The sequence below is a fragment of the Panthera pardus genome, unplaced genomic scaffold (assembly GCF_024362965.1).
Source record: "Panthera pardus isolate Hobbes unplaced genomic scaffold, ASM2436296v1 HiC_scaffold_10, whole genome shotgun sequence".
NCBI lineage: Eukaryota > Metazoa > Chordata > Mammalia > Carnivora > Felidae > Panthera > Panthera pardus.
This window is the reverse complement of record NW_026526655.1, coordinates 46,758,763-46,884,621: the sequence shown is the minus strand read 5'-3', so window position 1 is coordinate 46,884,621 and position 125,859 is coordinate 46,758,763. Positions and strand designations below refer to the sequence as shown.

The 125,859-nt window shown below is 34.0% G+C and overlaps 1 protein-coding gene across 2 annotated transcripts; it reads right to left on the bottom strand.

Moving 5' to 3' along the window:
- Window positions 1-16,426: 16,426 nt before the first annotated feature.
- Window positions 16,427-119,452, bottom strand: TFPI (tissue factor pathway inhibitor). Of its 2 annotated transcripts, XM_019461702.2 has the most exons (9): window positions 119,388-119,452; window positions 97,121-97,253; window positions 55,264-55,386; window positions 48,121-48,318; window positions 40,334-40,372; window positions 36,277-36,453; window positions 35,233-35,418; window positions 18,045-18,224; window positions 16,427-17,350 (listed from the first exon to the last, which is right to left on the bottom strand). In XM_019461702.2, the coding sequence occupies exons 3-9, from the start codon at window positions 55,370-55,372 to the stop codon at window positions 17,244-17,246; spliced, it is 996 nt and encodes a 331-aa protein (XP_019317247.1). In that variant the 5' UTR covers window positions 55,373-55,386; window positions 97,121-97,253; window positions 119,388-119,452; the 3' UTR covers window positions 16,427-17,243. The 2 variants fall into 2 exon arrangements, with proteins under 2 accessions (XP_019317247.1, XP_019317237.1); XM_019461692.2 differs by lacking the exons at window positions 97,121-97,253; window positions 119,388-119,452 and adding an exon at window positions 84,865-85,141.
- Window positions 119,453-125,859: the final 6,407 nt, after the last annotated feature.

Sequence of the window (125,859 nt, the reverse complement as noted above, 5' to 3'; positions counted from 1 at the left end):
ATAGAATGGTTTTTCATTATATGTAAGTATATGTTTTATGGAATAAACTTTTGAGAACATATAAATTTAAAATAATTGCACTTATTTTAAAATATTTAACTTGATTATGTTATCATCTATAAAATAAAATAATAATATATTACATTTATCCCTCAAAATAGCCATAACAAAAGTGCAGATAATTTATAAACATAATGGTTATGTAAAATATGTAACATGCTTTAATTTTTTAGAAGTTTTCTATCAAAACATAATTTTATTCCAAATGTGTTTAATAAATCATTGGACATTATCAGGGAAGAAAAATTTAAATTTGAAATGCACTTGTCTTGATAATATGGTAAATGTGTGAGATATGACAATAATCATAATCACTGAAATATAAACAACACTGGGCATAGATTTCCTCATCTGTAAAATAGATGAATCAAATAATATCTAAAATCATTTATATCTCTAAGACTTTGAGTCAACAAATTATGTAACAATTAGAAATAGATAAGACACTACAATAATTATTCAATTCTTGGTAAATTTGAGATCAGAGGCACTGAAAACTTGGTAAATTCCTTCAATACAGGAACAAAATGAGATGCTCATACTTTCTATCGACTAATAAAGGAGGACAAGGCAACATTAATTAAAGGGATACCATGTTTCTGAAGCAGTATGCTCCTGTTGACATTTTTATTACCTGGATCCATGGAAGAAACTTATTCCACAATCTTTGATTTTAAGATCAATAGGATCAAGGTGAAAAAAAAATACATATAAAAATAGGTTACATACTAATCCCTGTTGGTTTATAGTTAAAAGACCTGCAAGAAACTGAGTTATACCCATTTGGTCATTGAGAAAGAGAAATAACCAGAGAGTTAAATTGCCAGGTTATAGAATATTGTGTTTCCAGTTACAGTTTGGTTAGCTTTGCTTCAGGAGGCTGCTGAGATGTACTTCATTTTGAGCTATTTCCTTCAGCCTGTGAGAGGAGAAGTCAATGTTGCAGATTATGACTGGCTCCACTAAGAAGAGTTGTTTAATCAAAATACTGCTGTAGATATTTCCAGATGAAAGCTTTACTGAATTTTGCTATTGAGGCAGCACATTGCTTAGGAAACCACTAAGAAAGAAGTAGAAAACACTGGGATTGGACCCAGACACATGAAATTCCAGTCCTGGTTCTGACACTCTCTAGTGTGACCCTGACAAAACTTTTTAGGTCTTGGTGTTCTCATCTTAAAATTCAGAAGAGAATAAAAAAATAGATTTTAGTATCTGAACGATCCGTCCATGTCTTCTCATCTTCCATGCTTTATATAATATCTGACCCCTGGAAAGAGATTAATATAACTTTTGAACTTAAGTTATGAAAAACTAAAACTTTTCCCAATAAGTGTGCAAAAGCATTAATATTGTTTTCAAAGATTCGTTTGTTTCATTTGTCCAACACTAGTAAAGTCTAGTGCATAAAAAAAACCTATGCTTTGAACTTATGTCTTAAGACTCTTACACCAATGCTCTTTCTCCTCAACATCAAGTGCTATACTAAATGGGAAGGCAAATAGAAGTTATAATATTTATATTTAAATGATTGGTCAGGCCATGGTTATAGTCCATGAAGACTCTAGGATAATTTTTATCAGCATTATCTACAAGACTTATTTAGAGGTAATAGGCAAATTGCACCCCACTTAAGAGTTGTCATTTTCTAAACTCCAAATGAAATAAATGGCATTGAGGACTTCCATGGAGGCGTGGAGGCACAAGACAAAATATAGGTAATGCCAACTCTCAAGTACACACTGAAATATGATGAAAAATATTTAAGAAAATGCAGCAGAACAAAATGAAAATATTTCAATAATCAATGTAGCGATTCTTAGGCAATATGGTATTAATCAACACATTAATTCCATCTTATGTATTTCATATATATATATATATATATATATATATATATATATATAAAGTAATCTTTTCCCATAACAGATTGAAGACACTTGCAAGCATTTAATAGTGAGCAAGCTTGTTTTTTGAACTAGAATGCTGTACCAGTTATGTTGAGGAGCTAAGGAAAAAATGGGATGTGTCCTACTCTCTAGTTGTTTAAATCACGGATGGACTAGCACATAGAGATTCAAGCACCAAATTCTCGGTAGTTAGCAACTCATGCTACAAACACAGAGTCTAGATATAACCACGCAGATACTGTCAATAGTGGTTTCTATAGAACTGGGGAATAATGTATAATTGAAGAATGACATATATAATGATAGTCATAGTTGTCTATTTCAGAGTCTTACATGCAGGCTTGTGCCTACATTGGTGGTCCCACGTAAGGCTCCCAAGTGCCATGGTCCCACAGTAATGAATACCAATTACCATGTGAAATGCACTTTGACTCATACCAGGGGAAGCTAACTCAAAATCTCTGGAATACTGTTTATATTCTTTTACTAAGGTAGCCAAATGAATAAAAAAATGTGGTTTGACAAATTTAGGTCTCTACCGGCTTAACTGACCACTTATTTTGAATTTGTGTAGCTACAGCCTTGGAGCATAGTTCTGCCATAAAAATAAACAGGACAAAACAAAACACTTTTACATAAAACCTATTACGGACAGACTACCTCTAGTGAGAATGCAAGAAAGATCTTTAAAAATGATTTCCATGATTGTGTTGTGAGTTAATAGGTTTCAGGTATTATGTTGTAAGTTAATAATTCCTATGTTCACAATTGTCTGCAAGCCATCACTTATACTCGGAGATGATTTATGCAGTCAACAAAATTATGCATACTATGCTTTATTAAAAATGTACCAACAATTTGAGAAGAAACACATAATTTTTATAATCTTTACATCAAAAAATTCTACTAAGGAAATAAGTTGACCTGACCTTTTATTATTTTACCTTACAATTGCTTAGCAGATTTAAAGTTATTTCATTGCTAAATGAATTGCATTTAGTAAAAGGAACGAGATCCAATGACTAGGCCATTAAGAGTGAATATGCTGTTTTTTACTATTAAACCAAACAGCTGATTTTTGGTTCTAATTGTACACATAACTTATCATCTTCAAGGACATTATAATGTTATTGTTAAAATATCTCCCATGACTACAAATTTGAGAAAGAGCAGAAAACTCTGAATTTTAAATGAGTAACATTACATCCATATATACATAAATAAAACTATTTTGTTAATCTATAGATAGTATTTCTTCTAGTATTTTATAATGTGTTTCCCCAAGAGAGTCAAATAACAAATCAAAAACAATTGGCTAAAAGTCTGCCTATTCTTTTCATTATTCTTATTCATTATTCTTATTAAGTATTCTTGGATTTGGATCTCTCAAGAAAATCAATATTTTTTATAGATATTCATGATTGTTTGAGCCTCTCCTCTTCCAAAAGGAAGAACCCTTGCTAGAATAAAGAGCTGACACTGGCAAATGAGCTATGACATAGACTAATTCAAAATGAACATTTCAATATAACAAAATTATAAATTCTCACTTAAATGAGGGTACAAAATGACCTTTCCAAGAATGAACACCATTAATTATGGTGACATTATGCCTCAGTTTGCTAGGTTAGTCCCAGTTCATATTTCCACACTCAAAACTGTCATGATTTGAATGTAAAAGTATATATATGATCACCTTAGCCATACTTATGCATATTGTACTGACAAGTGGTAGCATAAATATTGAGAAGAATTCCTTTGCAAACTTGAGTCTCCTTTCCCAGAAGAGTTTAAAATAGTTCTTCCTATTTCTAGGATAGTTTTAGTTGGCATTGAAAAAGATGCCCTTTTCGTCTCTAGATATGTATTTATTGTGAATTTTTGCTGAATTGCTTATTTGCAGAATGTCAATCTTGATTACAAAAATAAACTGTTTATTTAATTTTAAGCTAATGTGTGTTGACATAAGTAGCATAAGATTAAATGACCATGTCTTAAGTTCTAAAGATGCCAAATAGTATGAACGTTCTCCCACTACAGACTTTTTTATTCAGCTATTGTCATACTTATAAAACTTGTAAAGTTACTAGTAATTTATATGTTTCTCTTCAATAATTTACTCATGTTTAACATCACTCTGTTGTATACAGTGGAAGTTTTTAAACATAAAGGAAGTGGAATTATATACAGTACATATATTAAAGAGTGCTACAACGTATTTGACTAAAAATTCTCAATACCTTTGAGAAACCAGCAGATACTTTACACTTAGCTTTGAGGAGTGAGGTATCCGCAGTCTCATCCTGCCATCTAGTGTTAAGCAGTGTCACATTGTAAAAAGCTGCTTTCTAAGTGAATAATGAAATTCTTTTTTTCTCTGACAAAAAATCCCAACAACTAGGAAAGATCACTAAGAAAATATTCTGAAGCACTTAACTAGGTTTACAGTGGGCAGGTATTTACTGTAGACTATACAATTAAAGTATCAACTTATATACAGTGGAAAAAAGTACATCATAAAATACTTAGATACAAAGACAAAACAATAAATATATGTTAAAACATAATATAAGCAAAAAATACGAATTAAAAAGACATACTATCTTTTGTCTTCCAATGAATGTGTACATGAGGTGCATATATAATATATATATTTAAATATTGATTTAAATATACACAATGCTGAAGCCCATGGCTAGGCTAGAGGGGATTAACTCCTATGTATCTGACCAGGAATACAAATCAGATCTTCAAAAGCTCAGAACAGAGTGACAGTGTCTCTGACATCTGACAAATGAAGCCCTCACCATATCCAAGCATGAAAAATATACATTCCACCACTGTATGTTAGAAAAAAATCAATTGCTAATTGGCTATAATCCTGTTCTGGCCTAATACAACGGACACTTGAGAGAGACATTATTTGGGGGCATAATTATTACATCCAAGCTCTATCTCTATAAACATTTGTATCATAAGAAAGTAAGTTTCTGAACAATAACCATCCATAAAACACATATTAATTGATCATCTACCATATGCCAACATTTGGATAGATACCAGAAGTACAAAATTTGGTAATAGAGACATGATCCTTGATCTGAAAGAATTTACTTTCTATCCTCAGGTAGACATTTAGAAAAATATACTTATTTTTGCTTATATTGCTTAAACATTCAGATTCTAAAAAGCACTACGTTCAATGACTAAAACAGGTGAGCACTGAATAGAAGGAAGGGGGGATGGAGGGAGAACATATTTCCTATAGAAAAGTACTTTCTCTGAAGATAATAATTACTCTGGAACCTAGAAGGGGAGAAATATGAAGCATTCTGTAGATTAGAAAGAAGTCTGAAGTAGAGCTTCCCAGATGAGAGCTTGAGAGGATTCAGATGCCACAGTAATTGCTGGAGGAATGCTCTTCAGACTTTAGGCAAAAGCAGTAAGGGAAGGAAGCAGATTTGGGGGAAAAAAAACAAACATGCGGTGAGCAAACACGTGGTCTCAAGTAAACTCTGGATTTGGCCTAAACAATAGGGATAGGGCTCTGGAACGTAATCTGAATGACAGAGTTGGCCTCCCTTGATGCAAGGGAATCCCTCTTTAGCAGGTCCTTGTTAGTCATTGTATGAGCCACTCTGGGAGTGGGAGTGCGAGGAGTGCTTTCAAGGGAAAGAACTACCATCAGCTGAGCACAGTTTGGAGAAGGATGCAGCTGAGGGCTATTAGCAGCCAATTCTCCCAACAACTGGGAGATGAGTTACCGGCTCAGTAAAAGAATGTGGGAGGGGGCATCAAAACAGAGTTTGCTGGAAGACTATTGCAAGTAAACAAAACCTGTCCAGGTGGTGCACCTAGAGTCTGGAGACCAGTGAGCAAGAAGGGAGTCCCACACGAATACATCAGGACATAAGTTGTAGGACCTTGTAGACTGTGGTAAGGAATTTGTATTTGTTCTATTTGCTGGGTCAGGCAATCCAAATCAAGTTTTATGCTTTGTTCTGGTGCAGTTGGGTATGGCTGGGGTGGTGGGGCTGGGTGAGGAGGCAAGTCCAAAAACTTTTCCTTTGAAACGTTTCCATGTCTTTCTGAAAGGCTATTAATTGAAGTTAATGTCCATAGTGTTAACCATGGTTCCTCTTATGTGGTATTCTTAAAATCCCCTTCTCATAGTATTTGTGGATATTCAGAAAATAAAAATACCACAATTGAAGGGCTCTCTTTTTTGGGGTTAATTGTAAAGCATAAAAACAAATTCAATAGTGAATTGTAGTAATTAGTATATTTCAAAGTACTTAACATCTAGTAGTGCTGCTGGGTCTCTGTTCTGTTTTAGGGGAAGTTGAGGAGGAAAAACAATGTTGATAACCTGTCATTTTTGCAGAAATATGCTATATGCTTTAGGTATTTTCTGTAACTCTGTGAGGATTTTATATTCACTCATCAGATGAGGGAACAGAATCTTAGTAAGTTTTTACAACTGGAAATTGTAAGAGAGACAGAGGATGAGCAGGGGAGGGGCAGAGAGAGAGGGAGACACAAAATCCTAAGAAGGTTCCTGGCTCTGAGCTGACAGCACAGAGCCCAACGCGGGGTTCAAACTCACGAACCGTGAGATCATGACCTGAGCCAGTCGGACACTCAACTGACTGAGCCACCCAGGTGCTCCAGTGGTGGTCGTTTTTTAAACTCAAAATCTCGTAGAAACATGAGACACATTTAAAAATTGTAAGATAGGTTTTATGTAGGTTCAGTAGAGAAATAAAAAAAAAAATTCACTGATTTTACCATTTTACCCGTGTCCTAGAACTTCCCACATTAAAAAATATTTTAGCAACTCTTAGGCAATTATTTCAAAAACAAATTACTAAACGTTTTAAATATTCGCAAATATATAATTTTTACATTTTTCTCAGTTAATCTTAAGAGCACTTACATCAATTCCATTTCTCATATTATAAAATTATTATTTTAGTGAACATTTACCTAAAAGTTCCTACTTTAACTTTTATTGCTTGACTTATTTGAGTAATTGTTAGAGCTCAGAGACTATTCAAAATATTATATATTCAACATATCCTAGTACAGTAGTTACCATTTTATTGAAGATTTACGATGTAGCAAGCACTATGTTGAATACACATGTGCTCTTACATACCCTCATAATCATTTCACAATAGGGACACCAAGGCTTAACAATCTTAAATCCAAGTTAATTTGAATCCAAATCCTATGCTTTTCATTATTTTATTTGATTTGTTTTTTGTTTTTCTCTTCCATAATTGAAAAATAGTACTCATTTGTGTCTGACAGTTTATTGAAGCTGTGAGATATACTATTTTTTAAAGATTTTCTTCCTTCATTGATTGTATACGTGTGTAGTTTGTGAAGGAGAAAAAGAGAATATGCAGAGTTAAATTAAAAAATTTCCTAACCTATATTAGCTTACAATTCCAAAGACTTTCTCCTTGAACAATAGCAGATACTTTGAGTAAAAAATGGTAATTGTTTATTTCTTCTCTGAAGTAGAAATTTCTTGGCAAGATGGATCATTTAAGTAGCTCATAACTGTTCACATTTAGAAACTCTGGAAACTTCCCTAGGGTGATTTGCAAAATTGCAGAACATTTGTTCAGAGTGGGGAATATGTTTAAAAAAATAGACTATTGGAAAGTAAAAATTCCTTTTTTTTTAAATTTTTTCATGTTTATTTTTAAGAGAGAGAGACAGAACATGAGTAGGGGAGGGACAGAGAGCGGGAGAGAGACACAGAACCCGAGGCCAACTCTAGGCTCTGAGCTATCAGTACAAAGCCTGACGCGGGGCTTGAACCTAAGAACCCGAGATCATGACATGACCTCAACTGACTGAGCCACCCAGGCACCCCTGAAAAGTAAAAATTCTTCAATTCTAATTCCAAAAATTGACGAAGAAGGAAGTAACAGTTTCCTCTGGCTTCTAACTTGAGAGCCCTTGCAACTTAAGTGTTCGGTATATTAGAATTATACCCTCTGTGAAAATACAGATTAAACATGGATTAAAACCCCAAAGATCTACAGGTTCGTAATTGATTTAGCTGATGTTATCGCATAAAGAGAAGCACAGCAAATGAAGAATAGCAAATCATCAATAATGCTGACAGGGATGAGTTAATTTTGGCTACAATTGGATTTGCTTAAAACAGAGTAAGTCTTATATCGAAATAAAAGATTTTGGTACTAGAGATAATTTATTTTCACTAAGCTTTGCTAGTACCTCTAAGAATGATTTCAAAAAGATTAAATACTTTAAAAATTATTTCAAAACTTTCCATGGGCTTGAAATGCCTTGATGACTTAGTGTAAATCAGAAGCACATGTATTATTTCTAGAATGCATATAATCTTTTTTTTATTTTTTATTTTTTTTACATTTATTTATTTTTGAGACAGAGAGAGACAAAGCATGAATGGGGGAGGGTCAGAGAGAGGGAGACACAGAATCTGAAACAGGCTCCAGGCTCTGAGCTGTCAGCACAGAGCCCGACGCGGGGCTCAAACTCACGGACCGCGAGATCATGACCTGAGCCGAAGTCGGCCGCTTAACCAACTGAGCCACCCAGGCGCCCCTAGAATGCATATAATCTTGAGAGGAAAAAAAGTTAATGGTTCAGAATTTTTTTAAATCGTAAGCAAAACTGCAATGTTAAGGCATTCAGAATCTCCCAAAGTGATTGGAATCTCTGTAATCAATTGGAAGCTTCTCATACAATCTTCTGATGTTTGGGAATTGGGCACTGAAAAAGAAAATCTGTGATAGATGTAGTCAATTTGGAAATGGCGAGCTGCGTCAACATAGGCCAGCGTTGAAGAAATACAGGGGACCACTGAGAATGGACCACCTTATGCTAGAAGAGATGTGGTTATTAACAAGAGAAGAGCCAGGTCAATGGTGATTTTTGTCTTTTTGATCATGAGGCATCTTAACACTTTTCAGCTGTGTATTGGTGTTGAATGTTTTGAAATAGAGAACAGCCCTGTAAAATCCAAAAATACTAAAATTGGAAGAATTCTTATAGGTAGTCTAGTTCAGAACACGCATTTCAAATATGAGTAAATGTGGGCCTGAAAAAATTAGATGACCAAATCATCCACCAAGTAGTGTCTGTATTGGTACAAAAAACAGAATCTTAGTTCACATTCCAGAACTTTCCCCAAAGCCTCTGATGGAAGGCGAAAGCATTAAACACCTTTATTTTAATTAATGTTTGTTTTTCAGGAAGCATTACAGGCACATAATTGAAAGATCAATTAGCATTATTAAAGCCTTTTAACAAGTAAACAGCTATTATCCTCTCTCAGACTTTCGCATCCAACTTTATTTTGGCTTCTTTCCATTCTTGCCATGGAGATGTACAATTCCACTTTATTTCAACTTCTCTGTGATTATTCCCCCACAAGCTTTTCTGTCCTTTAGGAATTTTCTCTTTATCACTAGTATTTGAAATTTCATGTGAGTATAGGGAGTGTGCTGGGCAGGTTTTCCTTTGTGGGTTACAGCACACCATTTCAATAAAGGAAACCTATGCTGTTCTATAAAATCTCTCTCCCCTCTCTTCCAGCTGTTCTATTTTTCTGGACCTTCTGTTACTTCAGAGTTGCTCCTCAATTGATTTCATAATTTTCTTATTTTTTTTTATTATCCAATTTTCATTTTGTATATCTTTTTTTTAAATTTTTAATGTTTTTTATTTATGTATTTATTTGAGAAAGACAGTACAAGTGGCCGAGGGGCAGAGACAGAGGGGGGACAGAGGATCCAAGTGGACTCTGAGCTGACAGCAGCAAGCCTGGTGCGGGCCTGGAACTCATGAACTGCGAGATCATGACCTGAGCTGGAGTCAGATGCTCAACCAACAGAATCGCCCTGGTGCCCTTGTCTTTTTCTTTTTATAGGTTAGAGATTTTCTTCACTCTTCTGTTTTTTAATTTATAAAATGCTTATGTATTTTAACATTTTTTCCCTTCATAATCTAATGTTCTTGTGTTCTTTCTCTGCAAATACTAAGGGCTACAATAAATAGAAGACTATTTAGTTCTTTTTATGTCCCTCAGTAACATATTTGAATTTTCTCTCAGGGATTTTTTTTCTAAAATTTTTTTTTAATACATCCCATGGGATTTAATGTTAAGTACATTAGGGTTGTTGTTCTATTGTGGCTAGTACATTTTTTCTATTTTTCTATTTAGTGTACAAAAATGCTCTTGAGGCACCTGGGTGGCTCAGTCAGTTGAGCATCCAACTTCAGCTCAGGTCACGATCTCATGGTTTGTAAGTCAGTGGAGAGCCCGTTTTGGATCTTACGTCCCCCTTTCTCTCTGCCCTTCCCCCACTTGTGCTCTCTCGTTCTCTCTCTCTGTCAAAAAATAAATTAGGGGCACCTGGGTGGCTCAGTTGGTTGAGTGTCCAACTTCGGCTCAGGTCATTTCCTGGTTTGTGGGTTCGAGCCCGAATCAGGCTCACCGCTGTTGGGGCAGAGCCTGCTTCAGATCCTCTGTCCCCCTCTGTCTCTGCCCCTCCCCTACTTGCACTCTCTTTCTCTCAAAAATAAATAAAAACATTTAGAAAATAAAAACATTAAAAAATTTTTAAAAATTTTAAATGCTGTTGATTTCATGTGTTGAAATGGCATGTAGCAATCTTGCTGTACGCATTTCCATTTTTGGTTCTGCTGTATTTTCACTTATAACAAGCATATTATATGAAACTATGATGTAATATTTATACTTAGTTTTTGTTTCTTATCTGTTTGTTTCAGTATAAAATTAAGACTACCTGGATGTGTTGAATAGTAATGGTAATGGAGAGCATTTTGGTCCTATTCCTGAATTTAATGGGAATGTTTCTGAAATTTTACCACATACATATCATGTTCTAGGTTTTTGGTAGATCTGCTTCATTAGGAAGATCTCTGTTTTGCTCAAAGTTTTAAATCATGGAACGAGTGTTGAATTTTAGTCAAATGAACTTTATTTATTAAATAATAACTTGGTTATTTTTGTCTGAAAATAACTTTTTATTACACTAATAATGACCAAATGTGAACCGTCTTTATATTCTTAACAAATCGTCAATATTAGTGTTTTTTCCTTTTGCCTCAGATTCCAATATGGTTGTTACTGATCCTGTCTTTTTAATAACTTGGATATTTTCATCATGAATTGCTTTATTTTTTAAGAATGCTATATTAAAAAATTATTTCTTAGTTACTGACTTCTTTTTAACATCCTCTCAAATTTTGTGCCTGTGGCCTCACTCTAGTCCCAACCCTAGCAGTCTGATCACAGATTTCAGATAGTGCTTATATCAGTTGGATATCTTGGAATGGACTTGTGAATCAAACCTGGTTAATCAGAAAGTCACAGTTCTCTAAACATGATGTTGGGTCAGGGCTGGCCATAAGATATTTGGGTCAAAGAGTGTAGCCACGATTTTTAATAAAAAAATTTAGAGCAATTTTATGTTCATAGAAAAATTGAAGGAAAGGTCCAGAGTTTTTCCATGTATCCTCTACCATGACACATGCATGACCTCCCCCATTATCAACATCCCCCAGCAGAGTGGTATTTTTGTTATAGTTGAACTTCCGTTGACACATAAATCATCATCCGAAGTCCATAGTTTATGTTGGCTCACTCCTGTTGCTGTACAGCCTGTGGGTTTGGATAAATATATAATGATGTATTTCTATCATTGTGAGATATCATACAGAGTATTTTTACTGTTCTGAAAATCCTCTGTGCTCTGCCTGTTCATCTTTCCTTTCCTACCTATCCCTGATCTTTTTACCATTTCCATAGTTTTACCTTTTCCAGAACATCATATATTGGGGATCATAAACATATAGACTTTTTCAGTTTGTCTTCTTTCACTTAGTAATATTCATTAAAGTTCTTCCATATCTTTTCATGGTTTGGTAATTCATTTCTTTATGACATTGAATAATATGCCATTGTCTAGATGTAACAGTTTACCCATTCATCTGCTCAAGGACATCTTGGTTTCTTCCAAGTTATGGCCATTATGAATCAAGTTGCTACAAATAGCTGTGTGCACACTTTTGTGTGGATAAACATTTTCAACTTCTTTGGGTAAATAGCAAGGAGAATGATTGCCAAATGGTATAGTTAAGAGTGTGTTTATTTTTGTAAGAAACTGCAAAATTGTTTTCCAAAGTGGCTGTACCATTTTGCATTCCTACCAGTAATAAATAAGAGTTGTTCTTGCTCTACCCACATCTTTCCTAGCATTTGGTGGCATCTGTGTACTGATTTTGGCCATTCTAATAGATGTGTAGTAGTAGCTCACTGTTGTAATTTGTAGTTTACTGATGGTATAGAGCATCTTTTAATATGCTTGTGTCATCTGTAGATCTTCTTTGGTGAGGTATCTGTTAAGATCTTTGAACCATTTTTTAATAAGGTTATTATTTTTTTAGTTTTAAAAGTTCTCTGAATGTTTTATATAACAGTCCCTTATCAGATGTGTCTTTTGAAATATTGTCTCCCCATTCAATGTCTTCTAATCTCTTGATACTAGATTTTGTACAGCATAAATTTTTAATTTTAATGAAATACAGCCTATCAATTATTTCTTTCATGGATTGTGCCTGAGGCCAGGGAACAAGTCTAAATGTTTCTATAAAACTATTGGAGAGGATGTGGGCCTTAAATTCTGGAAGTCATCTTGAAACCCTGTGAGGTTAAAAAAGGTAATAAATGTTGGGCAGCAGAATCAGGAATAAAGATGGACTGAGTTTTATTGACAGTATAAAGCCCTGAGTCCATCTATACTTAGGTAAAATACCTTTGGCCTTTCCATTTTTTTTTAATGTTTGTTTTATTTTTAGAGAGAGAGAGAGAGAGAATGTGCATGATAGAGTGGGGGAGGGGCAGAGAGAGAGGGAGACACAGAATCTGAAACAGGCTCCAGGCTCTAAGCTGTCAGCACAGAGCCCGATGTGGGACTCGAACTCACAAGCTAAGATATCATGACCTGAGCCGAAATTGGATGCTTAACAGACTGAGCCACCCAGGCACCCCTAGCCTTTCCAATTTTGTGATCAAATATATCCTTGTTTCATTTCAGACTGCTGGGGCCAGAATTTTTTTAGATGAAGAATTGTAGTCAGAAGTTTTGGATGAGGAAGTCCTACTCATTGTCATAATGCTCTATTTTATTGTATTATATGACTAAATGCTTACACACATCTTTCTCTCTCTCTCTCTTTCTGTCTCTCTGGTAAAATGAATTACCATGTATCACTACTCCCTTAAGAAAGTGGTCTGAATAATTCTAGCCAAGACACCAGCTATAGTTCAGAGATTGGTCCTGAGAGACTAAGATGAATGTTTCATGTTCTATAGAGCGGAATACAGGAAAAGCAATTGAGGTGTGTTCATGCTAAATTTCTTAAGAAAGAACTGAAAGTCAAAGGTTGGAGACTAAATTCAAATGCTAACTTCAAAAAAATGAGACAAGAGCAGGAGCAGCTTATGAAAGAACCCTAGATTTCTCCTAGTTACTTTAATGTCATTTTCTTCTGGTATGGAAATGGGCCAGGACACTTTCAATAGTCAAGATTGGAAGTCATATATAATACATAGTTACATGAATTATATTTAAATATATATATATATATATATATATATATATATACACACAAACACACATATATATATATAATTTATAGAATTATATGAGGTGATTGGTAGAAATATGGGATGGAGTATGGATTTTAAAGCATGTGTACTAGTGTGTTTGACAAATAAGAAGTCCTAGTACATGAATACACATTTGTAATTGAAAGGAGATTATTAGCAAATTCTAATTAAAGAAGGTGAAAGTCAACTGGAGTTTATGGAACAATTTTTTTCTTTGTCTTAGGACTTAATCTGTGTAATAACTGAAGAACACTAAATTTTTTCTGAAGTATAAGAAACTTCATGATGGGACACCTGGGTGGCTCAGTTGGCTGAGCATCCAATTCTTGATTTTGGCTCAGGTCATGATGTCACAGTCATGGGTTCAAGCCTGGGTTGGGCTCTGCACTGACAGCAAAGAGCCTATTTGAGATTCTTTCTCACCCTCTCTGCCCCTTCTCTGCTCACATGCATCTAATGCTTGCATGCTCATGCTCTCTCTCTCTCTCTCTCTCTCTCTCTCAAAATAAACATTAAAAAAAAAAACTTCATGGGGTACCTGGGTGGCTCAGCCGGTTGAGTGTCCAACTTCAGCTCAAGATGATTTCACAGCTGGTAGGTTCGAGCCCTGCACTGAGCTTGCTGCTGGTAGTGCAGAGCTCAGTTCAGATCTTCTGACCCCCTTTCTCTCTGCCTCCCCTCCCCCCCCCATTCATGCTCTCTCTGTCAAATATAAATAAAAGATAATAAAAAATAAAATAAAACCTTCATGAGGGGTGTCTGGGTGGCTCAGTTGGTTAACGGTCTGACTTCATCTCAGGTCATGATCCCATGTTGGGCCCTGTGCTGACAGCTAAGAGCCTGGAGCCTGCTTCAAAATTGTTTCCCTCTCTCTGCCCCTCTCCCACTTGTGTTCTGTCTCTGTCTCTCCCCAAAAATAAATACACGTTAAAAAAATTTTAAAACACGAAAGAAAAAAAACCTTCATGAACATAACAGCTATGCTTCATTATTCAGAATATTTTATTTATTATAATGTAAACACTAAAATCATTTGGGCAGTTTTCAGCATGATTCATTAATTTTGAACAGAGAGAAAACTAAGTAGGTAAATACATATAAATGCTGTATAAAGTAATTCTATATAAAATTCACAGTTAGATGTATTTAATTATGTAACACAAAGTAAGACAATACAACCAGAGAGCTTCTTATTTAAAAACACAGTAAAAATAATATTCTCATGCATTAAAAATTAGAAATCATCTGAGTGTATTTCTTGGTTAAGTAATGAACCCGTGAATGATTGTTGGAGAAAACCGTCAACTCACTAATGTGAGTAGCACTAATGTGCTACTTCTATGTCCTTGGTGGCAGATAGGTTAACTTAGGAGACCATATTGTTTATTTAAAGGTATTACTCTCCATGTATAATGATACAAAGCATATTTCACAGGGATTTTGATTTCCAAGTCTCAAATTCCACAGCAAAGATCCAGTCTAAGGCAGTTACTTATGTATATATTATGTATATATATTATATTTGAAATCAAGATATAAAATTTTTAAGTGAAAAAAATTGACACTATTTTATAATGATATAATTTTTATGCCTTAGGATGAAAGTAATTTGTAATTGTATCTTAGGACTTCATATTCAGCCACAAAACAGCTATAATTTTATAGCTCACATCAGCTGAACCCTGACTTCACATGGATAGTCTGGAAAAGATAATATTTTTAAGTAGGAAATCAGCATGAATAAGCTGACTAAATAAAGAGTATTTAGTGAACAGTATATACCCTTTTAATTAAATTGAAATAGTCGTGAAAGAGGGCAGTAGTGTAATATATATAGAACAAAATAAAATTGTGGGGGATGGGGTGGGGTTAAGTACCAACTAGTGAGTCCTTGATGGATTTTGAGTGGTGGAGAAATATGCTCTAAGGAATTAATTCTTAGGAATTAAATCAATACTGATGTGAAGAATGCAGTAGGGGCAAAAACCCTGGAGTTGGATGAACTTTATGAAAAAGGAAGCACTAGTGTTTAGAGACTGATCAGATACGTACATGAGAAAAAAGAAGTCAAAACTGGGGTCAAACTTTCAAGTCAGAGGAACAGAGAATTATAATACTATTGCTAGAGAGAAATCATAAAGCTAAACTAAGCAGATGAAGTGATTAGTTGTTTCTAGATGACAAGTTCAAATTTAAATGCAAAGTTTGAGGTGAATATTATAGGAACTGAAATGTCTAGGAGGCTGTTGAGATGCCAGACTGCACATAGATCAGCATAAAAGGATCTGGATAAAGTGAATTAACTCCACGGAGAGATTATTTAAAACCCTGAGAGTGAATAGTACATAGATTTTTCTAGTGGAATCTTCCTTGCTGGTAGACTTTTCAGTAGTAGACCTTCCTTTTCTACATAAATAACATGACTTTTTCTTCCCCCTGAAGCTTACTTCCCCCATGACTTACTTATTGGTTGCCTTGCATGCAAAGCTTAATGATAAATGAATAAGTTTCAGTAGGATTCAGTATTCTTGCTATTTGGGGTAAGAGAAAATTTTGTTAAACAATAAAATTAGGAAGTATATAAACACAATTCACTTTTGATTGCCATTAAAAACTTCCCTTTCCACCAAGTTTCTTCTTACCATGATCTGTACTTAACATACCAGTATTCAACCATTTTTACTAATATAGTGAGTCATAAGCACACATACATACACAAAATAGTTAAATCAATCAAAATCAGGCAGGCACATGATAGAGTTGACTCTCTTTGTTCAGATAATGGTATGGCTCAAGATTGATTGAGGTACTGGTTTATAAGAAAGGAGAAAAATTATGTCTATGGATGGAAGCACATAATAGAATTGTATTATTACCAGCTTTCGCACAGTTGAGTGATCCTTATAGAAGCAAATGCTTGTCACCATGTTTGATATGAAATCCAAAAAGTGCTTGATCCTTAATATCTGCATTTATCAATTTGGGCATAGACTATAAAGATCATCATATACACGGTCAAAACAAATAAATGACAACATATTCTCAAACAGATAATCACCAAATGGAAAAATGGACTGTCTTGATGTGGCCAGTAAATGATAGCTTGTAGTTAATGAAAAATATAAAGGAATTGAGAGAATAGGTAAATTCACAGTAGTCAGTTAATAAATCATTGTCCTTGAGTAAGCAATTTGACTAGATTAAGAAATGAATTCTGATAAAAATGTATTAATAGCAGTTAACTTGTACATAGAAAATTGATGGAAATATTCATTAAAAGGATTTCAGGAAAAAAAATAAAAATTATAGTGAAAAGTTTCATCCAAAATATTTAGAACTAATGTAACAATGTAAGATTTATTTATTTTTTGTTTATTTATTTATTTAGAGAAAAAGAGAGTATGTGAATGGGGGAGGGCAGAGAAAATCCCAAGCAGGCTCCATGCTGTCAGCACAGAACCTGACCCACAGAGCCCAAGGTGGGGCTCAATCTCCCCAACCATGAAATCATGACCTAGCCAAGAGCAAGAATCAGACGCTTAACAGACTGAGCCACTCAGGTGCCCCCAAATTTATATTTTTTTAACAAAAATTTTTTCGTATCCTATTTTCACTGTCTGCTTCTTTCTTTTTCTTTTAGTTTTAATTAATCCTCCTTTTGATGTTCTTTTGATGAAGCCTACAAAAGGAAGAGAAACAAATTTATTATGCATAATAAAGTAATATAATAAAACATTTTATCTAAAATTTTCTCAAATTATCCTTTAATATTTAAAACAAAAAAATGGCTTAAAAGCCTCTAATTTGTCTGTCTTTGTGTAGAACAACCTAATTCTAAGGAAGTCATTTTGCATATATAAGAATTAGCAAAAATGGATAAGAATGTTATTGATTTTTATTCATCTTCAGTTAGAAATTCATGCTTGTTTTATTAAAGTGAACATGTGGCTGTATATGGTTGGTGGAATTATATATGATTTTTATTTATATATTGATACTCAGTAAACATGCATCATTTTTATATTCAGAAGAAAATTAGTAACCACATTAAAATGTGCATTATAAGATAGCTTACAAATATTTTGGTATAATCATTTAAAATGAAAGCTTAGTATATAAATATTAAAAGAATAAAATGTTTTGTTTAAAACTGATTATTTTTTGTGAAGGCACATTAAGAGAAAATGTAGTTGACATCTCCAAAACTATCATCTAGATGTAATAATTAAAAGGGGGACATATATTAGCTTAATTATAATAATTTTTTATTATAAATAGAACTAATTTCATATTTTCTTAGATTAAAATTTGTTCACAATTTCATTAAAATTGTTATCCTAAGTACTACTGAAGGGGAAGAATGTTTTCTATACCTTTTTTACAAGTCCGAAGACATGCATTTTTAGAAGTAAAATTATTTTCATTCCCTCCACATCCACTGTATTTAAATGGGCGGCATTTCCCAATAACTGAATTATAGTAGAATCGGCTCACATTGGCTTGACACAATCCTCTGTCTGCTGGGGTCAGACACCAGGAAGGACCGTAAAATTCTAAGAACATCAAGAAAACACGGTAAATCACATATGATAGTTAATCTGAGACTTTAATATTTATTGTTTATAGATCAGTCTTGTGGCATGTTTATATAAAACAGTAATCTGAATGAATAAAGGTAGTACTCTGTGAAATCCATGTATTTCAATTTGAGGAAAATGCTTTACTAATCGCCATGTGTACACTACAGTAAGATCTATCGCAAATAAATAAAAAAGTAGATATATTTGTTAAAGGGAAGTGCTATGGTGACTCTTTAAATGAAAAAAACTAGTTGTCCTAATAAGAGAAACTACTATTCAAAAAATTAACTTACAAAAATTTGTTAACCAAATTCATTTGAAAAAACAATCAATGTTTATCATTTTTGTTCATGAATGTTCAACTTTGGGGGGGGGGCGCAAAATCCTTATTTGATGTAGCAAATCTTAATTTGCTGCATGATGCAAGAATTGAAGCTGAGGAAGAGTGTTTTCTTGACTAAAGTTCTAAATGATGTAATGTAATCACAATTAAAGCACAGGAATTCAGGTATAGCAAATTCTAATTTCAAGCTTCAGAGAAGGGGCCCTGAAGAGATGGTTTGATTTAGTAAGAAAATTTTCTTGTGAATGGAAAAATCAGTTCTAGATGAGTTAGATGTTTTTGCAAAGGAAGGGATATTGCTAAAGCAGATAAGATAAAACACTTGGTTGAAGCCAGACAGACATGCTGATGTGTCAATGGGACTAACCACTTTAAAAACAGAAGAAAGAAAATGCAACGAGGGTAGTAAAAGGATCACTCATTTTCTTCTTCTTCTTCTTCTTCTTCTTCTTCTTCTTCTTCTTCTAATGTTTATTTTTGAGAGAGAAAGCGTGAGTGGAGGAGGGGCAGAGAGACAGAGATGGGGACATAGGATCCAAAGCAGGTTCTGGGCTGATAGAGAACCTTATGTGGCTCCCACCCCCCCCCCCCCCCCACTCCCCGCCCCGAACACAGTTGGCAAGATCATGACCTTAGCCCAAGTCAGACACTCAACACCTGAACCACCTAGGAGCCCCATGGATCACTCATTTTCTTAAGGCAAAACAGAAATAGTTTTAGTTCAATGGTAGCTTTTAGCTCTTTTGGGAATTCTTGTCAGTGAGGGGAAGCTGATACTCTTAACAGCAGATTTCAACTGCTTGATCTTAGTGAGCCAATACTGCAGGCAAGTTGGTAGATGGTGAGGAATCAATAAAATAAAACTGTACTGGGTTTGCCAAATAGTGAAATGTGGCACAGAAAATAGAGAGGATATGCTAAATGTGCAAAATTGGCAGAAAATAGAACTTTGAGGAATCCAGCCAATGAAGGCAAAGAGGTTGTGCAGAAAGCTGTAAGTGGTTTGATGGCAAGCAAACCCTAAATGAAAAGACTATAAAAGAAATAAAATGAAACAATTTGGAGGAAAAATGACATCTAATCTAAAGTAATGAACAGTAGTATAATCCTAATTAGACATGAAAAAAATAAGGATCTGGATTTACCTCCTGCCTTCTTGATAATTTAAATAAAGATTAGAGTGTCTTGATATAATGGCTTATTTAATAGAGAAATTCTGGAAAATAAATGGAATGGGATGACCATGGAAAGAATATATAAGACATTTTAGAAAGATGATAATTCTGTCAAAATTCAAGAACTGTAATCACATAAAGAATGCTGTCTTTGACTTTAAGTCTTTGCCTAGGTCTACAAATACTGATTTTAAAAGAACATCTTAGATCTATAAAACTAAAACAGTCAAAGTCATGTAGTCTAAATTCTTCTTTATGTATTCCTATTTGGGGGCTATAGTACAGCGCATGATTATTGCCATCATAGATATAAATTAAGATGTTATTTGGTGAAAATATATGCTTAACTTCCAATGTTGAAGTCTCCTGCCTCCAATATTGGTTTCCGTGAGAGAAATTTTCTAACAGTGTAGTAGAGATACACTGTAATTGAGCCCTACTATTGTGCAAACTTGCCCAATGTATATGCTCTGGATTCTCATTAACCCAGAGTCTGGAATATGAGGAGGTTACCAGTTGCTACCACTTCTGTCTCCACAAACTTTCAAGTTATCACCTGTATTCAGATACAAAAGAAATATTCCACAAGCAATCAGCCTGATTTGAGAAATAGAGAAAATGGCTATTTTTTTTTCTCAACAAGCACCCATAGATGCTTCATAGCTGGTGTGTGAGTATGATGTTAAGATTTATACATCAGTTTCACTTTAGCACTTTGTACACAAGATTTATTAGTCCACAGTAAGTTGAAGATGATATACATAGATGTACCTGTAAGTTGTACACTTCTTCTTTACAAATGTTAATTATTATGTCTTAATAGCAAGATTCTACCTAAAGTTCCTTATTCCAAGAGAGATAATTTTTTTCTTTTTTTTTTTAACATTTTATTTTTTATTCTCTATACCCAACATGGGGCTCGAACTTAGAACCTGGAGATCGAGAGTTGTATTCTCTACCAACTGAGCCAGCCAGGCACCCCCAAGACAGAATTTTCTGAAAACATGAAGAAATTCCATCCCTCTTTTTCCTTAACCTGTAGTAAACCTGGCCCCACAAAATTAAGGCTACTTCAAAATAAGAGCAAAATAGACTAGTACATCTCAGGCTACAATCCCTAGACTAAAGGTAACAAAGGAGGAGCCTCTGTTATCCTAGGCCAAGAGCCTAGAACACCAGGTGAAAGCTAGAACAATAACAAGCCTCTGCAGGGGGATCTGAAGCCATGGAGGATACAAGTTTGGTGGGGAGAGGTACCCTAGCTTTTGTCTTTCTTTGGGCACCAAGTCTTCCAACAATGTCTGCCATTCACCATTCTACTCCAAAGCCAAGGGAAAGCATTTCCTATAATATGGGACAGGGCAAGAAGAAGGCAGGGGTTTTATAGTTGACCAGCACAGATGCCATCAGAGAGTTTCACTACAAGTTAATTTGTCTCAAGCATCAGATTGCCTCTATCTGAAACTCTGACATCGGAACCAGAGTGTGTCTGGCTTGCTGCTCTCTGACCTCCTGGGAATTGGCATATGGACTTGAATTGTCCCTCTTATCAGACACTGGCTCCTGCTTAAAAAGCATCTATCTGTGACTGACCCAGTTACTGTTGTCCATCTATCTCAATTTGTTTGTCCTGACTTTAATCACTACCTACACAGATTATCAAATACAACTCACCTTCGACCCAGATAAATATCGCAGTTCCTAATTCTAAAAATACAAGTATTTTGATAGGTTAAAATTTGAAATTAGTTACTAAGAATGTTGTATTATAGTTAACTTTTAAAAGTTTTTAATACAATAATTATCAGATGGGGAGTCTTTGTAAGGCTATTACCTTCAGAACATGAATTCTACCTTCTATGTAAACGAATTCATTTCTCCTAAAATCATTTTAACTCTAAGAAGTTGAGAGTATCATTGGATTACTTTAGCACAGACAACAATATAATTAAAATATGAAATAGATGGTTTCTCAAGGACATTTTAGCTCCAAGATTTTTTGAGTCCTTGATTACCATCTGGTTCAATCTCCAAAAGTGAGGAAATTGGAATTTCTTGTACCTCATGAGGAGATAAGCTTGACTGTTTTCAATTGACATATTTATTCTAGATAAACATAAGCACTCACCTACTCAAAATCCAGACTTTGATATCTACAATGAAAGAAAATATAAAGGTTTTGAAGTAGCTGCATAATGTAGTTATTTTGATCTAGGTTATAATTATTCAGATATTTAAGCAAGAATAAAAGGACACTAACCTGACTTCTGTTCATTTTCCAAAGGGAATTGAATAACCAAATGCATTCTGTCTTGATCTTGCCATTAGCAACAAGTTGAATAGCTTCCATTTAGAGGGTCTATGATAGATTTCAGAATTCAGGATCCACTTCTATTCTGCCAGGAACTGCCATGATCTAGTATGGCTGCTAAACTGTAAGGTGGTACTCCAAAAATCAGTTTTATATTTAAAGTGGCTTATGTAAATTTTCTCTGAAACTTAGACTGTAAACCTTAAATTTTATAGTCACTTTGAATATTTACTATGGTGTCTTTCTGCTCCCACTTTACATACCTAATATTTAGGCTTTTATTTTACCAACCAATTTAGGATTTATGAACCACCCCATGACTTGCTGGGAAATTTTTTGTCTTCTGAGATTATTTTAGGGAATTGAATAATAAACCTTTTTCCTTTGAATGACATATTCTTTTTTTCCCATGATTTTCTAGTAGAGAAAACTATTTTAACTTTCTAATTACAGTTTATCATTGTAAAACACTGAATTAATACAAAAGTATAACAAATAGAAAACAAAAGTTCTCTATAATTTGACCCTTGTCCCATAACCACCCTCAGTGTTTTGGTGGGTATCTTCCTGCAAATTGTTTGCATAGGTAAACATATACTGTGTGAGCATACAGTACTGTGTATCTTTTTATACTTGATAATATTTTGTGAATGTTTCCATATTCATATATATCATTTTTAATATGTATAGTATTTCATTTCTTGAATTGACAATAGTATGCTTAGTCAATCCATTACTCATGTGTATATAGATGATTTTTTTTCAATTCCAGATAATGGCTCATGAGCATCTATACACTGGTTCAGATATTTCTAGAGACATTTCTAAAATTAGAATTGTGTAAAAGCTATATTCAACTTATAATTGGGTAGATGCTGCTGAATTTTCTGCTGAAAGTTTATATAAATATATACTGACACAATGATGTTTTAAATTGCCTAAACAATTACTTAATGTGGACCTTACTGAAGTGTGTGTATGTATGTATGTATGTATGTATGTATTTTAATGTTTATTTATTTTGGGTAGAGAGAAAGAGACAGGATGCAAGCAGGGGAAGGGGAGAGAGCGACAGACACAGAATCTGAAGCAGGCTCCAGGCTCTGAGCTGTCAGCACAGAGCCCAATGCAGGGTTCGAACTCACGAGACGTGAGATCATGACCTGAGACACAGTCAGATGCCCAACTGACTGAGCCCCTCCAGTGCATTTATTTATATTCACTTTTATTCTCTCCTCATACCCATAAAAGTAGCTGATTACTGTAGAGATGGTTTTCATAGGTAGGAAGCTTAGCTGTTCTCCAGGTTATAGCTCCACAATGCCGAGCTTCCTCTATGCTGTTAGGGATTCTCCAGAAGCTACTTTCAGTCTTGTATTTTATTTACTTCATGGTGTGGTAGGAATCAAAAATAGCAAAGAAATATTAGAAGGAAATATGCTAGAATGTTTGGCCACGATTGCCTCTGTGAAATGCAAATATGGTTGATTTTCCTTTTTCTTTTCTATTTTTTCAAGTTGTCTGCCATTATAATGTTCACATTACAAAATAAAATATATAATGTTAGAAATATTATTAGATAATAAAAATATTTTTAGATCCCAGAGTCCTGGGGCCATAAGGAAAAGGCTGGATATTGGAATCTGTGGTTAGAAATGGAGAGTAAACCTGCCATCTGTCAATTTGCTACTTATAGAGAGTAAATCTGTACTACAGGAAAAGTCCATTCACTAACAAGGGAGAATTGGTGTTAAATGGGCAGAAACTGACATTCTATATAGAAAAGAAAAAACAGCAGGGAATGGGAAAATGAGTACTGTGGAGTTTTGTTTTGATTTGGATTTTTGGTTTTGGGGTTTTGGGTTTTTTTGTTTGTTTTGTTTTTGGCCTATGTGTACAGTAATGTAGCTGAAAGTGAAATGTAAAAAGCATTTCAAATTGAAAGGTCATGGAGGAACAGACAGTAAGATACCTTGCCCTGATACGGAAGCCTCCACAGATTAAAAAAGAAGAAGAGAAGTTGTATAGCTATTTATTGGTTGGATTTCTTGGCGTAGGTATGGCCTAACCCAATAGAAAGAGTTTACAAAGTTATCATCATCCAGGGATTTTTCTAAATAAAACCATAAAGAAAGCAAGCCATGGTAAAATTACAAATTATGAAACTGTTCCGAGTATAATTTATCCTGAGATAATTATGTCTTATATTTAGAAAAGTTTTTCCTCATGAAATCTGCAAAATTGAACACCCTACAAGATTTTAGTGAAAGGTGAAAATTAATGCTTATTTAGTTTCTTGATTGGCATTTAAGGAAGAGTGTAATTTCAACAAGGGGAAGAGATACAGGGGAAATAGGTGAAGGAAAGCACAAAAGTCAGGATATTCCTGGTTTGTTTGGGGTACTTTGAAATCTCAAGGCTATCTGAAGAACAGAGTACATGGAGAGTATAGTGGGATGCAGGGCTGGAAGAGTAGATTTAGACCAAATTAAGAAGGTTTTTGACTACTTATAGACTTGGATTTTATGATATAGACATTAATGAACAGCCAAAAGTATCGAAGGATCAAAAAGACAGTTCTGCTCTTTCTTGATACATGAAACAAGCTCAACCAGGCATATGTAGGCTAGATTCTACAGGAGACTTGCAATAAAGGAGAATATGAGATGACCCTAACTGACGTAGGTACATTGGAGATAGATAAAATTAATTACCACATTGACTGTGGGCAGGAAGAGAGCTAGAGAGAAGATAATTCTAGTATTTCTAGACTGATTGACCTAGAAGATGGACTATTTTAAAATATAGTATGAAATATAGTTATAAGCTTTAGAATTTATGTTTTTTAGTTTTTAATATTTATTTATTTATATTGAGAAAGAGAGAGAACACACAAGCAGGGGAGGGACAGAGAGAGGAGGACAGAGATCCCAAGCAGGCTCCGCACTGTCAGTTCAGAGCCTGACACTGGGCTCCTTCCCACGAACCATGAGATCATGACCTGAGCTGAAACCTAGAGTAGGACACTTAACCAACTGAGCCACCCAGGTACCCCTATAATTTATAATTTTATCATGGCTTTCTTTCATTGTAGCTTTACTTAGAAAAATCCCTGAATAAAGAGAGAATTGTGAACTATGCCCATGCATTAGCCAGCATCTACACAAATAAATCCAAGATATTAGATAGAATATAGAACCCAGGCTTTAAAAAGACAAAATTTTAATTGTGATACCCTGCAGTGGAAGTACAATATTGTGACCCTGTCCTCCCATAACACTTGTGCAGCTCTGTGTCTTAGCATATAGTGCAGGCAGTGAAGTCATTTTTGTATCTATGCCTTTCCCCCATTTCAAAGGCAAGCCTATGAAGGACTAAAACCACCTTTCCTTTTTATTATCAAAAGACTTCCAGTTCCCGTGACAATTCCCATCATATAGGAGATATTTGTTGAACTGAACCGACATTAAGTATAATGGATCTGAACCTCAGGTCATAAGAGAAAGTTGGAAACACAGATTTACAAGTCCTCTGATTAGAAATATGATCCAAAGACACTAACTATGTATTGGTGTTTTATAATTATGTTTGAATTTTAGAAGTGCTTTATTTTATTTCAGGTAATAGTATTAAGTATACTGAATGAAGATACTTCAGATCAAGGTTACAGGCTTTAGTTATATTAAAAAATTATTACTAATAAAATATATACAAATAATACCCCTGATTATTTTTTCCTGCTATAAACATCCACCAACACCAGATAATCATCATCAAAAACTTCAAATACTAATACTTTTGACCCCTTATTGCATGTTAAACCTGGGGCTAAGAATTTTATATATGTCATCATAATGATCACAAAATTTTGTGAGATATACTCTCCACATATAACAAATGAGGAAGCTGAGGCCAAGAGTTGTATAATTTTTTTTCAAGTCCACAAAAAAGAGTTGGCAAATAGAATTAGAGTTTAAATCCACATCTTTTTTTCCCCAAACCCAGTGCTCTTAACCACTATGATATGTTCTCTGAAAACTAACTAGAAGATAATAAGTAAAGATATTTTAATAGTTATTAGAAAAAGAAAGCTGTCACAACTTCCTTTTTATATCCAATTTCCAAATTCTCTCCTGTGAAGCTCAGGTTCAGAATGTCTTCTATATTTCTTACCCCAAGTTACATGCATAGAGTTGGAGTTTATCAAGTTTGAATAGGGAAAAGATAGGTCATCAAATGAAGACAGTGGAAACAAATCTTGAGAGTAACAGTGCTGAGCCAAGCAGTAATCAAAGACATCAAATATTTAAAGACAAGAATTATTGAATTTGCATATTCACCCTGGACTGATTCTAGAAATAACAGACCAGAGTTCCAGGCTTTTATGTATTCTGTGATCATATTTGCATTAACCAGTCAGCTATCCACTTAATAGCATTAAGATCTGATGGAAGACTAGAAACCATATTCCACTGTGTCCCTGGAAAAGATGGAGTTGGGATTTTCCTAATTAATACATTTTATAATAATGCTTCTCAAACTTATTCTTGCAAAGATTGGTCATTATTCAAAGAGAAGAAGGGCCGTCAGAGAATTACAACATAGCGTAGCACAAGATTTTCTAACCTATTCCTCATTCCTAACCCGCTCTATAGCAATATATACCAAATTCATATGATAATGGGGATTTTTTTCCCCTTTTAACAAAAAACATGTGCCACCAAAAATCAGACACACAGATCAATGGAACAAAAATGCCCAGAAATAAACCCAAACTCATATGGTCAATTAATCTATGACAAAGGAGGGAAGAATACATAGTGGACAAAAAACAAGTCTTTCCAATAAGTGGTTTTGGGAAAACTGGTCAGCTACATGCAAAAGTATAAAGCTGGACCACTTTCTTTACCATGGTCAAAAATAAAATGGATTAAAGACCTGAATGTTAAGACCTGAAACTATAAATAAACTCCTGAAAGAAAACATAGGCAATAAACTCTTGAACATTGGTCTTACCAATATTTTAGGAGTTTGTCTCCTCAGGCAAAGGCAACAAAAGCAAAAATAAACAGGTTGGACTACATCAAGATAAAAAGCTTTTTTGCACAGCAAAGGAAACGATCAACAAAACTAAAAGGCAACCTTCTAAGACTGAGAAGCTATTTGCAAATGATGTATCTGAAAAGTGTTCATACACAAAATATACAAAGAACTTGTACAATTCAACACTAAAACAACAATTTAATTTAAAAGTAAGCAGATGACCTGAATAGACATTTTTCTAAAGAAGACATACAAATGGCGAAGAAATACAGTAAAACCTCGGATTGTGGATAACTTGTTCTGTGAGTGTTCCACAAGATGAACAAACATTTCTAATAAATTTTAACTTGATAAATGAGTGGTGTCTTGCAATATGAGTAGTATGTGATGCTGAACATCACATGATCACAACTGAGCCAATGGTTCTCTCTGTCTCTCCCTCTCTTCCTCTTGCTGAGGGATTGTGGGTGATTGTCTCCCATGCTCAGATGCTGGGTCTCAGGCCACAGTGTTTGGCAGAAATCAGGGATTTTTCAGAATGTTGGAAGGTGCCCACAACTGGCACTAGTGTATTTTTTGTCACTTCAAAGCACCTGTGGACAGTCCTTCACTTTTCCATACAAAGGTAAACTTAGGAATGGTTTGCCTCATTCTAGGTCAGGCTGCCTACAGATATAGACCCTTTTCCTCTGCTGCTTTATTGCCAGTTACATTAAAAGCAGTATATGACAAGAGTTTATTAATACCGGCCTGTAGTCAACATTTGTGAGAGCATATACAAAGGCCCCCATGCAGAAAGATTCCATTGAGCCAAGAGATAGCAGGGATCCCGTTAGTGATCATGAAAGTCATCCTACACAATAACCCTCCTCTCTCTTGTCTCCCTAATACCAGCCACGAAGGCTTTCAAAGGGAGGTGCAGGTTAATTTATGTTTCTTTATATTTTATATTTTCTTTATTATTTTGTATTATATTACAGCATTGTAATCATTTCTATGTGAATATCTTTGGGTTGTGCAATGAATCCATTATTTCTTATGGGGAAATTCACTTTGATATACAAGTGCCTTGATTACAAGCATGTTTTTGGAACGAATTATGCTTGCAAACCAAGGTTCTACTATCTGTATTAGGTGGATCCAAGACAAAACCAAATGGTAAGTTTAGTGAAATTACCTTTTCTCCTAAATTTCATTATGAACAATTTCAAACACAGCATGTTTCCAGAACAAATTATGCTCAAACCAAGGTTTTACTGTACATGGAAAGAAGCTCAACATTACTAATCATCAAGGAAGTGCAAATCAAAACAAGGAGTTGTCACCTTAGACCTGTCAGAATAGCTAGTATCAAAAAGACAAGAAATAACAAGCGTTGGCAAGAATGTGGAGGAAAAGGAACCCTCGTGTGCTATTGATGGAAGTATATTTCGATGCAGCTATGGAAAACTATATGGAGGCTTCTTAAAAAATTAGAAATACCTTATCCAATAATTTCACTACTGAGTATCCAAAGAAGGCAAACACTAATTTAAAAAGATATATTCACCCCTATGTTCACTGCAGTGTTATTTATAATAGCCAAGATAGGGAAGCACCCCAAATATCCATCAATAAATGAATGGATAAAGATGTGGTATATGCATACATATACATACCGCCAATGGAATATCGCTCAGCCATAAAAAGAAAAGAAAAGAAAAGAAAAGAAAAGAAAAGAAAAGAAAAGAAAAGAAAAGGAAAGGAAAGAAAAGGAAAAAGAAAGAAAGAAAGAAAGAAAGAAAGAAAGAAAGAAAGAAAGAAAGAAAGAAAACTTGCAATTTGTGAGATCATGGTCAGCCATAGAGGGTATTATGCCAAATAAGATAAGTCAGAGAAAGACAAGTTCCATTACCATTCCTTATACTGGAATATAAAAAACAAAACTTATAAACAGAGAATAAACTCGTGGTTGTAAGAAGGCAAGGGGGTAGAGGAATAGACAAAATATGTAAAGGTGATTAAGAGGCACAAAGTGCCAGTTATAAAATAAGTCATGGGGGTATAAAGTACAACAGAGAGAGTATAATCAATAATATTGTAATTACTTTGTATGATGACAGATGGTAACCACATTTATGTGATCATTTTATAGTGAACATAAATGTCAAATCACCATAAATGTACTCCTGAAACTACCATAATATTGTATGTCAACTATATATTTTTTTAATGTTTGTTTATTTTTGAGAGAGAGAGAGAGAGAGAGAGAGAGCGAGAGGAGGAGGGGCAGAGAAAGAGGGAGACACAGAATCTGAAGCAGGCTCCAGACTCTGAGTTGTCAGCACAGAGCCTGATAAAGGGCTCAAACTCATGAACCAGGAGATCACAACCTGACCAGAAGTTGGCCGCTTAACTGACTGAGCCACCCAGGTGCCCCCAATTTCAATTAAAAAGTGCCATGGGGTGCTTGGATGGCTCAGTTGGTTGAGCATTTGACTTTGGCTCAGGTCATCATCTCCCAGTTCATGGGTTTGAGCCCCACATCAGGCTCTGTGCTAACAGATCAGAGACTGGAGCCTGCTTCTGATTCTGTGTCTCTTGCTCTCTCTGCCTCTCCCCTGCTCCTGTTCTTTCTCTCTCTAACACTGTCTCTTTCTCTCTCTCTCTCAAATAAATAAATAAATATTAAAAATATTTTTAAAGTGCCATCATTAATTTGTTTGTAGCTTGTATTAATTTGTGAATAAGTTTTGATTTATGGTTGTATAATCGTCACATGCATAACTAGTTTATTCCTACTATTTTACTTGTCCATACAAAATTAATGTCATACAATATAATTTGGTTTAAAAATAATTAGAAGTCTATGGTTTTTTTCTTTAAAAGTATCTGTGTATTCAAGTTTTAGAAACACTTCTCGGGAGGAATCTCATGACTGGGGCAGAAAATTTATCCTTGTTAAAACCAGAGATGGTCCAGGAAGAAAAGGATTAGCGAAAGTAGTCAGTGGTCACCTAGGGTGACTGTATTTGGATGAAGCAGTCTTGGCAGAGATGAAGTGCTACATTTTTGTTTCTCACCAGCTCTACCGGCAGGAAATAGAAGGTCTTATGGATCCCTTCCAGAAGCTATCTATTTTTAGAAAGTCACCTTATCAGAAAATCAGGGTATGAGGCATCAGATTCACCATGCAGGCATATTTAGATTATGAGGGAAGTTTCTATGCTTCTTGGTCTGAGAGCACATTGTGAAAAACAAGACACTTTTTGGGGGCTATTTCAGTGGGTTTTTGATGAAGTGGGGTTTTTCACAGTTGTTGACAGTGCTGGTGATTAACTGTGGTATGTAGCTGCATGTTTAACTCTTTAGATTATGGGGGATGGTTTCTTTCCAAAAAGTTTCCATGGTTGCCATGTATAAGCACATCTTCAACAAGAGGCCAAATAGAAGACAACATTGTCTTGCAAATCTATAAATTAACAGTAATGGTGTCTGACTTTCTTTCAGGCAGTTTATATAACATCGCTTCCAAAAGGCCAATGAAGCAATGAGGGACTAGGTCAAATATATAGGTGTTTCTTTTCTCTGTCAGATGTGTGTATATGTCTACGTGTGTCTGTATATGTTTGTTTTATGTTTATGTTTTTTTCTCCCTGTTTTTTTTTCACATGTATGTAGAATCTGGCCAATAGGGCATATGCTGAATACAGTCAGGCAAGAGAAAGTGAGTCTCAGGTACCCAAATGATTTTCCAAATATCAGATTGAGTTGCCAGTGGGCTTTTGAAGTCTATCTGAAGATTTTTTTCCCAAATATCATATAACTGATGTAGTCCCAAGGCAGCTATTAAGAGCTGACATACAGAAGTAAAGAGAACTAAGAAAATAAATCACTTTTTAAAAAGTTTATTTATTTAGAGAGAGAGAGAGAGAGAGAGAGAGAGAGAGAGTCCCAAGCAGGCTCTGCACTGTCAGTGTATTTCTATGAATCCCATAAATAATAATAATGAGTAATATTTATATAGCATGGAATAGGTATCAGGCACTATGCTAAGTGAGCTATGTATATCGACTGATTTCACTTGACAACAAAACCTGTAAGGTGGGTACTATATTATCATCCTCATTTTACACTGGGAAAAAGGTTCAGAGAGGTTATGAAGTATCTCAAGGTTGCAGAGCTAGTAAGTGAAAGACCTGGGATTTGAGCCCAACTCTTCAGGCTCAGAGTCTTTTATCTACTATAATATAGTGCCAGTCACAAGGGAAAAGTCAAAGAAAACTAATTGTGGTAGTTTTTCATTCTGAAAATTATGCACAGAACTGCACATGTTTACAGAGATTGTTTTAGAATTATTTCTCTCACACATGTAGTGAGAGAATGCTTGGTAAGCATTCAGATATCTTCAGTCAAGATGGTTCACTAGAAAAAAAATTCTCAAGATTATGTGCAATATGTAGTTAAGAATAAATAGCAATTAAAAAAATCACCAAACCATTTTCTAGTAAAAGCATGCAAAACTTTCAAAATGTTTCCTATTATCATCATGAAGAGAAACTTTAAAATTATATTTAAAAATATTCTACTTAATAACAACAACATAATCTAGCATGTTTTGGGAATATTCAAATATCCTACCTAAGGACTGTTATTTAATGGAAAGAATTTTAAATGAATACTATTACTATCCTATTTGTGTTGTGGGGTATGATATTGTTCCTATTCACTGAATCAAAATAAAAAAAGATTTACATCTTTTCAAAAGAAACTAATACAGAGAAGCTTACACATTTGCTAAAACCTAGAATAACAAGGTCTTACATAAACATGGAACCATAGCGGGGCTTGGGCGGCTTAAACTGCCAACTTCGGCTCACGTGTCATGATCTCACATCCATGAGTTCGCACCCGGCATCAGGCTCTGTGCTGACAGTTCACAGCCTGGGGCCTGTTTTGGATTCTGTGTCTCCCTCTCTCTCTGCCCCTCCCCCACTCATGCTCTGTCTCTGTCTCTCAAAAATGAATAAATGTTAAAAAGAAAATGAAAAAAAAAATCCATGGAACCATGTTTTCTTAAATTGTAATAACATATCTTAATATAATTGCAAACTTTGGTAGATGTAGCTATTTTAGAGCTGGAATATGAAGAGTGTCTTCATAGACCTCAGCAAAAACCGTTGGTGGAATAGGAGAGAGATAATCTAGGTATAGGAAACGTGGGGGCACAGTTGCCTTCCTGCATTCGGCTACTTGGATGAGATGGAGAAAGGATCATCCAGGTCGCATTGAGGAGGGATGGCTGCATTCCGACCTGCACTTGGATGGGGTGGACGAGGGATCATGAAGATCTTAAAAATAGTTAAGGTGGAGCTTCACTGTCACCCTTTACACGTTAAGCCACTCTTGGTATCAAACTTCCCATAGTAGTTCCTGCAACATTATTTCATGTTTTGACTTAGGAATGTTAGAAAAACGAAAGAATGAGAAATAAATACTCCTAGAAAAAAAAAAAAAGGAAAAACAGTAAAACTGGCTAGAGGAATTTAGATTTTGAAGCAAACGAACACAATAAAAAATAAAATTCTCTAGACAAAAAGAAAGGAGGCAGATTTTCCCTAATTTTAAATGCAGTTACTATGAAAGAATTAAACGTCTCTTGTGTTAAATAAAAATCCTCTTAATGTTTTCTTTTAAGTTCATGTTGTGAATTTTTACTGTTTCCTTAGTTAATAATTTATCATTATAACCATTAATTTGGTATACTTTTTATTGTGCAGCTACATAAAAACTCAGGACATTTATCAGACAGTATTGAAAACTCATTTACTTTCTCACATGTATTTTATCTCTTCCTTTCTTTTTTTTTAATTTTTATTAAGACATTTCTTCTGAGTTTATTTATTTTGAGGGAGAGAGCACAAGCAGGGGAGGAGCAGAGAGAGAGGGAGAGGGAGAGACAGAATCCCAAGCAGACTCTGCACCATTAGCACAGGGCCCCATGGAGGGCTCAAATTCACGAACCTCAAGATCATGACCTGAGCTGAGATCAAGAGCCAGACGCTTAACTGACTGAGTCACCCAGGTGCCCGTCTCTTCCTTTCTATATTGGTAAAGTACCTGCCAAAAACCATTTTTATATTTCATAAAACTTTAAGGCACAAACATCTCCTGACTTACTCCATTCATTATAATGACAAATGAATGAAGACCTTTATTTGAATTAGTGAAGTAATCCAAACAAAAAATATTGAAACATATTGAAAACTGATTTCATGCAATTATTTTATTAGCAGATATATTGTATCACATGTATCTTTAAGCCCATTAAGTTTGTTATTCTAAACTTCCACATCTTTCACACCATAGGATTTAGCATGCTTTTTCAATATGTGACTCTTAACTGGATTAAACAAAATGTCACTGAAAGACACAGGGCTGCAAGAACACAAACAATGCAATGAAATTACTTAATTTTACAGATAAAAAATTAGAACTAGAAAGACATTTATTCTTACCATGATTACAAAGTATTGTTTAAAAATGAGACTCAAATTCATCTGGCATTGAATTCATTGCTCTAATTATAGAATCTAATCTAAGGACCTGAAGGCATTTGAATATACTATGTTTTCAAACTCCCTCTGAAATGTTATATGCCCTTTAATGACATCTCAAGTGCTATTAGAATTTGAATGCCTACAATTTAGGGAATTTAATCCCTAAACTACCCATTCATTTTTTAAGACCTCACATTAAAAAATAAACACTTTACAGAAAGAGACATCTACTTTAGATTTCACAAATTAATCCTGATCCTTAGGCTGGCTTGAGGGAAATAAGGAAGGGTAAGGATGTGGGGAGGAGCAGATTAAAATGGAGAGGACAGAGGTTTAGGGATATAGAGAACCTAATTTTTCTTTCACATGATAGAGCCTATATGATGTTCCCTCTTTAGATCTCACATCTCCTTATACTTCCCAGTCGTTCTGTAAACATGTTTCCGGTTCTCTTTGTGACTTCTAAGGTATGGCATTCAGGGCTGAAGCAAATCCCACAGACGTGATCAGGTCAGTGTGGGACTAAACTTAGTATGTATATCCCTCCTTCTAGATGAGGGATAGTTAACATTTGCAGTGCTTTAAATCCATCTGGGCAGACATTTTGTTTGCCATGTGCTTGCTCGTTTGTTTGTTTGTTGCAAAGACCTGCTCAGAGACTGTCTGATTCTGAATACCATCTGATTCTGATACATGGCTGGGGTGGAGAACCCCTGCCCCTGTCTCTTTTTACCCAAAGGCTACAAATTTAACAGCCACAGAACTCTTCCAACTCTTGTCAACTTTACGTTTAAAACTTTCACATGGACTGCTTCTAAGCAAAATCTCCAATTCTTGAATGAGCACATGTGACTTTTAAAATTTAGGTAGGACCTTATCTTTATCCTGTTAACTTTCAGCTTTCTAGATGCTTTTTAACTGCCCAGATATTTGTGGTTTCTGGTTATGTTTTTCAATATTTTACTATTTTTTTCCAGCTCTGCAGTTTTGTTGGTATATTTCCTTAATGTTTGTTTAAATTTGATAAATACGCTGAAAAGTATCTTCAGAATAGCCCTAAATAGCCCAGGCATAGCCCAGAAAAGAATTTTGCAGAAATCCAAAAGAAAATTCCTTTCAGAGTGACCTAACCTTTGGGGATGGCTAGTCAACAAATTCCTAATCTGTCCTGTGACCAAACACCTGAGGCCTTGCCCAATACCATGCTCAATTTAAGAGCACCTTATACATTGCTGCCATTATAGCACTTTACCATCAGATGTTGATGCTGATAATTGTGAGAATTATTTTATATGATAATTTGGCATAGAGTTGAATATCATAGGGAAGTTTTCATGTGATATATAATCAAAAGCCTACTTCAAAGCATACTTTAAAATAGATTAGGAAAATTATCACCCTTATGAGACTGAAAGACTTAAACATTTTGAATCTCAGTATTTCAACACACCTATTATTAGATAACAAGAGCTACATTGCTTAAAAAAGCGAATCGCAAAGTTCTCATATACCTTCCACTTCTATTTCTACCATAATATTTTTCTGGTAGCAATTTTAAAAAGATTCTTACCAAAAAAGCTAGGGACGTTGGTAGGCTGGGGAGTGAAGGAGTCATTATTCACAGAATCAAGCGGTAATGTACTATTCACAGATTCAGGCAGTAACATATTAGTTGTAGAATAAAGTGGTAATACACTGTCTGTAGTCTCAGACAGTAATGTATTATTCACAATCATATCCAGCTGGTTATCATTCACTGGGAAAAAAATACAGCCAATTAAAACACAGCAGTGTCATAAGTTCATAATTGTACATGTAAAGCAAAGCATAGTGGTTGTGTTAAGAGTAGACTTCTGAAAATTTTTTCACATTGCTATGTTAAATTAGTTAACAATAAATATTTACTACACTCACATATATAGTTAATATACAGTTATATATACAGTTAAAAAGATAATATTTCTGTGAGCAACTTTGTAGTTCTTGGCCAAAAAAGTTAACAGTTAAATTTTAAGGCAATCCTTCAATAAATTTTATGGTTAGAAAAAAGATGATTGATTTTCTGTGGTAGGTTCCAAAGTACTACTTGCTCTCAAATTGTTATAAATCTAAGGGATTTCAGCAGCCTGATTCTTATGCCTACGTTGTACTACAATATTCTCAGGACAGAAAATTAAGTAATGTAACTTAAAAAAAATCTATGGAAATAATTTCCACTATACATTTCTTAACTTTCCAGCGCTTTACAAAATTATTTATTTTATTTTAGAGAAGGGGAGAGGGAGAGAGAGGAGAGAGAGAATCTTGAGCAGTCTCCGCATTGTCAGAGCAGAGCCTGACGTGGGTCTTGAGATTATGACCATGAGATCATGACCCTAGGATCACGACCTGAGCTGAAATCAAGAGTTGGATGCTCAACTGACTGAGCCACCCAAGTGCCCTCTTTTTTTTAAGTTAACATAGTGACTAATTTTTAGCAGATTTAGTGGATGCAAATGTATCTTCATTTGCATGGCTGGAACAAAAACTGAGTAAAGCTGAACATCTTCTAAGATGCCTTATTTTTAAAGGAATGACTCTAAATGAAGTAAAACGAGATGGGAAATAAACTTACCTGCATCTTCACAGGTGTTCTTGCATTCCTCAAGTGATTCAAAGTTGTTTTGATTGCCAAGGCACCCACCGTACTTGAAACGTTCACACTGCTTTGTGTCATTGCTGTAAAAATACCTAGTCATATAACCTCGACAGATTCCACTGTCTTCATCCAAAAAGCAGAATTCTGGCTTTTCTAGAAATTATAAAAATGTCAGAAAGAATACTCTTTTTTGTGAATAATTTGTGTTGATTAAATGTATAACTGACGAAGTGGAAGTTACTTAGTGAGTAAACATGAAAAGTGAAAGATAAAAGGTAAACATAGAACTTTATCCACAACTGCATAATATTAAATAATCTACTGCATCTACTGTGACATTTAGAATAAGGAAGATACATCTATTGTCACATATAGTTGCTATTGAAATTTCAAGTTCTAAATTTCTCATAGTAAATTAGTAGGGCAATAACTATCAACTATTTCATGAATGGAGAGAATAAAGGCATTTTATTTTACCCTTGGTTTGGAAGCACAAAATATTATGACAAAATTTTGGTCTAATTATGTTTATTAGGCTTATGTGCATTGAAATTTAGGAAAGATCTAGGAATATTTCATATTTTTCAGGGGTAGGCTCTCATTAGGGAAAGAGGTGTAATGTCTTGCGTTATTACAATGGTTTCAATTTTTAAAATATTGGAGCAGAAGCTTTGAGGCGTATGGAAGCTTTCAGAGCTATTCTTAGAAGTTCCTGAATACTTATGCTGGAATCTGTATTAGGTGTGACATCTACCACTGTGTCTCTTATTTTTCTTTTTCCAGGCATTGGAGTGACTCCAACAGTATAGAATCAGAAAGGAAATACATGTTCAGGGATTGGAGAGGCATTTGAAAAAAACCTAATACCCATTCTTTGATAGTACTCCAAACCAGACTAAACACAGCTGCCACAAACTTGCGCCACTGTGATCTACATTACAAACCTTGTCTACATGCGTACTCTGTAAAGAAGAGAATTAAATTTATTTTCAAAATTATGACCGCAAGATATATGGGGCTTGAATTTTTTAGGGCAAAGCTCCAATTTCTTCATTTTTCCCCTGCACCTATATTACCAGAGTGGCAAAATGAACTGTAGTATATCCTTTTACATCTTAAAGCAACTTGTTCTTCTGTCTCAGGGAAGCAATACTCAGGAGTGTTTTACTATGAAAAGAGCATATATTTAATAATGTTAAAGATTTCTGCAACAGTTGCAGATCTTCAGAAAAAAAAAACAATTTCCCATGAGAGCACTGTTTTATTAAATAAAACATTCTATTTAATATAGTATAAAATATCTACTTTCTATTACTTCTCAAAGTACCAATTTGGAAGTTATTTTGTTTATTCTTTATTGCCTCTTGTTTCTCAAGGTGAATGTTACTATTATTCCCATAGTAACAATTTGTGGTTAAGTTTATGGCACAAGGGAAAAAAAAACAATTCTAAATTTTTGTAATGCTTTTCTATAAGAGAAAGAGCAAAAAATACATTCAAATATTATTTTGATACATTTTGACCTTAGCGTGTACTTCTTATGAAATTTGAAATCATCTTGACGGAGAATATAAGAATTCTATGTTTAACAAAAAGGAGGAGGTAAAATATATTGCATATAAAAATAGAAAACAATAAGAAACTATGCTGAGAACTATAAATTAAGAAATTATGCAACTACAAGTTGTTATTTATGGGGACCCATTGTAGGATATAAATTTATTTTAGGACAAAGTTGAAATTGCACATTTGCAAAATAATTCTCCTTGGGCCTACGGTTTAAAATAAGGCTACAAATCAAGAAACTCATGCACTATATTCCTCAGATAAAGTAATATTCATATTAAATCTATATACACAATCCTTGGCCTAAACTGATGCTTGGTTAAAACACAAACTACAGACTTCAAGCTATAGACCAACCTCCACAAACCACATTAATTTTCACTGTTAACTTTTGTTTGAGGCTGCATACTTGACAATTGTTTTAAACCAGACCATTTCAAAATGGTTGCCTTTATAACTGTTCCAATATTGATGCTAGAAAACATATCACAGAGTTAACTTCAAATTGATATGCTTAGAGGTCTTTATTATACATTGGTTATGGCATCTGAACATTTTTTAACACTTGTGAATAGTATTGATAGCTTTAGTCTCTAATTTCCATGTACTATATCAATTAAGAATGAAGAGAAGAGGAACTCCTAACTAGGAAACTAATTACCTACCTACCTACCTCACTGCTCTCTAACAACCTTTTAAGCCAAGCAACTTTGCCACCTACCTCCCTGACTCTTGACAAATGTATTCATTCAAGTTGCTCCTTGATCTTTGCTCTTCCTTTGACACAGCATATCTCTCATCCCTGGGTCTCCTACTTATTGTCATATCTCCTACAAACGCTGAAGTTGAACTCTACAGATTGGGGATTCTGGAGGCTTGGTGATCTCACTGAGCAAAGCAATGCAGTGAACTGGAGTAGGTTATAATCACAATTGAGGAGCCCTTATTTTGCTCTTGAATATGACCACTATTCTAGGATGATTAAGAACTCCATAAACCTACACAGGATGAACATTTTTGCCTCGTATCTAAGGAAATGATATATATATTTTTTTCTTGAGTTAATTACAATCTGACAAAACTCAGAAAAAAATATAGATTCATAACTTGTTAAAGGTAAAAGAATTGTTTCTCTGAATATGCTCATTTTATAGAGGAAAGGAAAGGGAAATAGGGATTCAATTAGGAGAAGTGATTCCTGTGGTTCTTAGGTAAGCGCCTGTGTATCCCATATTCTTTTTCCTCACATCTAATAATGTATACTGTGCTTTACAGTTTATAAGATTGTATTTCATACAGTGTCAATATTTTTCTGTTTGGAGCCAATTAACTTTGCTAACAATAAGATACTGCATTTTTGGAAAAATATTAACATGAATTAGTAAAAAAAAATGGATTCTAAATTATTAAATATACAGTAAATACCATAATTATATGTTAAATTTTATCTGCATGTAACTTTTTCCTAATTTCACATTTTTATAAAAACATTCTAACATTTAAATGTTGGTATTTCCTTTCTTTTAATTGAAGCATTGAACATTTTTGTAAACATTAACTCGGCATTTTAAGAAAGCTATTTTAAAATTTGTAAATAAATATATCCACCAATGGTATTTGTACAAACTTTGCCACTGAATTTATTTTACAAATTTTGATTCAAAGTCTAATGTCTTAAGGTTATCACTGACAAAAGCTTTCAACTCCCTCACACAGTTAAATCAAAGTCAGTAAAATTAAAATACACTGAATTTTGTAGCTTTTTCATGTCTGAGTTAAATAATTTGATCTCATTGTTTAGTGTTATCTCATTCAAATGCAAATAATATAAATGGTAATTGGACCAAGTCAGTTCCTAGACTTTCCTAAAAGGAGAATATCTTTCTTAATATATTGGTACATTTTTTCATGTGCTAATATAATATATTCATCAGGAGATAATTATTTTTAGGTAAAATCAATAAATAAAATAATTTAAATCACAAAATAAAAAGTATGCACACACACTAAATAACATTGACAAGAGCACTTATTGTTAAATATTTCCATTTACTTCTGCATACAGACTGTTGACAACTCAAAGGCATATATTCATTCAGGGGAATACTGGATAAAGCTTGCCAAAGCTACACAATGCTGAGATATCAAGGGATTAGAGCTCTGAGAACTAAAGATTAGAGGCATCTAAAGTACTGTTCCGGAGATGTTGAAATAGTATGTGCATGACTCTGGAATGTGACTGATCTAATACTAAATATCATGCTTTATTAAAATGGGTGTAAATATAGCATCTGAAGGCTTCCCTACCAAATAGCATGTATTTGTTTCTAATTTTTCATTATATCTACTGAAAACACCATTTCAAATATTGCATGGGGTTATGATGAACTCCGTATCAAAGAAAACTAAAAATTGAATTTCTAAGTGCCTTACATACATTCTAGTTAGCATACAAATGAATGTTTACCTTTTTCTAATGTGGTCTCTGTCCTGGTCTTTATATAATCTGCGAGAAAAACGTGTATCAATTACCACAAATTATAAATAAATTACATATACATTTCAATTTAAAAAAATTAGAATGATGTGTTTATTACCATTAAAATTATTCTTTCCTATGTCAATAAATTTCTTATTTTATCTAAAGATTAATTTTAATTATTATAAATATGAAGCCATCTGCATTGTAACATAGTACTGTCTCAAAAATGATGTTGAAAGTTTCTAACACATTGACAAAAGCATGAATTCATGGTGAACTTCATTTGCTATTCAAAAGATCTGTGATTAAAAGTGATTAAGATATGGGGTGCCTGTGTGGCTCAGTCAGTTCAGCGTCTGACTCTTGACTTCGGCTCAGGTCATGATCTCATGGTTCGTGAGCTCAAGACCCACATAGGCCTCTGCACTGACAGTGAGAAGCCTGCTTGGAATTCTCTCTCTCCCTCTCTCTGCCCCTCCTCGCAATGCGCTGTCTCTGTCTCTCAAAAGAAATAAATAAACTTTAAAAAAAAAGTAATTGAGATAGAATCAACCCCTGAAACCAAGAATACACTGTATACACTCTATGTATGAGCTAACTTGACAATAAGTTATATTTTTAAAAAGTCATTAAGATAATGTGAAATATGGAAGTAATTCAAGTAGCCTACTTTGCATATAAAAACAGACAATTTCTATAGAGAATTGATAGTAGGGGTGGAAAAAACCAGAATTATCTTTTTTCCTGATTCCTTTCCCTGAATAATTATCTCAACCCAATTACAAGTTGTATTATTATTTCCAAGTACAGAAGAGAAATGAAACAAAAGGTATCTGTGACATATTTTTTGGTTTAACATCAAAGAATTAATGGAATAACTCCACTCAAGAACTAGGATGCCACTTGTCTTTGACCCACTATATAAAAGTATGGATTCTAAGTTCTAATTTAAATGATAGGTAATGAGGGGTGCCTGGGTGGCTTAGTCAGTTAAGCTTCCCACTCTTGGTTTCAACTCAGGTTATGATCTCACAGTGGTTCCTGAGTTCAAGCCCCAACTCTAGTTGCAGGGCGTGGAGCCCTACTTCAGGCTCCTGAGATTCTCTCTCTCTCTCTCTCTCTCTCTCTCTCTCTCTCTCTCTCTCTCTCTCTCTCAAATAAATAAACTTTAAAAATTAATGATAGGGGGTGTCTGGGTGGCTCAGTCGGTTAAGCATCCGACTTCAACTCAGATGACAATCTCGCGATCCGTGAGTTCGAGCCCCACATCGGGCTCTGGGCTGATGGCTCAGAGCCTGGAGCCTGCGTCCGATTCTGTGTCTCCCTCTCTCTCTGCCCTCCCCCCATTCATGCTCTGTCTCTCTCTGTCTCAAAAATAAAATTGATTAATATGTGGTTTTAATTTACTCATGTAAAAGTAAAGCTGAGTGATGCTTGTTGTACAATCATTTGGTTTACACAGAAAAGCTTTGGTCAAGGCAGCTTATCATTAGTTGTATGGCCAGAGAGACAGGCAAAGAGGGAGACTGAGAGAGAAAGAAAGAGAGAGAGAATAAGTTGGCTTATATACCTCTTTCAGACCCAAATCAGCAGTTGGGTTATTTTTTGGAGAATAAAACATCTTTGAAAGAGAAGGAAATGAAGTCTCTTTTTTGAATTTTGAAACTATGTTTCATTCAATAGTCTTTTAAAAAAGATATATTTCTAATTGTATTTTAAATATTAAGGAAACCTCAGGAGTCTTTTTTGTTGTAAATAAAAAACTCTCATTTAATGTGCTTTAATTAGATAGTGAATTGTTATAATAGACTTACACTAAAATATTTTTATATACAACTAATTTGTTACAGTTTTAATTTATGAGAGCAAAAGAATATATACAGATAAACATTATATCAGACTAGACTGCTAAATAGTTTATACTGTTTTGCCTAGAACAGCCATTGGATGGGAACATAGAAATGCCTAATTTCAACGTTCAAGCAGTTTTAAAAGAGATAACTTGTTTGTTTTCTGATTCCATTCCAAGTTTGATTAATTTAGCTGATATACATGTGAATTAACTCAACTAAGTGATTCAACACACTAGAATTTAAATGTTTTTATATTACCAATGATTAGCTTTTAGGATTCTGGAAATAAGAACCATGAACACCCAATTTAATTGATAATTATGCCAATTACAGTCTGAAAAATAGGTAAGTTTTACAGTAAATTATCCAAATTGTCATATTTTCCTAGATTTATTTACAGCATAACATTACTGGGACACGTGGGGGGCTTAGTCGGTTAAGCATCTCTTGACTTTGGCTCAGGTCATGATCTAATGGTTCATGAGATTGAGCCCTGCATCGAACTCTGTGCTGACAGCTCAGAGGCTGCTTGGGATTCTGTCTCTCCCCTTACCCCACTGGTGCACATATGCGTGCTCTCTCTCTCAAAATAAATAAATAAACTTAAAAAAAAATAACATAGGGGCACCTGGGTGGCTCAGTCGGTTAAGCGTCCGACTTCAGCTCAGGTCATGATCTCACGGTCCGTGAGTTCCAGCCCCACATTGGGCTCTGTGCTGACAGCTCGGAGCCTGGAGTCTGCTTCGGATTCTGTGTCTCCCTCTCTCTCTGCCCCTCCCCTGCTCATGGTCTCTCTCTGTCTCAAAATAAATAAAAACATTAAAAAAAAAAAAACCATAACATTTACTAATGATATATTAAGGAGTAATGAGAGTATATTTTACTAATTCCCATTTTAGTAACTCCTTTAACCCCAATATATATGAATTCACATTTTAAATATTTTATTAAAAATATTAAAATGTAATTAATATTCAATAATTTAGTTCATAATTATAGGACACATTTTAGGAATTGTAACTTAATCTATTCTTTTTTCATCTTTTTTCTCTTGTGTAGGAGAGCAGAGAATAAGACTAATTTTTAATGTTTCTTATTTGTTGAAATCAGCCTAGAAAATATTCTAAGCAGGTAGGAAAATGACTATATGGACAGAAGACTCTCATTAGTAAATAGGTCTTCACAATCTGAACAAATAAAACATGAAATGACAAAGTTAAAAATAAGGAGAATGGAAAAAGTATTTACATGCTCTTTAATTCCTTATGGAGAAAATCCCCATGAAAAGCCCCATGAAAAGTCACTACTAGCCCAACCAATAAAATAGTAATTAATATAGACAGCATACTTTCTAGAGCCTTTAAACCTGTTTGAGGAATTGATGAAATTCTATGAAATTAAATATACCTATTTTAACTTTGCTGTAGAGGCTGACTGGTTATAAAGTTAATGAGAATTTGATATCTTTCATCTACTTCTGTAATTTCCAACACTACAATGTGCCTATTTTCCCAAAAATAGCAATCAAAGATAATGTTGTGGGAAAAAAAGCAACTAACCCAAAAGACAAAACATCTTGAAAGCCATGTATCTAAAGCCATTTTGCAAACTTTTTATTTTTTAAAACCTATTAACTTTGTTTCCATGCCTCTATTACATAGGTAAAAACAACAAACAAAAGTATCCATATTTGAAAACAACTAACAAAGCAACTTTACATGCACAAGGAGAGCTGTGCATACATATCCAACTAAACACATTCATAGTTCCTGAAACGTTTGGCTTGCCCTGTTCTCAGGCTTGGTAGTTCACAAGCTATAGTTGTCATTGGTCTTCCCTCATAATACAGAATTTCACCTTTCAAGCCGTACTACACAATGTATGTCATATGTTTTATGTGCACCATACTTATACCATATCTTCCCTTTCCCTAGGAAAAACACTTAAAAATTGGTATGAATTTCTGTAATGAAACATCTAATAGCATTCTGTCAATAATTTATGCTTAAGTAATTACATATTAAACAAAAACCAACAATTTCTTAAAATAGTCACATTGATCTTAGTTAATTGTAAAATAATTAAGTTCTCTGCATAAAGAGGACCACTTTTGAGAGATTTCACTGGCTGCTTCTATAGTATTCATACCTTATCATGTCAACTAAGCAGCATGTTTTACACATGAGTAAAAATTGAAACTACTTATGAGCATAATGAAAAAAATATATAATTTTGTAGACAGAGACATGAGCAGGCACGGCAGGATAAAATGACAACATGTTGATGTCGTTATTTTCTAATGTTTCCAAGTGCTTTCAAGCCTACAGTCACATTATTTACTGGAAAGGATCTTTCCCTTGAACAAGTAATGTAAATATTTGTGTAAGTAGCATTAATGATTTGTCTATGTGATTATCACATCCTCAATGTGCACAGGAAGAAACAGAATTTCAGAGAGTAACAAGTAACATTCAGGTTGAAACGAAGCAAAGCTTTTATCATGTTTATTACTTTTTCTTTATTAAACTGTTATTCTATTTATAAAAATAATATGTTCATCTTCATAGAAAATCAAATAACCATGGTTGTGTACTATCTGTTTCTAGACTATTTATTCTGTTCCACTGATTTCTGTACTTATACTCACATCCTCCTCCTCAGTTTTTGCAGCTGTACTATAACTCTTGAAATCAGATAAAATTCTCCAAACTTGCTCTTCTATTCAGAATTGTTTTGCCATTTAGGTCTTTTGTATTGCATATCAATTTTAGAGTTGACTAATTAATGTACAAACAAAAATGTGCTGGAATTTGATTGGAATAGGATAGAATTTCCAGATCCATTTGGGGAGAATTTATATCCTAACAACAATGAGTCTTTCAATCTCTTAATAGGTTTTCTATCTCTGTTTATTAAAGTCTTCTTTATTTGCCAATGACTTTTTAACAATGTTTTATAGATCTCATTGTACATGTTGTGCACTTTTGAATTTATATCCACCCCTAAGAACTTCATGTTCCATTATTTTAAATGGAATTGTCCTTTTAAAAATTTTGTCTAATTTTCTATTTGTTCATTGCCAGTATATGTGTATATAAATATTTACACTGTCCTTTCATCCAGTGAGATACCTAAAATCTTCTGCAAGTTCTTATAATTGTTCATCAATATGTTTGGGTTTTCTCCCAGTTATATGAGAACTCTGGGAGTTGTCCCTCTTACAAATCACTATAATTATTTTCTCAAACTTAAGGAATTTCATCAAATGCATGCAGTTGTGTTATTCAGTGACAAATTCAAAGGAACCCTTATCCAGACTTTTTACCTTTTTCTCCACATATGTCCATTGTCTCCAACATATTATGCCTCAGATCCCAGTCACCTCAATCCCCAATCTCCAATTCCTTATTCTCTACCAGGGAGACCACCATGCTGTGTTTGGACTCCCCTCCATTGACTGTGGTTCGGAAGCACGTTCATGCAGAAAGCTGAGAGAAGGCAGGCCTCACCTCACGTGCCCCTTCTCTCAAAGATCGCAAGCCTGCACTGCCTTTTTTGTTTTAATTTTGTTTAATGTTTATTTATTTTTGAGGGAAAGACAGAGCATGAGATGGGAAGGGGCAGAAAGAGAGGAGACACAGAATCTGAAGCAGGCTCCAGGCTCTGAGCTGTCATCACAGAGCCTGACATGGGGCTCGAACCCATGAACCATGAGATCATGACCTGAGCTGAAGTCAGACACTCAACTGACTGAGCCAGCCAGACACCCCTGCACTGCCTTTTGATCAATGTCTGCAAACAGTTGCTTCATATATTTTGTCCACTTTTCTAGTCATTTGTATTATGAGAGAAAATTCAGTTCCAGCTACTCCATCATAGCTGAAGATGAAATTGCTCCTTTGATGATTTTTTTAAAAGTCTAGCAATGCTTTTTCTATATGCCAGCTATATCCTTAACAGTAGCTTTCTATATAAAATGCTCAGGTATTCAAACAATAAAACATAAGTGGCTTTTGAAGATATAATAAGGATATGGAAGCAAGAGACTCGTATTTATACATTAGGTATATAAACAGATAATAATGTTTTAGAAGATATTATAAGCAAGACAGTCAGTGAAGAACCAAATGATTATGTTTGATTAATTCCTAAATAAAAGGGTAACCTTTGCACAATGGTGAAATAAACGATTTGTGAATTGTAAAAAAGAAACAAGTATGTATTTCAGGAAAGAGGCCAGGTGATGAAAATGTGTTGGCTGCTAAACGAAAAAGTGAGAATTACAAAGAATGAAGCAACCAGGCCTCTGAGCCAAGGTGCTGAACCTGAGTGATAATTCAACTCAACACAGAAGGATACTTGGCCCAGTATGGAAGAGAAAGAGGTATAATGAATGGAAAACGACCCGGCAATCACAAAAACCAAAGGCACTACATTGGATCACTGAACTGCTTAATCTGTGTTAGTAACATTTCCAGCACATCTATGGAGAAGAAAGAAGGAAGTAAGTGCTCTGAGGTCAAGGAAATACATTCGCATCAATCCTTTTCTGTCAGCTCTGGAACATACAACAAAGCACCCCACAGAGTCACAGAGGAGAGAAGTTCTCTCTTTTCACCACACTGACATTTTCCCACAGGCAAGAGCATCATGATGCCAAGGCTGTTTTGTGAAAGCTATTCTGGAAAACATTATCAAAGTGAAAATGCACAGCTGCCTGTTTTGCGAAAAAGCGAAAAAGCAAGGCACCTAGCGTTACTAACTAAAGATATCGTCTTTATAGCACTACAGTTTCACTCAACGAGCTAAGAACACACTGTGGGGAAATTTGGGGCTACAAACTGGGGAAATAAACATAATTCAGCTTCTTCTATCCTTCAAATAGCCCACAATTCAGAAGAATAAAACAGAGACAAAAGCATTCAAAATGTGACCAGAAGTGATTTGGGATCTATCACAATGAGATGAGATGAAACCACATTATAGTTTGTAAAATTCAGGAAACAATGTTGTTTTAATAGGATTAAAGCAAAATAAAAGTGTTCAATAAACCTTAACAATATAATATATACTTTTAAGCATTATTACTTAGTAAAAATATGAAAAGTTGAGCTCAGTAAAATCTACAGGGGTCAGTAAGTATAGTATTTTCTACAATATTCCAAGGTCCCAGAGAAAATGACTTAATTTTCATATATATATATATTTCTTCTTTTTTTAATTATTATTATTATTATTATTATTTTTGAGAGAGAGAGAGAGTAGGAGAGGGGCAGAGAGAGAGAGAGAGAGAGAAAATCCCAAGCAGGCTCCTCACTGCCAGTGCAGAGCCCAGTTCGGTGCTTGAACTTACGAACTATGAGATCATGACCTGAGCCAAAATCAAGAGTCAGATGTTTAACTGACTGAGCCACCCAGATGCCCCTATTTCTGCTTTCTGATGCAGTTTAGAATTTTCTCATTAGTAGCCACTGAGAGCCTCAAAGTGGATTCTCAGATTCATTATTTTGACAGGAATAGCTATAAGATCACTGTACTGATAAGGAAAGACTAAGTCAGTGTGACTAACAGTTTCTTTCCTGCCAACTCACAGCTGCCCAGGAAGACTGAATTATACTCACTTCATTGCAGATATAAAATCAGTGAACTTAAAGGTTTTTCTTCTTTATTATGGAGAAATAAATATAGGATAATAAGTGGGGCTTAATATAACTTATGATAACTGATATAAACAATGAAAAACGATATTTGCACAGGAATGCCAAAAATGTGAACAAAATGTTCCTTGGAATGTTAAAATAGTTTAACTTTTTTTTCTAAAATTATCAGATCTATGATTAGATCTAATAACCCTGAACTTTTTGAAAAAGTTAAAGGAACCTAATGGCTCTTGGGTAATAATTGTCCCCAGAAACCTACCTCCTATACATTTTTCTTCGCACTCTTCCAGGCTTTCAAAGCGATTCTGATTTCCTTCACATCCCCCATATATAAATTCTTCACACTGTTGAGTGTGAATATTGAAAAAAAATTTCGTAAGGATTGCTCTGCATGGGCCATTATCTGCTTTCAAAGCACAAAATGAATGTGCAAGTTTCAGTGGTGGTAACCCATCATCTACAAGGTAAAAATAAAAGATATATAAGCTTTCATCAACACTGCAATAATGTTCTTTATTTTCATTTCCTTTTCAGAATGTCCTAATTTTTCTGAAAAAGTACAACAGAAATAGCACAGGCTGAAGAAACCATGACAAGTTATTCAAGATTATCAAACAGGTACACAAAGTTTATAAACACACCAATGAAACAGGTTTTATCAACTATTAAAGTTTAATAGTTGATTACTGATTATTAAAGGAAAATGTAGAATAGTTTTCTAGACTCTTGTTATGGATTTGTTTAAAAATATACCAGTTGATCAATGTGGAACTGAGTAGCAATTGTAAGGTAACAAGTGTGTTGACATTAGAAATTAAATAGAGACATCTTTTTAAATTCAACAGTTTTTAAGGGCAGACATTAATATCAACTCTTTGCTCTCTAATCCACAGTTGTGCCATTTTTTACACATAACTTGTTACAAACAATAGTATATCTAGATTCATATATATGTGTACTATATCATACCATGTTAAACCATTTCCCTAATTATGAAAGTATAGGTGTTTGATATTACAAGTACGTATATATCATGGTCCATTCTTTTACTTACCATGGTTGGTAACGGTATTTTAGCAATGTTGAAAAAGTTATACAACACTGTCTATGTTTTAAAATAGAATGAGGCAATTATTTTGATCTTGAGTTAGAATTTTTTTCCCTCAGTATTCCGTCACTTATTTTAGTCACAGGAGAATTTCATATCTTGTGAAGGGAGTTGTACATACAGAAAACTCAATTTTTTTAATTTTAATTTTTTTTAATTTAATTTTTTTATTTTTTAAAATTTACATCCAAATTAGTTAGCATATGGTGAAACAATGATTTCAGGAGTAGAATTTTTTAATTTTATTAAGTCCAACAATAGAAGCCTAATTTTAAAGAAGTTGCATTTGCTTATAGATTTATCGGTATGATAGACATGGACAATTGTGGCTGGTACCACCAAAATAATAAAGACCAAATAATGCCATTTCATACTTCTGAGGATTGTCTATAATATATTTTCTAAGACTTTAAGTATTCACTCTGGTCACTTCTGAGGGATATTGAAACCTCAAAATGACCTAAACCAATTTGCCCTTCAGAAGGCAGCAGTATTCTGCTAAGTGAAAACTGATGAAGTCTAGGTATCTTCCCCCAAAGGGTTTTAATACACTATAAAATAATTTACATTGAAAAATATGAATGAATGTCATCATTGTAAAAATATATGCAACATTTTAAAAGCATTAAATAAAAAAAGTTTGTGGATATAAATCATCGAGAAGGAGATCAGTGTTGAATTCCTGTAATTTCAAAATTTCTGTGAATTTTTTGAAAGAGAAGATAGGCATATCATCAAAGTTAGAATAGGTAAGTTTATCTAATGTCTTCTATCCTTCAGGTTTTGTTATTTTAATGATCTATATCGAATTAATGTCTAGCTTTAGCTATATTTCAGTAATGTTAAAATTCTCTGTGATAAAATAATTGGAATATTATTTTTCATTTTCTATATGGGTCATAAAATTATAAGTATGCCCTGAAATCTTAGAAGGATTAAAAATATAGCTTTCTATGCATAAGTTATTAATATGCTGTTTCATTCACTCCATGGTAATTATTTGTGAACATGTAAATTTTATCTCAACCCCTTAATGCAACTTTTATTTTTATTTATTTATTTATTTTTGGCTTATATATTTTTTTCAATATATGAAATTTATTGTCAAATTGGTTTCCATACAACACCCAGTGCTCATCCCAAAAGGTGCCCTCCTCAATACCCATCACCCACCCTCCCCTCCCTCCCACCCCCATCAACCCTCAGTTTGTTCTCAGTTTTTTAAGAGTCTCTTATGCTTTGGCTCTCTCCCACTCTAACCTCTTTTTTTTTTTTTTTCCTTCCCCTCCCCCATGGGTTTCTGTTAAGTTTCTCAGGATCCACATAAGAGTGAAACCATATGGTATCTGTCTTTCTCTGTATGGCTTATTTCCCTTAGCATCACACTCTCCAGTTCCATCCACGTTGCTACAAAGGGCCATATTTCATTCTTTCTCATTGCCATGTAGTACTCCATTGTGTATATAAACCACAATTTCTTTATCCATTCATCAGTTTAATGCAACTTTTAACCATAAAAAAAATCTAAGTTTAATTTATAAAATACCATATCACCATTTTTATTTCTTTGATAATATAATTGACATTTTTTTCAATTGAAATAAATGGAGCTGACAAATTATAGAACAGTTAAGTTTTCAGATTCCAAATGTGATAAGGTAGAAAAACATAGAGCAGAGATTTATTATGACATATAGATCTTCATCTACAAAAGACATATATACTTTCACACCAAACACAATTTTCATGAACTGGCTAATTACAAGTTATAATACTGGTCAAACCTTTAACTAATTTGAATTTTATGCACCTGTGCACTTGTCTGTTTTCAGCTTCCTGTGGGGTATGTGCAGTTGAAAAATATAATTTGGGTGTTTATACGATATTTTTAAGTAATTTTTACACCAATTATATAATGTCCCAAAAGCCAGTCAATCTCTATAATATATATGTAAGTAGTTTACCAAATGAGTAAATAACTGTTGATTGACATATATAAATTTAAATCTCATTTCCTTTTCTTTTTAATGATGTACCTAATATTTTATGCCGATGAACTTTTTGAATATGATTGGCTTTAAAATGTGTCTAAAAAAATAAAAAAATTAAGAAATAAATAAAATGTCTCTCAAGGCATATTAAAAGTTTCTGGCATCTAATAATGTGTACTTCAGAATTATAAATTTTGCTTAAATGTTCTTAGACTTCCCCAAAATTTTATTTTCTTAAATTATACACACAGGTGCTTTTTTCTATAGTTCATTATAAATGTTATATATATAAGAGCACTTATATATAATACATATACATTATATATAACAGCATTTTAGAGTTGGTAAAAGTATTTTACGTAGATAAATATGTAAACATAAAGAAAAAATGATTTGTGAAAAAATATCTTTCCCATTCATCACTGAAATTACAGTTGTCAGTTTGAGTTCAATAATAACTGAAAGCCTTTTCTGAGCGGTAGTATATTTGTGAATAATTGTAAATGCTGCTTATATTCCCTTTCTTTACTTAAAGATTTAGAATACTGTGACTGACATTCTGAACTGTTAAAAGTTGTGAGAAGCTAGAAACTTTGCCTCAAACACTCTAAGCAGTGCACTTGATTCAGAGCAGACCCACGATAAGTATCATTGCATTAGCACAATGTATTTGTGGATGCATTTTTATGTGACCGATAAAAATTTGACCTGTCAGTTCTATAAATGTCTGATCTTAGAATAGGTCTCAGGATCTCAGGAGTCACATAAATAATTTTGAGAATTAGCTAGGAATAATAAATAATATTCGGATATTTTGAAGCTTATGGCTTATATCCCATTTTTTCAGAAATTCCTATAGCGCTCCTCATATAATATTATGGTTCCTTATTCCCGCGCTGATGCTACCTCAGATCTTCAGAAATCTTCACATCTTCATTGATGACTCCTCTGATTTTGACTTTTGATGTATTTGATTGTCCTATTCATCATGCCAAAACTTTTACTTTACATTTTGTCTATTAAACAAATATCGCTCCCTCAACTTGCTATTTAGTAATTATGCCACCAGGTGGCAGGCCATCACCACAAAAACGAAAGCTAGTACCATATTTGTGCCTGTAGTAGTAGTAACAGCTGTTGTTTATGAATTGTGCTCCAGACATTTTGTAATTGTATTATTTAATAATCACAACAACCTTCTGAATTAGGTATTTTTAAATACCATTTTAAAAATTATAAAATAGCACTATCGAAATTAATTGCTCAGTTCACACCATAAGTGCTGGCTTTAGAATTGACCCCCACATAGTTTTACAGCAAATATCTCACACATTCTTAACATTGAGTGATACTGTCACAGATCTGCATGACTGAGATTCCTAGATTGGCATTTAGGCCAAGGACATAGATTTAATCCTAGGATTTCCACTCAATACATTTTTTTTCTCAAATTTACTTTATAAAAACTAAAAATGTTTCAATAATGAAAGCAGGTGGTTTTACAAAACTTCCCAAAGCAAACACTAAGAATTAATTGTAAACTATATTTTATTAAGTTATTACCTAGTTCTTTATCGTTACTGTTCACATTTTAATGTATTTTTTAGATGAATCATGTATTAGAATATTGTGTTGTCCCATCAGCTTACGACCCACACTTTGCACATTGCTGACGTGGGGGAGTGATGAGGTGCGCTCCCTTGAATGTGGTGCCATGCACTCCATCCAAAAGGGATGCAAGTCTGTCTTGGTTTTTATTTCTTACTTTGGATAAATCCTTTTGAAAGTTAACAATCGTGTGTTGATCATGTGTCAGACACTGCGCGGTCAGGGCGGATGTGACAGTACAAATATCAGGTGGCAGCAGACACCCTCCCCCCCCCCCCCAAACACACACTCTCATGTAGCATGCAGACACTGAAGACTTACTTACATAAATATTCAGGACATTCAAGGTGCTGTGTTTGTGTGTACTAAGATGCCTAAGCTTGTCTGAAGGATCAGGGAGAGCTTTCCTGAGACTTGAAACTGAGACTTGAGGAAAGTGTTAGTGACAAGGATCTGCCTAACACCATGTAACTAGAAAACACATACAGAGCAGTATAACAGGAATTTAATCTGATGCAGCCAGACAGAATTATGGTTTATATTATGTCATTTTTGTCATTGATTTCTTGTATTTTATGTCTCATAGTCTGAGGATTACAATCTCACTCTCCCTTCCCCCTGCCCTGGGATGTTGGATAGAAGGCTCATGATAATATTTGGGGATATGTCACATCCCTTTTAGAGTCCTCATTCTCCTGGAACTTGTTTGGGAGTCTAGAGTTTTAATGGAATTTACTATTTAAGAATGCAGCCATATGCTCTGACTTCTCCCTGCCACAAAATGTGCCAGGTGCTTCTACGCAGTTCATATAACAACCATATGAACATAATTATTTACATCTTTATATACAAAGATACTGGGAGTCAGAGAGTTTACATAACTCACCTAATTTTGCAAAGCCACTGAGTGACAAACCACACATGCAAACTTAGGTCTGTCTGATTCTAAATCTTATAAAGGACACCTGCTTTTCTTTAAATTCTCCCTGCTAATCTTCTCTCTCCCACTCTAAAGGAATTTTTAAAAAAATCTTGTCACTATCGTTTTTTCATTATCAAAAGGTTTATTGTTTTTCATCCTCCCCGCTGGTTAGACTGATTAAGAAAAGGTCTACTATTCCCTTGTGAGAGAAGCAATAAAACCTTATGTTTTCTTATAAGATGATAATACTCTATTCAATCAAATGGTATACTTCTATAAAAAGATGTCATGACTTTGGCACAGTGTGATAAATGGTATCTTCAAAATTGAATGGATTCTGATATGGAATCATGTTATTGAAAGATTAATTAAAAACAAAACCCCAAACCCCAAAACTGGTTAAGACTGTGCAGCTAGTCAGTTTAGTGACCTTCAAGTCTAACTTTGAGATAAAGATGTTTTCTTAGCCAGCTTGTTTTTTTCTGAATTTATCCAGAGATTTTAAACTCTGGCTTAATTATTGATGGGTTAATTCTGGCTTGTTGGCCGACTGTGGCAACAGCAACATTTTCAGGAAGCTTCTGGTGACCTGGCGTGCATTTTCTCAGGCTAACTGAGGAGATTAGATTAGGTGAATATTGGGGATCCTCTCTCCTCCCACCTCCCAAGATGGTTGCCCGCTGTTTCCCTGTTGGGATTTTATTCTCTACATTCCTTCTCTGCTCAACTTCCAGAATATCGGAAGCTATCTCTTTTGATAAATGGGGCAAATGAAGAATTAGAGCTTATTTCATAATGCCTAAATTCTCATTTTATAAAAGCAGATTATAGTGTTTATTAAATAGTTTCATTTTTAGGAAATTTTTATAACAATTTTTTTTTTTTTCACTGACAATAGAACAGTCTCTCCATGAAACAGATTCTTGAGAACTTGGTCTGACTCATCACTGCTTCCCTAGGACCTACCAATCTCAGGCACATAATATATATTTATTTAGTCTTTATCAAAAGGAAATATATTGAATTAAATCACTTTAAAGAGTGGTTAGATATATGAAATAAAAATGTATTTATGGAAGTCTTTTGTACATCATAAACATTACATACGAATAGAAGCTATCACTTTGTTCATGTTCTCTCACTATTACCAATGACTTGAGACTTCTATCAATGTTTTACTAATTTGCCACAAAAATATTACTTTTAAGAAAGAAATCTATAATAACAGTCATGGTACAGTCTTCTTTTTGTTCTATTGCTGATTGTTAATATTTTGTTTTTAGATACAGAGCTTCCTGGGATGAGAACTAACTTGCACTAAGCCAGATCTCCCAGTGTCCTGTGTGGCTAGGTTCTCACACTGGACTCATCTGGGAAGTTCTTATTTTGAGAATAAGGCAAGAAAAGGAGAGAATGTCTGTAGTTTCCTTTTTCTTTTCACACTTATCCCAGCCAAAGGGTGGCATCACGGTTCACAGAGAGCTGTTTCTACAGCACTTTGCTACCTGCACTTGTCCAGAGATCCTTCAGTGTTAAGATGTTATAGCCTGAAAAAAAGAGCCTTCCTTGCTAAAGTGACTTTTTTTGGTGTAAGTTTCATTTTTTTGTTGTTTGGATTTTTTTTTACATTTCACATATAAGACATTTCCCAAGAAAAATGTCACTTCTGCAAAAGCTAATTTTTCTACACAATGGAGAAAAATACATTAAATTATTGAATTAAAATTGAGAGCTTTAACTAGCTGAAAAAGATGAATGCTTCTAACATTTTACCTGTGACATCTGTATATTCCTCAGCATCCTCGGCGACAGCACTAAGAGGGGCAGAAGCACAGTTAAGCAGCAGATACACGGAAGTCCAAAAAATCTGTTCTTTCTTCATTGTAGAAATTATCTCTGAAATACAGAACCCAGATATATTTAATTAAGAGTAATGTCAAATTGTCTACAGACTGGTAGGAATCTTATGCATGCCTCCACATGTAAATTTCTATGACATTTAATGTGTATTCTCACACACTTCTGTCCACAAATTCCATGAGTCATATTTAAAACGTGTATGTGGCATTTACTACTGTAGACAGACATTCAGGACATATGTCTAACATTCAAGTACGTAGCTCATGTTTCAGCCTTGAAAATGCAAATTTAAAATGGCAGTATTTGAGAGACATGGGTAAATCCTCATCAACATGGCTAAGTATGTATTAAGATCCATTTTCATATGCGATTTTATCTGCATCAGTTCTAATGCAAGAATATTTGCTACCCTTCTTTCTCAGCCAGAATTAATTACATTTTAATATTTTGTACATTCTTCTGTTATTTCACTAATGCAGGCAACGTTAAATTCCTGATTTCACTTTCCCTTTGTTTCAGTACTTCTTTTATTTATTTATTTAAAAAAATTTTTAAAAATATTATTTTTTAAACGGGGGAGGGTCAGAGAGAGGGGGAGACACAGAATCTGAAACAGGCTCCAGGCTCTGAGCTGTCAGCACAGAGCCCGACGTGGGACTTGAACTCACAAACCGCGAGATCACGACCTGAGCCGAAGTCAGACGCTTAACCGACTGAGCCACCCAGCGCCCCCAGTACTTCTTTTAAAAAAAAGAAAGGCATTTTACAAATTTTTGTCTTTGTTTCCTTTAAAATAGATTTGTTTTTATAACCAATTTCCAAACCAGGTTTTCTATGAGAGAGCAAACAGAACTGCAGACAAAATACATGTCTAGCATTCTATTGAGTCCTTTACCTCAGTTCGTCCACCCTCGTTTTAGGCAGTTATTATCTGATTCAAAAGAGTTTAACAGAAAAGTGACTTTAAGTGATAAACCAACACATTTACACTCTGAGGGAAATAGATTTCAGCAGGAAAGTGAGACTTCCTCTTTCAAAATGATTTAGAGATCCACAGTAAAAACTAATGGAAAACCACACTGAAATTTTTTTAAAGGTTCTGTCTCCTTTGGATTCAAAGGTGGAAGGAAATGTGTTCATGCAGCACAGGAAGAGAAAAAGAAAGAACATAGGCACATGTTCAGCCACTGAGGATGTTATCAGCGTCAGGAAAGAAAACAAAATCTTATCAGTAAATAGTCACAAATGCAGGAATGGATATTCCATCTAAAACAATTTAGAGAATTCTGTGTTTACGCCTGTAACAAATCATAGCTGCAATACACGCCATTAAGGTGTTTGTAGCTTTGTAATAAGTAATAAATAGTCCCCCTTTGCTTTAAGCATCATAAAAATTACTAGTGAAATGTACAACCTGTTTTCTCACAACACTTTGTAAATGTTAACATACACTTGATTTTTAGTCAATAGCAGTGTTACGTACCTTCTATATCATATCATAAACTATTCGAATCCACAAATAGGTATGTATATATATATGCATATAGATATATAATTTTGAAGAGTCTATCAGCTCAATTTCGAGTCTTTCAAGGACTCTTCTATTTCTATTAGTTTCTTTGAGATATACAACCTTGTTATATCTTGATTGTAAAATATAGCATGTTTTCCTGTCCCATGGTTTAGGGAGCAGGCTGAGGTTGGGTGCTTGAAGAACTTGATGAGAATTTGGGCTTCAAACTCATCAAATTATTCTCTTTAAAATATTGGCCTAGAGTGTTGCCTAATTTTAGTGGTTTTAGACTTTCCTTAGTTGTAAGAAACACAAGGCACCTCATACAGTTTAGGTCAAAAGGCCATCAGCTTATTCATTCTAGAGAAGGTAGAATAATCTAGGATCAGAAAGGAAGGTTTGTGGTTGGATCTGAGAGTCGGGGAGCTGAATACCGCCAGGAGTCGCTCATTGCTACTGCACTCCTTAGACAAGCTTTATTCCCCCTCAGTGCAGCCCAGCCTTCTCTACATAGTAGGATGCACCGCACTGATATTTTAAACCTTAAAACATTCTTCCATGAAAACAATGTGACTGCTTCTCTTTATGGACTAGTTTCAAATAGCTTAAGAATAGCACTGATGGTTTCAATTTGGAAGAATTGAAACTTTTGGACCAGTACATTTGAAATGACAAGCTGTTGGGAGACTGGAATCGATTTGGGGAAGCTGAAATGGACTTGTTTCAGGTTTGGAAAATAGGAAAATGTAGTAACCTTGCAAATCTTAACATAAGTGTATGGGTCTTAGGGTGGACAAGTGTAGCTCCAAGAAGGAGCGGATTGTTGCTTCCAGAAGAAAGGAAGGGTGTCGGACAGCTAAAACTATAAGAATGCCCTGCAGCGAACTACAGCTAATTAATGACACACAGAGTTTGAAATCAGGTTAGCAGATTACCAGTCCAGTCCTCTTTCTTCACAATGTTGCCCCTGAAGAGTGGCCAAAAGCACTCAGCCTTCCAGAGCAAAAGACTGATTTGGGCACACCACTGAAAAAATACTATAATTTGTTATGACACTGGTAAAGCTGTAATTTGTGGAGATCACTTAGAGTGAACTGACTTAATTACATATCATTGTAATTGATTTCTTTTTAAAACTTCCAAAAGCATCACTAACTTACATTGCAAAACAGTAAACAAGACGGCAAACCCAAACTGAAGCTGTACATCGGTTAACTCACTATACCTTTCTGCATTCTACTTTCTTGAATATCTGGCCCCATTAAAAATATCTACTACCCAACCTGGTATCGTACAGAAAGATTGACTCAAAGGAGTTCAAAGATCTGAATGTGAAATATAAAACATTAAATCTTATAAAAGAAACATAGGATAATATGTTCATGACAAGGTTGGCAAAGATTTCTGAATCAGGACATAGCACCAATTATAAAATAAAATACTCTTAATCACATTTCATTAAAATCAAGATTTTCTGCTCATCAAGATAAGCACCATTAAGACACTGAAAAGGAAGTTGTGAGAAAGTGTTTGAAACTCATGTATCTGAAGACTACATTGAAAATGTATAAGGAATTAAAAATAAATAATCCAATTAAAAATGGGTTAAAGATTGAATAGGCACTTCTCAAAAATTAAATGCAAATGGAAAATAAGCATATTAAAAAATGCTCAACATAGTCATCAGAAAAATTAAAATTAGCACTATTGTGAGAGAGTACAACTAAAATTAATAAAAGCTGACAACATAAAGTGTTAATGAGCATTTGGACCTTCACTATTGTTGGTGGGATTATGCTATCATCTGAATTATTAGTGTTCTCCAAATTCTTATATAGAATCTTAACTCCCAAATGTGATGGTATTAGGAGGTAGGGCCTTTCAGAGGTGATTAGGTCTTAAGGGATAAGGTTCATGCTCTTATAAAAGAGACCCCACAAATACCCCTCATCCTTTTCACTATCTGAGGACACAGCAAGAAGGTGCCAGCTATGAACCAGAAGGAGGACCCTCAGTCTTACCAAGTCCCCTTTAATTTTTAATTATATAGCAAGAATATATTACGTAAAGGTGTTATGTTAGTGACTAGTTGTGCATGATAATATGTTAGACACTAAGAGACTTAAAAATCTAGAGGAAGCCTTGAATTTACATGTAACCAACAGAGTTAAATAAATATACAATGTTAATAACAATGCCTAGATAAATTGTCAGCATATCTTTGTAGATGCCAGGTACATAGTAGTGGACAATAAATTCATGTTAAATTATTTAACTTGAATAAAAATAGTATTTATCTTTTGGGGGCCAAAATTTAAAACTCCTATACTTAGCTCTGCCAACAGCCTGTTAAGTAACCTTTGGAAATAAATTTATATTTTTAAACCTGATTTATAAAACACATGACTTTTGCTACATTGCCCCTAAATTCCATTTAAGTTCTAAAAATTTATGCATTTTAATGAACACATTTTACACACTTCACAGAATAATCTATAGTTAGTATAGTTTACGTTTTCTATTTTTTACTTTAGTGCTAATTTGCAGCATCAATTTTATCCTTTTAGGTCAAGATGTGTTCTCATAATATGAGTTAGGCAACGTGTTATTAGTTGTTACAGAAATATATATATATATATATATATATATATATGTCAGAATTAAAAAACTTATAAAGGTTTCTCAACTGTAGGACTTTCATAGGATCCTTATTATGGTAATGTACAATTGTATTTTCTATGGGAGAATATAGTAAATGCATTTCCAAATTTATATGGGACTACTGTCCCATAAAATATTTTGGGGAAATACTTTGACAAATAATGTTACATTTAAGGAAAAGTCAGTAGATTTTCTGAACCAGAAAAATATTAAAAAGCACGATGTGATCTGTGCTTTAATAAAATCCAGCATATATGGAAACATGTCAAAAGGGCAAAGTTTAAGGAATTAACAGCTAGAATGTTGCAGAAGATCAGATTGAAATTATGAACAGGGAGTTGTCAGTGGAACCACAGAGAAAAGGGCAGGTAGGAGAGACTTTTTAAGTATTGATAAAACTGAGTGAGTAAATGCAGGATATGAAGGGCAGATAATTCAAGCACATCCTGAGTAAACTGTTGTGTAATCATAGAAATAGGGAAATTAATGTAAGTATTGGTGTGCATATCAGGGATGAATTCAGACTGGACAGATTGTATGTGAAGGTTATGTCTTCTAAGTGGGCCTGTATAAAGGCAATTAAAAATATAAGACAGGAGCTGGGAAATGTTTCCCTATATCATCATCATCATCGTGAGGTAGGGTCATTTCACCAAGGGAAAGGGTGCCCAATAAGTCATTTCCAGCTCCCCTTCAATTTTATTTCCTGTCTTTCCTGTAATTGCTTGGCTTTATGGACACTACCTACTAATCCATTGGCCTCACTGAAACTGCTAATTCTTGAACAAACCATACAACTTCTAGGTTTAAGACTTTGAAACTACAATTTTTTTTAAATTAATTAATTTATTTGAGAGAAGGATGGGAGAGGGGAAAGCAGAGAGAGAGAATCCCAAGCAGGCTCCATGCTCAGTGGGGAGCCCAAAGCAGGGCTCCATCCCATGACCCTGGGATCATGACCTGAGCTGAAATCAAGAGTCATGCAACCAACTTAGCCACCCAGAAACCCCCAAAGCCACTATTTCTTGTCATGGGAATACACTTTTCCGAGATACTGGATTAGCAAACTCCCTTCTTTTAGTTGGTACCCTTTCCAGATATCTTCTCCTCCAAGAGATTTTCTTAGAGCACCATATTTAAAAAGTAACCAGCACCAGTACCTCATCATTCTCTATCCCAATAACCTGGTTTTTCTTTTTTAAGCTTCTTTGTCTCTTCATTACTGAACTGTAGAAGTTCTGTACCTATTATGGACATAAATTCTTTGCCAAACATATACATTATAAATATTTTATCTTGGTTTATGGCTTAGCTCTTCATTTTCATATAAGTATCTTGAGCACCAATTTTTATTTTTAATACATTTGATTTTTAAAAATAATCCAATAGTTCAGTAACTATTAGTGTATCTATAGAGTTGTACAAACACTGCCCCCATCAGTTTTAGAATATTTTCATCAACCTATAAGGAAACTCCATACCCTTCAGCCATTATCTCCTCCCTTCCCAGTTTCCCCATTCCACATCTCTAGGTAACCATTAATCTAATTTCTGTCTCTATATATCACCTAACTCTAGATATTTCATATAAATGGAATAATACACTAAATGGCCTTTTGTGTCTGGCTTCTTTAATTTAGCGTAATGTTTTCAAGGTTCATATAGCAGGATTTCATTTCTTTATATTGCTGAAAATATTTGATTGTATAGACATACCATAATTTATCGATTTATCAGTCAATGAGCATTTGTGTTGTTTCCACTTTTGGGCTATTATGAATAACATTATGAACACTTGTGTACAAGTTTCTGTGCAGACATACGTTTTCATTTCTCTTGGGTATATAACTAGGGGTGGAATTGCTGGATCATACGGTAATTTTGTTTAATCTTTTAAGGAACTGCCAAATCAGCTGCAGCATTTCACATTCCTACTAGTTATGTCTTGCTTTGTTTTTTGAATAACGCTTATCATCACTTACATATTTATTTGTATACATGTTTACTGCCTTGAACAGTAAAGCATTTTCCATTGTGAGCATAGACACTTTATGCAACTTTCACATTCTATGTTTGATACCCAAAAAATGACAAAGTAATACTTGATAAATAAGTGAATTAATTTGGGTATACTTTGTGAGCTAAAATTAGGGTACAGTATCCATCTCTGGATATATCCATGCAGTTTTATTTATTTCCACCACACCCACACACAAAAAATAATAAATAGGGGTTAGCAGCAAATGTGATAGAGTGGTCATTCATCCATATTTCTTTTTCTAAATGTATTGTCTTTTTTAAATTGCATACTCTACTTTTCTGGAAGTATGAAATATTTCAGTTGAAAAATTTGTATAAAAGGAAATTTTTAAAGGAAAATATAACATGAATAGACTAGATTTCATGTTTATAAAATTTTACTTAAGTGGCAGGTATTTTCCAAATCAAAGGAGGAAAAAGAGCAATTGCTAACACCCAATCCAAAGAGATGGTAGTGTGTAGGAGGGATGCCTAAAAGTGAACTTAGAGGGGCATCTAGGTGGCTTAGTCAGTTAAGCGCCTGACTCTTGATTTCAGCTCATGTTATGATCTCACGATTCCTGAGGTCAAGCCTCATGTTGCACTGTCAATGTGGAACTTGCTTAGGACTCTTTCTCTCCCTCTGTCTCTGCCCCTCCCCCCGCTCTTTCTCTCTCTGTGAAAATAAACAAATAAACATTTTTAAAAAGTGTACTTAGAAAAGAGATAATTAGGTGAAAGAAATGTGTTATTTGTTGTTTCGCTATTATGATATTAATATTCTTGAGAGATTATGTGCAAGAAAGGGAAGTAGTCAGTATAAATCTAGGAAGTGAGGAGCCAAAAATGGAAAGGAAAAGGGAAGAACCTTGAGATTTTTACTTGTTGAGGATATAAGCTTATCTATGAACTTTCTATCAACTACAATCCTTTTAAAAAATATGGGGCACCTGGGCGGTTCAGTTGAGCATCAGACTCTTGATTTAGGCTCAGGTCATGATCCCAGGGTCATGGGATTGAGCCTTATTTTGGGCTCCACACTAAGCATGGAGCCTGCTTAAGATTCTCTCTCCTTCTGTCCTCACCCCCCCAAAAATAATCTTATTCTACATGAAATATTATACCCATCTTAAGAAAACTGAGGCTCAAAAAAGAAGTATGATTTTTCCAAATAGAATGAGACAGCTAATATTTGCATCCCTGTTTCTGTAACTCCAGAGTTCATGGTCATATCACCATACCAAGCTGTCTTCCCAAGAATTGGGGAATTCTGTCTTCAGCAATGTCTATGAAGTACCCAGCTTCTGGCTGCCTACAAGGTTATTCTGCTTGGCAATTATATCACTGTGGTAGAGATGACTATATCCCTTATGGAAACCAAGAGCCATCAAATCAATCTAAGTAATGTCCCATGCTCTGATCCCAAGTAATATCTTTCCTTCCTCCCTTCCTTCTTTTCTCTTTCTCTTCTGTTTTTCCTGCTATCCATCCATCCTTCCTTCCTTCCTTCCTTCCTTCCTTCCTTCCTTCCTTCCTTCCTTCCTTCCTCTCTCCCCATCTCCCTTCTGCCTTTTCTCTTTTTTAGGTTTGTTTAGTGGTTAACAGAAGGAGTCTGGAGTGAGACTGTGCTATGGGCTCCGTGTGTCCCCCTACAAATTCATATGGTATCTTAACCCCCCAGTAACTCAGACTGTGCTGTATTTTGAGATAAGGCCTTTAAAGACATAATTAAGGACCAATGAGATTGAGGTGGGCCCTAATCCAATATGACTGGTGTCCTTATATAAAGAGGAAACATTAGGATATGGATACACACAGAGGAAAGATGTACTACCTATAAGCCCAGAAGAGAGACCTCAAAAGAAACCACTCTTTGTTGACACCTTCATCTTGAACTTCTAGCTTTCAGAGCTGTGAGGAAATAAATTTCTATTGTTTAAGCTACCCAGTCTATGGGATATTGTTTTGGCAGCCCTGGTAAACTAGTACAGACTGTAAAACTTCACATACCAGTTTAGTCACTTACCAATTATGTGAATTTGATAATATATTTATCCCCTCTTTGCTTCTGTGTACTCATCTATAAATTGGGTATTTTACTAGAACCTACTTCACTGGATGTGAGGATTAAATGTAAAGGAATTAGAATGGTGACTGCTTCAGTAAATTTTAGTTATTATAATTTGTATAAGTAATGTTTGACATCATGTTGGGTGCACTGTAAAAAAACCGAAGCTCAATATTCATGGAGCTTATTCTTCCTTGAGAATGTTATCTCAGATTCTATGAAGGTCTAGAAAATAATTGAAAGCATAGCACTAACTTGGAAAGAGATTAGGGAGAAGCTGAGAAACATTTTTGTACTGATTTGGTTAGTATGCAAGCCAAGAATTCCTGGGCTACAAATTAGAAGATGAGCAGTACGGATCTTAAGGTAAAGTGAATATTCTAAGGATCGCAGTCAAGTGGAGCTAGAAATATGTTGGCAATTTGGCTTTGGTGACTGGAAGAGAACTCAAAAGGAATGGCAATGGACATTGATGTGAATGAGAACTTACGGCAGGATTCAAAGAGCAAAAAGCTCACAGAGAATGGAAGACACTAAGAGTAGGCTGGAATTACAGCATTCGATTTCTAGTACATAATTTTGGGAAAGACATGAAACAATATGTAGACAGTTACAGATCTATTCTACCTTTAGTTCCGGGAATGTACTCTTTCTTGTTATCTTCTGTGATCTGTCATCTTGAAATTAATCTGGAAAAATTTCATATTGTGTAATTGTGTTGTGTATTATCAGCACGGTGCTTATATAATTTAAAGTTCCGAGCTCACATATTATTGAACTTCTTTTTTAAAGTTTTACTGTCAATTTGCAAGATCAATGCATACTTTGCTATGTCTAAAAGGGAGGAATTTCATTTTGGCTGCTTCTTTGTGGTGTATCAATGAAAGACAGGACAGACAAACCTGACAACCAGAAAAGAGGAAAAAACAGATTGAAGAATAACTCCAATTTTCTGCTCAGCAGTCACTAACGTTGTTATCCTCTTGGTGTTTATTACTGCCATCTACTCAATTTGGCTGGTCCCTTGGGGGCTACCTTTCTGCCCACTAAAATTTGGAGCCTTCTTTTATCTTTAATCTATGTGCCTCCTTGGCTCTTTCACATTTTGGGTGAGTTTGCTGCACACTAACACCAAGGATAATGAATGAAGAAATAGAGAATTAGAATAAAACTTATGGTGAGAGAAGGGGAAGATAAAAACCCTCCAGTGATTTTTAGTTTTCTATTTTCTCTGTGTGTTTTGAAGGTCATTTTTTATGAGTAGTATTTTCAATGGAAAATTCCCAAATATTCATAATGACCAGGGTCCAGAAATTTTTTTTTTTTTTAACTATTTTTAATAGGCTTCCAACTCTTGTTCCTGGATGGAGAGTTTCTGAACTTGCATAATCTCAGTAAGAGAATTCAGAGCCAGACTTTTCTCAGGCAAAAAATATTTTTTTAATAAATACATTGTGGGAATGCAAATGTTTGGGTGGCTTCTCAAGAAAGGTCTAAGGCTGTGTGACTGCACATTTGCCACATAATAAATTCTAACAAGTCTGTACAGAGCCTTCTTTATCTCTTTATTAACTCCCCCCCACCCCAACCCCAGGTCCACATTCTTGGAACACTGAGTCATCATTATAAGCATTATTTTGGCATCAGGATTATTTATCTATGAAATAAGGTTAAAATTAGATAAAATGTGATGAGATTCTGGCTATAGGGAATATACACCACATTTGTTTTAAGAAATATTAGAAGTGCACGGTGCCTGGGTGGCTCAGTCGGTTAAGTGTCTGACTTCGGCTTGGGTCATGATCTCACGGTTCGTGGGTTCGAGCCCCATGTCAGGGCTATTTGCGCTGACAGCTCAGAGCCTGGAGCCTGCTTCAGATTCTTTGTCTCCCTCTGTGTCTCTGCCCCTCCCCCATTTGCGGTCTGTCTTTCAAAAATAAATAAATGTTTAAAAAGTTAAAAAAAAAGAAATATTAGAAGTGCAAAGATACAGCATTTATAAAACATCATTTTAAAATAAAGTCTTATCATTTTTTGAAGTGGTTTCTTATCTATTAGGTCACTGTATCTGGACAATAATGCTATACAGCCAATGGCACAGGTATGCTGAATTTATGTTAGAGATACATGAGTTATTTTCCAACATCACATGGCTAGTAAGTGACAGAAGCAAGACTAGATCCTCAACTTTCCCAAAGGTTCCTTAAAGTAAACAAGACTTATGGGATAGAGACTAAATACAATTCAGGAAAATATTATCCAATATGTCAATTACTTATATCTGTCTGTATTTATTTGCCTTTGAAATATTACCTTTATTGTGAATTGAAGACTATGAGCAGGCAATATCACCAAAGGAACTACAGTATAAAAACCAGTTTCTCTGGTTGCTAATCCTACAAGTATAATTGATTAACCAATGTAAGAAAATAGCTTAAAAGCAGGCATCTAGGGAGAAAATCTAAATGAAGACTCAGTCTAAAATATGAATATGAATCCCAAATAATTCTACAGCTAAATATAATTATATGCTTGAAATAACGCTCAAATAAAATAGGAGTTTGCTGTTTTCAACTTTGGTCTTTAGCCAAGATTTTTTTTTTTTTTAGATTTGTATATGTGTCTTCTATTTCCTCTAAAATTTGGGGAAAAAAGAAAATATGATGCTTTAAAGATTTTCAGGTACCTTTTTTGCGGTTCCTTTGTGTGACTTGTTCTAATCTATTCATTCAATCTTTGGCTACTGGGTGAATTTTTGTGTCCTCTTCCCAAGTATAAGGGACCCCCCTCCCGCCAGTTTTGTTTTTTTTTCCTAAGGCTTTGACCTGTGCCCTTCTTGAATGCGGTTAGCTAAGGTTTGGGTCAAAAGCCAACTTCCCATATTTATGGATAGACTAATGCAGAAATATTTACACAATAACAGAATAATCACTAATGGTGTACCTGGGTGGCTCAGTCGGTTAAGTGTCAGTTTCTTTTTATATTTATTATAAAAAATGTCAACAGAAAAGTAATGAAAGATGTATTTACAGAAATTGTTTCTATATGTATTTTGCAATTATTTGATTATAAATATTTTTCATGATACCAATTTAATTTTTTCATTCAGAAATATCTATAGTTCAGTCCTCTTTCATCATAACTTCTATGATTATAATAAGCTTATAAGTTTTAAGTAATTGGAAATTTTATTTTTTTCCCCATCTCCGCAATGGGAAAAATGCAATATTTTTTATTAATAACAGCGTTTAGAAATTGTCTATTTCATTTATGTTTGATTCTATCTAGAAAAAACATAGTATTATCACTTAGTTTTCATCTAAATGATATATCTGCACAAATGAAAAGCAAGCATTCTATGGTAGTTAATAGGGGATGGGAGTGAGAAAATTGGGGAAATGTTGTCTAAGTGTACAAATTTGCAACTAGTAGATAAAAAAATCCTGGATATCTGTTGCACAATGTAATAATTATAGACAACAATACTATTTTATAAATTTCAAAGATGTTAACAGGCAACTTAATTGTTCCCACCACAAAAAACAAGTGATAATTATGTGATGCAATGGAGATGTTAGCTAACATGGTAATAATCACATTGCAGTTTCCAAATGTATCAAATCAACATGTTATACACCTTGAACTTACACAAAGTTATATGTCAATTATATCTCAATAAATATTTTTTTTAAAATAAGGTAAGCATTCTGTTTGGTATTGTTAAGATAGTATGAGCCATAGGCAAAATATACTATGACTATGTATTACTAATTATAGTAGATTTAATAAACACCTTCATTTAAAGAGGGAGAGTATTATTGAGAGACTGATGATTTTGTGACCAACTGATCTTATTAATATTTACAAAATTAAAACGGTCTTCTTAACTGGGGAAGGTAATACATGTTCATTTCTAAGAAATCATAAAACACAGGGGTGCCTGGGTGGCTCAGTCGGTTAAGCATCCAACTTCAGCTCGGGTCACGATCTCGTGGTTCATGAGTTTGAGACCCGCATCTGGCTCTGGGCTGATGGCTCAGAGCCTGGAGCCTGCTTCCGATTCTGTGTCTCCCTCTCTCTCTGACCCTCCCCCGTTCATGCTCTGTCTCTCTCTGTCCCAAAAATAAATAAACGTCAAAAAAAATTAAAAAAAAAAAGAAATCATAAAACATAAAGAAAAGGAGAAGAAAATCCTAGAATAGCCATCAACCTACACACTCAGAGAAAACAAAACAAAACAAAAAACACTGATGCATATGATTTCAGATATATGTGAACATGTGTGTATTAGTGTATTTACGTAAACGTGAATAATCACAGCACATATGTATTTTGGTAACCTCCTTTGTCATCGAACATGAGGATATAGGTATCTCTCTAAAATGACCTATATAACCTCATTTAATAACTGTATAATATTTTATTTTTTATTGTTTTAGAATTTATTTTGCCAATTAGAAAATTAAGTTATCACAAACATTACAAACATCAATGTAATAAATATATTTGAAGTTTAACATTTTAAAATTTCCTTCACTATTCCTTTCTGGTACATTCACAGGCAAGGAATTATTAGGACAAAATCTTGTACATTTTTAAGAATTTGCACGTGTGTAAATTGCCATTCAGGTATATAATTCCAATATACACCTTTTTCAGGGGCTTATAAAAATGTTTATTTCTTTGTCTTTGCCTAAATGGTGTGTATGTGTGTTATGTGTGAGAGTGTATATGTGTTCCTTTAAACTTTACCAATCACTCATTTGAACTGCAATAAAAAGTGACTGTCTTTGTGGACAGTATGATGTCTGTGACCAAATTAGAGAAATATTTTACAAAGTATGAAGATGCAAAGTAAAGATTGGTAATAATAAATATATGCATCTGCTCTGGTATACTATTTTCTTTCAAAATAAATTAAGGGTCAAAAGAGATGAGAGAGCAAACAAATATATTAATGTTATTTCATATGTAGGGTAAGACTGCAAAAAATAAAGTGAAAAGAATGGACGTAAGAGAGGAACAAGATGCCTTTTGAACATCAATCTGGTTCTTTCTAGTTGTTAACTAGGAAAAAAGCTTTAAACATCCATGCAACTCTAGGTTTTTAGCTGCTAAATAAAGGTTAGAACAGGTTATAATCTGTGTTGATTTTGAATAAAGATAATATGTGGAAAACACACGTAACAGAATGCGTGGCCTTAGTGGGCTTTCCTTAGCAAATTTTCACCCCTGCAAACTCCAATGTGTACAGAAGTAGCAAATATCTCCAGAGTACAGCCTAAAGTTTGATGAGAGTAAAGAACCAAAGAAATGGCCACATTTGTTTTCAGAATGGTAAATGTGACTTATCCCAATTCAGGCAACGAGGAAAAAAAAAATGGAAGGGGGTTAAGTGTGGGGAAAAAAAAAAAAAAGATCTTGTTTATCCTCAATTCAAAGAATCATTATTTGAATCACTGTTTTCAAGAGAATTCCCGACATCTTCAATATCACCAAACATCATGCCTCATCAGCATTCTCATTTATAATCCTTAAACTATTTGAGTTTAGCTTGATACTAAACAAAGTAAGTTAGATTAAGACTTTTCTCTCCACTCTGCCTGCTGCGCACTCGCCTGTGCCCCTCCTAACGATGCCTCACAAAATCAAAGAAATCAAGGACTTTCTGCTCATGACCAGGCGGAAGGGTGCCAAGTTCGCTGGCAGCCACCATTCTGCTTTCTTCATGGACTGTTCTAGATGTCTCCTCCATCAAGATTAAAAATAATAATAATAATAAGGATAATGTGAAGTTTAAAGTCCGATGCAGCAGATACCTTTACACTTTGGTCATCACAAAGAGAAGGCAGAGAAACTGAAGCAGTCCCTGCCCCCCAGGTTTGGCAGTAAAGGAGCTGAAATGAACCCGGCACACTGATTTGAACTGTATTAAAATTTTAAAAATTCTAAAAAAAAAAAAAAAGAAGAGAAAAGAAAAAGAAAAAGACTCTTCTCTTGAAAAGAAAATTGCAAAATAAGGTGAAAAAACACAGTATGTCATATCATATCACACTATGATGAACATCAGAGTTGAGCTATATACTCAGTATTAGATGATTAGTACTCTTAATAATGTAAGAGTTGTAAACTGGAAAGGGTAATATCTGGGAAACACATCCTAGATAAAGTGAAATACCAAAAACCTTTGAAGTCTTGGGAAGAAAACTTGAGAAATTAGGATAAAGAGCAAGCAAAATGTATAAGAAATGTTATACATTAAAGTTTAATGAAAGGAAAACTCATACAATAAATTTTATTTAAAGGAAAGAATATACCTTTAATGAAAACATGAAATAAATGTAAGGGACAGGATCAAATAATGGCAGGTTCAGATTGCCTTAGATTTTGAAGCACAGTGTGACCCAACGAAGCAATATATTATCATATATAAAAATTATCAAGCATTATTATATGTATCCTCCATACTTCATGTCATAACATCACAAATGTTTACCACACACACACAAAATATAAAACATGAAACTAAGAAGTCTTCCTAACATGTACACTTGGAAGTTTTTATGGAGTGAGTTTAAGTATATTCTGGAATATCAGAAACCCAGAAGCTTCCAGATAATATTTTAAAATGAAAGCTGTCTATGATATGTAATATCACTGGAAGTGGAGTTTGGGAGAAGCGGCCCGATTTGTGAGGAAATTAAAAAGTAAATTCAAGATAATTTGTTGATTAAAATTACATGGAAAGTGAGGAGAGAGAAGAATCAAGGACAATTATAGTTTCTGAGTTAACAAAAAGTCAGTGGATGGTTCCAGGTAATGAGTTAAAAAGAAAAAGAACCTGTTGCCTTAGGAAGGTGATGAATTCAGTCTGAGGCACTTTTGAGTTTGAAGTTTCTGTAAGACATTCATTGGAGCCATGAAATAAGAAGCCTAATACATACATGTGGAGCTCAGGACAGACATCTCTGCCAGAGGTGAGAATCAGGGGCACCCGGGTGGTTCAGTCGGTTAAGTGTCCAACTCTTGGTTTCGGCTCAGGTCATGATCTCACAGATTCGTGAGTTCAAGCCCCGCATTGGGCTCTGTGCTGATAGCATGGAGCCTCCTTGGGATTCTCTCTCTCCCTTGTTCTCTGCCCCTGCCCCACTCACGCTGCCTCTGTCTCTCTCAAAATAAATAAATAAACTTAAAAAAAAAAGAAATGTGAAAATCAAATTATAAATGATAATTTCTTCTGTGTAGTGGATGAAACAGTTTTAACACATACTTGTATAGCACTTGCTAAGGAGCGGACATCCTTCCTTTTACAAACTTTAATTTCATGTAATCTGTGACTCTGTGAGGGGAGTATGAGGATTAGAACGGAATACCCTAGAACTAAACTCCAAAGAATGAGAATGAGGAAAAAGGCCTGAGAAGACGACTAAGAAATGGCCAGGGAAGCAGGAGGAAACCTGGGAAGCTATAGTGATATGGATGCTAAGGGAGGCACTTCAAGAAAGTGTTGCAGGTTGACAATGTCTGAAGCACAGAGGGTTCAAAGGAAGGCATCGTGGTTAGTGTCAATGACATTGTCAGTACCCTTGCAGAATGACAAAAGATTTGATATAGTTGTGTGGGCAGGTGAGCTGTCGAAGGAACTGGAATAGAGGCTGTGAACACAGCAAGTTAGGGTATCAGTTCATGAATGTATCCGGAAAAATAAGAAAAGTAAAGGGAAACTTCTCTTGAGGGTATAGTTTTATATGTTTCTGCCATTAGAGAGAGGGAGAAAAAACTAAAGCAGAAAAAAAAAAATGAATAGAGGATCCTATAACATGAATAGAAGATCCTGGGCAACAGATGAAGAGGGTCTAAATTTAGACCTGAAGAAAAGAGTATATTCCATTAAAATGAGAGGTGGGGGCACCTGGGTGGCTCAGTCAGTTAAGCATCTGACTTTGGCTCAGGTCATGATCTCCCAGCAGTTCGTGAGTTCAAGCCCCGCATCAGGGTGTCTAATGACAGCACTGAGTGGCTTCAGGTCCTATCTCCTTCTCTCTCTGCCCCTACCCTGTTTGTGCTCTTTCTCTCTCTCTCAAAAATAATAAATAAATATTTGTTTCAAAATGAGAAGTATTCTTTTGGGGGGGTTGAGGAGGTATGATACATTTTCAGATGTGTGAGTGTATGTACGTGTATGTATTTTGCGAAGGAGTTGTTGAAGAGCAAATAGAAAGTCGATGTTGTTGCTGTGATTCAGTTTTCTAGGTGAATAAGAGGTTGAGATTGTTCAAAATGTCAAGTAGTAGTGGATTTTTAAAAATGTGAGGGTTTGACATCTTCTCTAGACAAAATAAAAGGAGGTATTGAAAATTTCTTGTTAAAGGATTTCTGGACCTCTGGGATCCAAAATTATAAATTCATAATAATTGGCCTGTGAAAATCAGTGCTCCTTCTCTCTAGATATCAAAATTAAACTTTTGAAGGATCCAGAGTTGGATTTTATCAATTGGGCAGAGATAAAAGACCACAAGGGCAAGACTTTGAGGAGTGTTGGCAAGAGGAAACGTGTAAGTGGTTTGCTATTTAATCATCCACAAATAATTTTTCCTATGTGTACATTCTTTCTTCAAAAAATGTAGATGATATGTTATGCTAGCAATATCACATACTCAGAAATTTAAATATATGAAAATGGCTAAATGCACACTCATGTTTATTTTAGCATAAAAATGTTACATTTTTAATGTAGATATGCAACGTTATGATAATTATCAGATATGGTGACACATCCATCTATCAGATGTAATATTACACAAAGTTAAATTGGTAATGTTAATGACTAGAAGCTAAAGTGGGGGAATAATCATGGTAATATGAATTTTAAAAGCTGAATACAAAAAATATGTCTATTTTAAGATCAGCTAAAATTGATGTTCATGCAGAAAAATATGTTTTAAAAAGGGAAAATATATTAGGCTAGTGAGAATATGGATATCTTTTTGTCATTTTTTTAACTTTTTAAATTGTTTCAGTTTTCTTGTTTGTTTTCATATTGAACAACCATTTGTAACCACTTTTTATCGATATTAGTAAGCCGAAAATGTTCAAAATCTAGATCTCAGGGAAAGATAGCCTATGTCTACTCCAGGAATAAACTTATAAATAATAAGCTTCATTACTCCACTTTAATCGTAGTGATTCCATTTCCCCTATGGTGATTGGTTTAATTATTTCTATATGATAAGTTTCTGACCAATGATATGAGAAAGAAAGTATGCTATTTTCCTGGGGTTCGAGATTATGTACTTTTGAAAAAGATTCTTGCTTTAAATGGAGCCACATGGAAAAGGCCACATGGTGTGTCTGTCCATTTGTCTTTATGTGATGCTTGTGACTGAAGCAATCATCTTATAATATTGAGACCTACCTGAGATAAAGACTATCTGTTATAAATGATAGAAATAAAATGACAGGGGAACCTGGATTTGTGTTGAATTAACTGGTCTTGAAGCATATTACCTCTGTGCTTTGTACAGTAAGATAATATAATGAAATAAGTAGCCTCATTATCTAAGCTAGTTGGCTGTGGTTTTGTCCTACACCCAGCCAAATGTAACCTGAGAGTTATTTTGCTTTTATTACTTTCACAAACTGCTTATTAACCAATTTTTTTCAACTGTTTTGATAAAGGATGCTTGGGGGATGAGAAAATAGTATCAGTACTACAAAGCCTACGTAAGAATCCCCTTTTCTCATCATTAAAACTGTTTTAACACTAAAATAATGCCTGATGTTTTGCTATTAGAGTCCGATTTTTAAAGTTCTTAAAAATAGTTTGTCTTTTGTTTTTTTTAGTTTTCATTTTTTAAGTAATCTCACTGCCCAAGTTGGGACTAAAACTCACACAGAGATCAAGAGTCACATGCTCTACTGACTGAAGCAGTCAGTGCCCCTACAAGAGTCAAATTTTTAGATTATGTTTTAGAAATATACCCAGGGTAAAGATAAAATATGGAAAACAATGAAGCAAAACATTCTGACCTGATAAGTAAATTAATATTAGAAACACAGGGTGATTCAAAAATAAAACAACAACAAAACACATCCTGAAATAACTGCAGACTATTGACTTTATTCGTGTTTACTTAAAGACTGGCAGTCCACTAGGGAAACATCTACTAGATCTGGATCCTGTTACAGGAAGTCATATTTCCGGAGACTTGTGTAATGTGAAATTCCCTAATGTTAGTTAATAGGTCACATCATAACACTTATCTGTGTTTTAGATTGTGACAATCTCATTGATAAAAAACTTTGTTACTCTCTTTTACATTCGGAAGCAGTTGTCACATATGATTTTATAAAGCTGGAGAGCTTCTTCTAAGAATAATACATTAAAAGCTGTTCACTGTGTGAGCCTAACTGCTTGTCATGTATAATGTAAGAAATAAAAGTAAAGACAATCCCATAGAAAGGAAATGGTGACAATAGGAAGAAAGAGCGAATATCTTCATGTTATAACCCAAAAATAAAAACTGAAGTGGAGAGCATGATGATACAATTAGATACTATTAGAGATAAAAGAAACCATAGGGATAGGTATTTTTTAAGGAGAAAACTGAATCCCACAAACAGACCCCCCCCAAAGTCTTACATTTGCAAATTGGCAGAACTTCAATTCAAACATGGGAATTGCGAACATTCAAGGAAAAGGCACCTGGTTCAAGAAAGACCCACTGTTCTTGCAAATATCTTCCTCTTTTTTCCCCTAAAGTGGATTTCAGGTTATTTACAATCTCTAGAAACTAACATTTCATCAAGTTCTAACTAGGGGATTTTATTCTCTGTTTTGGACCTATGTCCTATAAGTAAAATAAGTCAAGAAGAAACTCATCAATTAAAACAATTTAAAATCTTTAAAAATTTTTCTATGTTTATATCTTTAAAGAGGAAAAATAATCTCCCTTTAAATAATACTAAGAAATACTAATTCTTATTGCTAGTTAAGAGAGAACAGAGACCTGGGAAATTGAGAAAGAAAATTGAGAAGTGATGGGCAGGGAGAGAGGAGAATAAAGAGATAATTAGAAGTTATGAGTCGGGAAAATGTAAATATGTATAAATATTTCTAAAAATCTGTAAGTCAAGTCTGAAGAAAATATGATATAAATCTTCAAATACTAAAAATATAATGAACAAAGAGAAATCACATAGAAACTCATAATAGAGGAAATAATGCCAAAGATTGTTTGTTATATATTTACCCATGATTACCAAAAGTCTTTTATAACAATATGCATGGAATTATATTGTCTAGATTTTACAGTTAAATTTGTAAGACTTTTTTTTTTGCTGCTGTTCAGAAGTAGATGTCATTCATTTCTTTGAGTTTATCTTTCCTTATCAGAGTAACTCTGCTTCCCATACTGAGTTTATTTAAAAGCAAAGCATTTCACAACATACTGTATTCATGTCTTTTCTTTAGCAGGAGGAGGGGGACAAAAGTTGGTATTCTATATCAAACCAAAATGGAGGTTTCTGAGAATTCAGTTCTGCTTAACTACTGAAGCCAATAGCTTCAAATAGAAGGAAATAGAAAAGATACAAATGAATACAATAAATACAGCTGTGAGGAGAAAGAACTGAATATATTAACTGTGGTTTTTTTCTATTATTATCAACATCCATATTTAAAAAGAGAACAATATTGAAAGATCTACAGTTGCTTCTATTTTTCCTACTTTTTATATTTGCTTTTCTAGGTACCCATTATAGAGCAAGATAGGAAAATGGTATTGCAGGACCATTGCTTCTCTATATAACTGTCTATCTATCTATTTATCTATCTATCTATCTATCTATCTATCTATCATCTATTATCTTTTGGTTATACAAATACTGTATTAATTCTAATGAATCTATTAACTCACATTGAATGTAACATCTATGATCAGAGGGTATACATACTTTGGAAAAACACAGAAAAATGGTTGAGACCCTCCTAATAGGGTTCAAATTAAAACTTTGATTCATAGCTAATGCAATTCAGGTTGATATTACCTTTTTTTATTTCAAGAATCAATAACTAAAGTCTGGTCAAGTTTTCTAATTTCCCCTCAGAGTCTCCTGTCATCACAGATTTTGTCTCTGTTTAGACAAATATATTAGAAACTTCTCAATTTTCTGCTTCTGCTTATCTTAGTTTATATGAGAAAAGGACAGCAAAATGTTAGCCCATGTATGGTGTGGGGGGCCCCAAGCAGACTGCCTCAGGATGGGCCACTTTGGCATAATGATTATTCTGAGCTGAAGGCAATCAACACCTTACGAGCTCAAGAGAAATTTTGGGATAACCTGGTGGTTCAGTCAGTTGAGCGTCCAACTTCAGCTCAGGTCATGATCTTGCGGTTTGTGAGTTCGAGTCCCACAGTGGGCTCTGTGCTGACAGCTTAGAGCCTGGAGCCTGCTTTGGATTCTGTGTCTCCTTCTCTCTCTGCCCATCCCCCACTTGTGCTCTGTCTCTCAAAAATAAAAAAATAAATGTAAAAAAAATTAAAAAAAGAGAGAAATTTTTAATTTATTTCCCAGAATAAGGGTTACTAGCAGAGATGAATTTTATCTTGAGTGACCTCAAGATTTGTATGGCAAGGCAAGCATCTAATTACCAAACATCTGTTCTTCTTATTGCTCTGTGAAGTACATTCCTTTCCTCTGAAGTCTCAGACTCCCTAGCTCAGGATGACATATATGCCTCATTTTGCCTGTCTTTGGAATTTCCATGTCTATATGGATTCCCCATACATACGATATTAAATTTTATTTTCTCCATTAATCTGTCTCACATCAATTTGATTCTTAGTCCAGCTAGAAGGATCTTTGAAGAGGAGGAAGCAGGTAACTTTCTTTCTGACTGGAAAAGTATTATGGTTCCAAATATTAGCTAAAGGTTTTGTTTAATCTCTATTTATTTATGTTGAGAGAAAGAGTGCTCACAATCAGGGGAAGGGCAGAGAGAGAGGAAGACAGAGAATCCGATGAAGCAGGATCTGTACTGTCAACACCCAGCCCAATGCAGGGCTCCATCTCATGGACCAAACCGTGAGATCATGACCTGAACCAAAATCAAGAGTAGGATGCTTAACAGACTGAGCCACCCAGGAGCCCCTATGAGCTAAAGATTTTATCCTGAAGTACAGTAAACATGGTGAACCAATAATGATCAGTTTTCTCACTCAGTGAGAGTAATTGCTGGTGAAATAAGTCCTCATATGGAAAAATCCTGGAATTTATGCTTGTGCTCTAATGAAAACTATCTGGAGGTGTCTGAGCTTAGTTCCAGATTGAAACTGCAGCTGTTCGTGACTGTACCCATATGTTTAGATGACATCCTGAGTTCAACTTCTCTGAATCACCACTGTAAAGGAACAGGGAAACCCCAGGGAGCTGAGTCATGGACTTCCAGGAACCATTAGCGTGTTGATCTTCAGCTACTTCAATTTAGACTATAAAATGTCAAACCCATAAAAGAATGAGAACTGTAGGCCCAGAGAATGAAAGGCAATTGGTGCCACTTCTTTTTTACTCATAGGATCCAATAAATAGTTCTCTGTTTTTCTTGGTTCCTCCTCAACGAATGCTCATTATTTTACATTTTTACAAAAACCAGTTAGTCTGTCCAAATTGTCATTTCTTTTTCTCCCATCCAAATTCAGTCTAATACATACTCATATAATCAGGAATCCGATAACCTCTTCTTGTTAAATGCCCTACTTAATTCCTTTGATTGTAATTTTCTGAGAATAGAGAACAGAGTTTTGATTTTTTTGTAAGCTACTTTAAATATTAATAATTAAATTAATTTATACATTATTAAACTGTATGGCATTGCATACTTTTTGTATCATGCAAAGGACCTAATATATAAAAAGCATATTGAGTTAATACTCAGCTTTGAAGATATTAAAAATTGAATCTGCTTATTCAAGTATAATGATAGAACTGAAAGATATCTAAAAATGATTTAATCTCTCCCTTGGCTTTTCAAAAAGATCTTTTCTCAAAGATTTCTTTTTCGTTGGATAACTTTATGGCTTATCTCACATGAAAAACTTTATAAAGAGGAGCTCCTGGCTGTCTCAGTTGGTAGAGCACGAGACTCTTGATATCAGGGTTGTGAATTCAAACTCCACATTGGGTGTAGAGATTATTTAAAAATAAAAATCTTCAAAAAAAAACTTTACAAAGATAACTTCTTTATCTAGCCTTCTCTAGGACATATTATTACTTGATACTCTTTTTGATCCTAACTCTATATTCTGTTTTCTTTAGATATTTAATCACATCTCAGGTATGTCCTTCATGGTGAGATATAAGCTACTGAGATCTGAGGGAAATTAGGCTCCTTTCTAAAATACAAATACACACATGCACAGACATTTTTTATGCACATTTCTGGGCATCTATGGATGCCCACTCACTCTGTTTAATTGAGGCGTCCAGTACCTACTACAAGGAGAGACCGTCACTTGTATGTCTCTGGTTTCTGAATATGGAGATGATAATATGGAATGCAGATAAGTGGTAGTGGGGAGAGTAATGTTGATATAACAATGAAATGGCAAACAATGGTATTTCAAGGACTTTTTACTTTTTAAAGGGCTTTAATTAATGCATGCAAACTTAAAATGGCTTTAAATGAACTGACCATATATAGAAAAAATTTAAAAAAAGAAATCTCTTGCCATGTGAATTGTGGCTAATTTAAGTTCTCCTGGATTAAACATCTTTCTTTAGTTGATACATTCATCAGCAATTCCTTAAGAGAAAACATACAAAGCATACACAAAAAGGTTAATCCTGGGAAGACTAAAATAGGAAAAAAATTATGGGCACTAAAAAAAAGGTTTAGGTGTTTCTAAGATAAATTGCTTATCTCACAATTTTTTGAGAAAGCACATTAACATCAGGATGTGGATGCACAATAATTTCTTTGTTGTGTACCTGCTTCCTATCCTCATGGACTGAACAACTATGCTAAAAGAGATTAAAACCACAGAACTCCAATAAGATATATAGAAATCTGAATAATGTACCCACTTTCACCTGATTATAAGACCAAATTCTAATGCTAAATATAAATTTTGTCTACAGCATTTATCATTTGGGATTATGTTTGCCTCAACTGGTATAAATAATTGAGCTTTGAGGTATTTCAAGCATCTTAATTAATATACATGTAATTGGAGTCCTGGAAAGAAAGGAATGTGCCTAAGAAGGCAAATGGCATCAGATGGAAATGTGGATCTATACAAAGGAATGAAGATGCCAGAGCATGTAACTACATGGGCAAATATAAAAGATTTTTTTTAACATTTAAATCTCTTTAAAAGATAATTAGCTCATCAATTTGACAAATGTATCCTACTAATATAAGATGTTAGTAAAATGAGTTTGGAGCATATGGCTAGTCTTTTTAGCTTCACAAATTTTCTGTACATCTAAATGTATTTAAGTAAAAAGTTTATTTTAAAAAGATGACTAGTTGAAACCAGAATAAATTTATAACATGTAAGGAAACAAAGTATATGGCAACAATAGCACAAAGGCCAGGGAAGGAAAAGTAGAAGTACACTGTTTGAAGTTTCTTGTACTATTAGAGAAATGGCTTAACATCTCTTGAAACTAGAATGGGATGAGTCAAAGATGTGTACTCTCAGCCCCCAAACAACCACTAAAATAACAACGAATGATAGCAAATAAACCAACAAAGGCAATAAAATATTATCATACATAATACTGAATTCAAAAGACCCCAAGTAAGTAAAAAAGAAAACAAAAATAGTTAGGACCAATAGAACAACAGCTAAGTGAGAGACATGAATTCAAACCTATCAATGATCACATCAAATATAAATGCTCTAAGCACTGTAATTTAAAGGCAAATATTTCCTGATTGAGTAAAGCATCAAGACCAGATTATATATTGCCTAAAAGTCCATTTTATTTATGAACAAACAAGTGAAAAATGAAAAGATCTTAATATAGACATAAAAGAATAGAGAATGTACAAACCACTAATACCAAGAAATGAAGGTTTCACATTATTACAGATTCTAGTATAAGGAAATAGTCGTATGCGTATAAATTTGACAACTTAGATAATTGGACCAATTTCTTGAAAGACAAACTACCAAAGTTCACTCAAGAAGAAATGAATAATCTGAATAGCTTATAATTATTTTTTATTGAATTTTGTAATTACAAACCTTTCCACAAAGAAAATTTCAGTCCCAGATGGTTTCACTGATGAATGCCACCAAACATTTAAAGAAGACATAATACAAATTTTACATTAACTACTCCAGAAAATTTAACAGAAGGCAAGGAGTACTTGCCAATTCAATCTGTAAGCCCTGAATTACCCTGATACCAAAACCAAAAATGACAATATGAATAAAAAACATTAGCCTCCAGGACAGCAATATCAGGTAAAAATAGGTTCCAGTTTGCATCAGGAAACAAAACAGGAAGATCCTGTTTTCAGTTTTTAAAATTTAGGTATCCAATATTATAATATTTGTACTTTTATTCTATTGAGAAAATATAAAAGGAATATTATCATGAATCTAGAATTCTTCACACTGAATTCTTTTTTTTTAATATGAAATTTATTGTCAAATTGGTTTCCATACACTGAATTCTTTTTAATAGTTTTCTGTTTTTATTTTTTATTGTGGTAAAGTAGATATACCATGAAATTTGCTATTTTAACCATTTTTTTAACATCTAATTTTGAGAGAGGGAGAGAGAGAGAGAGAGAACGAACAACTGGGGAGGGACAGAGAGACAGAGGGAGGGAGAGAATCTCAAGCAGGTTCTATGCTGTCAACACAGAGCCCGACATGCTCAAGCTCATGAACCATGAGATCATGACCTGAGGTGAAATTAAGAGTTGGAGGCTTAACTGAGCCACGCAGGTGCCCCTGCTATTTTAACCATTTTTAAGTGTACAACTCAGTAGCATTAATTACATTCACAGTGTTGTACAATCATTACTGCTACCAACTGCTGAAATTTCTCATCACTCCAAACAGAAACTCTGTATGCATTAATCAGTAACTCACCATTTATCCCTTCCTCTAGATGCTGGTAAACTCTAATCTACTCCCTGGCTCTATGAATTTGTCTATTCTGGATATACACATGGAACTATATACTATATGTTCTTCTGTGTCTGGTTTATTTCACTTTAGCATGCTTTCAAGGTCCAGTCTTGTAGTATGAATCAGAAATTCATTCATTTTACATTCATGCATATTTGAAAATAGTTGGCACAAAAAAGAGCAAGAGTAGGCATATGATATTTTAATATAATCATTTTGATTCATTTTGTAAGATAATTTGAAGTTTCCTAAATGAATTTTAAAAATATCAAAAGTTTGCAACAAACACTATTATTCTGAAGGCTCATCCCATTACTAAAGTTTACTCCATTTTTAAGTCTTGTAAAGTTAAGAACGAGGTGATGCTTAGAGATGGGATAATATGGGATTTGAGGCAAGGATAGACATTGATATGAATCATGAAGAGGAGAGATAAACTGAGGTTGGCAGCAGAGTGGTGGTGGCACTGAGGGTGTGGTACAGTTGAAGGATGCCAGTGACAAATTATGCTGGTAATAAAAACACTACATTTTATTAGTGCCATATTGATTGATACTTTCACATTTCTGATGTTGAAATAGTCTAATCAACAACATATAATATTTATTCAGTCTACAGAGAATGCTACTATGCTATTATTACATTTTGATTAGGGAATTCCTTGCAGTAAGTCCATGTCACCTCAGGGAACTGTGGTCCACCAGACAGAACAATTGGAATAGAAATACTGCATCACTGGCACTTCTACTATGGATCACGGTGTCCTTTTACTCTTTTGTCTTTAAAATAAAATGTGTTTGTTCCAATTAAGAGAGAACATAGGATCCCAAAGGAAGTCCTAAAGAGAGATGAACATAGCAAATTTGACATGGATCCAGTGCTTTTTGTTATTGGTTCTGGAAAGAAGAAATGTGGCAATGATTAGGTCATCCTTAGCCTTTTGGTAGTTGAATCCTAAATTTTGGTTCTACATGACACCTGCCACTTGGAGAAGAAGTGAAGACAAGGAAAAAAGAGTAGTGGGAAGACTGGGCTCCTGGTGATGATACATCACACCAAGAAACCAGTCATGGAGGATTTCAGAGACCTACTAGAGAAAGAACTTTCTGGAATAACTTGCAACATTTCTTCATTTTGATGAAATTTAATATTCAGAAACAAAGACTTTAATAGTCACTCAATTTCTTGAATTCAGATATCTCCAAGGCACAAACAAAAAATTATAGCTTTGGTATATTTCTATAAAAGGTATAATACATTTAAGAATATTTTTTGTTTTTAGGTGCTCTTGGATGGCTCAGTGGGTTAACTGTCCGACTCTTGATTTGCGCTCAGGTCCCAATCTCACAGTTTGTGAGTTTGAGCCCTGTATCAGCTCTGTACTGACAGTGGGGACACTGCTTGGAGTTCTCTCTCTCTCTCTCTCTCTCTCTGTCTCTCTCTGTCTCTCTCTCTCTCTCTCCCCCTCTCTCCCCCTCTCTCTCTCTCTGACCCTCTCCCACTCTCTCTCTCTCTTTCTCTCAAAATAAGTAAATAGACTTTAACAACAACAAAAGAACATTTTTGTTTTTAAAAAGACAAATCTGTAAATTAATTTCCCAAGTTAAATGTTTTAGATGGAAAACAAAAACGGGAGGGTGCTAGAGTCAGGCTTTACTGAAATAGGTGAATAATAGTACAGTTCTTAAATCATGTTTACATAGCAAAAATAAATTGTTGATATAATTAACTTATTTTAACCAATATTACCATTCAACTTATTTATGTATACTAATAAATAAGGTATTTTTTAAAAATCCTATTCTAAGTACTTCCCTTCCCTTTTCATATTGTTTCTCCTGCCCTTTATTCTTTTATTTTGCAAAGATTTTTACTTTGCACTTTTTTTCCTGCTAATTAGGTAGTGATCTGAGTTGAAATGTGTCTTAAAAGTTTGTGACACTGAATTTAAACCAACCATTTCTAAAGAATATATAGCATTTACTATTTGGTCAGTTGCTAGGTATTCTGAGAATAAGTAAAGCCTTTTGAACTTGGCCTTTTCTTCCAGTAGTTACTCATCTTGTCCAATTATCTTTTGAATTTGAATAATATAGATAAAATAATGGTCAGGAAATTAATTCTCATGAGAAGAGTAACTTAATATTATAAAAAGTATAGTTTAATAACACAATTTCCCACTTCATAGATTATTTTATTTTTAAATTTAGCAAAAATGTTTATAAAAGAAGATTCTAGTCAGAGTAGTTGTATGACCAACAATCAAGTGAAGCCTAGAGTTACAATCAGACCAGCAAGCACCAACTGATGGCATAATCCATTTGAACAGGAGCCACATTTTGATCTAGTCTATTGAATGTAAAACAAATACTTAAAGGTATCAGACCATACCTTTAAAAAAACAAAAACAAAACAAAACTTGTGCCATTCAGCAAACCTAATGGAAAGAGGAACCAAACAGTAATATGTATGTCATTAAAGTTCTCCAACAACATTCTTTAATTTTTTAATTAAAATTTTTTTTTAATGTTTTTATTTAATTTTGGAGAGAGAGAGAGAGAGAGAGAGAGAGAGAGAGAGAGAGAGAGAGACAGGGCACGAGCGGGGGAGGGGCAGAGAGAGAGGGAGACACAGAATCCGAAGCAGGCTCCAGGCTCTGAGCTGTCGGCACAGAGCCCAACGCAGAGCTAGAACCTGTGAACTGCAAGATCATGACTTGAGCCAAAGTCGGATGCTTAACCGATTAAGCCACCCAGGTGCCCTTCTCCAAGTATTTTAAAGTTTTGCTTTTACATCTGTAATGTTAATTACCAGTATTTACATTAATATTTAACCCCTTTGATCCCTATGAATATCTTATATAATTTTATTAACCCATAGGCTCTGAATTAAATTGCATACTCCGATACATTTTCAAAGACAGTATTCATTTTTTAGTTTAAAGATTAGAGGAGATATAGATAAAATGTCTTGAAATAATCATGCACTAGAATGATGAATTAAAAACAATCTAAAACTGTTTTTGGAAAGGATTTTCTTAGGTTTAAAAACTTTGCAGTATCTCAAAATTGACATGTTTCCCTTCTGATGTAAATACTATGCCTTTATACATAAAATATAACTCTCTGGGCTGTAGATTTCCTGCTTGGGTTCTGCCCTCTGTGTTTATCACACAATTTACAAAGTCATTTTGTGACTAATTTCCAGAGCACTGAGTCACACTGTGGCTGTTGCTTATCTTTTCTTTTTTTTCCTACATGGCACTGTTTGGCCTTCATTTTTTGGTATTACTTACACAAATGAGCTTTTTCCATAATTAAATAACTTTGTCTTATTATAGTTCGGTGGTTGTGTACTTTTATATTATGTGCTTTTATTGGCTACCAGAAGCAAATTTTAATGTTTCATAACCAACATGAACATGATAGTACATCATGTAGGTATGTGATCTATTGCTTTAATTAACATCATTGTACTACAAATAGTGAAATGATATATATTCTTATTTAAGTATCTTAGAATGTGAGTTTTATTCTTTGAAGGCTTGTAAAGTATTTCCTTAGAGAGATTAGTTAATACAGGCATAAAATATTTAATTTAGTTTACAAGAATTCTAATGTTTATGCTTCATTTTAACTACCAACAATTAAAAGTAATGGAAGAAGGTTCTTTAAACATAAGGCTGCCAGGGAGTCTCTCAATCATATTTCTTTATATGTTAATATATACTATTTAAAAGTAAACCAAATCTTCAGAAAATTCCAATTAAACACACAATTAGTAACAAATTGCTACCACAAGCTAAGAATTACAAAAAAGACTACATCTCACCAACTTCTTACAAAAATGTTCAAGGTCTTCAAGCATAAATATATATTGCATATATATTTGCATTAGAACTAAATGCAAAGTGCTGAGAACTTAGTTTTGCACTGAAATATGAGTTTACTTTGTTTACAGAGAAGAGTCAATTTTCATTATAGGGTTACAGACAATGGTCCTCCCCTACCAGCCTTTACCTCTCAGTACCCTGTTCTTCTCCCAAGAAAAAATAAATAAAGGTTATTTCTCATGGGCTAGAAAGTATATTGCCAAGTACTCACGAGTCAAATCTCTGAAGAAAGTTCTTGGAAAGATTTTTTTTCAAAGCGGAGTTGAGGTTATTTTGTTTTCCCTTCCAGGCACTGAAGAGAAGATTTATCTTTTCTACTTCTTTTAAACAGATCAAGAAACTGGGGAGTGGAGAATAGTGAAAGAAATGTAATCTGATCCTACTAGCAGTGAAAGGGCGAGGTAAGAATTTGATGATTATGTAGCCCAAAGTCGCTCCTGTCTATTGGAGCAAAGAGGGAGCCCCAGAGCTGGTTTCAGAGATCACAGGCAGTTGGGAATAGCCAGGCTTCCTGTTTAGGTCACTCCAATAGTATTTAGGCTAATTTCGCCAAGCACTTCGAAAGGCTTTTTTTCTATTATGGACAAAATGAAGGAAACAGAATTCAGAATTACTGTTCTTGAAGAACTGTATCTTTCACTTTCCAGGATTCTTTTTATAATCAGTTAAAAAAAGAAAAAAACACTTTTCCCCTCAGAGCTATTTATTTTTACAATATATATTTACTATTACATTGTTACTTAATAAAATGACCTCTTTTTCCAGTTTGTTTTTTCTTCAAATTATTTTATCCACATTATGGGTATACTTAAGAAAACAATCTGAGGGCTTCTGAAGTTTCCTAGGATTAGAGAATTATCTATTGCAGAATGATGGGCTGTGAACCCTAAACCTCAGCTCTTTGCTAGTTTTGCAACTTTGGTCAATTATTTAAACTCTCTGAGCATCCATTTCTTTTTCCCTAACATAATAATAATAAAGGTTTTTAAGTTTGATATATGTAGTAAATGGATTAATACATATATGTATACATATAAACATATATAAAACACTTAAGACACGCACCTTCAATAAATGTTAATTTTTGTGTTTATTACTATTGTTTATATTATGATGATGATAATGATATTATTTCACATAATTTGTAAATTCTTAAATATGTCCAGTTGTTCTGCTGTAAGTTGCTGTCATGAGGTTAACCTTTAGTGTTTTCTTTTTTCTTTTTTTTTCAATATATGAAGTTTATTGTCAAGTTGGTTTCCATACAACACCCAGTGCTCATCCCAAAATGTGCCCTCCTCAATACCCATCACCCACCCTCTCCTCCCTCCCACCCCCCATCAACCCTCAGTTTGTTCTCAGTTTTTAAGAGTCTCTTATGCTTTGGCTCTCTTCCACTAACCTTTAGTGTTTTCATAATGGAATTATGATCATATCAGACTAAGATCACTAAAGATTTCCTACGATTTCAGAATCTACTATTCCATTAAGGTTTCAGTCATTTGATCAAAAAATCCATCAGTTTCCTGTTTTTCCCTTTTTAGATTGTCTTTGTGCCTTTGGCTTTTCTTTTTTTGTTTGTTTCATTCCTTTAATCTTTGTGAGAGGGGTAACTTTTCTTCTTCTGTATTTTTAATATTTATTGAATAATTGTTAGGGGTCTAGCACATAAATAACCTCATTTAATTCTCACAACTAGCTTATGAAGAAGGTGCCCAGGACAGGCCACCCCAAGATGGCTCAATTTGGCATGAAGATTATTTTTTATTTAAAAGCACTCAAAACTCAGCAGATTCAGAAAAGACTGTTTACCTTCCCCACGACAGCCTAAAAGGATTTAGACAGAGGATCTGCTTCGGAAATAGAACTATCACTAGAGATAACTACATTATGATATGAACTAGGCATGGTAGAGAAGAACCTAGCAAGACCTGTTTGATCAAAGTCTCTAGGTCCTATTGTTTTTGATAGCCCTGCAAATGTTTGTTTACCGAATATTTACTCTTTTTTATCTTCCAGTGAATTGCATGCTTTCTGTTTGAAGTATCAGACCCCTAACCCCTCCTTAGTTCAGAGTGACACATATACCTCATTTTGCCTGTCTTTGGAATTTCCATGTCTGTGTGGATTTCCCATATGTACAAAATTAAATTTTATTTTCTCCTGTTTATCTCATGTCAATTTAATTCTTATTCCAGCTAGAAGGACCTTGAAGGACAAATAAAATTCTTTCCTCTAGACAATGGTGTAGGAGAGAAAAAATAATTTTCCCTCTACCCTTCTAGGTTCTTGGGTGAGACCACCCTATAATAAAAGATTTACAGGGAAAAACAAACAAGTTTAGTAACATGTATACTTTCTGTATACATAGGATATACCCAGGAAAACAGAATGACTCCTTGAAGTGGCCCAAGCTACCGTCTTAAACATCTTAAACATCTCTTTGTTAAAACTTTGGTTTTAACAATGAAACTTTGCTGCATAATTACCCCTTATTAACTCAGACCCTGCCTCTCAAGCACATTCAGTGTTCCCTTCCTACTCACATTTGTGAGGAAATTTGCCGGTTTTGGATTGGAATGAACACTGATTAATTTTGGGGCTAATCTACAGGCTTTGTTGGGGTAGAATTAAGCTCAGCCAATCAGATTTCTTTTTTCGAACTTGAACTAAGAGCTGTAGAAAAAGTATAGAGTAGGTGCCAAGCTCTTAACTAAAAAGCTGACATAGAGAAAGGGCTGGCAGCTGTAATGATATATGCAAGATGATTATGTGGAGAGAGAATGATGAAAAGAATGACAGAGAATGTACAGCCTCTGAAAGGAGATGAGAAAGAATGAAAGCAAGACAAGACCGGGAACAGGAGAGGTGAGAGAGGGTGTCTGAATTCTACAGCAAAGTCCTTCTCCAGTTCTACTTCCAGTTCTCTTAAGTACTAAAAACATACATCCTTGTAGTACTCAATCCCTGTTTCCCTTGTTAAAAAGATAACCAGAGGCCCAAAATGGCATCACTTAGGCCAAGTCACTAAACTGGGGCTTAATACCTAGTTGCAATTTCAACCTCCCCCAGCAGAAAGGTAAATCTTAACCTGTTAGTCTGGAATTTCCTGATAAGCACCAGTGAAGTAATCTGTCACATGGGCCCTCACTCATCCCCAAAGGCAGATAAGATAATTCACCCAATATTGACCTCCTGCCCTTCACTCTAAGGAAAAGTGACCTTGCCTGGAACAATCCTTTCTTTTGATTTACTTTCTTGTTCCACCTACTTCCTATAAAAAACCTTCCGTTTTGTACAACTCCTTGGAGCTCTCTATTTTCTAGATGGGATGCTGCCCAATTTATGCATCGCTTAACAAAACCAACTGGCAATTGGTTAGATTCATATCTACTTGGTTGAATTTCTGCTCTTTAGCACACTAAAATCATTTGAGAAATCTTTTTTATTATGTAAAGAACTTTATTTGAAAGAGTGGCAGCTAAGCCAAAATTAATTTCCCAGAAATCATCAATTTCATATTTATGTTGCATCAGTGAAAACTTTTCACCATTTTGTTCCATATAACTTACACAAACTGGAATATTCTTGTGCAGAAGAGAGCCTGGGGACATGAAGGTCAATTATTATTAAGATAAGATAGTCTGTCACTAACCTGCTTTGTGGACTCACATTTTCTCTTCTCTGAGGATTACGTGCGCTCCCTCTTGTAGTTCTGCCACCAGCTTGCCATTCCACTGTGTACAAGTCAGTGTAAGTCTAAATTAGTCGGATAAAAAAATTTTTCTCACCAACAATTTGATTCTTTGCCATTGTATCTTAAAGTTCTTTGTATCTAATCAGCATCTGGATTTTCAACTGCCCACCTAATACTAAGGTACTTTCCTTTTCATTCCTTACCATTCTGTTCACTTTTGCTTTCCAACCACCACACAACACAAATAACATTCCAGGCTCTTACTAGGAGTTTGTTTAATTCATATCCAAGCTAGGAAATAGTCTTTTTTTTTTCTTTACTTGTTCTATATATCAGAAAACATTTCCTAATTTACCCATTAAGAATCTTTTCCATTAAAATATACTGAATGTTTCAACAAGTTCAGGTAACTAACTAGATGGGTGAGACAAATATGGAAGGAAATTAATTCCTTGAAGGAACTATGAGAAGAGTACACTATGAGGAACTATGAGAAGAGTTCTCTGCTGTAGGACAGAGAACAAAATTAGACAGGATGTCAAAAACCAAATTATACAGAAGTTTTGATAAACATCTAAAACGAAATTAAGTTGTATCACATTGAACAACTATTTTATTCATGTCTGTTTACTCCAAAGTATGTGAAAGATTAGACATTCTATTGCTTTATATTTCAACCAATTACTTATCACAAAGTCACAAAGTGTGACTATAAAGGTCTTGAGTTGGATTCGGCAAGGGATGAGTGTTTGAGCTTCAATTCTTTGTCTCAGCCTTCATCCTTTATCTAGAATATAAACCATGGACAGCTTGTAGTTCACTTTCCTGAGAATGAATTTCTGAAAACTGATCAGCAAATGGAAACCATACACATTTTCAGATTTCAAATGTAAAAAAGAATGGCATCTAAATTTTATCAAAATGTATCCAGAGAAACTCTGTGTAATAGGTATGACACATACAAACATGGGTACAAAATTGCTTCTATTTATGAACAAAATTTTATGAACAAAACTAACTCTCAAGCCCCTATTTTTACTGATACAAAAATTTGTTTTGGTTTTTTTTTTTTTTTTTTAAATGTTTTTATTTATCTTTGAGACAGAGAGAGATAGAGCATGAGCAGAGAAGGGCAGAGAGAGGGGGAGACACAGAATCCGAAGCAGGCTCCAGGCTCTGAGCTGTCAGCACAGAGCCCGACATGGGGCTCGAACTCACACACTGCGAGATCATGACCTGAGCCAAAGTCGGACACTCAACCGACTGAGCCACCCAGGCGCCCCTTGGTTTGGTTTGTTTTAACCATGAAGTATCTCAATTTTCTTAATTTCTGAAAGGAGTTTTCTAAAAGCAATTCTTCTCATAGGGAAGTAGGGGCTTAGACATATGTCAGGGAGTAAGGGAATCTTAGCTTCTTTGTCTACTTTTCTCTGTGGTAAATTATATTATTTGTTCAAACATATTTGCTGCACCTCCCACAGAGCCCTTCCTTGATAACCAAGAGACAAGAGGATATTTTCCCTCCACACTGACATCAAGTTTTGCTATATTGCTAGGTTTGGTTCATAGAATGAGCAGATAAAAAACAAAGAAGTAATAGGTAAGTAGATTTTTATGAGTTTTACGAGAAGTTTATGAATTTTATGATTCTGTAGTTTTGTTTTTTTCATTTTCTCTGACAAATGACTCTCTTGACCCACATGATCCAGATCATTCAACGCACAAAGGTGAGTGAAAATAAACGCTTTCTTGCTAAAAACGCTGTAAATTTGGGGGTACTTTGCTATCAAGTGTTAACTTAAGTAGAAATGCATAATATACACTCTACTTATATATCTTCTTCCCTCATAGATATATTATCTTGACTGCATCCATATTATTATATTACATAACCTTGAATACAGAACTATGGATACCTGGTTACTAAAATTAGACCTCTGGACCTCATTCCTTCTGTCTTTCTGGAGCCCTATTCCCTTTTTTTTTTTCCTTTTCTTCCTATGCACTTAATTGTAGGATATGAAGTATTAGGGGGGAAATGCTTTCTGGAAATTTACTGATGGTAAACAACAGTATAAACAAAATTAAGCACCAATCAATTTGAAATATGTTGTGGATTAAAACAAATTCTTGTTAGCAGTATAATCATAACAAAAAGGTTTTTAGGAATTTTATGGTCACAAGCTGACTCCATCTACAGAAAAATAAATTCTTCTCAAACTAGACTGAATTTTCACATGGAAATCAGAATGAGTGCATAAATGCAAACTTGAGAACTGGAATCATTATGTTACTTTTGTTTTGTCTAGTTCATGTTTTAATTAATAGTATATATTTTCTTATTTTTTTATGAGAATGGTTATTGAGAAGTAGTGGTAACAGTGGCAACTTGAAGGTCTATGCATGGTTGAGGGTTATTTAGCATTCTCAAGAGAGTCTCCACAGGACTCTCAGTTATAACTTACATTATTAATAGGCAGACATCTTGAGCAAATGATTTTTCTCATCAGACAAAAAAAAATTAACTAAAAAAATAGGGAAAGCTAAATCTTTCTATCATCTGTGCTTAAACATTGCATTTCACAGTTATTGCTACTTATTGATATCTTTATTTATTTATTTATTTATTTTTATTTATTATTATTTTTTATATCTTTATTTATTTTTGAGAGAGTGAGAGAGAGAGTGAGAGTAGGGGAGGAACACAGAGAGAGGGAGACACAGAATCCGAAGCAGGCTCCAGGCTCTGAGCTGTCAGCACAGAGCCCGACGCGGGGCTTGAACCCACGAATCATGAGATCATGACCTGAGCTGAAGTTGGACACTCAACCGACTGAGCCACCCAGGCGCCCCTACGTATTGATATTTTTAAAATGGAATGTCTCAGAGGAAAAACAAAACAAGTTGAATTCCTAGCTTCTTCTTTCTAGGTTTTTAGAATCAGATATTCTATTAGATAGCATGGTGAGATTAGTTAGAACTTTCACTTTCATTAATGTGATTTTTTTTTTCCTAATCATATTTAGTTTGTCTAACTCCTTCTGAGAGAATCTGGAATGTATATCTGTATCTCTAAAATGTGAATAAAGAGTAAATTCTGTTGCTTTTCATTGATGTTCATAAGATTCATCATACATCTACCTCTGTGAAGTAACTCCTATGGAAGTGACATGACTATTAAAAAGGTATCATACAATCTTAGGTCACAATAATTGATCTATGTCATCCAGCGTAAGGAAAGTAATACTCCCACTTCCCTTTGCAGTATTGCAGTATTTTGCTCTTATATTTGTACCATAGTTTAGGAGAACAATTGTCAAAGCAGAATGTGTTCAGAGTAGTGAGATAAAACCTAGTTTTTTTTTTTAAGGCATACACTTCAGATATTTTAAAAGTACTTATGTCTAAAACATTTTGATTAAACCCAGAATATTTAATTTTCAAAATAGAAACTGAAAGGTGGGGAGACTCATTGTATTTATTATCTTAAAGTATTCAGGAGATGGTTGTATAGAAATGACAGTAAATTTAATCTAGTTTGCTCCAGAATAATTAGGTGAATGAAGATAATGGGGACATATATTTTTAGCTTAAAATTAGGATAACTTTCCTACCAATTATAGTTTAAAAAGATAGGATGAGCTGTTCTATGATAAAGAGTATGTTCACTCCTAGAAGAAATAAGGGAGGGAAAGTGACATGTGGAAGCTGTTCAAAAGACATCCTGACATTAGTTTCCTGACAGATGAAACAACTGGACTAAAAGACCCAGAGAATTACCTCCAGTATTCAAAACTCTTGAGTCCTTCTTATGCCTTGATTAACAGTAAGGATAATATAGCTACACATGTAAAAACAATAGTATAAATAACAAACATAACAACAATAGTTAATATTTATTTAAGGCTTACTTAGTGCCAGGTATTATTCTGCATGTGCCATATTTAAGACACCATCATGAGATGGGTCTTATTTTCCTATTTGGAGATAAAGATAAATGATTCATTCATTTGTGCAAATTCAAACAGCTAATTAATGAAAGTGGGATTTGAATCCAGATAGTTTGAATTCTGAGCATATAGTCCTAACTATTAGGTAAGACTACCTCTCTGTTTTAGATTATGTTACCTTTCTTATATGTTTCCATAACCATAATAATAAATACTTATTGGGGCACCTGGGTAGCTCAGTTGGTTAAGCATCCAACTTCAGCTCAGGTCATGATCTCACGGTTCATGGGTTCTAGCCCTGGGTCAGGCTCTATGCTGACAGCTTGGAGCCTGGAGCCTGCTTTGGATTCTCTGTCTCCCTCTCTCTCTCTGCCCCTCCAGTTCTCGTGGTATGTGTCTCTCTCTCTCTCTCAAATATAAATAAGCATTAAAAAATTTTTAAATAATGAATATTTATTGTCCTTCTTAGTAAAATAGAAAAAAATTTTCACAAAGCCGCATTAGTACTTTTTAAAATTATGTATAATCTCTAACCTATAAATTCTACCTCTATTCTAAAAAAAAATTTACATACTGTTTTTGTGCACCAATAGATATTTACAATATCAAGTGCAATATTTTTGTAAAAATGTAAAAAACAATTTAAAAATCAATAAATATGGCATATATAAATACATTGTAATATCCATTTGATGGAATACTATTTGGAAAAGTAGGTGTTCATGAATATGTATAAACATGTGAGAACTTAAGAATATATCAGTAAGTAAAAAATGTGGGGCACCTGGCTAGCTCAGCTGGTAGAGCATGTGACTCTTGATCTCGGGGTTGTAAGTTTGAGCCCTATGTTGGGTGTAGAGATTACTTAAAAATAAAATCTTAAGAAAAATTCAAAATCAAGAATGTCATTTACTTAACTTTGGAAATACACACAAGTAATACTGTATATTTAATAAAGATATATATGTAGTAAAAGGACACACATTTATTTTGGTTGTTCTAAAAAGGAAAGGAGAGGAATACAACTGGAAAAGGCTATAAAAATTGTTCACCTTCAATGGTATTTGTAATATTTTATATCTTTTATATAAAAATACTACATAATACTATATTTTATCTAAAATAATATGCACCATAATGTAAATACATAGAAAATGTGATGAAAATGTTAGCATATATTAATTCTAGATGATGATTACTTGGATGCTTGGTATTTTCTTTTCCTTTTCCTTGATATGTATATTTAAGTTAAAAATCAATAAGGACATATAACAACAAAAGACTAGAAAGAGAACATTTTCACTGTTCATTTTCTCAAAATTTTTAATTTTTAAAATTCTAAAATCTGCCTAAATGAAAGCAAAAAGTTTGGCATCAATGAAACATTAAAAAAAGAAAAAGTTCTGAAACATTATTCTATTTGACCATTTTTATCACAGTGTGACTGAAAGAGTAGAGAGTCTTTTATAAAATGAGGCTGTTCTCTTTTATAATATAATTTTCAAAGTCAATGTACATGAAAGGCAAAAAAAAGTTTCCTGGCTAACTTCACTACCAGTTTCATAGAATTGATAGCCGATAGGTGCTACTATAACAACTCTTTGGATCTAGGAAAAGCACTCCTCTTCTAAATGTACTGATTTTTCTTTTAATAGCCTTTCTCACAAAGGAGGTGACTAACCTTGGCAAATGCGTGAATTTTAACATAGCACTCTCGTTGGCTGCCTGTCCCATGCTCGCAGGGCAACAAACATCTTTAGAATTTTACTCTAGCAATGGGTTTCCTTTTGCCTCCATTTTCTTTTTTCTTGTGACGAAAATAAATAAATAAACTTCCTTTGGTACTACTTTGCTCTTTATAGATGGAAGCATCAACTTATTTTACTATGAACTGGGTGACAAATAAACTAAAAGCTGTAATAGCATTCTTGACATGTAATCTCGACACCAGTGTTAAGTCTTGCAATATCGAAGTATAAATCTTGGAACAAATACAACGCAGCACCAGGAAAAGCACACAATCCCTTTATAGATCCTGCCCTCAGAGAGCCTGGATGATTAGATAATGTGATCTTGCCCTGAATTTCAGAACACAAGACAACAGCCAACCATCCTCATACTTTCTTTGATTGTAATCTCAGCTCTCCACGCAAAGATCAACTAAACTAAGGGAGACCCAGGTTCTTAGACTCTTAGCTCATTCTTTCAGATAAGTACAGAAGGTCATTTCGAGAAGGTTTCAGTTTCTGCACAAAGGTAATAGCATAGCCAACTTAACTCATTACAGCTTTCTCCCAATTTATTGGCCTTCTCAGCGGTTACATTTTACATTTATCCCAAGTTTTCAACCTTTCTACTATTGACATTTTGGGACAGAGAATTCTTTGTTGCAGTGGGCTTTCCTGTGCATTGTAGCAACATCACTGGTCTTTATATATCAGATGCCAGTAGCAATTTCCTCTTAATGGTGACAACTAAAAATATCTCCAGACATTTGCAATATCTCCTGGAGGGCAAAATCTTTGCATTAGAACCATCATTCTACTTTGAGCCAAATCCTGGCAAAACTAATCACTTTTGGGGATTCTACCCAGCTGCCTGATCCTGCACCAACTGATAGTATGTCCCATATTCTTTCTCTGAAATTCTACTCTGCAAGCTTTGGACCTGCTAGGTGGCTTCTCCACAAAGTTCATCTAAATATAGAAAGTGGACATTCTTTCAAATGGTTTTCATTTCAAATAAAATAAAATATCAGTGAAATACCTAATGAAATAAAAGTATATGTTAATTATAGAAAATAAGAAAAGTACAGAAAAGACCAAACTCAAATAAAACTTTATTCATATAGGGACGCCTGGGTGGTTAAGTTGATTGAGCTTCCGACTCCTGATTTCGGCTCAAGTCATGATCTCACAGTTTGTGAGTTAGAGCCCCTCATCGGGCTCTGTGCTGACAAGGCAGAGCCTGTTTGGGATTCTCTCTCTCCCTTTCTCTCTCTCTGCTCCTCCCCCACTCATGTTCTCTCTCCCTCTCCGTATGTCTCTCTCTCTCTCAAAGTAAACTTAAAAAAAAAAAACAAAAACACACACATTACTCATACATATTGCCCAACTCTAGGCATTACAAAACTTATTTCATATATTCTCTGTCATGGATAGCTCTATACACATGCATGTACATTATACATTTCTGTTTTCAAAATGAGATTACATTGTGTCTATCTGTATGTAGTCTGTTTTTAATCATTTAACATGTTTTTGTACAGTATATAATCTTTAAGAGAGAGAGCACATGAGAGCAAGCCAGGGAGACAGAGAGAGAGGGAGAGAGAAATTCCAAGCAGGCTCTGCACTGTCATCACAGAGCCTGAGGTGGGGCTCCAACTCACAAACTGTGAGATCAAGACCTGAGCTGAAACCAAGAGTTGGAGGCTCAACGGACTGAGCCACTCAGGCACCCTTCTAATACATTACTTTAATAGTTCCATGCTATTTAATTACAAATGTTTCATTATTTAGTAAGTCAATATCCTGCTGTTAGAAAGCTGCAGGCTTTTAAATGAATGTAAAAGACCTAAATTCCACAGAAATATATTCTAAAGCCTGTAGTCCCTGCCACCATATTGGCATCATTTATGTATTTTATTATTTTATGTCAAAGGTGTGAGGCTTGTTTACTTCATGAAGTCAGCCAGGTTGTTGCCACAGATCCATGGACCTCTGTATTTTATTAGGCAAATGGCTGCATCTTCCAATAATACTATGACACTGGAAGAACATTTGTCTCCCAGGAACTAAAATTCTTTTCTTGGAATGTGACAGGATGGAATTAAAAACTGTAGAGATGCTTATCTGATAATATTTCTTCTAGGTTATTACAGTATTAGAAAAAGTTATAAAGGTGGAATAGGGTTGTTGAGCTTTAGGTGGAGAAGAAAATGTATAAAACTTTGGTAAGTCTATTTAAAAACAAGACTTAGACGAGAGTTCAAGTTCATCTGAGTAAAATTAGTCTAACTGCTATATATAATGTGTACATACGTGTATTAGAATGTATCTGTATTATATTAGGGTCTAAAAATTATGTTTGTGATAATATATCTCAAAAAAATGTTTGAAATGATACCAGGTAATGGGTTACAAAGAAATTGCATATCAACTGTCTTTTTTTAATTTTATCCTGATCACTTAAATTTCTATGTGACTTACATGAAATAACTATTTGGATAATAATGTTTCATTCAAAATATTTATTTTACTTAAACTAAAACCATTTTAATCTCTTTATTAAGTATATATTTGTGTTTTCACTAATCTTTTCTAAAAAGAACCAGAAAAAAACATACTGCTCAGTGTCATTTGTAATTCTGAAGAATAATGGCTCACCAGTGAGGTTTTGTGATTATCTATCTCCCTTTGTCTAATGATACAAGACACAGCTACAAAAGCAAGAATGGTTGGTAGTCAGAGTTTGACTAGATTTTTTTGTAAGAATCATTAAAATATTGCTAACAGATAAACTTTTTTTAGAAATTTAAGAAGTTACTTCTCATAAGTTTATATATTTTTATTAAAATATTTTTACTTATAAACTTCTTAGAAAAATTTCAGTGTCAAATAAAACAGCATGTACATACACAATATGGACATATTTATTGAGTACTAACTATATGACAAACTATTCTAGAATAAAGAACTAGACAGGTAAAAGCCTTGTCTTCTTGAAACCTTCATTTTAGAACAATAAACTGATGTCACTAATGATGACAATTCCTATTCAGTAAACAAGGATTACAGAGAACAAAAGAAAAATCTCACCTTATAAAATATCTTCTTTTAAAGCGGGGATTAGAAAAAAGTTATTCCAAGAGCTTCATGTAAAATTCTATTTCTTTAATTTATACAAAATTGTGTAAGTTTATCTTCCAGAGGTTTTCACTGATTTCAATATCTAAAAAGTAAAAACAAATTCTTGTTCAATTCACATCTCGATTAATTTTTTAAACCTTTTAGGATAGAATGTCATGGTTACAGTTATATTTTCAAATAAATGTGTAACCAATTGAGCTTCACACCTTATGAGAGTACTCATATACCAACTCCCTCGAAGGTACCTTTAAAAAGTTTGTTTTCTGTTTTATAGGCAAAATGTGAAAAAATTTTAATTTGCAGTCCATTGAGTAACAGCGAAGTTGAATGTCATTTTCTTAAAAATATTTTTTTTTCTTAAATGTTTATTCATATTTGAGAGAGAGAGAGAGAGAAAGAGAAGGCAGAGAGAGAGGGAGAATCCCAAGCAGGCTCTGCGTTGTCAGTGCAGAACCAGACACGGCACTAGAATCCACGAAATGTGAGATCATGACCTGAGCAGAAACCAAGAGTTGGATGCTTAACCAACTGAGCCACTTAGGCACCCCATCATTTTTATTTTTTCTTTTGTGAAGTGCTATCTATATTCTTTAATCATTTTTCACATTTTTAACATGCATATTTTTTTGATTTATAAACAACAAAAAGTTCTCATCCAGTATCCCAGGTTTTTCTCTCTTAAAAGGTTTAAAATTGAGGTAAAAGGTAAACTGATATTCATTTTTAACTATTAAAACATGTACCAAATTCCCAAAATTTGGTTCATAAAAACACAATGTTATTATTTGTTAAAGGAATATGTACATACATATATACACATGCATGTACATTATACGTATACACACACACACACACACACACACACACACACACACACACACAGTAAAGCTTTGGTTTGCAAGCATAATTCATTCCAGAAACATGCTTGTAATCCAAAGCACTTGTATATCAAAGAGAATTTCAAGAACCATTGGCTTAGTTGTGATCATGTGACATTCAGTGTTATGTACTACTTGTATTGCAAGACATTGCTCGTTTATCAAGTTAAAATTTATTAGAAATGTTTGCTCGTCTTGTGGAACACTTATAGAATAAGTTATTTGCAATCCTAGGTTTTACAATACATAGTTATATATATTTATTTGTACATAAATATATATGTTTAGGGATAAAATGCAGTATTTCCTCTATCAGACTAAGTTGTACTAAAACAAGGAGATCTGTATGATAATATAATAGCAACAATAATCATGATGATATTAATAAACATTATTGAGCAACTATATATATATAGTATTTTCCTATATATTTTATTTTATTTATTTATTTATTTATTTTTTTATTTTATTTTTGGGACAGAGAGAGACAGAGCATGAACAGGGGAGGGGCAGAGAGAGAGGGAGACACAGAATCGGAAACAGGCTCCAGGCTCCGAGCCATCAGCCCAGAGCCTGACGCGGGGCTCGAACTCACGGACCGCGAGATCGTGACCTGGCTGAAGTCGGACGCTTAACCGACTGCGCCACCCAGGCGCCCCTTTCCTATATATTTTATAAATAATTATTTTAATCCTTAAACAATCCTCTAAAGTAGCTATTGTTATTATTTTGGATTTGAAGGAATATAGGCTTTGGAAAGTTTCATTCAGTTCACCAGAGTTTAGCATGTACAGACAGTAAGTAGCCTAGAATAGTTTAAAATCCAAATCTGTAGTAATCCTTTGTCTCTGATCTTTCCAGTGGGCCCTACTGTATCGACATGCACCACACAAATGATCAGAAGGCAGAGTAAATGACGTTCTAATTCCCGTCAACAAGGCCTTGCCTTATCACGAAACTCACTTTATATTCTTCCCTTTTTATCTTTTGTGTCTCATTTCCTTTTTTCTTTTAATTTTTTTAATGTTTATTCATTTTTGAGAGAGAGAGACAGAGCACAAGCAGGGGAGGGGCAGAGAGAGAGGGAGACACAAAATCTGAAGCAGGCATAGAGTCCAATGCAGGGCTCAGAGCCACCAACTGTGAGATCATGATCTGAGTGGGAAAAAGCAGTGTTTGTTTGGAGTATTTATTTGAATGGGAGAAAACTGGAATATAATCACAATTTTAAAAAAATAGCAAGAAAAACTGTGGTACTCTGAATACTATCTTCCTTCAAATTCTATGAATAGGATTTATTTCTTGCTCATGGAAAACATGGGACTATTTGTGGTTAATTACTGCCCTCTGTTGACAACATGTTAAATGTCTTAATATATTCTTAAGAGTATTTAAGGTTATAATTACAAGAAATTTCACCTATAAATCTCATCTATAAAGATGAATAAATCTAAAAGAATTGAAGTGCCTTTGCTTAACAGCCATAGCTAGTTAATGATTAAGGATGGAATGACGCCTCAGGTACCATGACCTATGATCAGTCTTGTGTTACATAATTTAAAACAATATATTTTTTTCCTGAGAATAGTTTCCATTTTCTAAGACTCAAAAACAAAATTTACAAGTCATAGAAACTTTAAAAATTATTGAACGTTTAAAAAAATGTCTGTTTAGTTTAAAAATAAATCATACAGTAAAGAAAAGAGTGGAAAGTAGAAGTAGAAAATAAACATCTTTCTCTCTCCACCTGATTCCACTTCCAGAGGTGGCCACTATTAACTGTTTCTTTGTCATTCTAGAAATTATTTATATATGTATCTAACTTTTTTTCAAAATTGAGGGACAGTTCTCCAACTTTTTAAAAAAATTTAAAACATATATCTTAGAGTTAATTTCATATTAGCACATAAATCAAGATATAAGGCATTTTTTCATACCACGGTTTTTTATTGGCACTTTGAAATTTACAGGCAAGTTTAGAATGTCCTTAATTAGGTTTGCCTCATATTTCCTCATAATTAATTTAGGTTATGCATTTCTTCTTGGACTATTACATAAGTGAGGCTGTTTTGTTCTCATTTCATTCCATCAGAGGGCACGCGATTTGGTTTGTCTCATTACTGATGATGGATGTTCATTTTGATCATTTAATCCAGGTGTTATGTGCAGACTTCTCCAATTGCAAGTGATCCCATTTTTCTGTTCCTGCGCACAGAGAGGATTTGAATGGCAGATGTGCTCAGCTAATTACAAAATCAAAAATAATTACTTTGTCAAATCCTTTGTCTCAGGTAGCAGGAATGGAATAGATCTCAGAATGTATTATTTTCACAGTAGCACTGGCTTCTCTGGCCTCTCATTTGATTCCAATGCCCATTTCTGGAGGAGCACACAGATCCATGGAGTATTTGACCAGTTGTACATGGAGTGTGAGGAAGGGTCTGGTATGTTAAATAATTCATGTAAGTATGAAATTTGTTAATACGTAGGTCTGTATGTAATGTGAAGTATAATAATAATATTTTCATTGGCAACTAGATGAACTCCAAAAACCAGAACTGCTGAAAATTTACTTTTAAACACTTAGTAAGGTTGTCATATTTTCAAAAAATCCTATTAAAATTTCAGTCATTCTTTTAAATTTTGATATTCATTAAAAATGTTCACTTTGCACATATATTTTAATAAATAACTTTCACTACTCTAAAAGAAAAAAACTTTTTGAAAATATGAAATTTTTAAATGTTTAGATTGAATTTACATTTGACAAAATATTTGAAATTGCATATACTTAAAGTAGAACAAAATTGTCAATATGTTGATTATAATTATTAATTTTGCTAAAATGAAGTCAAGAAAGATCAATGCTATGAAATAAATACATAAATACTTATGAATTGTGCATGCATCTAGTTTGTTATTCATTCAAAGCATCACTGGACAATTTAAGCGATACCCAAATATGCACAATATAAATTCAATTGATATGTCCTTAGACATTGATATGCCTTGGTATTTTGCCAACTTTCAGCCCTATAAAAATTATAGCTTTATAACATATTTTACAACTTCATCTTTATGAAGTATATTGTCTAAGTAGGATAGAAAATATCTTATGCAATAACGTACTAACGTGATTAATAACTTTTAATATTTAACATATGGTCATCATTAATGCTTTGCTGCTTTCTACTTCACCATAATACAAACAGGTGTTTTCTGAATAATCCATTTATAAGCTATTTTTTGACCACCTATTACATGCCACTACTGGGACTATAGCAGTGAACAAACCAGATAAACATTGCTGTTTTCTTGGAACTTACATTTAAGTGCATTTTTCATCAAAGGGGTCAGGGGAAATATTCAGGCATATGACATAGCTTTTGGCCATGTAATGGCACAAACTATCTCAATTTTCTTTGTTGACAAATTTTGTCTGAATAACATGTGGTTTGGGTAGGACAAAGTCATAATTGCAGAGGGATTTATCAGAAGACTTGAAGAAAAGATCTGGCTTTGGGGAAAATGTTTAAGGGGCAAAAGGAAGCAGAAGAATAATAGGAAAATGTCAATGTAGGTAATAGCGTTATCAGAATTTAATGAGTATAATTAAAAGAAGAAACAAGGAAAATACAAATTTAAATTGAGTGTTGTTTCAGGCTAGAAAGGTATTCTAGAAAGTAAGCAGAATAAGGTTGAATAATTGGTACCTTAACATGTAATGAGCAATCACAAAACCACAACCCTTATATTCCAATGGAAAGATAGTGATAAACAGGTAGTGTCCATTTTGCACACTCAGAAAAGCAAGGCTAATTAGAAGTGCTGTACTTGTAAACTCAGTTCCATTAAAAGCAAAACCAATTCAGGAAATGGTATTTTCATGGCATGATTTTTTTTTTTCTGAGTTCTACTAGGATTGTGTCAAATCCATATATGAGTTATTCATTTGAGAGTTTAGAAAGTGAGGTGCCTGCCAAAAACCCATCTGGACGGAGAAGAGTATTTCCACTTTTTTGACAATAGTCATTTTTCTTTCTTTTGATGTTGAAGTCCTTCAGAATCCAGGTGACATTCATTAAAGTAAGACTAAAGTAAGACTAAACCATGAAAGTATGACAAAACTTGGTTTTCATTCTCTCACAAAAATTGAAGTAATGAAATGCATAAGTGACAAGATCAATCTAGATTTTTCATGTTTATCTTATTTAGGGAGTGTATCCTTCCTTTTACAAAAATAGATGACAACTGATATGCATTTGCTTTAGTGTAATATTTCAGGCTTCATTATCTACATGTCACTAAGCATGGAAATAATCTTCGGTGAGTATTAACATTCTTTTATGGCACATGGGTTAGGGGGCTGTTTTCCATCTTGAAACATTTCTCCTGATACTTGTTCTATTCATTCTTTGTGGATAGCATGTACCACTCATAATCAATAAGGACCCAGATTTATTTACTGTCTGAAATAACCTTAACTCCAGTCCACTCCACAGTCTCTCTTCCTCTTTAGTAGTCAGTATCATGAAGTTGGGGTGAATATTTTTCATTTACGATGTTGTACATTGCTATATATGATTTTTTACACAAATAATTCATCCAATTGTTTTTTATTTTACTTAAGATTTTATTTTTAAGCAACCTCCCCACCCAACACGGGACTTAAACTCACAACCCCAAAACCAAGAGTCTCTTGCTTTTCTGACTGGGCCAGTCAGATGCCGCAACCCCCCTCCCCCCGCCAATTGTTTTTTAAAAAATACATAAATAGTATATTACTCTATTTCGTTTGCAACTACATTTTTTCACACATGATTACATTTCTGAAATGTATATGTATTTACATTTGTGGATCTCCTTCTTTCACTTTTGCTTTGGTATAGTATTCCATTTATTTAAAAAAGGCAATTAATTTTTTTCATCTCTATGCTTAGGGGAAGTTAGTTTGATTACCTTGCTTTCACTTGTTTTTGCTTTAGTGAACATTCTTACACGACACCCCGCACAAATCTAAGCGTATGTTCTAAATAGATATGTAAGATTGGAATTGCTGCATTGTAGAATAAGAGGTTTTTTAGTTAGAATAAGAGGTTTTTTAGTTATGCAAGGTATTCTATATTGATCATCACAGAACTATATAAGACTACTTATTTCTCCACATGCTTGCCAAAAAGTGTTGTCAGAATTTTAAATTTCTGATATACTGATATTAAGAAATGCCATCTTATTGTTGATTTTGCTTTTATTTCTTAGATTTCTTGTAAGAAAATATTCATATTTATTGATTTACTGATCTGAGAAATGCCTGTTCATATCCTTTGACTCTTTAAAATACTAGGTTTGCTGTTCTGTCTTGTTTTTATTTAAAAAAATTTTTTTAACGTTTATTCATTATTGAGAGAGACAGAGCATGAGCAGGGAAGGGGCAGAGAGAGGGGGACACACACAGAATCCAAAGCAGACTCCAGGCTCTGAGCTGTCAGCACAGAGTCCGTCACGGGGCTCGAACTCACAAACCATGGGATCATGACCTGAGCCGAAGTCGGACACCCAACCAACTGAGCCACCCGAGCTCAGTCTTATTTTTATTTAAATAATAAATGTTTCTTATATATTTTGGGAAATATTTTCTATTGGTTATATGAATGAGAGATGCCTTCTCCAAATATGTGTGTTGTCTTTCTGGTTTGCTTAGAGTGGGTGGTTTTTGTTTTTGTTTTTTTGTCAAATAAGGATTAATACTGAGGCAGGTAAATATATCAGTCTTTTCCTTAATGGTTTGTGCTTTAAAAATCTTATATAAAAAATTCTACCTATCGTAACATGGATGAATATATTATTCTACATTTTCTTCTAAAATTTTACTTTTAAATCTTTAGCTTTGAAATCTTCATTTTCATCTTCTGTTTCAAACATTTCAAAGTTCTTTCGGCTATTTTTTTTTCACTCTTTACATCTTCCATATAAAGTTTAATATTGGTGTGCTGGTTTCTTCAAAACCAGTTACTGTTGACTGGTAATGCATTGAATTAATAAATTAATTTGGGAAGAGCGAGCTTGAATAACTAAGAAGAGCTGGGATTTAGTGACTTGGGAGATGTACTAAGCTTCGCTCAGAGACAAGCAGCTCATTAATAAAAACAGAAGTAAAGGTTGAGTTAAAGGCTGGGTTCATGCCAGTGAGACTGATGCAATCATGCAGGGCACTGCACTAAGAAGGGTTCTATGCCTAGTTTAATACTCTGCTATCACCATCTTAACTTCTGATCAACTGATCCACAGTTTCCTTTTGCTACTAGGCCCCCCAAATTATGTAGCTGGTGTTAGAGAGTACATGGGTAGAGTGGCATAACATGGGCAGATAGGGTGGTGGGTGTATTTGGAAGTTCTCTTCCATTGGCTTTTATTTTCTCAATGAAATAGGAAGAAAAGGTTATTTTTCTCCCTGTGCTGCATTCTGGGTTATATCTCAAGGTCTCATATTCAGTTCATTAATTCTTTCTGTGTCTAATCTGCTGTTTGATTGATTCAATACTTATTATTTTTAATTAATTTATTTTTTAATGTTTATTTACTTTTGAGAGAGAGAGAGAGAGACAGAGCATGAGAGGAGGAGGGGCAGAGAGAGAGGGAGACACAGAATCTGAAGCAGGCTCCAGGCTCTGAGCTGTCAGCACAGAGCCCGACGCGGGGCTCGAACTCACTGATAGTGGGATCATGACCTGAGGTGAAGTCTGACACTTAACTGACTGAGCCACCCAGGTGCCCCAATTCAATAAATTTTTAATTTTTGTGCTTGTATTTTAATTTTAATTCTATTTGATTTTCTTTGAACTCTGCCTTTTTTCATAATTTGGTGTTTTTTGTTTTATGCTTTTCGTTTCTTGTTTTTTATTTAATGATTTTATATGTACTTTCTGGCCTTTTTTTTCTTTAGTTTTTTTTTTTTTTTTTTGAAGTTTTAGGTACTCTAATCAGACTGTTGACTACGTGGTTGCTAGTGGTTATTTATGACACAAATAACTTTCAAAATGTTTTCAGCTTCACAGTGAGATTATTTGTGATAATCCTGTCTTGGGTTATATATCTTTTCAGAGAGTTTGTACATTTGCATTTGCCAGGTATTCCAGATGACAGCTATTATCCCATTTGGAAACTTTTTTTCACCCTTTATACAGGCATTTTATTTCATAAAATTGTCATAATGCATTGACTTTATTAGAACAACATAATTTACTGCTGTTTTTGGAAAATAAACATGTGTGAGTAAATGGGGGAGGGGTAGAGAAAGAGGGAGAGGATCCAAACAGAGCCCAATGCAGGGCTCCAACCCACAAAATCGTGAGATCATGACCTGACCCCCCAGTCAGACACTTAACGGACTGAGCCACCCAGGTGTCCCCAATAAGTGAGTTTTAATACAACTGGAAGGTCTGCAAAACAATTTGAGTAACAACTACACTTTAATTATGATGTACTGTTTTATTTTCTTTAGTTTCCTAATAATCAATTAAAAGTCAAAAAGAGGAATACGGTTTAGTTTTAAAACATTATTTAAATTCAGTAAAAACTTGCATGTATGGGATAAAATTTTTGCCAACTAAAACATTATTCTTCCCAGTTCATACTCTATTTCAGTGTTTTAAATTTTAATCACACAAACAGAGCTCTTATTATTTAATAACAGCTCTATATAAACATAAATTTTTATGAATAAAACATTAAAGCTTTATGTAACATGAAATATTCTAGATCATAGAAAAAGGGAATGTTTCTTATATCATTTTACATATTTATCATAACCTTAATATCATAACACATTAGGAAACTCTAGAATAATTCACTTAGCACTATTAATTTTCTAAATACATTGATTAGAAATACAATTTCCCATAGTATGAAAATAATAACACCAGAAGCAGAAAGGAGTTAGAAATATAACTTTTGTTCAGAATTAGGGCACCAAATAAGCAATTACACATACACATTAAAAAGAAACCCCAGGGGTGCCTGGATGGCTCAGTTGGTTAAGTGTCCACTTTGGCTCAGGTCATGATCTCACAGTTCATGGGTTCAAGCCTCACATCAGGCTCTCTGTTGTCAGCACAGAGCCCACCTCAGATCCTCTGTCCTCCTCTTTCTTTGTCCCTCCCCCACTCACACGGTGCTCTCTCTCAAAAATAAATAAACAACAACAACAAAAAAGGAAAAATACAAATATTTAAAAAAAGAAAAACCATATGTCAAGAAATATTTGTTAAAATTCTATATGCAATCAGAATTTCTAAGCATTATTAAGGAAAGAGGAATCGACAGAAATTGCTTAAAAACAATGAAGAATATTCATACACACACACATACACAGATAAACCAGCAAACAATACATAAAACAGTGAAACACTGAGATAATTAAAAGTAACAAAAAGAAATGTCCATTATCATGAAATTTTTCAATATTATTTTTGGCACTTTAGATCTGTACTGCCCAATACATTAGCTATTGTCCACATGTGAATGTTTAAATGATTTACAATTAAATCAAACTTAAAAGTCAATTCCACAGTTATACTAGCCATGTGCACCTAGTAACTCCCCTGTTGGTAGTGAAGATTTAAAGCATTTCCATCATCACAGAAAATTCTGTTGGATAGTGCTGTTCTTCTAGATATGCAACAAGACAATAAAAAAAAATTGTATACACATTGAAATAGGGAGAGAAACTTACTCTTAGATGTAGGCAACCAGATTGTATACCTAGAAAACTGAAGAAACTACAAGTACATCAGTAAGGAAATTTGTTGACTGTTTAGGTTAATACACACAAAAAAATCAATGTAGCCTTTTTTCTCTATTAACAATTACCATTGCAAAATGGAAATAAAAAATACTCTGTTATTGTAGCAAATAATGAACACATAAATAGTAAACAGTAAATGACAGAGTACCCATATATAAATTTAATGGCAAAAATGAAAAAATCTGTATAATTTGTTTTCGGTGTATTTCTGATGGGCATTAAACAGGACCTGTGCAAAATGGAGAAACTATGTACCTAAATAGAAATGATTGCAAAATTAATGAATAATTTCAAGCAATTCCATAATAATTTGATTTTTACTTTAGATTTTAAATAAGATTTTATATTTCAGAAGAATTATACCTAGTAAAATTACAAAGACAAACTGGAAGAAGAGGTTCTGTTCTTGCTTTACTAGATATTAAAATTGAATATGAAAACATCATATGCAAAAGAAAGTGTATTATCTCATTAAGGTGCATAGTAACTCGTGGAATATATAAAAAGCCTAAAAGAGTCTAACATGGTGTTATATAGGAAATAATTCAGTGGGAAATTGTTTATTTAATAAATGTTGCTGTGGGTTGATTAATCATCTGACAAAAGAAAAGCCAGATTGTTATTTCATTATTTAAAAACCACTGTCAATGAAGTAAATGCTTAAATGTAAAGAAAATGAACAAAAATAGTAGAAAAATGAAGTGCTATAGGTGTTACTAAATGCAGAACATATTCAGAAAACAGAAAAGGGATAAAAGTATAAAAGGGATATATTTAACTACACATTTTTATTGTGTGGCAAAAGATACCACAAAGTAGCTAATGACAAATGATAGTAGTAAAGGCTAAATAAGTATATCTTAATATAAAAAGTTAATATATCCTACAAATATTTCTGATAAGTTGATTTAAGAAAAGACAAATACCAAGCTAGAAAAATGGCAGTTGTGGCAGACATGGTTAATAGCCATCAAATATTCCCCAAATATACCTCATTTGTCTTGCCCAGACTTACTAACAGTCTGATACCATAAGACTAGGTAGCGTGAGAAGTCACAGATAGTATCTGAAAGCTAAGGCTTCAAAGAGCTTTTATGTCTCCTCTGCAATTCTTTGAGTTTTTGGAAGCTCTCTTGGAACAAATACCATAGGTAGTTCAGATATAACACTGAAGGGTCTTTTCCAGTCTAAGTCCCTGAGTGACTGTGGATCTGGGTTTGCTGCTAATTCATTCTGGGCGTGTAACATGATTGAGAAATAAAATTCTCCTGTGTTAAGCCATCAAAGTTTCTGGGTTAGTATATTATCAAAGCATATCCTAGATTATCCTAATACAGCAGGCAAGTTATAGAAGAAGAAATAAAACAGTAACATGATCATTAGGAATATTTCAGCCTCACAGGAAGGCAAGTTAAAGCAATAATTAAATAATATTTTTGTCTTCAGATTTACCAAACTTTCAAAATTTGATAATATCCAGTGCTATGACACAATAGGAGAAAATGAAACTCTTTTTCACTTTTTTCATGATTTGTTACAAGTTTTGGAAAACCAACTTGTAATATATATTAAACAAACAAGAAAATACATAGTCTTTAACCCAGCATTTCCACTTTAAAAGATGTGTCCATGGAATATCATATAAAAATAAAAGCAATAGTAGTTACATGCATACACATACAAAGATGTTTGTTGCAGGCAGCATGATTTCAATATAAAACTAAATAGCTGGAGTACTGAACATCTAGCAATAGAAAAAAGGTTGAACAGGCTTTTGACCTAAGGAATGGTCAATATGTTTGTCAAGAGAATTTTTTCAAAGTTCAAGTGTACTATTTGTGACCCATATTTTTGTAAAAGAAACGAATAATCTCTACATGTGCATGTATCTAAGATATTCATATGAATATAGGGAAAGTATGAAAGAATATACTAAAGACTGTTGAAATTAAGTCAATATTGTGGGAAAAGAAATACAAGAGTGGAGATGATTAAAGCTTTCTTTATACATTTTTGTATCGTCTTTACTTGAGACAATGTGTACGTACTAACTTAGGGATGAAAGAAGAAAGAAGTCATTTCTAAATATTACAAGGAGAATTTTATGCGCTTCTGAGCCTTTCATGTGCAGAGATATTAACATTATTTGTTAACAATTTCATAATGGGTAATTAGCAAAAACTATGTTTTTCTCTCAAGATTTCTATTGTTTGACTTATGTTGCATAAAAATAGAAATGGGTTCTAATTATGTTGAAAGGATATATCAATAAGTGTCTTAATGTTATGTTAATATAGTCAATTCTGTGTGAACAAGTTATGTTAGCTTAAGTGAAAATCATTGAAATAAAATGTGTTTCCCTGTAAGTTTCACCTATTGCTAATAATTTTCCTGTAAGCCTAAAAAATGTTATCTCCACAGGGAGACTTCAAGTATTTAAAGGTAACTATTACTGATTATTTATGCTTTTCTTTCTTGGCTTAAACATTTTCAAGTTTCTTCAGCTCTCATATTACAAATTTCAACACCTAAACTCTTCTTAAGATGCTTTAACTTGTCAATGACTCTCTTAAAATAGGCAACAAAAACTGAACATAGTATTCCAGATGCAGTCTAGCCACCTGGAGTTCACCATTGACTTATTTCTCCCTTTGTTTTTGAAAAAAAATTAAAATAAAATCATAAAACCAGAATAAAAATAGAAATTAAAAAAATTAAGGCAATTTAAATAAAAACCTTTATTGTGAATAGGCTATATCAAACCTGTGGTCAGCTAAGATCTCTTAACATTTACTTTTTAGTGTGAACTATTATCACATTGTATCTCTCTTATATTTTTGTAACTCGTGACATTTTGTATGTACCTCTGTTAATTTCATAGTGGGGGCATTCCATTTTTTTCATCCTATCATGATTGCATTAAATTGTGATTTTTTAAAAAAAATCCATGTATTAACTTTTACCACTATGATTTTAGAAATGGTAAATTAGGGGCTCCTGGGTTGCTCAGTTGGTTAAGCGTCTGACTTTGGCTCAGGTCATGATCTTGTGGCTGGTGAGTTTCAGCCTCACGTCAGGCTCTGTGCTGACAGCTGGGAACCTGGAGTTTGCTTCAGATTCTGTGTCTCCCTCTCTCTCTGCCCCTCCCTCCCCTCAAAAAAAAACATTAAAAAAAAATAAAATAAAGATAGAAATGATAAGCTACAATGAAAATATTGAATTACTCAATGCCACAGAGTAGCATGACTGTGAAGTCCTCCACATCCCCAACACACACAACACCCAATTTAATTTATGCAAGTTTGTAATATACCTACACATTCACCATTTCACTCAATATTCACTTTCCAAATATTCAATAAGAATGATGAATAATCCCATGAAACATCTTGGTAATGATCTACCATTCAGGGGAAGACATGCATTCAGTGCAAGAGATTAATATTGTAAATGATTGTTGTTTGACTCTTTTTTAATTAACAGACTCTGCTTTTGAGGACAGTTTAGATTTACTTTAAAAATGAGAAGATAGTACAGAGTTCCATATTATTCCATACAAGCAGTTTCATATTACCCCATTATTATTAACTTACTGCATTATGTAGCACATTTGTTACAATTGATGAATTAACATTGATATATTATTATTAACTAAAGTCTGTAGTTAATATTGAGGCTCACAATTGTACAGTTCTATGGGTTTTAATAAATGCATAGTGTCATGTATTCACCTTTATAGCATCATATGGAATCTTTAGAATAGTTTCACTGCCCTAAAAATCCTCTGTGCTTCATCTATTCATCCCTCTCTTCTGATAACCACTAAACATTTTAATTTCTCTATAGCTTTGTCTTTTCCAGAATGTCATATAATTAGAATTATACACTACATAGTCTTTTTAGACTAGCTTTGCTTTCTTGAAAATATGCATTTAGCTTTGCTCCATGCCTTTTTGTGGCTTGATAGCTCATTTCTTTTTATGGCTAAATACTCCTCTGTTGTGTGGGTGTATCACAATTGTTTTTTCACTCACCTACTGAATGATATTTTTGTCGCTTCCAGTTTGGGGTGATTATGATTAGAGCTGCTATAAATATTTGTGTGTAGGTTTTTGTATGGACATAAGGTTTTAGTTTATATCAGTAAATGCTAAAGAGCACAATTGCTGGACCAGATGATAAGACCATTTTTAGCTTTTTAAGAAACTGCAGACTTTCGCAGCAGGTGGCCATAACGTTTTGTATTCCCACCAGCAATGAATGAGAATTCCTGTTGCTCTACATACTTACCAGCATTTGTTATAATCAGTATATTTTTATTTTAGCCATCTATTAAGTGTGTAGTGATATATTGTTGTTTTAACTTGCAATTCCCTTGTGACATAGGACACTGCATTTGAAGAGTTCTTCGTATATTTTGGGTATAATCCTTTATCAGCCATGCTTTGCAAATATTTTCTCCCAATCCATGGCTTATTTTTTCATTCTCTAAGTGATTGACTGGTTTATATTTTCACCCAATGATTTGTTATATGGATACATTCTTAGAACATTTAAAACAAATAGAGAAAATGTGTGTAGTTTAATACTTAATAACACTTTCTCTTTTCCTTGTATAGCAAATCTAAAACATATTCTTTGATTAAATCTCAGTTGTCACTGGATGTCACTGTTGCTTTACAAAATATGACTGTTTTGTTCATAAAGACTGTTAGGAACATTTCCTAAATAAGCACCTTATTAAAAGAAGAAAATCCACATTGTTAAGTACCTGTCAATTAGGTTTAGGTACAAGCTACATAGGATATCAATAATTAGGTAAACATTATTTTTTAATTTACAAGATATTAGTTTATTGCTAAACTTACAGACATGTTTCACATAGCACAAAGAATTCACTAGGAAGACTATACAGAACTAAGATAGTTTTTTGAACAATAATTTTTTCAAGGTAGAGGATTAAGATTTAGTCCACATATGGTACATGGCTAATATGTAGCACATTAAGAAATTTCAAAGTATTTTATTACTTACAAAACATTTTAAATCAATATATGTAATATATATAATATATATTTAAATATGTATATGTAAACATATTTACATACATATATACTCAAGCACTAAAAACCTAAATGCTTAATATGGAATAAATTCATCCTATAGACACTTTTTATCATAACCTCCGTATAACCCCTAGATATCATAACCATCAGGTAAACCTGCCTCTACAGATCAGTTTTTCTTACAAAATGCCTTATACTGAAACAGTTTTTGCACATGTCATTCCATGCCTTCCTTTGTCCCACCCCATTGTCAGGCTAAACTATTCCACTGTAAGCATCCTTTCCTGAAAGACTCCTATATTGGAGTCTTATTTTACATTATCTTAAATCTGCCCTATGGGGCTATAAACTTTCTGAAGGTGGTAGAGTATCTGCTTTATTGATTCCTAATGTCCAGTAGCGCATATAACATCATTCGTAAAAATGTGTTTAATTGTGAAACTTTGGTTAGCAATGACTACTTTAACAGTGTAAAATATTTAATACTAAAAGTCACTTACAATCATAAGAAATATTACTAAAAACTCATTTGGAGAGATATGGATAAAGTTCTAAATCTAAAATAAATATAATTGATAAATAATTTACTTAATTATTCCTTAGACCAAAGGATATAACTAATTACTCTGTTACATATCTATACCTAAGTCTGAAATGGGTGGCACTTCCAGTGTGTTATATTAGTCACAGAACATAATATTTCTAGTCATGTTAATTGTTTATGCAGGTTATATTCCTAGGCATCTAATTGGATTTATGTAACAATGAATCCCCCATTTTCTCTATGCAAGTTTTTCTCAGCTTCATATATTTTGTAGGAACAGAAGCGCAAACAGTTTGCAGTGGAGACTACATGGCTCTCAGAACACATTGCTGAGGTTGCACAGAACTTTGCAAGGGATACAAAAAATTGGTTTAGGTATTTGCATTTCATATCAGAATTGGAACACAACTTTAGATCTCTATATTGAATGGGAATGTAACAAGACAAAAATCCTCTGGGATTTACAGCACAGAATTAGGGCATAGGGTTTCTGAACACCTAAACTTGACATAATGAAAATAACACCTAAACTTGACATAATGAAAATAAAAGAAACAGACAAACTCACTCTCCAAAATAAAACAACGAAGATTCAATACATTCTCTTAATATACCAATCCTATGTATAATCTTTCCTATGTATGATCACGTTTTCCTATGTATTATCCTTTCTAATTTAAAAAATACTTTATACAACAAGCAATTATGTCACTATGAACCTGATTTGTTGAGTGCATTAGAGAGGGTATATAGATACAAGAGACTGTCTTATCTGTACAAAGCAATAGCCATTGGTAGCATTCATTGTTGGTCCTTGGAAGATGATTGTTAACAAAAGTCTTCAAAAATATAGACTGACAAAAATAATACTCTTAAGTCACAGTTAGGAAAACATATATAAAATAATATACTTATGCAGAATGAATCGGAAATCTTATGATCCGTGATATTATGGTGAAAGAGTGGTTTGCTAAAAATTACTTGAAACTCACAGCACATGATCAACTTTATGTGATAGAGGTGTATTAAAAATTTGGGTTCACTTAAAAGAATAAATACTTTGGAAGGAACAAAAAGGAAAATAATTACAGTGAATTACAGTGTTGTTAAGTAATATATATTCAAAAACATTTATGAAATTTCTCTTGTTTTTGTAATAAAACCTACACATAAAAAATCCCTCTTTTCTACACACCAATAAAATCAGTGGTTTTTTTAAAGGATGGGTTGTGTTTAATATGGATATAGAGTGACTCATGCAACCATCCACCATGGTATTCTGTTGATTTCTAAAGCAATGCATATGGGAACGTTATTTGCCATGGTAAAATGTGAATGTGAACATTTCAATGATGTTACTAAGAGAAATGGTAATGAGAGTTTTTGTCCTGCAACTATCTATAATTAGTTTATTATCGATGGAAAGAAGATTTTCATCAGTATAGATTATCTGATAATCATGCAGAATAAAACAACAGGATCAAATCTGTATTACCATAGTAGATAAAGAAGTTGACTTTGTATCTGAGAAACAAAGGAATATATAAATATAGGTAATGAAGAAAGGCAATTGGCAACTGAAACTACTTACCATGGTAAGTAGGTATAAATCTAAGATTTATTGATACTGGTACAAGGAGAGCATTTTTAAAAATTATTTATTTGAGAGGAAGAGCATGCAAATGTGCAAGCAGGGGAGGGGCAGAGAGAGGGAGAGAGAATCCCAAGCAAGCTCTGCACTGTCAGTGCAGAGCCTGATGCAGGGCTTGATCCCATGAACCATGAGATCATGACCTGAGCCAAAATCAAGAGTCTGCCGCTTAACCAACTGAGCCACCCAGGCGACCCCTAAGGAGACCATTTTTAAATATAATACAGTTTGTAGGGGAGATTGCTACTTTCTCCCGATATCATGGTAACCATATAATTTATTTTGCAAATTGGAAGTTCTCTAACAGTGAAGGAGCTTAAATATTAAGGGATTCCAGAAGAAGGACTACATTTTTACCTGAATTTACAGCAATTTTTACCTGAATTTACAGGAAACTTGGATACGTATTCAGTCTACCTAAGATCCATTCTCTACTTCTCTTAGGATAATAACAGAGATATTAGAACATATTAATGTGCATAAAAGAATTTGTATTGCAAGAATGTATAGTAAAAATGTATATTTCATAATATTGGAAATATTTATACATAAATATTACAATATGCATTTCTTCAGATAAATGATTTGAGTTCTTTAGGTAACAACTCAGGGCAACATAATTGCAAAGCATATGCCTGGGAATCCAAGCAATTACTAATAACTAAATTTATCTATAATCTATCGATCGATCTATTTAACATCACCTATCTATCTTAAAAAATTCATGTAAGGTGAAAATGGTCTTAATAGAAAAATTGCTAAATCAACCAATATTGACTAAATTATGCAAAATTAATGATTCAACACGTATGTCTATGTAGCTGATATAAGTAAGTACCGTCTTAATTCTTGACTGCATTAAAGAGTGGGAAATCAGTGAAAAATTGTAAAAGCATTCAAATGTTTTTCTTGGTAAATTAATTTTCTCATGTTTTGATAAGGCTAATGCTAATTTACTTTGGAAACTACCTTTGCTATAGCCTCCACTATGTTCCAGAAGCTAGTCATCATTTACCTCTTTATTCTCAAAATCAATCATCACACCTTATATTTTATAGTACCTGATAATTTATAAAATGTTTTTATATCCATACATGATCCTGATAGTTTCATTATGAGTGATACATATGAATATTTATGCATTCAGTTTGAGTGAGAAGGAATAAAATTACCTTCAATGTATGCAGATTTTCTTTTAAATTTAGTTCTACCAAAGAACCACTTCGATTGGTTTGACAAGCAAGTTTCAAGCTTTGACATGCACTTTATGTATTCCTGCATATAAACAACCCAAACACAGTGGTTTAAAATGGTGTAAAAGGCCAGACAGTAAATATTTTACACAGTGTGGACCACATGCTGTTGCTTTTGCATGTTGTTATTGTTGTTTATCTCTTAAAAATATAAAAATGATTGATTCTTAGGTTGAAGTCCCATACATAAAAAAGTTGAAGGATGGATTTGGCCTGTGGTTGTGGTTTTCCCAGCCTCGCTTAAACAACAACCATTTTATTTACCCTAATTCTGTGGATCAGAAATTTGGGCTGGGTTTTGCTAAGTGGTCTTTTTCTGGTCTCACTGATATCATGGCTCTGGTTAACTAAGACCTCAGCTGGAACTGTATGGTCTAAGACAGCCCAATTCACATCTGAGTTTGGTGCTGATTGTAAGCTGTGTTGTGGTGTCTCTCATCCTTCAGGAGGCTGACCCCAACTTCTTCAAACAATTACCTGAGGATTCTAAGATCATATTGGAAACCACAAGTTAGAAGTCCAGCCCTGATTCAAAGGAATGGGAAATAAACATCACCTAGTGATGGGAGAGTATAAAACCACATTAAAGGTGCATGCATACATGGACAAAAGTAATTATAGCAGCTATTTTTATAAGAAATATATCACATTACTTTAAGATCTAGAAACTTGATTATTTTATGTTAATGATAAGATTTGCTGGAAAGAAGTCATATGACAAGCTAACCTAGCATACCAGTTTATTAATTTGCAAAGGGATTTGACTGCCAAGAAGCCCACAATGCTTGTGCCAGCCAAAAATATATATATTTTTTTCTATAAACAACATGGAAGTCCACATTTTTTCCTAAAGTTTGCTTCATAAGGAGGAAACTGGTGTGTTTTTGGCATGGGAAACATGAGGTATAGGTAGGAGTAAATTTTTTAATGCTTACTATCCTTGGGACAGATGCTCTGACTTGGGGCTTTCAACATAGATACCAGCTTCCCTAGCCTGTGTTCCTTTACTGCAGAGGCATAAAACATAAATAGAGTTTCGCAGACTCTCCTAAGCTAGATATAGCATAGGTTCTACCTTGCAGTTGTCCTACTATCAGATTCAGAAGGAAAAGAAAAAACAAGCATGAATCATGTGTGAGGACAGTAGCTTAGCTTCTGAACACCGTGATGGTGGTGTATATATACATACTCTGTAAAGCTTTTAGCATTCAAACTAATCTATAAATTCAATACAATTAAAATTAACATTCCAGAAGTTTTGTAGAATTTGATTACTTGATTTAAAATTTTTCATGTAAGGGGCACCTGGGTGGCTCAGTTGGTTAAGTGTCCAACTTCGGCTTAGGTCATGATCTCACAGGTCGTGAGTTCAAGCCCCACATCGGGCTCTGTGCTGATAGCTCATAACCTGGACCCCGCTTCGGATTCTGTCTCTCTCTCTGTCTGTCTCTCTCTCTTCCCCTCCCCAGCTGACACTCTGTCTCTCTCCTTCAAAATAAATAAACATTTAAAAATTAAAAAAAAATAAAATAATTTTTTTAATGTAAGAGTTATTGCCCAAAGATAGCTAAATGAGTTCTAAACACAAAAGAATGTCTCCTTTATCAGATATTAAGACACACTGTAAAGATACAACAATCAAAACCTCATGATATGTGCATATGACCAAAAAAGCCCCAACTAGAACAATGTAACAAAACAATAAAAAAAAAAAAAGTTCCATTAACACAAGGCAACTTGGTTGTCATGGTTTAACAAATTTGTGGGGGAAAGGACAGATTGTTTACCTGGTGGGAATGAGAAACTGGCTTAAATCTATAGAAAAATAAAGTTTACCTGGAGTCAAATCTATATGTAACTATTAGGTGGATCAAAGACTTCAGTGTGAAAGGCAAAGTATAGTGCTAATTCTAAAAGTAAGAGAGACTATTTTTGTTACTATGATGTCATGAAGTATTGCCAAAGTCCCCAGTGAATGAAATGTATTTATTCACACTTCTCTTCAGTGAAGGAAACAATAGAGAATTCAAGAAGGTGAATTACAGGCTGGGGGAAGATGATTAATACCGAGGGATTAGAACCTAAGATAACAGAGTAAACTCTGCCCATTAACAAGAAAAAGACCAGAAACTAAGAGAAAAACATTCAAAGGAGGTAAGTATTTATTAGAATTAATGTGCTGGCTAAAGTGTTCATGAGGAGATGTTCAACTTTACAAGTAATCAAATAAATAAATACAAATATTTAAAACATCAGTGTCACAGGGTGAACGACCTGGTTTGCCTAGCATAACCTGTTTATGATTTATATCTCTTTGCAGTTATCATTATCTCTTCTTAGCTATTAAAAATGCTCTGGTTTGGATAGATAAGATTATATATTTTCTTATTAGCTATTGTGTTCTATGCTTCAAACGTGAAATAAGTAAGCAGACTGTACCAAGTTGTTGAAAAGACTATAGAAAATTAAGAGCAGATTAATCTTGCTGATGGGAGCGTAAGCTGTCAGTGCTACTATGGAAGGCTAACTTCCAACCCTTATTGGGACTGTAACTGTGTGTTTCCTCTCACACTGCAGTCCCCGCACTGACTGTTTGCCCAAATGACACTGTCACTATTTGTTACTGCATGACTGTGGTAGCAGGAAATTGGGGGCACTTATGTATCCATGAACAGAAAAATTAAAAATGATTTGAAATGGGATACTGTGCAGAATTTAGCACTTGGAACTAGATAAATATCAAACAAAAATCGTCAACTATAATGTTGAATGAAAAAAATTAGAGAAATTATACTCGTAGGTAAATATCATTTGTACAAATTAAAAACACAGCCATAAAATAAAATCATTTAAAAATAAGAGTACATACATATTAAAGACATATACCAAACACAGTATAGTGAAGCAATGGGAAGAGGCAATGGGGGCGAAAACCTATGGTGAAGGAGAAAACATGCAATGTAAATTGAGGAAGCATGGGGGTGTGTGTGCATGTTTATACTGTACAATATTATACTATGTATAGTAGCATATTTATTTCTCTCTTGCATAACTTAGCAATAGGCTTTCAGTTTACATTTTCTTGAGCCTTTATCTTTGAAAAGTAACACTACATAAACAACCATATATTAATTTAGTTTACATTTTCTTGAGCCTTTATCTTTGAAAAGTAACACTACATAAACAGCCATATATTTATTTATTTTTATTTATGTATGTATGTATGTATGTATGTATGTAGTAACACTACATAAACAGCCATATATTTATTTAGTTTACATTTCCTTGAGCCTTTATCTTCGAAAAGTAACACTACATAAACAGCCATATATTTATTTATTTTCCTTCAATTATTGGAAGTATTTCTGTAGTCTATAATTCTTTGTTGGACACAAGGAAGAGCCAAATAAAATTACTTTAAATATTTGTTTGAAACAATTCCAGATTTGAAGGAAAAATATTAGTATGGATATACACAGTGAAATCAGTGAATTACAGTGGAGCCACAATGATTAGTTGTAAGAATAAACCACTTTTCAATTTATCTTTTGACACTCTAAATCAATGACTGACACCACCAGCAATCACACATATAGACTGATTCTTCAAATTTCAATTGGCTTGGTGATGTTTGTATTTGACTTTTGTGGAAACAAAGAACATAATAAAGAGAAACAACATTATACAAGTCAAAAATAAAAATAACTTACTGGCTCTGGAAAATTTAGTTAACTCAGAATTCTGGCAAAACATACAGAATATCTTAGATTTTGCTTATGTAATAAAAGATATATATTTATACAAATAAAATACATTCACTAAAAGATGTCTTTACTAATTGTTCTAACATTTACTGATGGCCAAACACTGGCTTCTGAATTGCTTTTATATTTCATCACCTACATTTTATCCTCATAACAGCCCCATGAGTTAATGTTTAGTATGGGTTCAGCTGAAGTTAATGGTGATTCTCCTATCTAATTTAAGCGAAGAGGGTTTTAATACAGGGAATGGTACTTACAAAACTCTGGAAAAGACTGGAGGATCAGTCATTAACCTGTACTCCTAAGAATCACTTACAGCAAAATACTGTGAGACCAGCCCACTGAAGATTCCATCTATGACAAACACAATCTGAGATTTCTGGTCACTGATTCTAGAATTACACTACTTTTGTCAGTCTTGGAGCGAGGTAATAACCAGCAGAATTGATGATTCTAGAATCCCGCCACTTTGGCTGGAGACTAGGAATCAGAAAACTGCTGTCCAATGATTGACTTCTACTTGATCTACTTAAGGAAAAGAGAAACTTGAGGCTTAGCCGCTCTTCTCTAGTGATTTACTTCTGGAATCTAAGTCTCAAGCAGATGCATCTCTTCAGAAAAATCTAAGTCACATCCAGAGCCATAGTTGCCAGGAATCTGGGAAATGTAACATTTTTATTTTCCTGCCTAAATAGACAGAACATTAGATGGGTTGAAATGCATGTTGTGTAAGTCAAAGCAAGAATCAGAAATGGAGGAAATAAGTCAGTTGTTGAGGCTATATATTTAATTAATGCTTTGCAACAGGTCCTAATTATACTAATTTTCACAAAGAATTCTTTCTTCCTTCCTTCCTCCCTCCCTCTCTCTCTTCCCCTTCCCTCCTTCCTTTCTTTCTTTCTTTCTTTCTTTCTTTCTTTCTTTCTTTCTTTCTTTCTTTCTTTCTTTCAGAGAGGGAGCTCAAGCAGGGGAGAAGGGCAGAGGGAGAGTGAGAGAGAATCCCAAGTATGCTCCACACCCAGCGCAGAACCTGACTCAGGGCTGAATTCCATAAACCATTAGATCATGACCTGAGCCAAAATCAAGAGTTGGATGCTTAACTGGCTGAGCCACCCAAGTGCCTCAAGAATTATTTTCAATTGGAGAAAACTTCAATGCAAATTGTAAGTTTTCTAAAAGAGGGGAGAAGTTATAACAAAAATTATAAAAATTGACAAACAACTCTGCTCTTCATATGTAAATAATTAATATGAAGCTGATAATTAATAAAACCTCTTACTGTTTAAACTAGGCAGCATCTGTTAACATCCCAGGTTCTTAAAATGCTGCAATAAATAACAACAGCTATGTATAAATTACTTACATTTAAATATATTTATAAGATGAGATGTTAGAAAATAATTCTAGGTATTGACTGCCTCACCCTTCCTAGTCCAAAACCTCCAAGATAAATGCCTCCCTCCCTCTTGGACTCTTCCTGAGAGAGCCCTCTGTAGTTTGGTGCCTCTAACTCCATTGTTTACTCCATTCTCCCCAAGTAATTTCAATTTTAACATCAAATTATAATATAATTATTATTTGGAAACAAATTGTGTAGTTTACCTAATAATTTATCAATGCATCTATAAAACCACTGAGCTAAGAAGTGAGATATTTCTTTTATTAACTTGTTGATAAAATTGATATCTATTTTAGTTTGACTTTTGAAGTCAATGTCATTTATTTTTAGAAGTTTAGATTTTAAACATAGCATAAAGTTGTACTTTTATTGTACATCAAGTAGTGACTGAAACTAAAATTCTCTTTCTGTATCTCTATCTCCATTATATCCATATCTATGTCCATATTCATATGTAATTTTTCTATCACCATTTTCACTAACATCTTCAGTTCACACCGTATTTAGCTGTTTTAATGACATAACTATTATTTCCTCTCTTCTTATGAATTATGAGGTCTACCCATAAGATAGCATAATAGATGGAGCTAGTACAGAGATAACCATTTTGTAGGGAGTTTAAAAATAAATCTAGTGCATAATATAACTGACTGAAACTTCTTGCTATAAGACAAGTAAGTCTGTAACTATTTCAGAGATATAATAGAAAATATGTTGGTTCAAGATAAAAAGTTCACAAGCACAGTTAGTTTCAAAGGGGCAAATTAAAGGGAAAGGAAATATGCTTTGTGAAAAACTACAAAACATCCCACTAATAAGTAAAATTGTATCATACAACTTGTTTAATCTTGTTTCATTCATCCAAAAACATGAAAAAAGGAAGTGCAATAGGAAATGGATATAATCAGGAACTCTTAGAGCAATGTAAGGTTTCAATATTAGAGGCAAATGCTTGTCATTTAATGGAGTAAACGTAGTTTGGTTTTTTTTTTCCATAAATAGTATTTTCCATTTATGAATAACAGCATATCTAGGTATTTGTAAAAAGCTTTAAAAAATACATTCATCATAATGGTATTCCCCCTCCAACTTCATTCTAGAACAGCATATCTTTTTTTTTAATGTCTATTTATTTTTGAGAGAGAGAGGGGGAGAGAAGCAGAATGAGAGTGGGGAAGGGGCAGAGAGAGGGAGACACAGAATCTGAAGCAGGCTCCAGGCTCTGAGCTGTCAGCACAGAGCCTGACGTAGGCCTCAAACCCACAGACCATGAGATCATGTCCTGAACTGAAGTCAGAGGCTTAATGCCACCCAGGCACCCCTAGAACAGTGTATCTTAAAACACATTATGGTCAGGACCATAATACATCTATTAACCTGTACACTATTTACACTATTCTACTTATCACAATACCTAAGGTGTTTTTTTTTTTCTACATTAAAAGAAATTAGAACCTTATGAAAACAAACTTAAAAGCAAAATCAGGTGTTAATAATCACAATACAGTCAATAATGTTTAATTGAAAATAATTTTCTATAAAAGAATATAATATATATTCACTTACAGTTTTGTCCACATTGAGAGACTGAAATCCTCTTAGGCAGGTATGACTATGAGTAGTCTTGTACTGTCCTGACGGAATGTCCTTTGCTTATGATACTGATCACGTGTTACTGATTCCTTTTTGTCCTGTGTTGTTCTTTACACATGCTGATTTGAGTTGCAATGTGTCTTTTGCAGGAATCCTTATTTTCATCAGAAAGTTCATACTATAGTTTATGTGAAATCTATTTATTTTTAAAAGAATGTTTATTAATCCATTGTTCCAATGTATTGTATAAAGTGTCTGCTATAAATTATATGTTATACAATTAATAGTGGATTTTCTATTGGTGAAGTACTACACTTTGTGGATTTGTTTCTCTGCCCTGATTTCCCTGTTCCTGCATATACATTCTCCCTGCTGATTTTTTGTGACCTGAATCTCCTCCATCTCCAGAGTGTTCTACTCTTAGAGTGAAATGAAAACAGATGGTCAGAGTTCTTACAGGAAACGATGGCTCACATACATTCAGATAATTCAAAAAGAGTTTATTCCCCAAACACAAATTACAAATTTGGGGAGAAATACAAGAATAATGTAGGGATCCAAATAGAACAGCAGTTTGCTATCAGTATCCCTATGCCTGAAGTGTCAAAAGGAGGGAGGAAACTACAACCGATAAGGAAAAAACAAAAGTCAAGATAGAGCACACCACCTTGACAGGAGCCACACTGATGATGTAACCTTTATGTGAGGGCATTGAAAGCTCAAGGCAACTTCACAAAGGGAGAGCTATGGGAATACATACCTTGATATTCCTCTTCTGTTTTCTCTCTCACTCTCTCTCTCACTCTTAGTCTGTCTCTGTATTTCTGTCTCTGTCTCTTTGTTTCTCTTTCTCACTTCCTGCCAGGACTCCCCAAAGACTGCATTTAACTCCAAACCAGTGTAAATGGTGATCTTATTGATGTAATCCATAGGGATCAGCCTCCTGAAGAAATAGGGCAGGATGGAGACAGGAGATAAAGTGAATCCGAAGGATCAAAGATACCTAGCACAGTCCACTTTTTTGCCTCTTGTCTTCTTTCTAAAGCTTGTGTCTACATTTGAAAGCATGAGGTCTGATCAGCTACTTTATCATAAAAGGGTGCCCTTAATTAGTTCTTACTCCTACCTAAAACTTAAGGTTTTAAGTACTCTTGTGTTCTCCATATAGCGGTGGTGGTGGGGCGGTGGTGGTGGGGTGGGGGGGAAGGATGTTGTAGAAAGTAACTTATTAAGTGATATAAAACTGTAGCTACTATAGTCCTTTTCTGTCATTAGCATTGAGGCCAAAGTTGATAATTATAACTGTTTTCCACCACTATTCAACATTTCTCTTACCCTCTGCCTCAACCAAGTGAGACTCTACCTGTGGATAAGCCAGACCTTCTTTTCTGCTTAAGCTGAGTACTAACTGGTTTTACTGGTCTACTGTGTTCTTAGGGTTTTCTAAGAAGAAACACTACTGGGCATAGCAGCACTAAAAGGCACCCGAAGGGCATCTCATAAACATAGTTTTCATTGGCACTACTGAGTCGGAGCAGTCCAATTTCCTCCTAGTCATCAGCATCAAATACCCTGTTCGGTACAGTGACCTTTTCTCTCCTTGTTGGTTCAGTGGCATAGGAGATCAAAATGGCCTGGGACTTGGGACTAAGTCCAGGAAAATAGTCTACTGTTGGGAAATGGTATCTCTAAACCTATGGAACCAAAGGTCCTGTTGATAGGAAATATATAAATTTTAGTAGTGTATCAGAGAATAGGTCATTGCTTTGGAATCACAGATCTGTGCACCCTGCCAATGGAGACTTTGTCACAATATCTTGGCCATTATTTTATGGAATATTCAGCAATCTGTAGGATAGATAATGACAGCACAGGGTTTAATCTCTCAGGAGTTATTTTAACTAAGTCTTCAGTTTACCATTCCTTATCAAGCATATTGCTCCTAGGATATGTGACATATGGCAAGCCCAGTAAATTTTTTGGGCGTGAGCTCATTGCTATACTTCCTTTGTCATAAAATATGCCCCTGGCCTCTGATGATTTTGTGCAGCATAACATAATATTAAACAAGGAACTCTGTAATGCTACCAATGGGTGGTGCTTGCAGAAGCAATGTAGTTCAAGAAGGCAAATCCACATCCACATATGTGTCAATCCATACAAAGATACAAGAAAGAGAAAACAAGATATCTGGTACTAGATACTTTTCTTGAGAAGAGTTATTTCAACAAGGATTTTAAGATACATACATATTCCGTTAGCTAAAAATATAGGTCATACTAATTTCTATGTAATACTGGTTCTTGTATATTTCGATTTTTAAAAAAAATATTTTTAATGTTTATTTATTTTTGAGAGTGACAGAGACAGAGCACAAGCAGGGGAGGGGCAGAGAGAGAGAGAGGGAGACACAGAATCTGAAATGGGCTCCAGGATCTGAGCTGTCAGCACAGTCCCCAACGTGGGGATTGAACTCGGGAATGGAGAGATCACAACCTAAGCCAAAGATGGATGCTTACCCAACCGAGCCACCCAGAAACCCCTTATATTTTTAGATTTTTATAGTCAAGTAACATTTTACTTAAAAAATTACGTGCTTTACAGAGAATACTAATTTTTAATTTTTCTAAGGCAGCCAAAAAGAAAAAAACCCTTCCACTTACTTTAGCCACATGAAAGAAAAAATATTTTAACATCTAAAAAGAAGGAAAAACCTAATCTCAGATAAAAAGTGATTACTTAAAAGAAATAATTTTAGCATAATGAAAAACTTTCTATGGTGTCATTAGTTTTCTTATTTTTCTGTGAATATTTTTTTAAATTTATTTTGAGAGAGAGAGCATGAACAAGCATGAGTGGAGGAGGGGAAGAGAGAGAGGGAAGGAGAGCATCCCAAGCAGGCTCTGCACTGTCAGTACAGAGTCCAAAGCAGGGCTTGATCCCATGAACTGTGAGATCATGACCTGAGCTGAAATCAAGAGTCAGACGCTTAACTGACTGAGTCACCCAGGTGCCCCATTTTTCTGTGAATATTTTTAAAAATCATGGACCAACAACTAACTGAAAGATTAGAACCACTGATCTGTAACATTTAAGATCATTATATTGTCCTGATATCCCATCACTACTCCAACACGGCATAAGGTAAAACCAGTGAATTTCATGAGTATGAACTCAGTGTAACACTTCCTTATCATAAAAGTGCCTTCCTAGGAACTAGTAGTTTAAGGAGATTACTAATTAACATTATACCTATGAATGTAGTGTATGTTTGTATTGAGTGATACAAGAGAAAAAGAGAAAGAGTTATTAAAGAGTTACTAAGACCTGTTAAAGAATCTCAAATGTTATGGCTACTGTTTCGTATCAATCTAACTGTTGGATAATTGATAAATTTTAAAATCTCCATTTATATGATGTACACCCTAACGGTACAAAAATATAAAGGAATGCTAGACTACCATAACACGTTCCTCTAGCCTGTCAAGTTGCATAAAATTTACAATGCCTAGACACACTATGAGAAATAAGTTTAGTGGAAATATTTATATTTCCCACTAACTTTATTCTGGTCTCAACATATTATATCAAGATACACTTTTTCATTTATATTCTTAAGGGGAGAACCATCAATTTACTTAATTTACATATGTGATACTATGAAAGGGGAAAGGTGGTTCTATGGAGAGTTATAGTAATGAAATCAAAAGGAGTAATTTCTTGAATTCTAAAGTTAT

What these genes read in the sequence shown, in the direction of transcription:
- TFPI (XM_019461702.2), bottom strand. Translation starts at nt 55,372, where the DNA reads ATGAAGAAAGAACAGATTTTTTGGACTTCCGTGTATCTGCTGCTTAAC. An exon ending in CAACGTCCCTAGCTTTTTTG is followed by an intron (nt 18,225 to 35,232) that starts GTAAGAATCTTT and finishes TGATGTTCTTAG; the next exon opens with AATTTTACGGTCCTTCCTGG. An exon ending in TCTTCGGACTTGTAAAAAAG is followed by an intron (nt 17,351 to 18,044) that starts GTATAGAAAACA and finishes TTCCTTTTGTAG; the next exon opens with GCTTCATCAAAAGAACATCA.